General features: G+C 51.3%; 1 protein-coding gene across 1 annotated transcript; it reads left to right on the top strand.

The window, feature by feature from the left end:
- The first annotated feature begins 72,000 nt into the window (after nucleotides 1–72,000).
- On the top strand, nucleotides 72,001–120,006 carry LOC140411126 (uncharacterized). Its single transcript, XM_072500187.1, has 4 exons — nucleotides 72,001–72,229; nucleotides 77,933–78,062; nucleotides 112,239–112,413; nucleotides 117,974–120,006. The coding sequence occupies exons 1-4, from the start codon at nucleotides 72,098–72,100 to the stop codon at nucleotides 118,137–118,139; spliced, it is 603 nt and encodes a 200-aa protein (XP_072356288.1). The 5' UTR covers nucleotides 72,001–72,097; the 3' UTR covers nucleotides 118,140–120,006.
- Nucleotides 120,007–143,519: the final 23,513 nt, after the last annotated feature.

Here is a 143,519-nt window from a genome sequence, read left to right as displayed (position 1 = left end):
GGATTGAGGGTGATTTAGAGATGTGGATCAGAAATTGGCTAGCTGAAAGAAGACAGAGGGTGGTGGTTGATGGGAAATATTCAGAATGGAGTACAGTCACAAGTGGAGTACCACAAGGATCTGTTCTGGGGCCGTTGCTGTTAGTCATTTTTATCAATGACCTAGAGGAAGGCGCAGAAGGGTGGGTGAGTAAATTTGCAGACGATACTAAAGTCGGTGGTGTTGTCGATAGTGTGGAAGGATGTAGCAGGTTACAGAGGGATATAGATAAGCTGCAGAGCTGGGCTGAGAGGTGGCAAATGGAGTTTAATGTAGAGAAGTGTGAGGTGATTCACTTTGGAAGGAATAACAGTAATGCGGAATATTTGGCTAATGGTAAAGTTCTTGAAAGTGTGGATGAGCAGAGGGATCTAGGTGTCCATGTACATAGATCCCTGAAAGTTGCCACCCAGGTTGATAGGGTTGTGAAGAAGGCCTATGGAGTGTTGGCCTTTATTGGTAGAGGGATTGAGTTCCGGAGTCGGGAGGTCATGTTGCAGCTGTACAGAACTCTGGTACGGCCGCATTTGGAGTATTGCGTACAGTTCTGGTCACCGCATTATAGGAAGGACGTGGAGGCTTTGGAGCGGGTGCAGAGGAGATTTACCAGGATGTTGCCTGGTATGGAGGGAAAATCTTATGAGGAAAGGCTGATGGACTTGAGGTTGTTTTCGTTGGAGAGAAGAAGGTTAAGAGGAGACTTAATAGTGGGGGTTAGATAGGGTGGACAGTGAGAGCCTTCTCCCGCGGATGGAAATGGCTGGCACGAGGGGACATAACTTTAAACTGAGGGGTAATAGATATAGGACAGAGGTCAGAGGTATGTTCTTTACGCAAAGAGTAGTGAGGCCGTGGAATGCCCTACCTGCTACAGTAGTGAACTCGCCAACATTGAGGGCATTTAAAAGTTTATTGGATAAACATATGGATGATAATGGCATAGTGTAGGTTAGATGGCTTTTGTTTCGGTGCAACATCGTGGGCCAAAGGGCCTGTACTGCGCTGTATTGTTCTATGTTCTATGTTCTATAAAAGTAATCAAGATGATTACATAGTCCCTGCCGAGCGCGTGAAAAAGGTCCACACCCACCTTCGCCCTATCGCCCTACCTATCGAGATAGGTAGGTTCTTAATTAATAAGGGATCAGAGGTTATGGGGAGAAGGTAGGGGGATGAGAAAGAAATCAGCAATGATTGAATAGTGGAACAGACGTGATGGGCCGAATGGTCTAATTCTGCTCCTATATCTTTGTTAAATCGGGCGGCAGGCAGAAGACACAGACGAAAGTAGACATTACAGAACACGGTTTATTTTGATACAATTGCAATACTCCTCTGGATCCCTTTGGATCTCCGTCCCTGACCTGCAGCTAGGCCGGGAGTTTCATTCAACTGGGGCTCTGCTTGTAAAGGGGAATCAGGCCCCTTAAAGGGGAAGGCCTGCCTGCCTTAAAGGGGAATTCCCTATTCCTTGGAAGTCATGGGAAATCATACAGACCTGATCCCGGCACCTCCATTGGGGTTATAAAACTCCTCACCCCCCCACCACCACCCCCCCCCCACCCCCCCCCCCCACCCCCCCCCCCCCCCCCCCACCCCCTGCCCCAATGTCCGAAGCAATGTCGTCATCCATGTGTAAGAACGCTGGGTCTTTCAACCAGTTTTGTCTGTGGATGGCGTATAGGAGCCGACTTTGCGGATCAGGATGCCTACATTGGACCGGGGATTGGCCTTTATGTGAAGAACATCTGGGCAGCGGCAGCAATGCCACGAGAACCGGCACGGACATCTTCTGCGGGGACAGAATATCAATCTCGGTTTCTGAATCAGAGCTAGGCGGTTTTTCGTCCGGCATTTCGGTGTCCCCAAAAATTACCACTCAATCCTCGGCAACCAGGGAGCCGGAAGCGTTGGTGCTAACAGGGGTGGCTGGGGCAGCGGAGAAGACGAGATGTCTGAATCAACGGCCGGAGTATCCGGCTTGCGGCTTCGTATATGGTCTGTGTGGCGATTAGACTCACAGCCTTGTGCCCAGATTTTATAAGAGAACAGACCTGTTTTGGCCAACATGGTGCCCGGGGTAAAAACAGCCCCTCCTCCGAAGTTCCGAACATGTACTGCATCTTTCAGTGCGAACCCGCGCAGTGGCCGGCGTCGACCTGTGTCTGCCTCGGTTCTGTCCTGAGCGCGATGGACCTTTCTGCCACTATCCAGAAGGGTGAGACTGAAATGGGTGTGGAGGTGGCAACTCATCAACATCTTGGTTGGCACTATGCCCGGCGTGGCATGAGGGTTTGTCCAGCACCAGAACAAGAACCTTGCTAAGCGGATCTTCCAGGATCTCGGTGTTTGTTTCTTCATTCTGAGCTTAAAAGTTTGCACTGCCCGCTCGGCCAACCCATTCAAAGCTGGGTGATAGGGGGCGGTCCTCACATGATGGATCCCGTTGGTAGACATGAATGCCACAAATTCCGCACTCGTAAACGCCGTACCATTGTCCGATACCAGCACGTCGGGTTGCCGTCCATGCTGAAAATGTGCCGGAGTTTCTTTATGGTGATCCATTGTCGTCTGTATTTTGAGGGCCTCCATCCACTTTGAGTGGGCATCGACTAGGACAAGGAGCATCGCCCTTTGAATGTCAATATGGAGGCGAGACAATGGACGACCTGGCCATTCTCACGGGTGGAGCGGGGCTGCAGGATGCAACGTCTGGTGTGCCTATCACTGGACGCAGCGCTGGGCCACCCGCTCGATGTTCGCATCGGTACTGGGCCACCAAACAAGCCTGCCCCGATCCAGATTCCTTATTTACACCCACTACTTATTGCCCAAACAATCTGTATCCCTCCATTCCTTGCCTGTTCATGTGTCTATGAAGATACATCTCAAACATTGGTGTTGTACCTGCCTTCACCACCTCTACTGGTTGCCAGTAGAGGTCGTGCGCGTTGCGCGTTCCAGGCACCCACCACCCCGATTTTTCACCTCCTCCAGAACCCTACACCTCCCAACCCCACAATGTCGGTACAGAGTGTGTGTGTGCGCAGGAATAAGGTTGAAAGAGAAACTTATTGACTCGCTGTCGCTCCATTCCAGGCTAACCCCACGTTAGCTTCACCAACTTTCCGCTGGGGACAGGCAGGGTCCCCTTGAACATTTAAATGTTGGGATCCGGGGACATCTATTAGAGTCTGATTTTGGTTTAACTGCTGACAGTGACAACAAGGCAGTGAAACCATTTGTGAGATCAATAGGGGCAAACCTCCCAGAAGTTACATTGTGGCTGGGAGAAGGCCGGTTTTACATCTTTTTAATGTTGTGAAAGGCACCTGGTGGGCAAAGAGGGCAGGAACAGATCCTTCCACCCCTCCCGACTGTCTGTCGATTCAGGGCCCCTGGTCTATTCGAGTGTCACTCCAGGACAAATTCAAAACACAGGACCATCCTTCGGTCCAGAATTCCCTTCACCTTTCCCAGTTGCAATAACTTCCAGAAATTTTCTCTGCCCCCTTTCCCGATGCCAGGGATCATTCCCTGCAGTCTCTGGTGGTGTCCTCATGCTGTGTGGAATCACACTCACACCCACCACCCACCTCCTCATTCACGTTAGGTTCTGTTTGACGACAATCTGTGTAACTAATCCCGGGAATAAAGAGTCATGGAGAATTACTGGTACTTTTTGACATCATGTTAGAAAATGTAAGGTTAGTTAATTTCAGGAGTTTAGTTTGTCCAGGTGCAGCTGAAGTCAGTTTGATCTTGTGACAATGTTTTTCTTCGTCTCTCATGAGTTCAACATTACAAGGTGCAAAGCTCCATGTAAATGTTACTGTGAAGAGAGGCCAGGCGATGGTGTGTGGCTCTGTCAATGCAAAGTAATCAAATCAGCTGAATGCCTCACTCAAAAACAAGGTCATTGGAAATGTCTGTGAGATCTGGACCACTCAATGACCACTGAAGTGAAGCTGCCTCCAAAGGCAGATCTGAAACCTCATTTCAATTGTCCATCGGGACATTTACAGGGCCCACATTTCAGAGCAATAGGTGGAGCTGATTTTTATATTTTAAATTATTCTCAAATTCTTGAAGCTACTCCAAATCTTGTTCCATTAGCAGTTATTTGTAAAGCGAAACACAAAGATCCATTCAACTTATGGCAAACTGGGTTACCTTGGGTACTCCGGTTTCCTCCCACTAGTCCCGAAAGACGTGATGTTAGGTGAATTGGACATTCCGAATAGACATCGGAGTGTGGCGACTAGGGGCTTTTAACAGTCACCTCATTGCAATGTAAGCCTAAGAACAATACAGCTCAGGAACAGGCCCTTCGCCCTCCAAGCCTGCGTCGACCATGGTACCTGCCTAAACTAAAGCTGTCTGTATCCTTCCATTCCCATCCTATTCATATATTTGTCTAGATGCCCCTTAAATGCCGCTAACGTACCTGCTCTCACCATCTCCCCAGGCAGCGTGTTACATATATTTATCACCCATTGTATAAAAAAAACTTGCCCGCACATCTGTTCTAAACTTTTCTCCACGCACTTTAAACCTATGTCCCTTCGTACTTGACTCTCCTACCCTCAGAAAGAGCATCTGACTATCCACTCTGCCCATGCCACTCATAATCTTGTAAACCTCTATCAGGTCGCCTCTCAACCTCCGTTGTTCCAGTGAGAACTGACCAAGTTATCTAACCCCTCCTCATAGCTAATGTCCTCCACACCAGGCAACATCGTAATAAACCACTTCTGTACCTTCTCCAAAGCATCCACATACTTCTGGTAGTGTGGCGACCAGAATTGTACACAATATTTCAAATGAGGCCAAGCTAAGGTCCTGTACAGCTGCAACATGACTTGCCAATTTTTATATTCAATGCCCCGACCGATGAAGGCCAGCATGCCGTAGGCCTTGTGGACCACCTTATCCACATGTGTTGTCACTTTCAGTGATCGGTGGACATGCACGCCTAGGTCTCTCTGCCTGTCAGTACTCGCAAGAGCTCTACCATTTATTGTGTAATTCCTACATGCATTGGACCTTCCAAAATGCATTACCTCACACTTGTCCGGATTAAACTCCATCTGCCATTTCTCCGCCCAAGACTCCAACCAGTTTATATCTTGCTGTGTTCTCTGACAATCCTCTTCACTATCCGCCACTCCTCCAATTTTTGTGTCGTCTGCGAACTTACTAATCAGACTGTGATAGTCGGTATTAGGGGTATTATGGTACCCTGGTTAATGCTGTAAGATGATTTGTGTGGGAGGTACCTGAGACTGCTCTCTCATTGGTGAAGCCTGCCTGCTGGTTCTGCCCAGTAAGGCGGAGTATAAGAGCCTGTGTCTCCCCAGCAGCTGCATTCTGTACCTGCGCTGCTGGGGGAAACATCTAGTACAATAAAGCCTTCAATTGTTTCCAATCTCGCTTCTGGAGTTATTGATCGAGCATCAATTTATTGTACTAGATTTTAAAGAATGGAGCTCCGAATCAAGCCGGAGTGTCTGCAACACAGCCCCCATGCGGCAAACTCAGCGGCAAACTTCAAACACTGGCTGGCGTGCTTCAACGGGTACCTCAGGACGGCCACAACTACACCCATGGAGGACCAGAAGGTGCAAGTTATTCATTCGAGGGTGAGCCCAGAGATCTACAACCTCATTGAGGATGCGGACGATTTTGAGGCCGCAATGACCCTGCTGAAAGGACACTATATTCGCTCAGTAAATCAGGTCTACGCCCGACATTTGCTAGCACCGAGGCGACAAATCCCCGGGGAATCGCTGGTGGAGTTCTACCGTGCGCTCCTGGTGTTATGTAGGAACTGTGACTGCCCGCAAGTTTCAGCCAGCGACCACACAGAACTTTTGATCCGGGTCGCATTCGTTGCAGGTATGCTGTCCTCCCAAATCCGCCAGCGGTTGCTGGAGAAAGAGACCCGAGGCCTCAAGGAGCCACGGGCCCTCGCCAGCTCCCTGGATGTTGCCTCCCGAAACGCCCGCACTTACGTCCCCGACCGCGCCGCAGCCCCTTGGGCAGCGTGGAACTCCCCCCCACACGGCTGACTCCGATGCATCTCCCATCCCCCTCCAAGCTTGTGCTGTGCGACTGCCAGGCAACCCCACGGACCCCGCTGCTATTTTTGCGAGCAAGCCAAACACCCCCGGCAGCGCTGCCCGGCCCGCTCATCCATCTGCAAAGGGTGCGGCATAAAGGGCCATTTCGTAGCATTATGCCAGGACTGGGTGGTCGCCACGGTCTCCGGGGGCGAATCGGGACCGCCACCCCAACTCTCTCCACGAGCCACGTGCGGCCAGTGGGCGCCGCCATCTTCCTTCTCCAGAGCCACGTGCGGGCTCCGGGTGCTGCCTTCTTGTTCCCCAGGGACCACGTGCGACGGATGGGTGCCGCCATCTTGTACGCCCCCAGCCATGTGCGACTAGCGGGCACCGCCATCTTGACTGGAGTCTCAGGACCCCAATTCGGATGACCACACACCGCCCGAAGAAAATCTCCAACCTTTGCCATGGCTTGCCTCAGTGACCCTGGACCAGTCTCGGCCTCGAACACTTTCAACTGCAACGACAACCGTGCTCACCAACGGGCATAAAACATCCTACCTCATCGACTCCGGGAGCACAGAGAGCTTCATACACCCCAATACGGTAAGGCGCTTTTCTCTTCCTATCCACCCAGTCAACCAAAACATCTCCCTGGCCTCCGGGTCTCACTCAGTAGAGATCAAAGGTTTCCACATAGCGAACCTCACGGTCCAGGGAAGGGAATTAAAAAATTTCCGGCTCTACTTCCTCCCTCACCTCTGCGCTGCCACGCTCCTAGGGTTAGACTTCCAATGCAATCTCCAGAGCTTAACGTTTACATTCGGCGGCCCTATACCCCTCCTCACTGTCTGCAGCCTCGCGACCCTCAAAGTCGATCCGCCTTCCCTGTTTGCGAACCTCACCCCGGATTGCAAACCCGTCGCCACCGGGAGCAGACGGTACAGTGCCCTGGACCGGACATTTATTGGGTCGGAAGTCCAGCGATTACTGAGGGAAGGTATCATTGAGGCTAGCAACAGTCCCTGGAGAGCTCAATTAGTGGTTGTAAAGACCGGGGAGAAGCATAGGATGGTCATCGATTATAGTCAGACCATCAACAGGTATACGCAGCTCGACGCGTACCCTCTCCCCCGCATATCTGATTTGGTCAACCAGATTGCTGAATACAAGGTCTTTTCCACGGTGGATCTCAAATCCGCCTACCACCAGCTCCCCATCCACCCTAGCGACCGCAAGTACACTGCATTCGACGACTTCCTAAGGGTTCCCTTCGCTGTCACAAATGGAGTCTCGGTCTTCCAATGAGAGATGGGCCAAATGGTTGACCGGTACGGTCTGCGGGTCACATTTCCGTACCTCGGTAACATCACCATCTGCGGCCACGACCAGCAGGACCATGACACCAAGCTCCGAAAATTCCGCCATGCCGCAAAAATCCTTAATCTAACCTACAACAAGGACAAATGCGTGTTCAGCACCGACCGTCTAGCCATCCTTGGCTATCTAGTGCATGATGGAGTTATAGGCCCAGACCCCGAACGCATGCGCCCCCTCATGGAGTTTCCCCTCCCCCAATGCTCCAAGGCCCTGAAACGTTGCCTGGGATTTTTTTCGTATTATGCCCAGTGGGTCCCCAACGACGCGGACAAGTTCATACCCACTTCACTCCCCACACACTCCATCCCAGCCAACAAGGTGGCAGCCAGGAGCGCAGCTCCGAGGTTCACTGATGCCAAGCTGGAGACCCTCTTGGAGGAGTGGCGGATGACCTTGTACCTCCGCCTGCAGTGGATGACTATGTACGTTGGCCCGGGAAGAAGGCTGCCAGCTGCTGCCATTCGCTGTGCCTGGGCGCAGGCAGCAGAGGTCGTGAGCAACACCGTCCGGACGAGCCAGCAGTGCCGGAAAAAACTGCACGACCTCCTCAGGGCAACCAGCGTGAGTAGGCAGCACTGTTCCCCTGGCAGTAACCCATGCCCCACACACCCGTAACCCCCATCCTGCCCCACATGCCGGAACCCATACCGGTCACCATGACCGGGTGCGCTGACCACTCCACCAGCTACCCGACCCTTGGGCTGCATACATCGGGCTGTCTAACACTATTGTTTTCTGTTCGTACGCACAAATACTGGGAGTGGGAGAAGACAGGCCGGGGACCGCCGAACCTGCAACCCCTCACCGTGGCCAAGCAGAGAGCCTTGGACATGGTCAGTGGCCCGGAGTCGGTGCAGACTCAATGGGCCGAAGGGCCTCCTTCTGCATTGTAAATTCTATGATAATTTGATGACAGTTTGTGTTGAGGGAGCAGAGAGGCTTCAGAAGGACCTGGACAGGTTAGGAAAGTGGGCAAAGATTTGGCAGATGGAATACCTTGTAGAAAAGTGAAAGATTTGCACTTTGGTAGGAAGAATAAAGGCATGGACTATTTTCTAAATGGGTAAAGGCTTCACAAATCAGAAGCACAAAAGGACTTTGGAGTCTGAGTTCAGGATTCTCTTAAGGTTAACGTGCAGGTTCAGTTGGCAGCTAGGATGGCAAATGCAATGTTAGCATTCATGTCGAGTGGGCGAGAAAACAAAAGCAGGATGTACTGTTGAGGCTGTATAAGGCTCTGGTCAGACCCCATTTGGAATATTGAAATGAAATTAAATGAAAATCGCTTATTGTCACGAGTAGGCTTCAATTAAGTTATCGTGAAAAGCCCCTAGTCGCCACATTCCGGCACCTGTTTGTGGAGGCTGGTACGGGAGCAAAGCACAAAGAACAAAGAAAATTATAGCACAGGAGCAGGCCCTTCGGCCCTCCAAGCCTGCACCGACCATGCTGCTCATCTGAACTAAAACCCCCTACCCTTCAGGGAACATATCCCTCTATTCCCATCCTATTCATGTATTTGTCGAGAAGATCCTTAAAAGTCACTATCGTGTCTGCTTCCACTACTTCCCCGACAGCGAGTACCAGGCTCCCAGCACCCTCTCTGTAAAAATTTGCCCCATCCACTTCCTTTGAACTTTGCCCCTCACACCTTAAACCAATGCCCCCTCATAATTGATTCTTCCACTCTGGGAAAAAGCTTCTGACTATGCACTCTGTCCATGCCCCTCATAATCTTGTAGACTTCTATCAGGTCGCCCCTCAAACCTCCATCGTTCCAGTGAGAGCAAACCGAGTTTCTTCAACCTATCTGCATAGCTAATGCCCTCTCCAAAGCCTCCACATCCTTCTGGTAGTGTGGCAACCAGAATTGAACACTATATACCAAGTGCAGCCTAACTAAGGTTCTATAAAGCTGCAACAATAGCCTGCCAATTTTTAAACCCCATACCCCGGTCGATGAAGGCAAACATGCCATATGCCTTCTTGACTACCTTATCACCTGCGTTGCCACTTTCAGTGGCCTGCATCCCTTGCCTCCCTCAATATTCTGGGGTAGATCCCATCAGGCTCTGGGGACTTATCTACCTTAATCTACCTTTTCTACTTTTTCAGAAGCCCAGCATCTCCTCCTTTTTGATATCAACATGACCCAGACTATCTGCACACCCTTCCCCAGACTCATCATCCACCAAGTCCTTCTCTTTGGTGAATACAGATACAAAGCACTGATTTAGAACCTCGCCCATTTCCTCTGCCTCCACACATAGATTCCCTCCCCTAACCTGGAGTGGGCCAATCCTTTCCCTGGCTACCCTCTTGCTATTTATATACGTATTCATTGCCTTGGGGTTCTTCTTAATCCTGTTTGCCAAGGATTTTTCATGACCCCCTTTAGTACACTTGACTCCTTGTTTAAGCTCCTTCCTACTTTCTTTATATTTTTCAAGGACTTCATCATTTCCCAGCCTTTTAGACATTACTGATGCTTCCTTTTTCTTTTTGACTGGGTCACAATAATCCTCGTTATCCAAGGTTCCCGAAACTTGCCACACTTATCCTTCATTCTCTCAGGAACATGCCAGTCCTGAATTCTAATCATCTGACATTTGAAAGACTCCCACATGACAGATGCTGATTTACCCTCAAACAGACGCCCCCCAATCAAAATTCTTCAGTTCCTGCCGAGTATTTCTGTAATTAGCCTTCCCGAAACATAGCCACTTCCAGAGCGAAAGAAAATGGAATGTCAGGCATCATTTCAAAGCGAATGTCGTCTAAAAATAGAGGAGTCGTGCTAAAACTGTACAAGGCATGAGTTAGACCATTGTTTTTGAAAACTCACCACTATTCTTAGAAGTCCCCCTATACCAAAAAGGGCCGACATTCTAAATGGCGATCAGGGATCCTCACTCCCCGACTCCGATGCAAGCTACAGTGGGTGCTATTCAGGTCAAACTATGTTTTCAAGTTATCCCCCGGTATAACCCATACCTTCACCGAAGATTTCATCTACTTACCACTTAGTAGCATCGATCCTGGGTCCCGCATTGCTAAGTAAGTAAAGTAGACTTTGGAATAACCACTATTTCAGGTTAAATTAAGTTATTTTATTATTATATTTTTTCTTTTAAAAGCTGCAATTACTTTCTTTACAGAAAGGTACAAAGATTTTGCTTCTGGATCCTTCTGGTTGTTTGAAGGAACCTTTAAGCCCAACTTGACAATCAATCTTCTTTAAAGTCTGGTCTTCTTTAGATGTATTCACTGGTTAGCTCAGTTGCTGTGTCCTATTTTTCCCATGTACCGAGCTATGAGAGCAGACTCTGCTGGCTGTTTCTGAGTTGACTCTGAGCAGACTCTGGCTACTCTTTAAATTCTAGTCTTCCTTGGATGTATTAGCTATTTTAGCTCGGCTGCTTTGCACTGTCTCTTTCCCATGGCCTAGCTGACTGTAATCTGACTCTGCTTCTCCCCTCTCTCTCTCTCTCTCTCTGAGTTCTGGTTCTGGTTCTGGTTCTGGCTGCTGTCCCCTTCGGGTTTATATATTTTTCTCACAATTATCTAGTTTTTATGACTTTATTGTAAAGTAACATTTTTCACTTTGATTGTAAAAAGTATCTTTGATCTAAACATTCTAATCCAACTAAGTACTCATTTTGACTTGACTTCACTTCATAGACCTGATTACATTGTGTCCTTTGTGATATTCAAAGATGCTTTGACTTCAAGAGGTGTGAATTTTAATTCCTGTCATTTCTATAGTTTTATTTTCCAATTGTGTCCTCAGCTCATAATTTTGACTTTGATTTTGGCTTTGAATTATGTTTCTCGTAGACTGATAGCCTCCAGTTTTCTTTAATTTACCTGGTATTAGCAAATTTTCACACTTAGAATTCTCACCAAATTCTACTGAACCTCATCCTTTCTTTTCCAGATCCTTACTAAGTTAGTTACTTTCAATGAAGGTGTGAGCCATTGTTTTTGGCTTCATTCAAAATCCTGTTTGTCTTGTTTGCTAAGCCTGCTTGACCAAGGCTATCTGCATTTTACAATCCTTCCCTGGCAGCTGCTGTTAACCCTTTGTGGGATCTTTCCCGGTATCCTCTCATGTTTCTCTCAGACCAGATATTGCCAGGCTTCCATGTTTCAAATGACACATCTTTCCATATTTCCAATAACACCATACCTGGAATACTGAGAGCAGTTTTGGTGCCTTTATCTAAGGGCTGGCATTGGAGGCAGTTCCGAGAAGGTTCACAGGTGTGTAGGGATCTTCTCATGAGGAGGGGTAGAGTAGATTGGGTCTGTACTCGGAGTTTAGAATAATGTGGTGACCTTATTGAGACACAAAGGATTCTCAGGGGTCTGCCAGGGTAGATGCTGAGAGGATGTGTCCTCTTGTGGGAGAGTCTAGGACCAGAAGGCACAATCTCATCATAAGGGATTGCTCACTGAAGACAGAAATGCGGAGAAATGTCTTCTCTCAGAGGATAGTGAATCTGTGGAACTCTCTACTGCAGAGAGCTGTAAGGCTGGATCATTAAGTATGTTCAAAGTTGAAACAGACAGAGCTTTAACCAGGGTTATGGGGATAAGGTGGGAAATTTGAGTTGAGGATTATCATTTCAGATCAGATGAGCCTATTAAATGGCAGAGCAGACTTGATGTGCCGAATGGCCAACTTCTGCTCCTCGGTCTTATGGTCTTAAGGTATTGGGACCAATGTTCTTCCAGATTTAATAGCCTGGATTTAGTAACAAAGTTTGCAGATGACACAAGACTTGAAAGTGTATTGAACAGTGAGGAGGATCGTACCAGTCTTCAGGAAGAGATGAATAAACCGGTATATTGGGCTGACTATGACAGATGAAATTTAACACAAAGAGATGTGAAGATTGGTACTTTAATTGGAAGAATGAGAGTTGAATGTTAATCCGTCAATTTTATAGTGGGTGCAGGAATAGAGCAACCTGGGGATGTACGTACATAATTAGCCTGGGAATGTATGTACATAATTGAGGTGTAAATTATTATTTATGAAGGATCGATATTCCTCTGGCTTCAAAAAACCCAAAGACTCTGTATCCCCGTCTTTTGAGGAAGGCAGTTCCAAATACTAACTACCCTCTGAGAAAGAAATGTCTCCTCATCTCTTTCTTTATTGGGCAATTCACAATTTTGAAGAGAGACCCCTAACTGACGACCCACTGCTCGACTCCACTTTTCTGACTGCCCTGCATAACACTTGACTCCCTTGTCGAACAACATTTTGAGGAGAATTTCACAGACTCACAGACTTCAGAGAAAAAATGTCCTCACATCTGCCTTAAAAGGGCGACTTTGGGCCCGATTTTACGGCCGTGTTGCGCTGAAGCGAGAACGGGACTTTTTTCTACAAAATTATGAGGGGTATAGACAGAGTAGATAGTCAGTGGCTTTTTCCCAGGGTAGAGGGGTCAATTACTAGGGGACATAGGTTTAAGGTGCGAGGGGCAAGGTTTAGAGGAGATGTATGAGGCAAGTTTTTTACGCAGAGGGTAGTGGGTGCCTGGAACACGCTACCGGAGGAGGTGGTGGAAGCAGGGACGATAGTGACGTTTAAGGGGCACCTTGTCAAATACATGAATAGGATGGGAATAGAGGGATACAGACCCCGGAAGTGCAGAAGATTTTAGTTTAGACGGGCAGCATGGTCGGCGCAGGCTTGGAGTGCCGAAGGGCTTGTTCCTGTGCTGTACTTTTCTTTGCTCTTTGTTCTTTGGGATACGGCTGTTAAATCACAGGAGAGGCCAAAAATGAGAACCGAGCCAGGTGCCAATTTGTTTGCAATCCAATCGGTCTCTCTCGTTGGCGAAATCCGGATCCAAAGCATGGCGAGAAATCAATGATCACCACTTCAAGCCAATCTCTATATAATTAATGGGAGCAACCCTCTATCCAACGACCTCCCATGATCTAACCCCCTCCCCAGCAAGTGGTCACACAAGTGCCCATTAATATTACATTTTAAAAACGTGAAGTTGGCAGAAGAGGTGCTGCGGGGACCCAGCGAGGTGAGTGACCAAATTCACTCACAGGCAGAGAACCCCAGTGCTCTGAGTGTGGGGGTTGGGAGTAGACCTCAGGGTCCCAGTCTCAGTCAGGGTGGGCTGCCATTGGTGGTGGGGCTTGTGGAGCGGGGATGGGGGTGGATAAAGAGATGTGTGCCTCAGCACCCACGGGTCCACCATGCCAATCCCTGGATTGTGTGCCTTGTTTCCGGCGCAAGCCTAGCCAAGCCTACCTGCCCGACCGACTACCAAAAACCCCCATTGACCACCGGGGCCTCAGTCGGTGCAGCTGAGGGCTATTGCAGATAGGGAATTGGCAATAGTCGTTAAGTGAGCATTTCATACCACCCAAGAAGACCCCTGTGGGTAGGCATGCCATGTAGCATCTGGGGGTTCTTGCTTAGCAACCCAATCAGACTGTGATGCCTGGACACTGGGCCTGGAAAGTGCGGGAGGCAACACCCCTGCTTCAACATCCAAGCACTCAGGGGCTATGCACAGCACCGGGGATAGTTCAACGACCAGAAGGTTGTGTGTGCACTGTGGAGGGCCCAGTGCCGGGACCAGATAACATTATGTGCTGGTGTCTGGGGTTCAGGGTCTGGGGCCTGATGAGCAGGGGCCCTTGCAGCGATCAGGGTACAGGGGCAGAGTGTGTCAGATGGCAGGGGACAGGGGAATGGAGGGTCCCAGCGATTTAGCACTGTGCTAAACAGCCCCTGCATCGGACCGATGCCTCGACCGCTGCGGTGGTGCACTGCAGCACACACCCCTCTCACACCCAAAGGACCACCCGCTTTGTGATAGTCTGCTGTTTCCTCCACAACCTGGCACAGCAGCAGGGCGACATGCTGGAGGTGGAAGGAGAGGAACATGTGGCCACCTCAGAGGAGGAGGATGACAAGGATGAGGAAGAGGAGGCATCACACCAGGAGGGGCTGGAGGACAAGCCTGTGGATGATCCACAGGACCAGTCTTAGGGTGGAGGTCAGACGGCAGCGGTGAGGGACCAGCAGGCTAGGGAGGCCTCATCCTCGCACACTTCACAGAGCACCTGGCTTTGTCCGGCCTCCCCACCCACCCCCAAATGTTTGCCCACTCATTTAACCGTCCATATCTCTTTATAAACTTTTAACCTCCCCTTGGTAACTTGGTGCTTTCAGATAATTTAGCAACCATACATTTGGTCCCTTCATCCAAATCATTGATATAGATTGTGAATGGTTGTGGCCCTGACAGTGATTCAAGCTTCACAATCCAAAGAATTCATTTATCCCTCCTGTTGTCTGAAATGTTAGACACAGTCATAGATGTACAAGGAGTATAGTAGGGGGCTGAGGACACAGCCTTGTGGTGACCGGTGTTGAGGATGACTGTGGAGGAGGTGTTGTTGCCTATCCTTACTGATTGTGGCCTGTAGGTTAGAAAGTTCAGGATCCAGTCGCAGAGAGAGGAGCCGAGGCCCAGGCTACGGAGTTTGGAGATGGGTTTTGTAGGAATAATAGTGTTAAAGGCTGAGCTGTAGTCAATAAATAGGAGTCTGACATAGGTGTCTTTGTTATCTGGGTTTTTCAGTGCTGAGTGCAGGTCCAGGGAGATGGCGTCTGCTTTGGACCTGTTGCAGCGATCGGTGAACTGTAGTGGATCAAGGCAATTCGGAGGCTGGCATTGATTCGTGCAATGACTAACCTTTCGAAGCACTTCATACCTGTAAGGTTTTCGGGCAATTCGGCCCTTTTGGAGAAACTCAGAGACTGTAAACTGACTTTCCAGCCAAGGGAACAGAACCAGTTTTCCCAGCAGGCTTGGCCCGCTGAGCTGAGTGGGGACATAAGCACATAAATATTTACAAACACCCCCCTAGGAGCTACAAGGAAGAAGGAGCCAGACAACAAGATAACATCAAGACACAGACAAAGGGGCACGGGAATACACAGGAGGCTTGCATGCAAGCAGGACAATGGGATGGTCATAGCCCCATGCAAATGTAAATGACCTGGCCTCCACCAGAGCAGAATCCAATCAACACCCCATCAACATAGCAGCATCTCCGGAGCAGATGGAAGTCTTTGAAAATCTTCAAGGGAGCTCAACCTCGTTATCTCGAAAGGCAGACTGGAGGCGGACCTAGGGGAGGTACTCCCATCTCGACAGCTCTGACCGGCTCAAAGGGGGCGGGACCAGCGGGAACTTTAAAACTTACCTTTTCAATGCAAAAGGGGCTGGCCGATCACAGAACAAAGCCAGGTAAAGCAATATAAAAGGGGCTGTGTTTTCAATTGGGGGTCTCTTCGTTCGTGACTCGACCTCTGCACCCCTGACTTGACCTCTGCAGCCTGTGACCGTAAGTACTCCGCAGCAGCTTACGAAACTCCCTTGACTTTAATAGTGGTTGAGGCTTTGGGGAAGGGAACTTGTTTTTGTGCCTTGTGACATTGCTAAAAGCTGTGTAAGCATAAGAATTTTCGTTGTGTCCGCTAGATTACTTTTGAATAGACATAGTGTATATTAGAGCATAAGATTGTATTGTGTTTCTTCTGTTTGATGATTTTGACCTGGGTTTTACAATAAACCTTGATTTGATGACAATTGGAGTCGTTTAAATTCTTCAATCTTTCACCAGCGACCTCTGACCAAGTCATTGTTAAAATACTCCTCACCTTAATTCCGGGTTCAGGAATCGAGGGTCATCTTGAGCGATTCACTCAGGACAGACTGCTGGTTAGGGAATAAACAGCAGTGTCCTATTCTCTCTCTTGGGAAAGCTACTCTAGTGGAGTAGGAACCGGGTGGCTGTTGCACCACCGGCAAGAGAGAGAATCACCTGGGTATTGGTAGGGGTCTGGAGATCTGTGTGATATAAGTCTCAGGCTGTCGGTCAGGAATAAACGGCAGGCTTGAATCAGTGCTCTCTTCAGTGGAAGTGTCCCAGTGCGACATCCCCTGGCCTCTGAAGTTTCAGTGCCAGCTGGAGAGAGACACACACAGATATTCAAACCCCAGATATCGGCCCAGTAGTGGAGTAGCGGAGATGGCACCCTCTACATACCAGGGCAGCTTGGTAGCACAGTGGTTAGCACTGTGGCTTCACAGCACCAGGGTCCCAGGTTCAATTCCTGGCTGGGACACTGTCCGTGCAGAGTCTGCACGTTCTCCCCGTGTCTGCGTGCTGTTAGCTAATTTGGACATTCTAAATTCGCCCTCTGTGTACCTGAACAAGCGCAGGAATGTGGTGACCAGGGGCTTTTCACAGTAACTTCATTGCAATGTAAGCCTACTTGTGACAATAAAGATTATTATTATATTGCACTACTGCCCAGGAGGAGATTCCAGCCTCTCGTTTCTAAAATTGTCTTTGGTTATCTACTGATCTCTGTGAGGGGAAGTTCTCCTGGGATGTGGAACTGAAACATATCTTATCAGGAATGTCCCACCTTTAGCGAGCAGCACGGTGGCGCAGTAGTTAGCACTGCTGCTTCATGACCAAGGTTCCGGGTTCGATCCCTGCTCTGGGTCACTGTCCGTGTGGAGTTTGCACATTGTCCCCGTGTTTGCGTGGGTTTCACCCCCACAACCCAAAGATGTGCCGGGTAAGTGGATTGGCCAAACTAAATTGCCCCTCAATTGGGAAAAATGAATTTGGTACTCTAAATTTATTTAAAAAAAAGAATGTCCCACCTTTACTCTGCAGTCTGTGTTGACTTCTCTGATCTCAACCTGCTGGCAGCTGGGTCAACAACAGATAGTTTATTCCTGGTCTGGGAAAGGGAAAAATTAAAACAGCTGTGGTCCTGCTCCTGGTGCAATCCACCGTCCTCTGCTCTGAAAACTCCGTGTGTGGGTTTTAATGAGGACAGGATTGGGATCAGCTGTGCCAGTATCTCAGACAACAAAGAACATTACAGCCCACCAAGCCTGCCCCGATCCAGATTCCTTATTTACACCGACTACTTATTGCCCAAACAATCCGTATCCCTCCATTCCCCGCCTGTTCATGTGTCTGTCAAGATACATCTTAAACATTGCTATCATGCCTGCCTCTACCACCTCCCCTGGCAACACACTCCAGGCACCCACAACGCTGATTTTTGTCACCTCCTACAGAACCCTACACCCCCTAACCCCCCAATGTAGGTACAGGGTGTGTGTGCGCAGGAATAAGGTTTGTTCGAGGTGAAAATATTCACACGTAGGCCTGTTTGAGTAAGTAAAGAAGCAGTTTATTATTTCAGATCTGGGAGAAAGATTTGGAGACTATGCAGTCTCGCAATACTCTTTCTCACTTGAGCTAAGGTTCACATTGGGTTAATATACAGATTCAAGGGGCGGAATTAGTTGTATTGTCATTTACATACAATCAATCAACTATATTCACGTCACAATGCATTACATTGAGTCAATCAATTTTCTTAGCATCCCAGTTATCACACACATGGTTAAAGTGGGTCAAGATACATCTTAAATATTGCTATTGTGCCTGCCTCTACCACCTCCACTGGCAACGTGTCTTACCCGCCCCTAACTTCATGCAAACGTCACTCAAGACTAACATAAAGATATGTCCTGTCTGCAGCTGGGGACCTTGAGCTTATTAAGGATACATTGCATTCTTGTTCTGTGAAGCTGTTATCAGCGGCTGTTAAGATACTCCCTATACATACCCACGCCTGGTTCTCATGAGGTAGTTTATACAGTTTGCAACTTATTGTTCAGGAATGTGGCTAGTTCAGCCATTTTGTGTCCTTTCTGATATTACAAGCATTGTGTATACACTATCTATTTCTACAAATTGCCTCTTCTAAACAAGCATCTAAGCCAATGAGTACTTTTTGTCTCAGCAGAACTATTCAAAAGTAATATAGGCTCACAAATGTAGTTACAGAGCCACCTATAATTTATATCACAGTCCAGTATCAGAAAATGTCCCCCAACAGTTGAAAGAGAAACTTACTGACTCGCTGTCGCTCCATTCCAGGCCAAACCCCACGTTTGCTTCACCAACAGGGAATAGGCAGGGACCCCTTGAACATTTAAATGCTGGGGTCCGGGGACATCTATTGGAGCCTGATGCTGTTTTTTTTTTAATAAATATTTTATTGAAAATTTTTGGTCAACCAACACAGTACATTGTGCATCCTTTACACAACATTATAACAATACAGATAATAATGACCTTTTTTATATAAACAAAAAACAACAAATAAATAAATATTAAATAACAAAAATGAAAACTAGCCCTAATTGGCAACTGCCTTGTCACAGGCTATACCCCCCCCCCACCCACCCCCCCCCCCCCATCCCTCCCCCCCCCCCCCCCAAGTCCTGGGCTGCTGCTGCTGCCTTCTTTTTTCCCCCATCTATCTTTCCGCAAGATATTCGACGAACGGTTGCCACCGCCTGGTGAACCCTTGAGCCGACCCCCTTAGGACGAACTTAATCCGCTCTAACTTTATGAACCCCGCCATATCATTTATCCAGGTCTCCGCCCCCGGGGGCTTGGCTTCTTTCCACATTAGCAATATCCTGCGCCGGGCTACTAGGGACGCAAAGGCCAAAACATCGGCCTCTCTCGCCTCCTGCACTCCCGGCTCTTGTGCAACCCCAAATATAGCCAACCCCCAGCTTGGTTCGACCCGGACTCCTACTACTTTCGAAAGCACCTTTGTCACCCCCATCCAAAACCCCTGTAGTGCCGGGCATGACCAGAACATATGGGTATGAATCGCTGGGCTTCTCGAGCACCTCGCACACCTATCCTCCACCCCAAAAAATTTATTGAGCCGTGTTCCAGTCATATGTGCCCTGTGTAATACCTTAAACTGAATCAGGCTTAGCCTGGCGCACGAGGACGACGAGTTTACCCTGTTTAGGGCATCTGCCCACAGCCCCTCCTCAATCTCCTCCCCTAGCTCTTCTTCCCATTTCCCTTTTAGTTCGTCCACCATAGTCTCCCCTTCGTCCCTCATTTCCCTATATATATCCGACACCTTACCATCCCCCACCCATTTCTTTGAGATGACTCTGTCCTGCACCTCTTGTGTCGGGAGCTGCGGGAATTCCCTCACCTGTTGCCTCGCAAAAGCCCTCAATTGCATGTACCTAAATGCATTCCCTTGGGGCAACCCATATTTCTCAGTCAGCGCTCCCAGACTCGCAAACTTCCCATCCACAAATAGATCTTTCAATTGCGTTATTCCTGCTCTTTGCCACATTCCATATCCCCCATCCATTCCCCCCGGGGCAAACCTATGGTTGTTTCTTATCGGGGACCCCCCCAATGCTCCGGTCTTTCCCCTATGTCGTCTCCACTGTCCCCAAATCTTCAGTGTAGCTACCACCACCGGACTCGTGGTATAGTTCCTTGGTGAGAATGGCAATGGGGCTGTCACCATAGCCTGCAGGCTGGTCCCCCTACAGGACGCCCTCTCTAATCTCTTCCACGCCGCTCCTTCCTCCTCTCCCATCCACTTACTCACCATTGAAATATTAGCGGCCCAATAATACTCACTTAGGCTCGGTAGTGCCAGCCCCCCCCTATCCCTACTACGCTGTAAGAATCCCTTCCTCACTCTCGGAGTCTTCCCGGCCCAAACAAAACCCATGATACTCTTTTCTATCCTTTTGAAAAAAGCCTTCGTGATCACCACCGGGAGGCACTGAAACACAAAGAGGAATCTCGGGAGGACCACCATCTTAACCGCCTGCACCCTCCCTGCCATTGACAATGCTACCATATCCCATCTCTTGAAATCTTCCTCCATCTGTTCCACCAACCGCGTCAAATTTAGCCTGTGCAATGTGCCCCAATTCTTAGCTATCTGGATCCCCAGGTAACGAAAGTCTCTTGTTACCTTCCTCAACGGTAGGTCTTCTATTTCTCTACTCTGCTCCCCTGGATGCACCACAAACAGCTCACTCTTCCCCATGTTCAATTTATACCCTGAAAAATCCCCAAACTCCCCAAGTATCCGCATTATTTCTGGCATCCCCTCCACTGGATCCGCCACATATAGTAGCAGATCATCCGCATATAAAGATACCCGGTGTTCTTCTCCTCCCCTAAGTATTCCCCTCCATCTCCTGGAACCTCTCAGCGCTATCGCCAGGGGCTCAATCGCCAGTGCAAACAGTAATGGGGACAGAGGACATCCCTGCCTTGTCCCTCTATGGAGCCGAAAATATGCCGAACCCCGTCCATTCGTGACCACACTCGCCACTGGGGCCCTATACAACAGCTGCACCCATCTAACATACCCCTCTCCAAACCCGAATCTCCTCAACACCTCCCACAGATAATCCGATTCCACTCTATCAAATGCTTTCTCGGCATCCATCGCCACTACTATCTCCGTTTCACCCTCTGGTGGGGCCATCATCATTACCCCTAACAGCCTCCGTATATTCGTGTTCAGCTGTCTCCCCTTCACAAACCCCGTTTGGTCCTCATGAACCACCCCCGGGACACATTCCTCTATTCTCATTGCCATTACCTTGGCCAGGACCTTGGCATCCACATTTAGGAGGGAAATTGGTCTGTAGGACCCGCATTGTAGCGGATCCTTTTCCTTCTTTAAGAGAAGCGATATCGTTGCTTCTGACATAGTCGGGGGCAGTTGTCCCCTTTCCTTTGCCTCATTAAAGGTCCTCGTCAGTAGCGGGGCGAGCAAGTCCAAATATTTTCTGTAAAATTCAACTGGGAATCCGTCCGGTCCCGGGGCCTTTCCCGTCTGCATGTTCCTAATTCCTTTCACCATTTCTTCTACCGTGATCTGTGCTCCCAGTCCCGCCCTTTCCTGCTCTTCCACCTTGGGAATTTCCAGCCGATCCAAAAAATCCATCATTCTCTCCCTCCCATCCGGGGGTTGAGCTTCATACAATTTTTTATAAAATGTCTTGAACACTTCATTCACTCTCTCCGCTCCCCGCTCCATCTCTCCTTCCTCGTCCCTCACCCCCCCTATTTCCCTCGCTGCTCCCCTTTTCCTCAATTGGTGTGCCAGCAATCTGCTCGCCTTCTCTCCATATTCATACTGTACACCCTGCGCCTTCCTCCATTGTGCCTCTGCAGTGCCTGTAGTCAGCAAGTCAAATTCCACATGCAGCCTTTGCCTTTCCCTGTACAGTCCCTCCTCCGGTGCTTCCGCATATTGTCTGTCCACCCTTAAAAGTTCTTGCAGCAACCGCTCCCGTTCCTTACTCTCCTGCTTCCCTTTATGTGTCCTTATTGATATCAGCTCCCCCCTCACCACCGCCTTCAACGCCTCCCAGACCACTCCCACCTGAACCTCCCCATTGTCATTGAGTTCCAAGTACTTTTCGATGCATCCCCTCACCCTTAGGCACACCCCCTCATCTGCCATTAGTCCCATGTCCATTCTCCAGGGTGGGCGCCCTCTTGTTTCCTCCCCTATCTCCAAGTCTACCCAGTGTGGGGCATGATCCGAAATGGCTATAGCCGTATATTCCGTTCCCCTCACCCTCGGGATCAATGCCCTACCCAACACAAAAAAGTCTATGCGTGAATAGACTTTATGGACATAGGAGAAAAACGAGAACTCCTTACTCCTAGGTCTACTGAATCTCCACGGGTCCACCCCTCCCATCTGCTCCATAAAACCTTTAAGTACCTTGGCTGCTGCCGGCCTCCTACCAGTCCTGGACTTCGACCTATCCAGCCTTGGTTCCAACACCGTGTTAAAATCTCCCCCCATTATCAGCTTTCCCGTCTCTAGGTCCGGGATGCGTCCTAGCATTCGCCTCATAAAGTTGGCATCGTCCCAGTTCGGGGCATACACGTTTACCAAAACCACCATCTCTCCCTGTAATTTGCCACTCACCATCACGTATCTGCCCCCGTTATCCGCCACTATAGTCTTTGCCTCGAACATTACCCGCTTCCCCACTAATATAGCCACCCCCCTGTTTTTCGCATCCAGCCCCGAATGGAACACCTGCCCCACCCATCCTTTACGCAACCTAACCTGGTCTATCAGTTTCAGGTGCGTTTCCTGTAGCATAACCACATCTGCTTTAAGTTTCTTAAGGTGTGCGAGTACTCGTGCCCTCTTTATCGGCCCGTTAAGCCCCCTCACGTTCCACGTGATCAGCCGAGTTTGGGGGGCTTCCCACCCTGTAGAGGGTTCCATCTCTGCTACTCCACTACTGGGCCGATATCTGGGGTTTGAGTATCTGTGTGTGTCTCTCTCCAGCTGGCACTGAAACTTCAGAGGCCAGGGGATGCCGCACTGGGACACCTCCACGGGAGAGAGCACTGAATCAAGCCTGCCGTTTATCCCTAACCGGAAGCCTGAGGCTTATATCACACAGATATCCAGACCCCCACCAATGCCCAGGTGATTCTCTCTCTTGCCGGTGGTGCAACACCCACCCGGTTCCTACTTCGCTGGAGTAGCTTTCCCAAGAGAGAGAATAGGACACTGCTGTTTATTACCTAACCAGCAGCCTGTCCTGAGTGAATTGTTCAAGATGACCCTAGATTCTCGAACCCGGAATTAAGGTGAGGAATATCTTAACAATGACTTGGTCAGAGATCGCTGGTGAGAGATTGAAGAATTTAAACGACTCCAATTATCAGCAAATCAAGGTTTATTGCAAAACCCAGGTCAAAATCATCAAACAGAAGAAATTATAATAAAATCTTAAACTCTAACACAAACTAAGTCTATTCAGAAAGTACTATAACGGACACAACGTAAAATCTTATTGTTACACAGTTTTAGCAATGACACAGAACACAAATCAAGTCCCCTTCCCCAAAGCCTCAACCACTATCAAGGTCAAGGGAGTTTCGCAAGCTGCTGCAGGGTACTTACAGTCACAGGCTGCAGGAGGTCAAGTCAAAGGTGGAGAGGTCAAGCCAAGAGACCCTCAATCCAAACACAGCCCCTTTTATATCCGTTTTACCTGGCTTTTTCCTGTGTTCGGCCAGCCCCTTTTGCATTGAATTGGTAAGGTTTAAAGTTCCCGCTGGTCCCGCCCCCTTTGAGCCGGTCAGAGCTGTCGACTTCCGGGTTTTCCTCCTCCTTTGCGTTGTATCAGTCCAAGTTTAAAGTTCCCGCTGGTCCCGCCCCCTTTGAGCCGGTCAGAGCTGTTCGCTTCCGGGTTTTCCTCGCAGGTCCGCTCCTTCCAGCCAGGCAGACCTGCCGCGATTTGAATTTGGCGCCGACTCCGCCCCCTCCTCCCAGTGAGTTCCTGCCGGTGGCTTCTGTCAAGATTGGAGTACCTCCCCCAGGTCCGCCTCCAACTTGGTTTTTTCTACCGTTTATCTTCAAGGGGCTTTTCCAGCGCAATATACTGAGCCCAGACAGTCTGCTTTTTAGGATAACAAGGTTAAGCTCTCTTGTGAAGATTTTCAAAAGTCTTCCAGCTGCTCCGGAGATGGCTGCTATTCTCACCTTGCTATGTTGATGGGGTGTTAATTGGATTCTGCTCTGGTGGAGGCCAGGTCATTTACATCTGCATGGGGCTATGACCATCCCATTGTCCTGCTTGCAGGCAGGCCCCCCTGTGTATTCCCGTGCCCCTTTGTCTGTGTTTTGATCTTATCTCGTTGTCTGGCTCCTTCTTCCTTGTAGCTCCTAGGGGGGGGTTTGTCAATACCTATGCCCCTACTCAGCTCAGCGGACCAAGCCTGCTGGGAAATCTGGTTACGTTCTCTTGGCTGAAAAGTCAGTTTACAGTCTCTGGGTTTTATTCTTGGGCAGTCCAAAAAGGGCCGAATTGCCCGAAAACCTTACAAACTCCCCCCTTGCCGGTTAGCCATCATCTTTTTCCAGCTTCTCACCCAGTTCCCACGCAGCTGTATCTCTCCCAGACGGTGCCCCCCCGCCCATCCTTTCCCGTACCCACTCCCCCCTTTCCCCAGCAGCAGCAACCCAGTAATTCCCCCCTCCCCCCCCCCCCCCCCGCTAGACCCCCCGCTAGCGTAATTACTCCCCCCATGTTGCTCCCAGAAGTCAGCAAACTCTGGCTGACCTCGGCTTTCCCCCGTGATCACGGCTCGCACCGTGCGACGCCCCCTCCTTCCTGCTTCTCTGTTCCCGCCATAATTATCATAGCGCGGGAACCAAGCCCGCGCCTCTCCCTCGGCCCCGCCTCCCATGGCCAACGCCCCATCTCCTCTCCCTCCCCACCTCCCCCCATCACCACCTGTGGGAGAGAGAAAAGTTACCATACCGCAGGATTAAAACATAAAACCCCTCTTCGCCCCCCCCCATTCACCCCACCACTTTGTCCAAACGTTCATTTTCATAATCCACTCATTCCAATTTTTCTTCTACAATAAAAGTCCACGCTTCATCCGCCGTCTCAAAGTAGTGGTGCCTCCCTTGATATGTGACCCACAGTCTTGCCGGTTGCAGCATTCCAAATTTTATCTTCTTTTTGTGAAGTACCGCTTTGGCCCGATTAAAGCTCGCCCTCCTTCTCGCCACCTCCGCACTCCAATCTTGATAAACGCGGATCACCGCGTTCTCCCATTTACTACACCGAGTTTTCTTCGCCCATCTAAGGACCATTTCTCTATCCTTAAAACGGAGGAATCTCACCACTATGGCTCTGGGAGTTTCTCCTGCTCTCGATCCTCGCACCATAACTCGGTATGCTCCCTCCACCTCCAACGGACCCGTCGGGGCCTCCGCTCCCATTAACGAGTGCAGCATCGTGCTCACATATGCCCCGACGTCCGCCCCCTCCACACCTTCAGGAAGGCCAAGAATCCTCAAGTTGTTCCTCCTTGCGTTATTTTCCAGTGCCTCCAACCTCTCCACAGATCGTTTCTGGTGTGCCTCCTGTATCTCCGACTTCACCACCAGGCCCTGTATATCGTTCTCATTCTCTGCTGCTTTCGCCTTCACGACCCGAAGCTCCTGCTCCTGGGTCTTTTGTTCCTCTCTCAGCCCTTCAATCGCCTGTAATATCGGGGCCAACAACTCTTTCTTCATTTCCTTTTTTATCTCCTCCACGCAGCGTTTCAAGAACTCTTGTTGTTCAGGGCCCCATATGAGACTGCCACCTTCTGACGCCATCTTGGTTTCTGCTTGCCTTCCTTGCCGTTGTTCCAAAGGATCCGCTGCAATCCGGCCACTTTCCTCTCCTTTTTCCATCCGTGTCCAGGGGGAACACCCTTCTGGTTTACCGCACGGTGTTTTTAGCCGTTAAAATTGCCGTTGGGGCTCCTATCAAGAGCCCTAAAGTCCGTTCCACCGGGAGCTGCCGAAACGTGCGACTTAGCTGGTCATCGCCGCACCCGGAAGTCGCCTGATGCTGGTTTAACTGCTGACAGTGACAATGAGGCAGTGACACCATTTGTGAAATCAATAGGGGCAAACCTCCCAGAAGTTACATTGTGGCTGGGAGAAGGCCGGGCTTTACATCTTTTTAATGTTGTGAAAGGCACCTGGTGGGCAAAGAGGGCAGGAACAGATACTTCTACCCCTCCCGACTGTCTGTCCATTCAGGGCCCCTGGTCTATTCGAGTGTCAGTCCAGGACAAAATTGAAACACTGGACCATCCTTTGGTACAGAATTCCCTTCACCTTTCCCAGTTGCAATAACTTCCAGATAATTTCCCTGCAACTTTCCCGATGCCAGGGATCATTCCCTGCAGTATCTGGTGGTGTCCTCATGCTGTGTGGAATCACACTCACACCCACCACCCCCCTCCTCATTCCTGTTAGATTCTGGTTTGATAACAAGCTGTGTAACTAATCCCGGGAATAAAGAGTCAGGGAGAATTACAGGTACTTTTTGATATCATGTTAGAAAATGTAAAGTTAGTTAAATTCAGGAGTTTAGTTTGTGCAGCTGAAGTCACTTTGATCTTGTGACAATGTTTTTCTTCGTCTCTCATGTGTTCAACATTACAAGGTGCAAAGCTCCATGTAAATGTTACTGTGAAGAGAGGCCAGGCGATGGTGTGTGGCTCTGTCAATGCAAAGTAATCAAATCAGCTGAGTGCCTCACTCAAAAACAAGGTCATTGGAAATGTCTGTGAGATCTGGACCATCCAATAACCACTGAAGTGAAGCTGCCTCCAAAGGCAGACCTGAAACCTCATTTCAATTGTCCATCGGGACATTTACAAAGACCACAGGCGGGATTCTCCGACCCCCCGCCGGGTCGGAGAATCGCCGGGGGCCGGCGTGAATCCCGCCCCCGCTGTCTCCCGAAGTCTCCGATCGCTGAAAAGTCGGCGAGGCGTCAATCACGCCGCCTGCCTCAGAGAATGGCGGGGACTCGCGTGACGCTATGGACCCCGGGGCTGTTCGTATTCTCCCGGCTAGATGGGCCGAAGCCCCGCCGACATGACCACGGGCCACATCGGCGTAAATCAAAACACCTATATAATGGCGTCAACCAGTGCTGATGGTTGATGCCGTACAGCGTGGAGGGGGGTCACGGCGTGGGGGGTGGCTGCAGGAGAGGTGACGGCGTGGCCGCAGTCTGTGTGTGGGGGGGAGGGGAGTGTGTGTGTGGGGGGGAGGACTGGGGGTGAGTGCCGGGGAGGGAGGGGGAGAGGGCCGGGGAGGGGGGGGGTGAGTGCCGGGTAGGGGGGGAGAGTACGAGTGCCGGGGAGGGGTGGGGGGGGGGGGGGGGGGGAGAGTGCGAGTGCCGGGGAAGTGGGGAGGGGGTGAGTGCCGGGGAGGGGGTGAGTGCTGGGAGGGGGAAGGGGGGAGAGTGCCGGGGAGGAGGGGTGAGTGCAAGTGCCGGGGAGGGGGGAGAGTGCGAATGCCGGGGAGGGGGGTGTGAGGGGGAGGAGAGTGCGAGTGCTGGGGTGGGGGGGGTGAGTGCGAGTGCCGGGGAGGGGGGGGGGGGGGGGGGGGCGGTGGGGGGGGGGGGGGGGGGGGGAGTGCGAGTGGATGTGTATATGTGCATGACTATATACTGAATGTGCTAAAATGACCTCATGTACACAGGAAGGTGTCGCTGGTGCAGATATAGGGCAGATGAAACGGTAACAACGATATTTACAGAGGTCAGAACGATAAGGTAACACAGTTGTGCAAAAGTTCAGTCTATAAGTTTAGTCTCTGCGGCGGGCGGCGAATTCTGGTTGACCGCCTCAAGGGTGGATCAAGGGCCGCCTGCACCTGGACAGGCGGGACCGCCACCAATGCGGTGGTCGCAGAGGTCGGCAGGATTGCTGGTAGATCGGTGGCCTCGTGGTAAGGCACGTCTGGGGGAAGCATTGTGTGAGGCGGGACATCATGGTTAGGTGGTGGGAGTGGAACTCTGCGCAGTGCCCGTCTGTTGCGTCGTAGGAAGGAGCCATCAGCCATGCGGACGAGGAACGATCTCGGGACCACTTGCTTGACCACCACAGCTGTGGCGGACCAGCCGCCGTTAGGCAACTGCACACGAACACGATCAGTTGGGACCAGCTCGGGGAGATCCGTGGCATGAGCGTCGTATGCTGATTTCTGTTAGGCCCAAGACTGCTGCATCTTTTGTATGACCATGAGATGGTCAAGGTCTGGAACATGGATGGCTGGAACCGTGGTTCGCAGAGTGCGCGGGAGACAACCCAGTGGACAGCGGGGATGCTCTGTATGCCAGCAGCACCAGGTTGAAGTCGGAGCCTGAGTCTGCAGCCTTGCATAGTAATCTCTTGACGATATGGACCCCTTTATCTGCCTTCCCGTTTGACTGCTGGTAGTGGGGGCTGGAGGTTATGTGACAAAAGTTGTATAGGCGTGCAAAATGAGACCATTCCTGTCTGCAAAAACAGGGACCATTGTCACTCATCACCGTGAGCGGTAGCCCATGCCTGGCAAACGTTTCTTGCATGCTTTAATCACCGCCTTCGACGTGAGGTCGGACAGTTTCATCACTTCAGGGTAATTGGCGAAGTAGTCGACCAGGAGGACTAGTCACACCCCTTGGCATGGGAAAGGTCGACACCGACTTTGGACCATGGGGAGGTCACTATCTCATGTTGCTGCAGAGTTTCTTTGGGTTGAGCTGGCTGAAATTTCTGACATGTGGGGCAGTTCAGGACCGTGTTGCAACGTCCTGGCTGATGCCCGGCCAATTGACTGCCTCTCGAGCTCTGCATTGACATTTCTTGAGCCCCAGGTGACCCTCATGGAGTTGGCCGAGCACCATAGCTCGCATGCTCTGCGGAATCACAATCCTATCGAGCTTCATGAGGATGCCGTCCACCACCGTCAGGTCGTCCTTGAAATTGTAAAACTGGGGACACTGTCCCTTCTGCCAGCCATTCGTGAGGTGCTGCATCACACGCTGTAGCAGAGGATCCTTGGCAGTTTCCTCACAAATTTAGATGACCCTCTCATCGGTGGCCGGAAGGTTGGAGGCACACAATTGCATCGATTTGGCAGACAAAGTCAGTTTGTTCACATGGTGTGGTGAGAGACCTGGAAAGGGCATCTGCAACAATGAGTTCTTTGCCTGGTGTGTAGACAAGTTCAAAGTCATAGCAGCGTAGCTTGAGAAGGATTTGCTGTAACCGAGGCGTCATGTCATTCAAATCCGTCTGGATTGTGTGGACTAGTGGCCTGTGGTCCGTTTCAACCGTGAATTTTGGGAGGCCATGCACATAGTCGTGAAATTTGTCGATTCCGTTTAGGAGGCCCAAGCATTCCTTCCCGATCTGAGCATACCGTTGTTCAGTGGACATCATGACTCTGGAGGCACACGCAACTGGGCCCATGAGGAGGAGTCATCCCGTTGGAGGAGCACCGCCCCAATACCGTCCTGGTTCGCGTCAGTGGATATTTTGGTCTCTTTGGTAGGGTTGAAGAACGGCAGAACCGGGGCTGTGGTGAGTTTTGCCCTCAGCTCACGTCATTTGTTCTCATGACCGGGCAGCCACTGGAATTCCGTCGACTTTTTGACGAGATGGCAGAGGGCTGTGGTGTGTGCCGCCATGTTGGGAATGAACTTCCCGAGGAAGTTGACCATCCCTAGAAAGTGGAGGACCGCCTTCTTGTCCTCTGGGGTCTTCATGGCATTGATCGCCGCGACCTTGTCAGCGTCTGGCCGCACGCCTTGCTGCGAGATGTGGTCACCAAGCAATTTGATTTCTGATTGACCGAACGAGCACTTGGCACTGCTGAGTCGGAGGCCATGCTCATGGATTCTATGGAATACCTGCTTGAGGCAATCGATGTGTCCTTGAAGAGTTGTGGACCAGATTATGACATCGTCAACATACACGCACACCCCCTCGATACCCTCCATCATCTGGTCCATGATGCGGTGAAATACCTCTGAGGCAGAGATGATGCCAAAAGGCATCCGGCTGTAGCAGTAGCAACCGAACGGGGTATTGAATGTGCACAGCTTGTGACTGGATGCATCCAGCTGTATTTGCCAGAACTTCCAGCTTCGTAAATAGTTTGGCATGAGCCATCTCGCTGCTCAACACCTCTCGTTTTGGTATTGGGTAATGTTCCCTCATGATGTTGCGGTTTAAATCCTTGGGGTCGATGCAGATTCGAAGCTCCCCTGACCTTTGATATGATGCCCTAGTCCTGGAGGTCCTGTAACTGCTGCTTGAGGCGGTCCTTGAGGGGTGCCGGCACCCGGCGTGGATCACGGGGGTGGCGGTCGGTTTGAGCAGGATTTTGTATCGGTCTGGGAGTGTGCCCATTCCATCGAACGCTGTGGTACTGCGTGATGATGTCATCAATTTCAACCTGAAAGTTCTCATCAGGTGAGGCCGTCGCCTGTGAGGATGACATGGTGTGGACTCGCTGAACCAAGTTCAGGAGTTTGCAGGCCTGAGCACCGAGCAGGGATGCTCTGTCAGGTCCCACAATCTCAAATCGCAGTCGCTTTAAATGACTTATTGGAAACTCCGAGTTGGCATGAGCCCCTGGCAGCTATGGCATTGCCATTGTAGTTAAGGAGCTGGCAGGTCGGTGGACGAATGCTTGGTCTGACGCGGATGGTGTCGAGATCGGATTTCGAGATGAGGTTCACCAATGCGTCGGGTGTCCAGTTTGAACCAGATGCGAGCTTTGTTGACTGTGAGAACAGCACACCACTCGTTGTCGGGATCCACGCTGAGGATCGGGAGGTGCGTCGCTGCCTTGGAGAAAAGCAGCACATGATTCGTAATGATGCCCACCAAGTATGAGATTTGAGGCACGCAGCATCAGGATCTTTTGGGCTTTCGCGGTCGGAGTCTGGCATGGCGTGTGTTGCTAACTTTTGGTGGCTATAAATATGTCCCACCTAAATGTTGCTCGTTGTGTCTTTACTTAATTTGCTCTGTTTTATAATCTTTGCTCTGAGTCGCCGGGTATCTTTATGATACCACCACCTGGTTCAAGTGCTGATCAATAATTTAATACACCAATTAGTAAGTTTCAATTCAAAACACATTTATTATACACAGTCAATCGCTACTCATGCATAAAACTCTACTTACTAGACTATCTCTAACACTAAGAGGCCTCTCCTTAGCTTTGCAACTGGCCCACCAGGTCAGGGGAACAAATGGCCTTTCGTGTGAGTGAGCCGGGACGGTGAAAACAGTGCGGGAGGTGAGTGAACCGGGACAGTGAAAACAGCGCGAGGAGAGTGAGCCGGGACAGTGAAAACAGCGCGGGAGCTGAGTGAGCAGTGAAAACAGCGCGGGAGGTGAGTGAGCCGGGACATTGAAAACAGCGCGGGAGCTGAGTGAGCCGGGACATTGAAAACAGCGCGGGAGCTGAGTGAGCCGGGACAGTGAAAACAGCGTGGGAGCTGAGTGGGCCGGGACAGTGAAAACAGCGCGGGAGCTGAGTGAGCAGGGACATTGAAAACAGCGCGGGAGCTGAGTGAGCCGGGACATTGAAAACAGCGAGAGAGGTGAGTGAGCCGGGACAGTGAAAACAGCACGGGAGCTGAGTGAGCCGGGACATTGAAAACAGCGAGAGAGGTGAGTGAGCCGGGACAGTGAAAACAGTGCGGGAGGTGAGTGAGCCGGGAAATTGAAAACAGCGTGAGGAGAGTGAGCCGGGACATTGAAAACAGCACGGGAGGAGAGAGAGCCGGGACTTTGAAAACAGCGCGGGAGCTGAGTGAGCCGGGACAGTGAAAACAGCGCGGGAGGAGAGTGAGCCAGGACAGTGAAAACAACGCGAGAGGTGAGTGAGCCGGGACTTTGAAAACAGCGCGGGAGCTGAGTGAGCCGGGACAGTGAAAACAGCGCGGGAGGAGAGTGAGCCAGGACAGTGAAAACAGCGCGAGAGGTGAGTGAGCCGGGACAGTGAAAACAGCGCAGGAGCTGAGTGAGCTGGGACATTGAAAACAGTGCGGGAGCTGAGTGAGCCGGGACATTGAAAACAGTGCGGGAGCTGAGTGAGCCGGGACATTGAAAACAGCGCGGGAGGTGAGTGAGCCGGGACATTGAAAACAGCGCGAGAGGTGAGTGAGTCGGGACAGTGAAAACAGCGCGGGAGCTGAGTGAGCCGGGACAGTGAAAACAGCGCAGGAGCTGAGTGAGCTGGGACATTGAAAACAGTGCGGGAGCTGAGTGAGCCGGGACATTGAAAACAGTGCGGGAGCTGAGTGAGCCGGGACATTGAAAACAGCGCGGGAGGTGAGTGAGCCGGGACAGTGAAAACAGCGCGGGAGGTGAGTGAGCCGGGAAATTGAAAACAGCGCGAGGAGAGTGAGCCGGGACATTGAAAACAGCGCGGGAGGAGAGAGAGCCGGGACATTGAAAACAGCGCGGGAGGAGAGAGAGCCGGGACTTTGAAAACAGCGCGGGAGCTGAGTGAGCCGGGACAGTGAAAACAGCGCGGGAGGAGAGTGAGCCAGGACAGTGAAAACAACGCGAGAGGTGAGTGAGCCGGGACTTTGAAAACAGCGCGGGAGCTGAGTGAGCCGGGACAGTGAAAACAGCGCGGGAGGAGAGTGAGCCAGGACAGTGAAAACAGCGCGGGAGCTGAGTGAGCCGGGACAGTGAAAACAGCGCAGGAGCTGAGTGAGCTGGGACATTGAAAACAGTGCGGGAGCTGAGTGAGCCGGGACATTGAAAACAGTGCGGGAGCTGAGTGAGCCGGGACATTGAAAACAGCGCGGGAGGTGAGTGAGCCGGGACATTGAAAACAGCGCGAGAGGTGAGTGAGTCGGGACAGTGAAAACAGCGCGGGAGCTGAGTGAGCCGGGACAGTGAAAACAGCGCAGGAGCTGAGTGAGCTGGGACATTGAAAACAGTGCGGGAGCTGAGTGAGCCGGGACATTGAAAACAGTGCGGGAGCTGAGTGAGCCGGGACATTGAAAACAGCGCGGGAGGTGAGTGAGCCGGGACAGTGAAAACAGCGCGGGAGGTGAGTGAGCCGGGAAATTGAAAACAGCGCGAGGAGAGTGAGCCGGGACATTGAAAACAGCGCGGGAGGAGAGAGAGCCGGGACATTGAAAACAGCGCGGGAGCTGAGTGAGCCAGGACAGTGAAAACAGCGCGAGAGGTGAGTGAGCCAGGACTTTGAAAACAGCGCGGGAGGTGAGTGAGCCGTGACAGTGAAAACAGCGCGGGAGGAGAGTGAGGCAGGACTCTGAAAACAGCGCGGGAGCTTTTCATCATAGATTATCATAGAATTTACAGTGCAGAAGGAGGCCATTCGGCCCATCGAGTCTGCACCGGCTCTTGGAAAGAGCACCCTACCCAAGGTCAACACCGCCACCCTATCCCCATAACCCAGTAACCCCACCCAACACTAAGGGCAATTTTGGACACTAAGGGCAATTTAGCATGGCCAATCCACCTAACCTGCACATCTTTGGACTGTGGGAGGAAACCGGAGCACCTGGAGGAAACCCACGCACACACGGGAAGGATGTACAGACTCCGCACAGACAGTGACCCTAGCCGGAATCGAACCTGGGACCCTGGAGCTGTGAAGCAATTGTGCTATCCACAAGGCTATCGTGCTGCCCGTGCTACCGTGCTGAGTGAGCCGGGGCAGTGAAAACAGCGCGGGAGGAGAGAGAGCCGGGACAGTGAAAACAGCGCGGGAGGAGAGAGAGCCGGGACAGTGAAAACAGCGCGAGGAGATTGAGCCGGGACAGTGAAAACAGCGCGAGAGCTGAGTGAGCAGTGAAAACAGCGCGGGAGGTGAGTGAGCCGGGACAGTGAAAACAGCGCGGGAGGTGAGTGAGCCGGGACATTGAAAACAGCGCGGGAGCTGAGTGAGCCGGGACAGTGAAAACAGCGTGGGAGGTGAGTGAGCCGGGACAGTGAAAACAGCGTGGGAGGTGAGTGAGCCAGGACTCTGAAAACAGCGCGGGAGCTGAGTGAGCCGGGGCAGTGAAAACAGCGCGGGAGGAGAGAGCCGGGACAGTGAAAACAGCGTGGGAGGTGAGTGAGCCGGGACAGTGAAAACAGTGCGGGAGGAGAGTGAGCCAGGACTCTGAAAACAGCGCGGGAGCTGAGTGAGCCGGGGCAGTGAAAACAGCGCGGGAGGAGAGAGAGCCGGGACAGTGAAAACAGCGCGGGAGGAGAGTGAGCCGGGGCAGTGAAAACAGCGCGGGAGGAGAGAGAGCCGGGACAGTGAAAACAGCGTGGGAGGTGAGTGAGCCGGGACAGTGAAAACAGCACGGGAGGAGAGTGAGCCGGGACAGTGAAAACAGCGCGAGGAGAGTGAGCCGGGACAGTGAAAACAGCACGGGAGCTGAGTGAGCCGGGACAGCGAAAACAGCACGAGGAGAGTGAGCCGGGACATTGAAAACAGCGCGAGGAGAGTGAGCCGGGACAGTGAAAACAGCGCGAGGCGAGTGAGCCGGGACATTGAAAACAGCGCGAGGAGAGTGAGCCGGGACATTGAAAACAGCGCGAGGAGAGTGAGCCGGGACAGTGAAAACAGCGCGGGAGGTGAGTGAGCCGGGACAGTGAAAACAGCGCGGGAGGAGTGAGAGCCGGGACACTGAAAACAGCGCGGGAGGAGAGTGAGCCGGGACAGTGAAAACAGCGCGGGAGGAGAGATAGCCGGGACAGTGAAAACAGCGCAAGAGGAGAGAGAGCTGGGACAGTGAAAACAGCGCGAGAGGTGAGTGAGCCGGGACAGTGAAAACAGCGCGAGAGGAGAGAGAGCCGGGACAGTGAAAACAGCGCGGGAGCTGAGTGAGCCAGTACAGTGAAAACAGCGCAGGAGCTGAGTGAGCCGGGACAGTGAAAACAGCTTGGGAGTTGAGTGAGGCGGGACAGTGAAAACAGCGCGGGAGGAGAGTGAGCCGGGACAGTGAAAACAGCGCGGGAGGAGAGAGAGCCGGGTCAGTGAAAACAGCGCGGGAGGAGAGGGAGCCGGGACAGTGAAAACAGCGCGAGAGGAGAGAGAGCCGGGACAGTGAAAACAGCGCGGCTGAGTGAGCCGGATCAGTGAAAACAGCGCGGGAGCTGAGTGAGCGGGGACATTGAAAACAGCGCGAGGAGAGTGAGCCGGGACAGTGAAAACAGCACGGGAGCTGAGTGAGCCGGGACAGCGAAAACAGCGCGAGGAGAGTGAGCCGGGACATTGAAAACAGCGCGAGGAGAGTGAGCCGGGACATTGAAAACAGCGCGAGGAGAGTGAGCCGGGACATTGAAAACAGCGCGAGGAGAGTGAGCCGGGACATTGAAAACAGCGCGAGGAGAGTGAGCCGGGACATTGAAAACAGCGCGAGGAGAGTGAGCCGGGACAGTGAAAACAGCGCGGGAGGTGAGTGAGCCGGGACACTGAAAACAGCACGGGAGGAGTGAGAGCCGGGACACTGAAAACAGCGCGGGAGGAGAGTGAGCCGGGACAGTGAAAACAGCGCGGGAGGAGAGAGAGTTGGGACAGTGAAAACAGGGCGAGCGGTGAGTGAGCCGGGACAGTGAAAACAGCGTGGGAGTTGAGTGAGGCGGGACAGTGAAAACAGCGCGGGAGGAGAGTGAGCCGGGACAGTGAAAACAGCGCGGGAGCTGAGTGAGCCGGGACAGTGAAAATAGCGCGGGAGCTGAGTGAGCCGGGACAGTGAAAACAGCGCGGGAGGTGAGTGAGGCGGGACAGTGAAAACAGCGCGGGAGGAGAGAGAGCCGGGTCTGTGAAAACAGCGCGGGAGGAGAGGGAGCCGGGACAGTGAAAACAGCGCGAGAGGAGAGAGAGCCGCGACAGTGAAAACAGCGCGGCTGAGTGAGCCGGATCAGTGAAAACAGCGCGGGAGCTGAGTGAGCGGGGACATTGAAAACAGCGCGGGAGGAGAGAGAGCCGGGACATTGAAAACAGCGTGGGAGGTGAGTGAGCCGGGACATTGAAAACAGCGCGGGAGGAGAGAGAGCCGGGACAGTGAAAACAGCGCGGGAGCTGAGTGAGCCGGGACAGTGAAAACAGTGCGGGAGGTGAGTGAGCCGGGACATTGAAAACAGCGCGGGAGGAGAGAGAGCCGGGACAGTGAAAACAGCGTGGGAGGTGAGTGAGCCGTGACAGTGAAAACAGCGCGGGAGGAGAGAGAGCCGGGACAGTGAAAACAGCGTGGGAGGTGAGTGAGCCGGGACAGTGAAAACAGCACGGGAGGTGAGTGAGCCAGGACTCTGAAAACAGCGCGGGAGCTGAGTGAGCCGGGGCAGTGAAAACAGTGCGGGAGGAGAGTGAGCCAGGACTCTGAAAACAGCGCGGGAGCTGAGTGAGCCGGGGCAGTGAAAACAGCGCGGGAGGAGAGAGAGCCGGGACAGTGAAAACAGCGCGGGAGGAGAGTGAGCCGGGACAGTGAAAACAGCGCGAGGAGAGTGAGCCGGGACACTGAAAACAGCGCGAGGAGAGTGAGCCGGGACATTGAAAACAGCGCGAGGAGAGTGAGCCGGGACAGTGAAAACAGCGCGAGGGGAGTGAGCCGGGACATTGAAAACAGCGCGAGGAGAGTGAGCCGGGACATTGAAAACAGCGCGGGAGCTGAGTGAGCAGTGAAAACAGCGCGGGAGGAGAGTGAGCCGGGACATTGAAAACAGCGCGAGGAGAGTGAGCCGGGACATTGAAAACAGCGCGGGAGCTGAGTGAGCACTGAAAACAGCGCGGGAGGAGAGTGAGCCGGGACAGTGAAAACAGCGCGGGAGGTGAGTGAGCCGGGACAGTGAAAACAGCGCGGGAGGAGTGAGAGCCGGGGCACTGAAAACAGCGCGGGAGGAGAGTGAGCAGGGACAGTGAAAACAGCGCGAGAGGTGAGTGAGCCGGGACAGTGAAAACAGCGCGAGAGGAGAGAGAGCCGGGACAGTGAAAACAGCGCGAGAGGAGAGAGAGCCGGGACAGTGAAAACAGCGCGGGAGCTGAGTGCGCCGGGACAGTGAAAACAGCGCGGGACTGAGTGAGCCGGGACAGTGAAAACAGCGTGGGAGTTGAGTGAGGCGGGACAGTGAAAACAGCGCGGGAGGAGAGTGAGCCGGGACAGTGAAAACAGCGCGGGAGCTGAGTGAGCCGGGACAGTGAAAATAGCGCGGGAGGTGAGTGAGGCGGGACAGTGAAAACAGCGCAGGTGGAGAGAGAGCCGGGTCAGTGAAAACAGCGCGAGAGGAGAGAGAGCCGCGACAGTGAAAACAGCGCGGCTGAGTGAGCCGGGACAGTGAAAACAGCGCGGGAGGAGAGGGAGCCGGGACAGTGAAAACAGCGCGAGAGGAGAGAGAGCCGCGACAGTGAAAACAGCGCGGCTGAGTGAGCCGGATCAGTGAAAACAGCGCGGGAGCTGAGTGAGCGGGGACATTGAAAACAGCGCGGGAGGAGAGAGTGCCGGGACATTGAAAACAGCGCGGGAGGTGAGTGAGCCGGGACATTGAAAACAGCGCGGGAGCTGAGTGAGCCGGGACATTGAAAACAGCGCGGGAGGTGAGTGAGCCGGGACATTGAAAACAGCGCGGGAAGTGAGTGAGCCGGGACAGTGAAAACAGCGCGAGAGCTGAGTGAGCGGGGACATTGAAAACATCGCGAGGAGAGTGAGCCGGGACAGTGAAAACAGCACGGGAGCTGAGTGAGCCGGGACAGCGAAAACAGCACGAGGAGAGTGAGCCGGGACATTGAAAACAGCGCGAGGAGAGTGAGCCGGGACAGTGAAAACAGCGCGAGGGGAGTGAGCCGGGACATTGAAAACAGCGCGAGGAGAGTGAGCCGGGACATTGAAAACAGCGCGAGGAGAGTGAGCCGGGACAGTGAAAACAGCGCGGGAGGTGAGTGAGCCGGGACAGTGAAAACAGCGCGGGAGGAGTGAGAGCCGGGGCACTGAAAACAGCGCGGGAGGAGAGTGAGCAGGGACAGTGAAAACAGCGCGAGAGGTGAGTGAGCCGGGACAGTGAAAACAGCGCGAGAGGAGAGAGAGCCGGGACAGTGAAAACAGCGCGGGAGCTGAGTGCGCCGGGACAGTGAAAACAGCGCGAGAGGAGAGAGAGCCGGGACAGTGAAAACAGCGCGGGAGCTGAGTGCGCCGGGACAGTGAAAACAGCGCGGGACTGAGTGAGCCGGGACAGTGAAAACAGCGTGGGAGTTGAGTGAGGCGGGACAGTGAAAACAGCGCGGGAGGAGAGTGAGCCGGGACAGTGAAAACAGCGCGGGAGCTGAGTGAGCCGGGACAGTGAAAATAGCGCGGGAGGTGAGTGAGGCGGGACAGTGAAAACAGCGCGGGTGGAGAGAGAGCCGGGTCAGTGAAAACAGCGCGGGAGGAGAGGGAGCCGGGACAGTGAAAACAGCGCGAGAGGAGAGAGAGCCGCGACAGTGAAAACAGCGCGGCTGAGTGAGCCGGATCAGTGAAAACAGCGCGGGAGCTGAGTGAGCGGGGACATTGAAAACAGCGCGGGAGGAGAGAGTGCCGGGACATTGAAAACAGCGCGGGAGGTGAGTGAGCCGGGACATTGAAAACAGCGCGGGAGCTGAGTGAGCCGGGACATTGAAAACAGCGCGGGAGGTGAGTGAGCCGGGACATTGAAAACAGCGCGGGAAGTGAGTGAGCCGGGACAGTGAAAACAGCGCGAGAGCTGAGTGAGCCGGGACATTGAAAACAGCGCGGGAGGTGAGTGAGCCGGGACATTGAAAACAGCGCGGGAAGTGAGTGAGCCGGGACAGTGAAAACAGCGCGAGAGCTGAGTGAGCCGGGACATTGAAAACAGTGCGGGAGGTGAGTGAGCCTGGACAGTGAAAACAGCGCGAGAGCTGAGTGAGCCGGGACAGCGAAAACAGCGCGGGAGTTGAGTGAGTCGGGACAGTGAAAACAGCACGGGAGGAGAGTGAGCCGGGACAGTGAAAACAGCACGGGAGCTGAGTGAGCCGGGACAGTGAAAACAGCGCGAGAGGTGAGTGAGCCGGGAATGTGAAAACAGCGCGGGAGCTGAGTGAGCCGGGACTTTGAAAACAGCGTGGGATCTGAGTGAGCCGGAACAGGGAAAACAGCGCGGGAGCTGAGTGAGCCGGGAAAGTGAAAACAGCGCGGGAGGAGAGAGAACCGGGAGATTTAAAAAGCGCGGAAGATTTAAAAAGCGCGGGAGCTGCGAGTCGGAGCGGAGATTTAAAAAGATCATGGCCTAGTTTCGGGAGCCGTTTGGAGGAGGAGGAGCAGTCTCTGTCAGGGAGAGAACCTGAGAACATCTAAGACACTCAGAAGGTAAGAAGGTAAGTCAGTGATTTTTACTCATTTTTACTTTTCTACCTTTTTCAAATTGTGTGTGTCGGGGGGAAACGGAAGTGACATCACAGAAAAGCTGTGGCCTGAGTGGCTGGTTGGGAATCTACACTAATTTAAAAAAATTAAGCATTGGTAACTAATTAAACATAATTACTTAATTATAATTTAGAGGGGTATCTAAGCCAGAGATCGGAGAGTACTATATTTAGCTTTCGCATTTCTATTAAAAATCTAGTACTAAGAAACAGATAGTTAACAGTAATTTGAAAATTTTTTAAAAATATATATTTTTTTAAATCATTTTTAATTTTAATTTTAATTAATTGATGCAATGTCAGTTAGAGGGGTGCAGTGCTCTGACTGTGAGATGTGGCAGGTCCAGGAGGCTTCCGGCGTCCCGGATGGCTTCATCTGCAGAAAGTGCACCCAACTGGAGCTCCTCACTGACCGCATGGTCCGGTTGGAGCAGCAATTGGATGCACTTAGGAGCATGCAGGTGGCGGAAAGCGTCATAGATCGCAGTTATGTAAATGTGGTCACACCCAAGGTGCAGGCAGAGAAATGGGTGACCACCAGAAAGGGCAGGCAGTCAGTGCAGGAATCCCCTGTGGTTGTCCCCCTCTCGAACAGGTATACCCCTTTGGATACTGTCAGAGGGGATAGCCTATCAGGAGAAATCAGCAGCAGCCAGAGCAGTGGCACCACGGCTGTCTCTGATGTTCAGAAGGGAGGGTCAAAGCGCAGAAGAGCAATAGTAATAGGGGACTCTATAGTCAGGGGCACAGATAGGCACTTCTGTGGACGTGAAAGAGACTCCAGGATGGTATATTGCCTCCCTGGTGCCAGGGTCCAGGATGTCTCCGAATGGGTAGAGGGCATCCTGAAGGGGGAGGGCAAACAGGCAGAGGTCGTTGTACATATTGGTACTAACGACATAGGCAGGAAGGGGCATGAGGTCCTGCAGCAGGAGTTCAGGGAGCCAGGCAGAAAGTTAAAAGACAGGACCTCTAGGGTTGTAATCTCAGGATTAATCCATGTGCCACGTGCCAATGAGGCTAGAAATAGGAAGATAGAGCAGCTAAACACGTGGCTAAACAGCTGGTGTAGGAGGGAGGGTTTCTGTTATCTGGACCACTGGGAGCTCTTCCGGGGCAGGTGTGACCTATATAAGAAGGACGGGTTGCATCTAAACCGGAGAGGCATAAATATCCTGGCCGCGAGGTTTGCTAGTGTCACATGGGAGGGTTTAAACTAGTATGGCAGGGGGATGGGCACGGGAGCAATAGGTCAGAAGGTGAGAGCATTGAGGGAGAACTAGGGAATAGGGACAGTGGGGCTCTGAGGCAGAGCAGACAGGGAGAAGTTGCTGAACACAGCGGGTCTGGTGGCCTGAAGTGCATATGTTTTAATGCAAGAAGTATTACGGGTAAGGCAGATGAACTTAGAGCTTGGATTAGTACTTGGAACTATGATGTTGTTGCCATTATAGAGACCTGGTTGAGGGAAGGGCAGGATTGGCAGCTAAACGTTCCAGGATTTAGATGTTTCAGGTGGGATAGAGGGGGATGTAAAAGGGGAGGCGGAGTTGCGCTACTGGTTCTGGAGAATATCACAGCTGTACTGCGGGAGGACACCTCAGAGAGCAGTGAGGCTATATGGGTAGAGATCAGGAATAAGAAGGGTGCAGTCACAATGTTGGGGGTTTACTACAGGCCTCCCAACAGCCAGCGGGAGATAGAGGAGCAGATAGGTAGACAGATTTTGGAAAAGAGTAAAAACAACAGGGTTGTGGTGATGGGAGACTTCAACTTCCCCAATATTGACTGGGACTCACTTAGTGCCAGGGGCTTAGACGGGGCAGAGTTTGTAAGGAGCATCCAGGAGGGCTTCCTAAAACAATATGTAGACAGTCCAACTAGGGAAGGGGCGGTACTGGACCTGGTATTGGGGAATGAGCCCGTCCAGGTGGTAGATGTTTCAGTAGGGGAGCATTTCGGTAACAGTGACCACAATTCAGTAAGTTTTAAAGTAATGGTGGACAAGGATAAGAGTGGTCCTAGGATGAATGTGCTAAATTGGGGAAAGGCTAATTATAACAATATTAGGCGGGAACTGAAGAATATAGATTGGGGGCAGATGTTTGAGGGCAAATCAACATCTGACATGTGGGAGGCTTTCAAGTGTCAGTTGAAAGGAATTCAGGACCGGCATGTTCCTGTGAAGAAGAAGGATAAATACGGCAATTTTCGGGAACCTTGGATAACAAGAGATATTGTAGGCCTCGTCAAAAAGGAAAAGGAGGCATTTGTCAGGACTAAAAGGCTGGGAACAGACGAAGCCTGCGTGGAATATAAGGAAAGTAAGAAGGAACTTAAGCAAGGAGTCAGGAGGGCTAGAAGGGGTCACAAAAAGTCATTGGCAAATAGGGTTAAGGAAAATCCCAAGGCTTTTTACACGTACATAAAAAGCAAGAGGGTAGCCAGGGATAGGGTTGGCCCACTGAAGGATAGGCAAGGGAATCTATGTGTGGAGCCAGAGGAAATGGGCGAGGTACTAAATGAATAATTTGCATCAGCATTCACCAAAGAGAAGAAATTGGTAGATGTTGAGTCTGGAGAAGGGTGTGTAGATAGCCTGGGTCACATTGAGATCCAAAAAGACGAGGTGTTGGGTGTCTTAAAAAATATTAAGGTAGATAAGTCCCCAGGGCCTGATGGAATCTACCCCAGAATACTGAAGGAGGCTGGAGAGGAAATTGCTGAGGCCTTGACAGAAATCTTTGGATCCTCACTGTCTTCAGGGGATGTCCCAGAGGACTGGAGAATAGCCAATGTTGTTCCTCTGTTGAAGAAGGGTAGCAAGGATAATCCCAGGAACTACAGGCCGGTGAGCCTTACTTCAGTGGTAGGGAAATTACTGGAGAGAATTCTTCGAGACAGGATCTACTCCCATTTGGAAGCAAATGGACGTATTAGTGAGAGGCAGCATGGTTTTGTGAAGGGAAGGTCGTGTCTCACTAACTTGATAGAGTTTTTCGAGGAGGTCACTAAGATGATTGATGCAGGTAGGGCAGTGGATGCTGTCTATATGGACTTCAGTAAGGCCTTTGACAAGGTCCCTCATGGTAGACGAGTACAAAAAGTGAAGTCACACGGGATCAGGGGTGAGCTGGCAAGGTGGATACAGAACTGTCTAGGTCATAGAAGGCAGAGAGTAGCAATGGAAGGATGCTTTTCTCATTGGAGGGCTGTGACCAGTGGTGTTCCACAGGGATCAGTGCTGGAACCTTTGCTGTTTGTAGTATATATAAATGATTTGGAGGAAAATGTAACTGGTCTGATTAGTAAGTTTGCAGATGACACAAAGGTTGGTGGAATTGTGGATAGCGATGAGGACTGTCAGAGGATACAGCAGGATTTAGATTGTTTGGAGACTTGGGCGGAGAGATGGCAGATGGAGTTTAATCCGGACAAATGTGAGGTAATGCATTTTGGAAGGTCTAATGCAGGTAGGGAATATACAGTGAATGGTAGAACCCTCAAGAGTATTGAAAGTCAAAGAGATCTAGGAGTACAGGTGCACAGGTCATTGAAAGGGGCAACACAGGTGGAGAAGGTAGTCAAGAAGGCATACGGCATGCTTGCCTTCATTGGCCGGGGCATTGAGTATAAGAATTGGCAAGTCATGTTGCAGCTGTATAGATTCTTAGTTAGGCCACACTTGGAGTATAGTGTTCAATTCTGATCGCCACACTACCAGAAGGATGTGGAGGCTTTAGAGAGGGTGCAGAAGAGATTTACCAGAATGTTGCCTGGTATGGAGGGCATTAGCTATGAGGAGCGGTTGAATAAACTCAATTTGTTCTCACTGAAACGAAGGAGGTTGAGGGGAGACCTGATAGAGGTCTACAAAATTATGAGGGGCATAGACAGAGTGGATAGTCAGAGGTTTTTCCCTAGGGTAGAGGGGTCAATTACTAGGGGGCATAGGTTTAAGGTGAGAGGGGCAAGGTTTAGAGTAGACGTACGAGGCAAGTTTTTTACGCAGAGGGTAGTGGGTGCCTGGAACTCGCTACCGGAGGAGGTGGTGGAAGCAGGGACGATAGTGACATTTAAGGGGCATCTTGACAAATACATGAATAGGATGGGAATAGAAGGATACGGACCCAGGAAGTGTAGAAGATTGTAGTTTAGTCGGGCAGCATGGTCGGCGCAGGCTTGGAGGGCCGAAGGGCCTGTTCCTGTGCTGTACCTTTCTTTGTTCTTTGTTCTTTGTTCAATTCTGAGTCTGCAGGATTCAAAGCTGGTATAGACTGGTAGCGAGGAGCGCCTATCTCGTAGCGTGCGTTGACTGGAGACTTACTTGGTTGATTCAGCGACTAGGCAGGTCACGGTCAAGGGTTGTTTCGAGCTGCTGAGAGGAAGGGGCAGTGTAGGAGCAGCAGGAAGAGGCGCAGTCCTCCCCAGATGAGGGGGATGGGGGCAATGGTCATGGCAGACGGTCTGGACATGGGCGGGAGGCTGCCCACCGTTACCAGCTGGGCCAACAGGCACGGGACAGGCTGATAGCCGCCCGGTTCACTGACTAGGGGCATGGGAATCGGTGAGTATGGCCACATACCGCACCCCATGGCAACAGCCGACCACCCACACCCCCCACCCATCCACCCACCCAGCACCCTCACTCACGCCACCCACCCACCCAGCACCCTCACCCCTCTCACCCACCCACCCAGCACCCTCACCCCCCCCACCCACCCAGCACCAACACCCTCATCCCCACCCAACCACACCCACCCCACCCGCATGCACACCATCCCTCCATTGCCGATCCACCTGCGGCACGACGGCCGGGCTCACACGATCGCCAGTGGAACCGTGCCTATTGCAGGCCATGGAGGATGATGACGACCCGCCCTGCGGTGAGCTCCTGGCTCCACATCGGTGGACAATGTCTGCCCCGTGGCCACAGTACCACCATCCACCCGGACCATCCCTGCATGCGGCTGTGACACTGCAGCGCACGGTCCCGTCCTCTGCCCTGGGGGATGGTGAGGGCGGCCCAGGGGGAAGGGGGCAGACTCACCTGGGGCTGAGGTAAGACCACCCCTCACACACACACTGGCACTCAGCGTACATGACACCCCCGCACACTTCGGACAGAGCACAAAGGCAGCTTCTGTAGGTGCTAAAGTGATTTTAATAACAAACAGTCCATACACGTGCCCTAGCCCGTAAAACTTGTCTGTTCCCTGCACCCATGCCAACTTACTCAGTGTCTAATTGTCTGGCCTAATTTGTGTCTAATTTGACTATGCCTAGGTGGTTCCCCAGACGGTACAGCAGAACTGGAGGTGGACTCCTGCGATTCTTGCCCTCTGACTTGGGATCCCTTTGGCGGCCGTTTCACGGGGCGGCCCAGCCTAGATGGGCCAGGCTGCGGCTCGGGCGACCGGGATGGCGAGCTGCCAGCCTGTCCTGCCCGTTGCCCAATAGATGCACCTGGGACAAAGGCGGGGGGGGGGGGGAGTCCGAGGTGTTGCAGTGTTCCGGGACCTCCCCTACAGGGGTGCCCGATGGCCCCCGGGCCTCTACATGTGTCGGGGGTGCGAACAGACCTGCCATCCGACGCCCCCCCGACACCTGGCACTGCCAGTCCTGGGGGCCCGTGCTGGTATCGACAAGGGTCTGCGAGTTTGCAGCCATGGAGCTCAGGGAGTTGCCCATCCCTGTCTGTGACCGTGCGACGCCGGCTAGCACATGGGTAATGGCGCCGATGCCCTCAGCGATGGCCTTTGTAGAGGGTTCCATCTCAGCTACTCCACTACTGGGCCGATATCTGGGGTTTGAGTATCTGTGTGTGTCTCTCTCCAGCTGGCACTGAAACTTCAGAGGCCAGGGGATGCCGCACTGGGACACCTCCACGGAAGAGAGCACTGAATCAAGCCTGCCGTTTATCCCTAACCGGAAGCCTGAGGCTTATATCACACAGATATCCAGACCCCCACCAATGCCCAGGTGATTCTCTCTCTTGCCGGTGGTGCAACACCCACCCGGTTCCTACTTCGCTGGAGTAGCTTTCCCAAGAGAGAGAATAGGACACTGCTGTTTATTACCTAACCAGCAGCCTGTCCTGAGTGAATCGCTCAAGATGACCCTAGATTCTCGATCCCGGAATTAAGGTGAGGAATATCTTAACAATGACTTGGTCAGAGATCGCTGGTGAGAGATTGAAGAATTTAAACAACTCCAATTATCAGCAAATCGAGGTTTATTGCAAAACCCAGGTCAAAATCATCAAACAGAAGAAATTATAATAAAATCTTAAACTCGAACACAAACTAAGTCTATTCAGAAAGTACTTTAACGGACACAACGTAAAATCTTATTGTTACACAATTTTAGCAAGGGCACAAAACACAAATCAAGCCCCCTTCCCCAAGCCTCAACCACTATCAAGGTCAAGGGAGCCTCGCAAGCTGCTGCAGGGTACTTACAGTCACAGGCTGCAGAGGTCAAGTCAAAGGTGGAGAGATCAAGCCAAGAGACCCTCAATCGCAACACAGCCCCTTTTAAATCCGTTTTACCTGGCTTTTTCCTGTGTTCAGCCAGCCCCTTTTGCATTGAATTGGTAAGGTTTAAAGTTCCCGCTGGTCCCGCCCCCTTTGAGCCGGTCAGAGCTGTCGACTTCCGGGTTTTCCTCCCCTTTTGCGTTGTATCGGTCCAAGTTTAAAGTTCCCGCTGGTCCCGCCCCCTTTGAGCCGGTCAGACCTGTTAACTTCCGGGTTCTCCTCGCAGGTCCGCTCCTTCCAGCCAGGCAGACCTGCTGCGATTTGAATTTGGCGCCGACTCCGCCCCCTCCACCCAGTGAGTTCCTGCCGGTGGCTTCTGTCAGGATTGGAGTACCTCCCCCAGGTCCGCCTCCAACTTGGTTTTTTCTACCGTTTATCTTCAAGGGGCTTTTCCAGCTCAATATACTGAGCCCAGACTGTCTGCTTTTTGGGATAACAAGGTTAAGCTCTCTTGTGAAGATTTTCAAAGTCTTCCATCTGCTCCGGAGATCGCTGCTATTCTCACCTTGCTATGCTGATGGGGTGTTGATTGGATTCTGCTCTGGTGGAGGCCAAGTCGTTTACATCTGCATGGGGCTATGACCATCCCATTGTCCTGCTTGCAGGCAGGCCCCCTGTGTATTCCCGTGCCCCTTTGTCTGTGTTTTAATCTTATCTAGTTGTCTGGCTCCTTCTTCCTTGTAGCTCCTGGGGGGAGGGGGGGGTTTGTAAATACCTATGCCCCTACTTGGCTCAGCGGACCAAGCCTGCCGGGAAATCTGGTTACGTTCTTTTGGCTGACAAGTGTCCAGTTTACAGTCTCTGGGTTTTATTCCTGGGCAGTCCAAAAAGGGCTGGATTGCCCGAAAACCTTACAGATGCCCCTTTGATACGTCCCTACCTGCTTGGACCGTATCGACACAGGTGAAGGGCAATCATTTCCTTTTGTGTGGACCGTAGGCCCCCCCTCAACAACATGCGAAACTACAAGTCCCAAGACAGTTCCCTTAATCTAGGCTACCCCTAATTTTATTGAAAGGGAAAGACAAGACCATACTTAATTTAAACACACAGTAACATACACACATTTCACCGGAACCCCAAACGTAAGGGCCCCTGTACATATATCACAATCAAGTAACTGAAACCCGCTAATCCATACAACTATTTACATTTGAATCTCTTTATTTCACTAAGGGTCCTCTTTTCTGGGCTGCACTTCGCTTCTTCCCAAAAGCCCGTTGAAGGCTCTTCATTTTCCTCCGTCGTCGATACCTGCAGCTGAGAGGTTCAGTACAACTAAGGCGACAGCATAATGTACCCCCTGGTACAACATTTTCTTTGTGGGGACAAACACTAAACCATTCTCAGGCCCCCTGGTGGTGATCGGACAGTTGTGAGGGTCGATTGGTTGGGCTGTGGGCAGGGGTCTCTTTACCTGAACCAGCAGTTCGGTAGCTTTTACAGTCATCCCTTCCCTGGGAGTTACACATCCCTCCCCACTGCGGTCAATTCATCCCGTTTCCTGGGTTCTGCCACCACCTAACAAAAGTGATCGATGCCCCTTGTGGACATGCCTTGGCCGACCCCCACAAACATAAATAAATGCCCTGGTCGGAAGCCCACCACTTATCCCAGCAAACGGTGATCCTACCCGGTGACCCCGTGATGGTCCGGTAGGTGTTATTGTCCAGGCGTTCCCAGTCCGAGGACCGATCCCTCATGTCCAGGCTCAGCTTCCTGAGCCACCACCATCTCCCCAAAGGAACGTCCCCCTCACAGGTTAAACACACCCGCCTGCCTTCAGTCACCCTAACCCGGTCAGTCGCTACCTGTATTTCCTCGCAGAGTACAGAGGCCTCTCCATAGGTGAAGCTCTGGTGGCTGGAGTACCTGGTCGAGTTCGACCCCAGCCACCCAGGCCACCTCCCCAGGTGTGAGTAGCAGGTCTGCTCTGTGGCCACCTGGTCTCATTGTCCGGTAGTGACAAGAGGGGCTCTGCCGCCAGAGCACCCATAGACGAAGGACTCTTCTGTCTCGCCTCTGCGGAGTTCTCCCGGTCCCACCATCGCCAAGATCATCAGCAAGCTCCACATCGGCGGGTGCCCCATCTGTAAAAGAGACAAAACACATCCTTGCCTCTACAGAACTACCTACCTTAAAGTGCATGGCTTCTATCCAGCGCAGCAGCAGCTCCCGCTTTGAAGTTGGGGAATCAACATGAAATTGCCACAGCCTGTCTGTGGTTCTGTGTCCACAGCCCGGCTCCACCAGGGTCCTAGTGCCTGCTGTGATCCGGCGGCAGCAGCAGCAGCTCCCGCTTTGAAGTTGGGAAATCAGCATGAAATTGCCGCAGCCTGTCTGTGGTTCTGTGTCCACAGCCCGGCTCCACTAGGGTCCTAGTGCCTGCTGCTCATTCATTATATCACTGCATTATGCGCTTCTGTGATCCCACGATCCTAAATAACCCACACACCACTAAACACTAATTAGAACTAACAGGGGGAAAATGCTATATACAATGCCACCCGTCTCCGGGTGGCCAAATTAAAACTGGACCCCGCTATACTGGGGCTGTTCACCTGTTTGGACCAACGGCTCGGGCCAGACCTCCCCCTCCCGGAGGTCCGGACTGCCCCTTGCCTCTCCTTCCCCAAAGGGGTTCGGGGATCCCTTTCTGCACCCTCCGGAGACTGGGTTACCTGTGGCAGCACTGGATAATGTCCTACATCCCTCACCGTTCCCTTCTACTGGGGACCATCTTACCGGGGGCTTGGAGACCCGATTGCTCCTTCGTCCCCTGGATGGTTCCCACGCCCAAGGTGATACCTCCCTCTCCTCTGCCTCCCTAGCCTCTATACTAAGGCAGGCCACCTGACCCACAGGTAATGGCTTGGGAATCGTTACTGTCCCTGGGCTGGGTGCTTGCAGCATTGTCGGTCTCTTTGGGACTGCCCCTTCGGGACAGCACCTTGTCACCGGTTGTGTGACCGCGGAGTCAGGGACCTCCCCCACCGTCGTTAATTCTACGGGAGGTTTCTCCAGTACCACCCCCAGTCTTCCCCCCACCTTGCTCTTTCTTGCCCTTATGGGGTGGAACAATTTAAATTGACTGATGTGGCGTTCGCATGGGTCCCACCTTAAGGGATTTAAACTGCAAATAGCCGCTGAGGCAGCCTCCAGAATGGGACCCTGCACCTGGACCGGACCAGGTCTGGGGCTCGAACTACCCCTGCGCTCCCTTTTTCCTGAGGCTGCTCCCTGGGTAGTCATACGGGTTCTTGTGGTGTGGGTGCGGGCAGGTCCTGGCCCGTTGCCATTGCCACCTGTCCCGACCCAGCTGCTAGGCTCTGCAAAAAGGCTAAAAGTTTTTTTAAATCGATGGTTTCCGGGGCAGCTACTCCTGCCGCCGGGGTCTGACTCTCTACTACGGGAGCCCTCTCCTCCTTGCTAGGGTTCTCACACTCCCTCTTGAAATGCCCGGTCTTTCCACACCCGTAGCATACCGGTCTCTTGTCGGAGGTCCGGGTGCCCTCATGCTTCCACTCGCTCTTAGGGGGTGCTGGTGTGATTCCATGCACCTGACCCTTATGGGGCTTTTCCTCACTCCTCTCCCCATTGCGATATGCAAGGGTGAGTTTTCTAAGGACCTCTGCCTCATTAAGGCCCGGACTCTGCGGGTCGAACCAGTGTTCGGCCTTTGCCCTAACGTGAGGGAGACAGTTAGCTACGAGGGTCTTCAGCCAGTGGGCTGTTCTCTCATCTAAATTCTGCCTATCCGCGGGAGTCCCGCACACCTCCACATAGACAGTCCACAGCCTGTCTGCGAACATATTTGGCGATTCCCCTAGCTGCTGCTTGGTTCCCCCACCCTCATGAAAGGGCTCCCCAGATTCAAGCCCATTGCCTCCAGAACAGCAGTCCGTGCTGCCACCCATGTGTCAGGTCGTCCCCCATTCCCGGTGGTCACTGCCCTGCATAGTTGGGGATCTAGGGTCATCAGGAGCATCCTTACTTGCTCCCCCTCGTCGCAGTCATTAATGCTGGCTGCCTGCTCCACCTCCATAAAATGAAGCGACGGATCCCCTTTCGGAGTTAGTCTGGGAACGTGGGCCACCATCCCCCTGAGCGCGGATGCCCCATGAGGAATGATAATGTCGCCCTCAACCGGTCCCCTATTCGCCAGCCCCGCCGGGGGACCATACCTTCTCTGCCTGACAGGGCACATCTGCCCTACCTGGGGTTCCTGCTCCTCCGCCTCCCCGGCGCCCAGCTCTCCTGCCCCGTTGGGTAGCCCCCCTGTCCCCGGGCTAACTACCCATATAGGAGACGCCGCTATCTGGGGATACACCACTGACCCCCCTTGGACCTGCCCTTGACCGGGCGGTCCGAACCCTACCTGCTGACCCGGCCCCATCACCGGCATCCCAGGCAGCGGTCTGTCCCCATCCCATGGGGACCCACATACGAAACCAGGCGGACACGCCGCCAGCTGGGGGTACCCTGCCGACCCCCCTTGGACTTGCCCCTGAACGTGCAGTCCGATCCCCCCCTGCCGACCCGGACACAATCCCGGCGCCTCAGGAGGCGGTCTATTCCCCTTAGCCTTTGGGGAATCATCCGCTGCGAGGAGCCCCTTGCCCCTTGGGAACCCCCCTGGACCTACTAGGTGTACCTGTCCCCTGACCTTGGACAAGGTCTCCTCTAACTCCGTTATCCGTGCCTGGCACGGCCCGTAAGCACAGTCCCCTACTTCCTCGCGAGCCACTCGGTACGCTGCCTGGATGTCCCGGTACTTCCCCTCCAGCTTCCTACACTGCTCTGTACTCCGAGCATAGAGTTCCTGGAGCCTCCATTCCTTTGTCTTACCCTCCACTATCTGGCAGTGGAGATATTCCTTCTCGCACCGGTTAGACTCGCTTTCCTGTAGGCTGTCCTGTTTCATTTCTGCCAATTCCTCCCGCAGTCGTTCCGCTGCGCTAGCGCTGTCCCCTGCGCAGGCCCTAACTTCTCCCAACTCCTGCTCTAATTCTTCGACCCTTCGCTCTGTTTTGACTACCTGCTGGGACAAGCAGACCAGCCAAACTGCCTTCTCCAAGTGCCTTTTGTGTGCCTTACTTTCTGTCCATGCGGCCGCCGCCATTACGGGTCGCTCCGCATTGATTAGTTCTGAGACCCAAAGTTTGGTGAGGTTGACCTTTTACCACATATACGAGGAGATTCTCTCCTCCATTTTACTTCGTTCCCTCACCCCCTCTGCCAACTCACATACTCCAAACCACCGGGCTCCTGCCGCGGTCGCCATTGTAGAGGGTGCCATCTCTGCTACTCCACTACTGGGCCGATATCTGGGGTTTGAGTACTGTGTGTGTCTCTCTCCAGCTGGCACTGAAACTTCAGAGGCCAGGGGATGCCGCACTGGGACACCTCCACGGAAGAGAGCACTGAATCAAGCCTGCCGTTTATCCCTAACCGGAAGCCTGAGGCTTATATCACACAGATATCCAGACCCCCACCAATGCCCAGGTAATTCTCTCTCTTGCCGGTGGTGCAACACCCACCCGGTTCCTACTTCGCTGGAGTAGCTTTCCCAAGAGAGAGAATAGGACACTGCTGTTTATTACCTAACCAGCAGCCTGTCCTGAGTGAACGGGTTCGAATCGTTCAAGTTGACCCTAGATTCTCGACCCCGGAATTAAGGTGAGGAATATCTTAACAATGACTTGGTCAGAGATAGCTGGTGAGAGATTGAAGAATTTAAACAACTCCAATTATCAGCAAATCGAGGTTTATTGCAAAACCCAGGTCAAAATCATCAAACAGAAGAAATTATAATAAAATCTTAAACTCTAACACAAACTAAGTCTATTCAGAAAGTACTATAACGGACACAACGTAAAATCTTATTGTTACACAATTTTAGCAAGGGCACAAAACACAAATCAAGCCCCCTTCCCTAAAAGCCTCAACCACTATCAAGGTCAAGGGAGCCTCGCAAGCTGCTGCAGGGTACTTACGGTCACAGGCTGCGAGAGGTCAAGTCGAAGGTGGAGAGGTCAAGCCAAGAGACCCTCAATCGCAACACAGCCCCTTTTATATCCGTTTTACCTGGCTTTTTCCTGTGTTCAGCCAGCCCCTTTTGCATTGAATTGGTAAGGTTTAAAGTTCCCGCTGGTCCCGCCCCCTTTGAGCCGGTCAGAGCTGTCGACTTCCGGGTTTTCCTCCCCCTTTGCGTTGTATCGGTCCAAGTTTAAAGTTCCCGCTGGTCCCGCCCCCTTTGAGCCGGTCAGACCTGTTAACTTCCGGGTTCTCCTCGCAGGTCCGCTCCTTCCAGCCAGGCAGACCTGCCGCGATTTGAATTTGGCGCCGACTCCGCCCCCTCCACCCAGTGAGTTCCTGCCGGTGGCTTCTGTCAGGATTGGAGTACCTCCCCCAGGTCCGCCTCCAACTTGGTTTTTTCTACCGTTTATCTTCAAGGGGCTTTTCCAGCGCAATATACTGAGCCCAGACTGTCTGCTTTTTGGGATAACAAGGTTAAGCTCTCTTGTGAAGATTTTCAAAGTCTTCCATCTGCTCCGGAGATCGCTGCTATTCTCACCTTGCTATGCTGATGGGGTGTTGATTGGATTCTGCTCTGGTGGAGGCCAAGTCATTTACATCTGCATGGGGCTATGACCATCCCATTGTCCTGCTTGCAGGCAGGCCCCCTGTGTATTCCCGTGCCCCTTTGTCTGTGTTTTAATCTTATCTAGTTGTCTGGCTCCTTCTTCCTTGTAGCTCCTGGGGGGGTTGTAAATACCTATGCCCCTACTTGGCTCAGCGGACCATGCCTGCTGGGAAATCTGGTTACGTTCTTTTGGCTGACAAGTGTCCAGTTTACAGTCTCTGGATTTTATTCCTGGGCAGTCCAAAAAGGGCTGGATTGCCCGAAAACCTTACACCTGCAGAGACTGGGCCATGGCCTGCAGAGACTGGGCCACAGCATTGAGCACCTCTGCTATCTGCCGCTGGCTCTGGCTCATGGCCTCCTGTGAGAGGGCAGCCATGTCCTGGGCCACACACACCGCCATCACGGAACGCCGCAGGCCTCGCATCCTGCTCCCCATGTCTGACATCGTCACACCCATTGCCTCCAGCGCGGACACCACCTCTGCGGTGTCGGCCTGGGTGGCACGCATGACCGGCACCACTCCCAGTTCCTGGACGCGGGTGGACTCCTCCACCTGCGTCTGCAGCTGCTGCAAGCCGCCCGTCACCCTTTTCCTTCATGCCAGGTTTGGTGGCTGCATCGGGTCTATGGTTGGGTGTGGTAACTCCAGGAACCCGGGACCCGTCTGGGCGGCAGATGTTCGCTTGCGCCAGGATGCCCTTTGACCTCCCGGACGCTCTGCTGCTCCTACCTCCACCTGCTGTACCGGGACGGCTGTGTTGTGCGCACCAGTGAGTGTACCAGACGCCTCATCACTAAAGTGCCCAACCGAGGTGAGCATCTCTGCGATGGTGGAGGGTGTTGGTGACAGCAGTGGCGTTGTGTCGTGCGCATCGTCCGACTCAGAGTCCATGCCACTTTGGGGTGGCGGTTCGTCGCCATCCGTCCACTCTGTGTCACTGTCCGGTATTTTGGTGTCATGTGTGTCGGTGTCCTGGGTAGGGGTGGCCTGAGTAGGGCTGTCCTGGGTAGCGGTGTCCTGGGTAGGGGTGTCCTGGGTAGGGGTGTCCTGGGTAGTGGTGTCCTGGGTAGTGGTGTCCTGGGTAGTGGTGTCCTGGGTAGGAGTGTCCTGGGTAGGGGTGTCCTGGGGAATGGTGTCCTGGGTAGGGCTGTCCTGGGTAGGGCTGTCCTGGGTAGGGGTGTCCTGGGTAGTGGTGTCCTGGGTAGGTGTGTCCTGGGTAGGGCTGATCTGGGTAGGGCTGTCCTGGGTAGGGGTGTCCTGGGTAGGGCTGACCTGGGTAGGGCTGTCCTGGGTAGGGCTGACCTGGGTAGGGGTGTCCTGGGTAGGGGTGTCCTGGGTAGGGCTGTCCTGGGTAGTGGTGTCCTGGGTAGGGCTGTCCTGGGTAGGGGTGTCCTGGGTAGGGGTGTCCTGGGTAGGGCTGTCCTGGGCAGTGGTGTCCTGGGTAGGGCTGTCCTGGGCAGTGGTGTCCTGGGTAGGGCTGTCCTGGGTAGGGCTGTCCTGGGTAGGGGTGTCCTGGGTAGGGGTGTCCTGGGTAGGGCTGACCTGGGTAGTGGTGTCCTGGGTAGTGGTGTCCTGGGTAGGTGTGTCCTGGGTAGGGCTGATCTGGGTAGGGCTGTCCTGGGTAGGGGTGTCCTGGGTAGGGCTGACCTGGGTAGGGCTGTCCTGGGTAGGGCTGTCCTGGGTAGGGCTGACCTGGGTAGGGCTGTCCTGGGTAGGGCTGTCCTGGGTAGGGCTGACCTGGGTAGGGCTGTCCTGGGTAGGGCTGTCCTGGATGGGGCTGTCCTGGGTAGGGGTGTCCTAGGTAGCGGTGTCCTGGGTAGGGCTGTCCTGGGTAGGGCTGTCCTGGGTAGGGCTGTCCTGGGTAGGGCTGACCTGGGTAGGGCTGTCCTGGGTAGGGCTGTCCTGGGTAGGGCTGTCCTGGGTAGGGCTGTCCTGGGTAGGGGTGTCCTAGGTAGTGGTGTCCTGGGTAGGGGTATCCTGGGTAATGGTGTCCTGGGTAATGGTGTCCTGGGTAGGGCTGACCTGGGTAGGGCTGTTCTGGGTAGGGGTGTCCTGAGTAGGGGTGTCCTGGGTAAGGCTGACCTGGGTAGGGGTGTCCTGGGTAGTGGTGTCCTGGGTAGGGCTGTCCTGGGTAATGGTGTCCTGGGTAGGGCTGACCTGGGTAGGGGTGTCCTGGGTAGGGCTGTCCTGGGTAGGGCTGTCCTGGGTAGGGCTGACCTGGGTAGGGGTGTCCTGGGTAATGGTGTCCTGGGTAGGGCTGTCCTGGGTAATGGTGTCCTGGGTAGGGGTGTCCTGGGTAGGGCTGTCCTGTGTAGGGCTGTCCTGGGTAGTGGTGTCCTGGGTAATGGTGTCCTGGGTAGGGCTGTCCTGGGTAATGGTGTCCTGGGTAGGGCTGTCCTGGGTAGGGCTGTCCTGGGTAGGGGCTTCCTGGGTAGGGGTGTCCTGGGTAGGGGTGTCCTGGGTAGGGGTGTCCTGGGTAGGGCTGTCCTGGGCAGTGGTGTCCTGGGTAGGGCTGTCCTGGGTAGGGGTGTACTGGGTAGGGCTGTCCTGGGTAGGGGTGTCCTGGGTAGGGTTGTCCTGGGTAGGGGTGTCCTGGGTAGGGGTGTCCTGGGTAGGGGTGTCCTGGGTAGGGCTGTCCTGGGCAGTGGTGTCCTGGGTAGGGCTGTCCTGGGTAGGGGTGTCCTGGGTAGGGCTGTCCTGGGTAGGGGTGTCCTGGGTAGGGGTGTCCTGGGTAGGGCTGACCTGGGTAGTGGTGTCCTGGGTAGTGGTGTCCTGGGTAGGTGTGTCCTGGGTAGGGCGGATCTGGGTAGGGCTGTCCTGGGTAGGGGTGTCCTGGGTAGGGCTGACCTGGGTAGGGCTGTCCTAGGTAGGGCTATCCTGGGTAGCGGTGTCCTGGGTAGGGCTGTCCAGGGTAGGGCTGTCCTGGGTAGGGCTGTCCTGGGTAGGGCTGTCCTGGGTAGGGGTGTCCTAGGTAGTGGTGTCCTGGGTAGGGGTATCCTGGGTAATGGTGTCCTGGGTAATGGTGTCCTGGGTAGGGCTGACCTGGGTAGGGCTGTTCTGGGTAGGGGTGTCCTGAGTAGGGGTGTCCTGGGTAAGGCTGACCTGGGTAGGGGTGTCCTGGGTAGTGGTGTCCTGGGTAGGGCTGTCCTGGGTAATGGTGTCCTGGGTAGGGCTGACCTGGGTAGGGGTGTCCTGGGTAGGACTGTCCTGGGTAGGGCTGTCCTGGGTAATGGTGTCCTGGGTAGGGCTGTCCTGGGTATTGGTGTCCTGGGGAGGGCTGCCCTGGGTAGGGCTGTCCTGGGTAGGGCTGTCCTGGGTAGGGCTGTCCTGGGTAGGGCTGTCCTGGGTAGGGCTGACCTGGGTAGGGGTGTCCTGGGTAATGGTGTCCTGGGTAGGGCTGTCCTGGGTAATGGTGTCCTGGGTAGGGGTGTCCTGGGTAGGGCTGTCCTGGGTAGGGCTGTCCTGGGTAGGGGTATCCTGGGTAGGGCTGTCCTGGGTAGGGGTGTCCTGGGCAGTGGTGTCCTGGGTAGGAGTGTCCTGGGTAGGGATGTCCTGGGTAGGGCTGTCCTGGGAAGTGGTGTCCTGGGTAGGGGTGTCCTGGGTAGGGGTGTCCTAGGCAGTGGTGTCCTGGGTAGGAGTGTCCTGGGTAGGGGTGGCCTGGGTAGGGGTGTCCTGGGTAGGGGTGTCCTCGGTAGTGGTGTCCTGGGTAGTGGTGTCCTGGGTAATGGTGTCCTGGGTAGGGCTGTCCTGGGTAGGGGTGTCCTGGGTAGTGGTGTCCTGGGTAATGGTTTCCTGGGTAGTGGTGTCCTGGGTAGGGTGTCCTGGGCAGTGGTGTCCTGGGTAGGGGTGTCCTGGGTAGGGGTGTCCAGGGTAGGGGTGTCCTGGGCAGTGGTGTCCTGGGTAGGAGTGTCCTGGGTAATGGTGTCCTGGGTAGGGGTGTCCTGGGTAGGGGTGTCCTGGGTAGGGGTGTCCTGGGTAGGGGTGTCCTGGGTAGTGGTGTCCTGGGTAGGGGTGTCCTGGGTAGTGGTGTCCTGGGTAGTGGTGTCCTGGGTAATGGTGTCCTGGGTAGGGCTGTCCTGGGTAGGGGTGTCCTGGGTAGTGGTGTCCTGGGTAATGGTTTCCTGGGTAGTGGTGTCCTGGGTAGGGGTGTCCTGGGCAGTGGTGTCCTGGGTAGGGGTGTCCTGGGTAGGGGTGTCCAGGGTAGGGCTGTCCTGGTAGGGGTGTCCTGGGTAGGGCTGTCCTGGGTAGGGCTGTCCTGGGTAGTGGTGTCCTAGGTAGTGGTGTCCTGGGTAGGAGTGTCCTGGGTAGGGGTGTCCTGGGTAGTGGTGTCCTAGGTAGTGGTGTCCTGGGTAGTGGTGTCCTGGGTAGGGGTGTCCTGGGCAGTGGTGTCCTGAGTAGTGGTGTCCTGGGTAGGGGTGTCCTGGGCAGTGGTCCTGGGTAGGAGTGTCCTGGGTAGGGCTGTCCTGGGTAGGGCTGTCCTGGGTAGGGCTGTCCTGGGTAGTGGTGTCCTGGGTAGTGGTGTCCTGGGTAGGGTTGTCCTGGGTAGTGGTGTCCTGGGTAGGGGTGTCCTGGGCAGTGGTGTCCTGGGTAGTGGTGTCCTGGGTAGGGGTGTCCTGGGTAGGGGTGTCCTGGGTAGGGGTGTCCTGGGTAGGGCTGACCTGGGTAGGGGTGTCCTGGGTAGGGCTGTCCTGGGTAGTGGTGTCCTGGGTAGGGGTGTCCTGGGTAGGGGTGTCCTGGGTAGGGGTGTCCTGGGTAGGGCTGAACTGGGTAGGGGTGTCCTGGGTAGTGGTGCCCTGGGTAGGGCTGTCCTGGGTAATGGTGTCCTGGGTAGGGCTGACCTGGGTAGGGGTGTCCTGGGTAGGGCTGTCCTGGGTAGGGCTGTCCTGGGTAATGGTGTCCTGGGTAATCGTGTCGTGGGTAGGGCTGTCCTGGGTAATGGTGTCCTGGGTAGGGCTGTCCTGGGTAGGGCTGTCCTGGGTAGGGCTGTCCTGGGTAGGGGTGTCCTGGGCAGTGGTGTCCTGGGTAGTGGTGTCCTGGGTAGGGCTGTCCTGGGTAGTGCTGTCCTGGGTAGGGCTGACCTGGGTAGGGGTGTCCTGGTTAATGGTGTCCTGGGTAGGGCTGTCCAGGGTAATTGTGTCCTGGGTAGTGGTGTCCCGGGTAGGGCTGTCCTGGGTAATGGTGTCCTGGGTAGGGCTGTCCTGGGTAGGGCTGTCCTGGGTAGGGGTGTCCTGGGTAGGGGTGTCCTGGGTAGGGGTGTCCTGGGTAGCGCTGTCCCGGGTAGGGCTGTCCTGGGTAGGGGTGTCCTAGGCAGTGGTGTCCTGGGTAGGAGTGTCCTGGGTAGGGGTGTCCTGGGTAGGGCTGTCCTGGGTAGGGCTGTCCTGGGTAGGGCTGTCCTGGGTAGGGGTGTCCTGGGCAGTGGTGTCCTGGGTAGGGGTGTCCTGGGTAGGGGTGTCCTGGGCAGTGGTGTCCTGGGTAGGAGTTTCCTGGGTAGGGGTGGCCTGGGTAGGGGTGTCCTGGGTAGGGGTGTCCTAGGTAGTGGTGTCCTGGGTAGGAGTGTCCTGGGTAATGGTGTCCTGGGTAGGGGTGTCCTGGGCAGTGGTGTCCTGGGTAGGAGTGTCCTGGGTAGGGGTGTCCTGGGTAGGGGTGTCCTGGGTAGGGGTGTCCTGGGTAGTGGTGTCCTGGGTAGTGGTGTCCTGGGTAATGGTTTCCTGGGTAGTGGTTTCCTGGGTGGGAGTGTCCTGGGTAGGAGTGTCCTGGGTAGGGGTGTCCTGGGTAGGAGTGTCATGGGTAGGGGTGTCCTGGGTAGGAGTGTCCTGGGTAGGGGTGTCCTGGGTAATGGTGTCCTGGGTAGGGCTGTCCTGGGTAGGGGTGTCCTGGGTAGTGGTGTCCTAGGTAGTGGTGTCCTGGGTAGGAGTGTCCTGGGTAGGGGTGTCCTGGGTAGTGGTGTCCTAGGTAGTGGTGTCCTGGGTAGTGGTGTCCTGGGTAGGGGTGTCCTGGGCAGTGGTGTCCTGAGTAGTGGTGTCCTGGGTAGGGGTGTCCTGGGCAGTGGTCCTGGGTAGGAGTGTCCTGGGTAGGGCTGTCCTGGGTAGGGCTGTCCTGGGTAGGGCTGTCCTGGGTAGTGGTGTCCTGGGTAGTGGTGTCCTGGGTAGGGTTGTCCTGGGTAGTGGTGTCCTGGGTAGGGGTGTCCTGGGCAGTGGTGTCCTGGGTAGTGGTGTCCTGGGTAGGGGTGTCCTGGGTAGGGGTGTCCTGGGTAGGGGTGTCCTGGGTAGGGCTGACCTGGGTAGGGGTGTCCTGGGTAGGGCTGTCCTGGGTAGTGGTGTCCTGTGTAGGGGTGTCCTGGGTAGGGGTGTCCTGGGTAGGGGTGTCCTGGGTAGGGCTGAACTGGGTAGGGGTGTCCTGGGTAGTGGTGCCCTGGGTAGGGCTGTCCTGGGTAATGGTGTCCTGGGTAGGGCTGACCTGGGTAGGGGTGTCCTGGGTAGGGCTGTCCTGGGTAGGGCTGTCCTGGGTAATGGTGTCCTGGGTAATCGTGTCGTGGGTAGGGCTGTCCTGGGTAATGGTGTCCTGGGTAGGGCTGTCCTGGGTAGGGCTGTCCTGGGTAGTGCTGTCCTGGGTAGGGCTGACCTGGGTAGGGGTGTCCTGGTTAATGGTGTCCTGGGTAGGGCTGTCCAGGGTAATTGTGTCCTGGGTAGTGGTGTCCCGGGTAGGGCTGTCCTGGGTAATGGTGTCCTGGGTAGGGCTGTCCTGGGTAGGGCTGTCCTGGGTAGGGGTGTCCTGGGTAGGGGTGTCCTGGGTAGGGGTGTCCTGGGTAGCGCTGTCCCGGGTAGGGCTGTCCAGGGTAGGGGTGTCCTAGGCAGTGGTGTCCTGGGTAGGAGTGTCCTGGGTAGGGGTGTCCTGGGTAGGGCTGTCCTGGGTAGGGCTGTCCTGGGTAGGGCTGTCCTGGGTAGGGGTGTCCTGGGCAGTGGTGTCCTGGGTAGGGGTGTCCTGGGTAGGGGTGTCCTGGGCAGTGGTGTCCTGGGTAGGAGTGTCCTGGGTAGGGGTAGCCTGGGTAGGGGTGTCCTGGGTAGGGGTGTCCTAGGTAGTGGTGTCCTGGGTAGGAGTGTCCTGGGTAATGGTGTCCTGGGTAGGGGTGTCCTGGGCAGTGGTGTCCTGGGTAGGAGTGTCCTGGGTAGGGGTGTCCTGGGTAGGGGTGTCCTGGGTAGGGGTGTCCTGGGTAGTGGTGTCCTGGGTAGTGGTGTCCTGGGTAATGGTTTCCTGGGTAGTGGTTTCCTGGGTGGGAGTGTCCTGGGTAGGAGTGTCCTGGGTAGGGGTGTCCTGGGTAGGAGTGTCATGGGTAGGGGTGTCCTGGGTAGGAGTGTCCTGGGTAGGGGTGTCCTGGGTAATGGTGTCCTGGGTAGGGCTGTCCTGGGTAGGGGTGTCCTGGGTAGGGGTGTCCTGGGCAGTGGTGTCCTGGGTAATGGTTTCCTGGGTAGTGGTTTCCTGGGTAGGGGTGTCCTGGGCAGTGGTGTCCTGGGTAGGAGTGTCCTGGGTAGGAGTGTCCTGGGTAGGGGTGTCCTGGGTAGGAGTGTCCTGGGTAGGGGTGTCCTGGGTAATGGTGTCCTGGGTAGTGGTGTCCTGGGTAATGGTTTCCTGGGTAGTGGTTTCCTGGGTAGGGGTGTCCTGGGCAGTGGTGTCCTGGGTAGGGGTGTCCTGGGTAGTGGTGTCCTGGGTAGTGGTGTCCTAGGTAGTGGTGTCCTGGGGAGTGGTGTCCTGGGTAGGGGTGTCCTGGGTAGTGGTGTCCTAGGTAGTGGTGTCCTTGGTAGGGGTGTCCTGGGTAGGTGTGTCCTGGGCAGTGGTGTCCTGGGTAGGATTGTCCTGGGTAGGGCTGCCCTGGGTAGGGGTGTCCTGGGTAGTGGTGTCCTAGGTAGTGGTGTCCTGGGTAGGGGTGTCCTGGGTAGTGGTGTCCTGGGTAGGTGTGTCCTGGGCAGTGGTGTCCTGGGTAGGAGTGTCCTGGGTAGGGCTGCCCTGGGTAGGGGTGTCCTGGGTAGTGGTGTCCTAGGTAGTGTTGTCCTGGGTAGGGGTGTCCTGGGTAGTGGTGTCCTAGGTAGTGGTGTCCTGGGTAGGGGTGTCCTGGGTAGTGGTGTCCTAGGTAGTGGTGTCCTGGGTAGGGGTGTCCTGGGCAGTGGTGTCCTGGGTAGGGGTGTCCTGGGCAGTGGTGTCCTGGGTAGGAGTGTCCTGGGTAGGGCTGTCCTGGGTAGGGCTGTCCTGGGTAGGGCTGTCCTGGGTAAGGCTGTCCTGGGTAGGGGTGTCCTGGGTAGGGCTGTCCTGGGTAGGGCTGTCCTGGGTTGTGGTGTCCTGGGTAGTGCTGTCCCGGGTAGGGCTGTCCTGGGTAGGGCTGTCCTGGGTAGGGCTGTCCTGGGTAGGGCTGTCCTGGGTAGGGCTGTCCTGGGTACGGCTGTCCTGGGTAGGGGTGTCCTGGATAGGGCTGTCCTGGGTAGTGGTGTCCTGGGTAGGGGTGTCCTGGGTAGGGCTGTCCTGGGTACGGCTGTCCTGGGTAGGGCTGTCCTGGGTAGGGCTGTCCTGGGTAGGGCTGTCCTGGGTAAGGCTGTCCTGGGTAGGGCTGTCCTGGGTAGGGCTGTCCTGGGTACGGCTGTCCTGGGTAGGGGTGTCCTGGATAGGGCTGTCCTGGGTAGTGGTGTCCTGGGTAGGGGTGTCCTGGGTAGGGCTGTCCTGGGTAGGGGTGTCCTGGGTAGTGGTGTCCTGGGTAGGGGTGTCCTGGGGAGTGGTGTCCTGGGTAGGAGTGTCCTGGGTAATGATGTCCTGGGTAGTGGTGTCCTGGGTAGGGCTGTCCTGGGTACGGCTGACCTGGGTAGGGCTGTCCTGGGTAGCGGTGTCCTTGGTAGGGGTGTCCTGGGTAGGGGTGTCCTGGGTAGTGGTGTCCTGGGTAGTGGTGTCCTGGGTAGTGGTGTCCTGGGTAGGAGTGTCCTGGGTAGGGGTGTCCTGGGTAATGGTGTCCTGGGTAGGGCTGTCCTGGGTAGGGCTGTCCTGGGTAGGGGTGTCCTGGGTAGTGGTGTCCTGGGTAGGGCTGTCCTGGGTAGGGCTGTCCTGGGTAGGGGTTTCTTGGGTAGGGCTGTCCTGGGCAGTGGTGTCCTGGGTAGGGCTGACCTGGGTAGGGGTGTCCTGGGTAGGGCTGTCCTGGGTAGGGGTGTCCTGGGTAGGGCTGTCCTGGGTAGGGCTGTCCTGGGTAGGGCTGTCCTGGGTAGGGGTGTCCTCGGTAGGGGTGTCCTGGGTAGGGCTGACCTGGGTAGGGGTGTCCTGGGTAGGGCTGACCTGGTAGGGCTGTCCTAGGTAGGGCTATCCTGGGTAGCCGTGTCCTGGGTAGGGCTGTCCTGGGTAGGGCTGTCCTGGGTAGGGCTGTCCTGGGTAGGGCTGTCCTGGGTAGGGCTGACCTGGGTAGGGCTGTCCTGGGTAGGGCTGTCCTGGGTAGGTGTGTCCTAGGTAGGGGTATCCTGGGTAATGGTGTCCTGGGTAGTGGTTTCCTGGGTAGGGCTGACCTGGGTAGGGCTGTTCTGGGTTGGGGTGTCCTGGGTAGGGCTGTCCTGGGTAGGGCTGTCCTGGGTAATGGTGTCCTGGGTAGGGCTGTCCTGGGTAATGGTGTCCTGGGTAGGGCTGTCCTGGGTAGGGCTGTCCTGGGTAGGGCTGTCCTGGGTAGGGCTGACCTGGGTAGGGGTGTCCTGGGTAGTGGTGTCCTGGGTAATGGTGTCCTAGGTAGGGCTGTCCTGGGTAATGGTGTCCTGGGTAGGGCTGTCCTGGGTAATGGTGTCCTGGGTAGGGCTGTCCTGGGTAGGGCTGACCTGGGCAGGGCTGTCCTGGGTAGGGCTGTCCTGGGTAGGGCTGTCCTGGGTAGGGCTGACCTGGGTAGGGGTGTCCTGGGTAATGGTGTCCTGGGTAGGGCTGTCCTGGGTAATGGTGTCCTGGGTAGGGGTGTCCTGGGTAGGGCTGTCCTGGGTAGGGCTGTCCTGGGTAGGGGTGTCCTGGGTAGGGGTGTCCTGGGTAGGGCTGTCCCGGGTAGGGCTGTCCTGGGTAGGGGTGTCCTGGGCAGTGGTGTCCTGGGTAGGGCTGTCCTGGGTAGGGGTGTCCTGGGTAGGGCTGTCCTGGGTAGGGCTGTCCTGGGTAGGGGTGTCCTGGGTAGGGGTGTCCTGGGTAGGGGTGTCCTGGGTAGGGCTGTCCTGGGTAGTGCTGTCCTGGGTAGGGGTGTCCTGGGCAGTGGTGTCCTGGGTAGGGGTGTCCTGGGTAGGGGTGTCCTAGGCAGTGGTGACCTGGGTAGGAGTGTCCTGGGTAGGGGTGGCCTGGGTAGGGGTGTCCTGGGTAGGGGTGTCCTAGGTAGTGGTGTCCTGGGTAGGAGTGTCCTGGGTAATGGTGTCCTGGGTAGGGGTGTCCTGGGTAGGGGTGTCCTGGGCAGTGGTGTCCTGGGTAGGAATGTCCTGGGTAATGGTGTCCTGGGTAGGGGTGTCCTGGGTAGGGGTGTCCAGGGTAGGGGTGTCCTGGGTAGGGGTGTCCTGGGTAGTGGTGTCCTGGGTAGGGGTGTACTGGGTAGGGGTGTCCAGGGTAGGGCTGTCCTAGGTAGGGGTGTCCTGGGTAGTGGTGTCCTAGGTAGTGGTGTCCTGGGTAGGAGTGTCCTGGGTAGGTGTGTCCTGGGTAGTGGTGTCCTGGGTAGGGCTGTCCTGGGTAGGGCTGTCCTGGGTAGGGCTGTCCTGGGTAGTGGTGTCCTAGGTAGTGGTGTCCTGGGTAGGAGTGTCCTGGGTAGGTGTGTCCTGGGTAGTGGTGTCCTGGGTAGGGCTGTCCTGGGTAGGGCTGTCCTGGGTAATGGTGTCCTGGGTAGGGCTGTCCTGTGTAATGGTGTCCTGGGTAGGGCTGTCCTGGGTAGGGCTGTCCTGGGTAGGGCTGTCCTGGGTAATGGTTCCTGGGTAGGGCTGTCCTGTGTAATGGTGTCCTGGGTAGGGCTGTCCTGGGTAGGGCTGTCCTGGGTAGGGCTGTCCTGGGTAGGGCTGACCTGGGTAGGGGTGTCCTGGGTAGTGGTGTCCTGGGTAGGGCTGTCCTGGGTAATGGTGTCCTGGGTAGGGCAGTCCTGGGTAGGGCTGTCCTGGGTAGGGGTGTCCTGGGTAGTGGTGTCCTAGGTAGTGGTGTCCTGGGTAGGGGTGTCCTGGGCAGTGGTGTCCTGGGTAGTGGTGTCCTGGGTAGGGGTGTCCTGGGTACGGGAGTCCTGGGTAGGGGTGTCCTGGGTAGGGCTGACCTGGGTAGGGGTGTCCTGGGTAGGGCTGTCCTGGGTAGGGCTGTCCTGGGTAGTGGTGTCCTGGGTAGGGGTGTCCTGGGTAGGGGTGTCCTGGGGAAGGGGTGTCCTGGGTAGGGCTGACCTGGGTAGGGGTGTCCTGGGTAGTGGTGTCCTGGGTAGGGCTGTCCTGGGTAATGGTGTCCTGGGTACGGCTGACCTGGGTAGGGGTGTCCTGGGTAGGGCTGTCCTGGGTAGGGCTGTCCTGGGTAATGGTGTCCTGGGTAGGGCTGTCCTGGGTAATGGTGTCCTGGGTAGGGCTGTCCTGGGTAGTGCTGTCCTGGGTAGGGCTGACCTGGGTAGGGGTGTCCTGGGTAATGGTGTCCTGGGTAGGGCTGTCCTGGGTAGTGCTGTCCTGGGTAGGGCTGACCTGGGTAGGGGTGTCCTGGGTAATGGTGTCCTGGGTAGGGCTGTCCTGGATAATGGTGTCCTGGGTAGGGGTGTCCTGGGTAGGGCTGTCCTGGGTAGGGGTGTCCTGGGTAATGGTGTCCTGGGTAATGGTGTCCTGGGTAGGGCTGTCCTGGGTAGGGGTGTCCTGGGTAGGGCTGTCCCGGGTAGGGCTGTTCTGGGTAGGGGTGTCCTGGGCAGTGGTGTCCTGGGTAGGGGTGTCCTGGGTAGGGGTGTCCTGGGCAGTGTTGTCCTGGGTAGGAGTGTCCTGGGTAGGGGTGGCCTGGGTAGGGGTGTCCTGGGTAGGGGTGTCCTAGGTAGTGGTGTCCTGGGTAGGAGTGTCCTGGGTAGGGGTGTCCTGGGTAGGGGTGTCCTGGGCAGTGGTGTCCTGGGTAGGAGTGTCCTGGGTAGGGGTGTCCTGGGTAGGGGTGTCCTGGGTAGGGGTGTCCTGGGTAGTGGTGTCCTGGGTAGGGGTGTCCTGGGTAATGGTGTCCTGGGTAGGGCTGTCCTGCGTAGGGGTGTCCTGGGTAGTGGTGTCCTGGGTAATGGTTTCCTGGGTAGTGGTTTCCTGGGTAGGGGTGTCCTGGGCAGTGGTGTCCTGGGTAGGGGTGTCCTGGGTAGGGGTGTCCTGGGTAGTGGTGTCCTAGGTAGTGGTGTCCTGGGGAGTGGTGTCCTTGGTAGGGGTGTCCTGGGTAGGGGTGGCCTGGGTAGGGGTGTCCTGGGTAGTGGTGTCCTCGGTAGTGGTGTCCTTGGTAGGGGTGTCCTAGGTAGTGGTGTCCTGGGTAGGGGTGGCCTGGGTAGGGGTGTCCTGGGTAGGGGTGTCCTAGGTAGTGGTGTCCTGGGTAGGGGTGGCCTGGGTAGGGGTGTCCTGGGTAGTGTGTCCTAGGTAGTGGTGTCCTAGTAGGGGTGTCCTGGGTAGGGGTGTCCTGGGCAGTGGTGTCCTGGGTAGTGGTGTCCTGGGTAGGTGTGTCCTGGGCAGTGGTGTCCTGGGTAGGAGTATCCTGGGTAGAGCTGTCCTGGGTAGGTCTGTCCTGGGTAGGGCTGTCCTGGGTAGGGGTTTCCTGGGTAGTGGTGTCCTAGGTAGTGGTGTCCTGGGTAGTGGTGTCCTGGGTAGGGGTGTCCTGGGCAGTGGTGTCCTGGGTAGGGGTGTCCTGGGCAGTGGTGTCCTGGGTAGTGGTGTCCTGGGTAGGGGTGTCCTGGGCAGTGGTGTCCTGGGTAGGAGTGTCCTGGGTAGTGCTGTCCTGGGTAGGGCTGTCCTGGGTAGGGATGTCCTGGGTAGTGGTGTCCTGGGTAGGAGTGTCCTGGGTAGGGCTGACCTGGGCAGTGGTGTCCTGGGTAGGAGTGTCCTGGGTAGGGCTGAATTGGGCAGTGGTGTCCTGGGTAGGAGTGTCCTGGGTAGGGCTGTCCTGGGTAGGGCTGTCCTGGGTAGGGCTGTCCTGGGTAGGGGTGTCCTGGGTAGGGCTGTCCTGGGTAGTGGTGTCCTGGGTAGTGCTGTCCCGGGTAGGGCTGTCCTGGGTAGGGCTGTCCTGGGTAGGGCTGTCCTGGGTACGGCTGTCCTGGGTAGGGCTGTCCTGGGTAGGGGTGTCCTGGGTAGGGGTGTCCTGGGTAGTGGTGTCCTGGGTAGGGGTGTCCTGGGCAGTGGTGTCCTGATTAGGAGTGTCCTGGGTAATGATGTCCTGGGTAGTGGTGTCCTGGGTAGGGCTGTCCTGGGTAGGGCTGACCTGGGTAGGGCTGTCCTGGGTAGGGCTGTCCTGGGTAGTGGTGTCCTGGGTAGGGCTGTCCTGGGTAGTGGTGTCCTGGGTAGGGGTGCCCTGGGCAGTGGTGTCCTGGGTAGGGCTGTCCTGGGTAGGGCTGACCTGGGTAGGGCTGTCCTGGGTAGGGCTGTCCTGGGTAGCGTTGTCCTGGGTAGTGGTGTCCTGGGTAGGGCTGTCCTGGGTAAGGCTGTCCTGGGTAGGGGTGTCCTGGGTAGGGCTGTCCTGGGTAGTGGTGTCCCGGGTAGGGCTGTCCTGGGTAGGGCTGTCCTGGGTAGTGGTGTCCTGGATAGGGCTGACCTGGGTAGGGCTGTCCTGGGTAGGGCTGTCCTGGGTAGGGCTGTGCTGGGTAGGGCTGACCTGGGTAGGGCTGTCCTGGGTAGGGCTGTCCTGGGTAGGGCTGTCCTGGGTAGGGCTGACCTGGGTAGGGCTGTCCTGGGTAGGGCTGTCCTGGGTAGGGCTGTCCTGGGTAGGGCTGACCTGGGTAGGGCTGTCCTGGGTAGGGGTGTCCTGGGTAGGGCTGTCCTGGGTAGTGGTGTCCTGGGTAGGGCTGTCCTGGGTAGGGCTGTCCTGGGTTGGGGTGTCCTGGGTAGGGCTGTCCTGGGTAGTGGTGTCCTGGGTAGGGCTGTCCTGGGTAGGGCTGTCCTGGGTAGTGGTGTCCTGGGTAGGGCTGACCTGGGTAGGGCTGTCCTGGGTAGGGCTGACCTGGGTAGAGCTGTCCTGGGTAGGGCTGTCCTGGGTAGGGCTGTCCTGGGTAGGGGTGTCCTGGGTAGTGTTGCCCTGGGTAGGGGTGTCCTGGGTAGTGGTGTCCTGGGTAGTGGTGTCCTGGGTAGGGCTGTCCTGGGTAATGGTGTCCTGTGTAGGGCTGATCTGGGTAGGGCTGTCCTGGGTAGGGCTGTCCTGGGTAGAGGTGTCCTGGGTAGGGCTGTCCTGGGTAGTGGTGTCCTGGCTCGGCTATGACGGGGGCCTGTGGCTGCCTCCCTCGTTGCTGGGTGGCACACGCCTGCGTCGCTGCACCCGCACGAGACGGGGGCGTCATCTCCCTGTTGCTCCAGATCTCTCTGTCTCTCGTGGCCGCCCTGGGGCGTCCTGCGGACTTCAGCATCCGCGGGGACGGGTGCCTTGACGTTTGGTCCTGCAATACACAATCCAGCATTCATGGTTAGACACGCGGGCGGTGATCGGGGGAAATGGGGGAGGGGGGATATGGGGACGGACCGTGGGTGGCTCACTTGCTGGTGGCTCCCGACTTCTGCATCAGCAACCTCCTGGTCCTCAGGTCCGCCTGCCAGTTCCAGGGCCCTTTCCTCATGAACGGTGAGTGGTCTCTCATCAGCTGGGGCCCCTCCAGTCCTCTCACGCTCCCTCTTATTGTGTGCGCACTTTTCTGTGGGGAGCGGGCGTGTGGGTGGCAGGGGTAAAGGGCAACAGTGTTGGACAGGTATATGAATGCATGCCAGCGGTTGCGCGTATATTGGCAGATGTGCGCAGCACATTCGGGTTAGGGTTGGTTTCGCGGTAGGGTTGGTTGCACCTGGGGGTGTGCCGCACATCGTGGGGGGGGTACTCACTCTGGCTGCCCTGACGAGGTCGTTCACCTTCTTGTGGCACTGGATGTCTGTCCATGGTGTCACAGCACAGCGCTGACGGCCTCTGCCACCTACCTCCACAGGCGCCAGCTGAGGCGTGGGGCGACACTGCGGCCATGTCCAGGGTACAGGGCCCCCCTCCTCACCTCTACTGCGTCCAACAGCGCCTCGATGTCGCGCTCCTGGAACCTCGGAGCTGCGTGCGGGCAGCCATCTTCACGGGTCTTCCGGGGGGGGGGCAGCGTCTTTTGTGCTGTGACGCGGTGCGTCCACGGCGGGTGACGCCGTTTCGAATGGCGTCATGCCGCTGCTAGCCCATTTGGGCCCGGAGACTTTGCGCCTTTTGGGGGGGCCCGAGGCCGGAGTGATCTGCGCCGTTTTTGGTGCCGGGTCCCAGCCATCACGCCAGTCTTCGGAGAATCCCGCGCCACACAGGGGCTGTTTAGCACAGTGTGCTAAATCGCTGGCTTTGAAAGCAGACCAAGGCAGGCCAGCAGCACGGTTCGATTCCCGTACCAGCCTCCCTGAACAGGCGCCGGAATGTGGCGACTAGGGGCTTTTCACAGTAACTTCATTGAAGCCTACTTGTGACAATAAGCGATTTTCATTTCATTTCGTTTCAGAGCAATAGGTGGAGCTGACTTTTCCATTTTAATTTGTTCTATTGCTCTTCAATCCTGTAGAAAAATGAAGCTGTAAAAAACTTTAATCAGGAACATATTTGGTTGAGTCATTGCAGATTGTGATCACATGGTATTTATTGTTGCTTCTTGGGATGTGGGAGTTGTTGACAAGGTTGGTATTTATTACCCTTTCCTTGGTGTCCCAGGAAAAGTCACCATATTCCCAGATGACCATAGGCTGCTTTCCCCTTTGAGGGGGAGAGCTGACTGCTGGTGGTTTAACCTGAGCGTCACCGCATCTCAGGCGAGGGCCGAGGTGGAGAAGGCAGGGCCTTCATGAATAACCTCAGTGTCCTAACATGTTGGTGAGGTGGCAGCAGGGTTGCGCAATGGTTAGCACTGCTGCCTCACGACGCGGAGGACCCGGGTTTCATCCCAGCCCTGGGCCACTGTTCGTGTGGGGTTTGCACATTCTCACTGTGTCTGCATGGGTCTCACCCGCACAAACCAAATATGTGCAGGGTAGGTGGATTGGCCACGCTAAATTGCCTCTAAATTGGAATTTTTTAAAAAATGGTGGTGAGCCCTCTTTTTGAACGCTGCATTTCATGTGGTGCAGGTAAACCAACATTGTTAAGTTGGCAGTTCCAGGATTTCAAGCCAGCGACAGTGAGAAAATGGGGATTGAGGTTTTGGAGAATTTGGATTGTTCCCACTTCCCAGACCATAGAGTCAGAGAGGTTTCCAGTCTGAAAACAGGCCCCCAGCCCAACTTGTCCATGCCACCCAGTTTTACCACTAAGCTTATTCCACTTGCCCGCGTTTGGCAAGTGGCCCGCTATAGGCATCTTACCCAGATAACTGTCTAAATGCTTTTTTAAAAGACAAAATTGTGCCCACTTCGACTACTGCCTCTGGCAGCTCATTCCAGACACTCACCACCCTCGGTGTGAAAAAACTGCCCCTCTGGACCCTTTTGTATCTCTGCCCTCTCACCTTAAACCTCTGCCCTTCTAGCGTTAGACACCCCGAGCTTTGGGAAAAGATGTTGACTATTTATCTTATCTATGCCTCTCATTATTTTATAGATCCCTATCAGGTCACCCCTAAGCCTCCTATGCTCCAGGGAGAAAAGTCCCAGTAGCATCCCAGTCAATCTTTTCTGCACTCTTTCTGGTTGAACAATATCCTTTCTACAATCGTGTGATCAGAGCAGTACACAGTATTCCAAATGTGGCCTTACTAATATCTTGTACAACTTCATCAAGACGTCAATGTTCTGACCAGTAAGTTTAATCTGCCTGTTGTAGCCTCATTGACATCTACATGTGATTGGATTATGTGGCAGCACAGTAGCACAGTGGGTAGTAATGTTGCTTCACAGCGCCAATGTCCCAGGTTCGATTCCTGGCTTGGGTCACTGTCTGTGCAGAGTCTGCATGTTCTCCCCTTGACTGTGTCGGGGTGCTCCGGTTTTCTCTTAGAAGTACCGAAAGACGCGCTGTTTGGTGAATTGGACATTCTGAATTCTCCATCTGTGTATCTGAGCAGGCGCAGGAGTGTGGCGACGAGGGGATTTTCACAATAACTTCATTGCAGTGTTCATTTAAGCCTACTTGTGACACTCATAAAAATTATTATTATTATAACTCTGTCGAGATTACAGCAGTAATTTAAATGTTTCTTGGACAGTAGCACAAAATGTGTGACTGTACACCAACCACCTATTTGACCAGCTGAGATCTAATAACACCGCACAGGCTGGAGGTTAAACCAGGGACTGAACTCCACCCTGGGAGCAGCTATATTTCCATTTCCATTGACTCTGATGGAACGTATTGGATGTGTAATCAGGCACTGATCTGCTTGATTCACCGTCAATGCAGTGAAGACGAGAATGGTGGAACAATCGAGGCTTTATTGAGCAAGATGTTGTGCCTCCTGTAGCTGGTACCAGAATGGCTGCAGCACCGGAGAGCACACACATGTATACGCCCCCTGCTGGGCGGAGCCAGCAGGCAGGGACTTACCGTTGTACCCTTAATATATGGGCAGTGCCGAAAATACATATAATATGCCAGTAGTGGTGACTACCACTTTCGCCCCGTTAAAAAAAGAGTCCGGCGGGGTGGTGGAAAGCATTACAAGTTAAGTCTGTCGGGGGGCCTTGACCCTCCTCTGCGATCGCCTCAGTCCTGGTGGTGATGTGGGCGCCGACTTGGTCACCTGCGACTCTGGGAGCATGTTGTCCTCGTTTTCGTCACCCCTGAGTGGATCCAGTGGGAGGACGGATTCTGCTGGTGTGGGGGCTGGGGCTGGTTTAGCACACTGGGCTAAATCGCTGGCTTTTAAAGCAGACCAGCATGCCAGCAGCACGGTTCAATTCCCGTACCAGCCTCCCCGAACAGGCGCCGGAATGTGGCGACTTTTCAGTAACTTCATTGAAGCCTACTTGTGACAATAAGTGATTTTCATTCCATTTCATTTCATTCATAATATGCCATTAGTGGTGCCGACCACACTGCTGTCACCCAATCTGTCATACCGCCCAAAATAACTTGACTCGTAATCCAGAGACCCAGGGTAATGCTCTGGGGTCCCAGGTTCAAACCCCACTCTGGCAGATGGTGAAATGTGAATTCTATAAAAATCTGGGGCGTCATTCTCCGAACCCCCGGCGGGTCGGAGAATCGCCAGGGGCTGCCGTGAATCCCGCCCCCCGCCGGTTGCCGAAGTCTCCGGTACCGGATATTCGGCGGGGGCGTAAATCGGGCCGCGCCGGTTGGCGGGCCCCCCCCCGCGCGATTCTCCGGCCCGGATGGGCCGAAGTCCCGCCGATAAATTGCCTGTCCCGTCGGCGTAAAGTAAAGTATCTTTCTTACCGGCGGGACAAGGCGGCGTGGGCGGGCTCCGGGGCCCTTGGGGGGGGGGCGCGGGGTGATCTGACCCCGGGGGGTGCCCCCACGGTGGCCTGGCCCGCGATCGGGGCCCACCGATCCGCGGGCGGGTCTGTGCCGTGGGGGCTCTCTTTCCCTTCCGCCTCCGCCACGGTCTCCACCATGGCGGAGGCGGAAGAGACTCCCTCCACTGCACATGCACGGGAAACTGTCAGCGGCCGCTGACACTCCCGCGCATGTGCCGCCCCGACATGTCATTTCCATGTCAACAAAGGCCGTATCCGCCAGTTGGCGGGGCGGAAATCCCTCCGGCGCCGGCCTAGCCCCTCAATGTTGGGGCTCGGCCCCCAAAGATGCGAAGCATTCCGCACCTTTGGGGCGGCGCGATGCCCGTCTGATTTGCGCCGTTTTGGGCGCCAATCGGCGGACATCGCGCCGGTTGGGGAGAATTTCGCCCCTGGAATTAAAAACTGACCAGTAAATCTTTGTTGATTGTCGTAATAACCCATCTGGTTCACTATTGTCCTTCAGGGAAGGAAATCTGCCGTCCTTACCCGGTCTGGCCTATTTGTGACTCCAGACCCAGACAGCAATGTGGTTTCCTCTTAACTGCCCCCACTGTAATGCCCCAGCAAGAGTAGCCAAGCAAGCTGCTCAGTTCAAGGGCAATTAGTGATGGGTAAGAAATGCGGGCCCAACAAGCGACGCCCACATCCGAATAATGAATAAAAAGATTGGAGCTGGAATAGATCAATCAGCCCCTCGAACCTGCTCCATCATTCGGTTAGATCATGACTGATCTGATTGTGACCTTTACTCCACTTTCCAGCCTGTCCCCATAATCCTCGACTCCCTTTCCCACCAAAAATCTGTCTGACTCAGGCAGAGAGATCAATCCTGAGTGTGTGAACTGGACTCAGGAGTGAAATAGCTGCCCCGGGCTGTTCAGATTGCCCAGAAACCAGCACTCACACAGTTAATGATTTCTAAATTCAAGACTGGGACCAGGAAACATTTCCATCGTTAATTATCTGGAGCATTTCTTCAACACCTGATGTTCCTGTCGCTAAACTTTATTCAAAATCATCTCCCCAAAACAGTATAAAAATCTCTGAGCTCTCTGCTCAAACTGCAGATCGAGCTGAAGGTGCTGAGAGTCATTCAGTGGATTCACCAGTGATCTGAGCCGACACCAAGATGCTGAGAATCTTCTTAACCGTGTCTGTCCTCTTCTGGAACCAACTCGCTGCACAGAATGCGGTAAAAGAGATGATCGAACTCTGTGAACAAGATGACTGCCCTGAACCCGCAGTAGTCATTGAGGACAAGGTCAGTATAGTTCAGAGTTTACTGCATTCTGTAATGCTTGAACATTGGAAATTATTTAATGCCTGTATTTTGGGGTCAAAAACATTTTACTGTCATTTTACTGTCAAAAATCTGTCTAACTCAGGCAGGGAGGGTTGTCAATCCTGAGTGTGTGAACTTGAATAAATAGTGAAATAGCTGCCCCGGGCTGTTCAGGCATCCCAGGGACCGGCACTCACAGAGTTAATGATTTCCAAATTCAAGGTTGGGACCAAGAAAGAATTCTGAGGGACAGAATATATCTGCACTTTAGACATGGATTAATCAGGAATAGTCAGCATGGATTTGTTAAGGAAAGGTCTTTCTTGACAAATACAATTGAATGTTTTGAGGAGGTAACCAGGAGTGTTGATGAGGATAATACATTTGAAGTGGTCTATATGGACTTTAGCAAGGCTTTTGATAAGGTCCCTCGTGGCAGACTGATCAAGAAAGCCAGGGACCAGGGACCATGGGATCCAAGGCAAAGTGACACATTGGATCCAAAATTGGCTGAGACGCAGGAAGCCGAGGGTGATGGTCGAGGGATGATTCTGTGACTTGAAGGGCTGGATTCTCCGTCCGGGATGCCCGAATGTGTTCTCTGAACAGATGGAGAATCAGGAGTCAGGGCGAAAGCGGGGATTGGTGGCAACGCGAACGCGATGCTCTGCCCCCCCCCCCCCCCCCCCCCGCGCCCCCCACTCGCTGGCAGCGTGAACGAGTTCCACGCCGCACACCAGGGGGAGCAAGTAAATAAATGTAAATGGAGCGTAATGACCCTATGCTCCGCCCTCCCATGATTCCCTGGTCCCCGCAGCCGTAAATCACGTGGGCAAGGTTCACTTGTGGCCTCTGCCTTCGTGGACCTCACAGTGGGCTAAGGGGGCAATGGTTGCCATGGCAGCAGTTGATACGATTCGAGTATCTTCTGCCTGATCCGCCGTTGAGAACTCGTTTTAAATTGCGCTTTGTCTGGTTCCTCCCACCCAACCTTATCATCATGGGTGACCCTGTCAGGAGCTTAAGACGCCCGATGACATTGCTCTTGTGATTAACAGAATGTTAAGCCTCTCCACTACTGCAAGGAGCAATCCAAGGACAGGAGTGCGAGAATCCTGGAGTCTTGTTCCAATTTGACAAGTCTTTGCTGAGACCACACCTGGAGAATTGCGGGCAGTTTTCATCTCCTTGTGTAAATTTCTCTGATTTGCGGCGATGTAAACACGAACAGGGCTCAGCCAGACAATGGGCGTCCAGCCAAAATCGAGGTCAATTCGGGGGGGGGATACTCCGCTCCTTCGCTGGTGGCGATTTACTGCAGATATTTGCAAACAGGGACTGTGTGCCATGTCTACTGAAGGGGAGAGAGAAGGTAAGCAAAGTTGGAAAAACTGTTCAACATTGTACCACTTGCTGGGGGGTGTAGGGGAATAACAGGACCGACTTCCTGACAGCTCCGTGGATTCGGGGTGTCCCCCTCGGGATCGGGGTGGCCTGGCTCAGGCCGCCATTGCTGCAGTATTTGTTTGAAACGCACCCATTTGGTACAAGTTCCAGGCCCCTGGCTGCTCACTCTGCTGACTGCTCACTCTGTCCTGTAAATGTTCACAGAGCCTCGGGTCATTTGGGAGCCCACCTAGGCCACCCTTCAGGAAACCCTCAAACCCCAGCTGACCCATCGCCGGGATGGGCGTGGCCAAGCTCAATCAGTGACACACCAGGTGCTGCCACTCCTCAGTGACCTCATCAGAAGCTCCGCCCCACTGCAGGAGAAGCAGGGGAATAGCAGAGCTCACCCCAAACAAAGGACACATGTACCGTGGCCTTTGGTACCCTCCCTGACACACTGACCCTCTCAGGGCAGAGGCCTCACCAGTGACAGTATCGGCTAGCCCACTCTGCAGGACCAGCAGCGTCTCCAAGCCCTGCCTGTCCACCGCGCCCCTGCTCCCATCCATCCTGCCCCTGGACAGATTGTCACAACCTGTGTGTCACACCCAGGACCCACATCACACTGCAGCTACACTCCCAGCAGACACACACTTCCCTGCCTCACCTCCATCTGTAGGACCTGCCCACATACACACCTCTAACATGGAGGCAATCGAGGAGATGCTGGAATGACTGTGCCACCAAAGAATTTGGAAACCAAGGAGGCCTTGCAACACTTGTGCTGGATGGGAAAGCTGTCCTACAAGGCAGCCTCACACTTCGGGCCCTCTTCCCTGCTGCCTCTAAGGATGACCCCAGGTGGAATGAAAAATGAAAATCGCTTATTGTCACAAGTAGTCTTCAAATGAAGTTACTGTGAAAAGCCCCTAGCCGCCACATTCCGGCGCCTGTTCGGGGAGGCTGGTACGGGAATTGAACCGTGCTGCTGGCCTGCCTTGGTCTGCTGTCAAAGCCAGCGATTTAGCCCTGTGCTAAACAGCCCCAGGTGGAACGTTCAGTTGTCCTGGAAGCCCTGCCCCATGCCAACCTCCAACACCCACACCACCAACCTCCCACATTCCCCAGCCGGCACACCCTCTACACCCAGCCCAGCCCTTCCCCCACACCCTTCAGACAGAGGGGTGAGACCGGTTGTAATGTTGGTGAAAAGGTGTTTAATAGTGACTATATACATTATTGTGCCCTGACCTCTAACCTTAGCTGCACCCTGGCCAAATTAACTGGTGTCTAACTTGCTTATTTTACATGGCCTACTACTCCTACTCGGTGTGACCCAGACAGTCCCTCAGACATGGCGGCCTGCTGCATATCTCACCCTATGACCTGATATGCCTTTTTGCGGCCATCCTCTGGAAGGCCTGGATTTGGATGGGCCAGGTGGATTTTCGGGTGTCACACCTGTTCTGCCCACTGCTCCAGTGTCAGGTGGATGGGGGGATTCAGAAGTGCTGAGGAGTTCCAACACATCTTCTGCGGGAGGGTCCTGCATGGGCCCCAGGCTACTCCTTGGGATAGAGACGAGACCGGAGTGGGATCAGGAGGCTCCACCATCACCTGGTGTTGCCAGTTCCGGAGGCCCGCTCTCTTCTCATCCAGGATCTCGCTGCCGTCAAAAATGGATCACAGAGAACAAAGAACAATGCAGCACAGGAACAGGTCCTTCGGCCCTCCAAGCCCAAATCAGTCCCAGCGTCAACATTAGTCTCCCAAACGGTGAACATCACACCTGATCTAAAACAGGATCTACATTCCTTGGAGATGATGCGGTGAAGATTCACTGGATTGATTCCTGGGTTACAGAGTTGTCCAATGCTGAAAGGAATCATATTGTTGCGTACTCTCTGGAATTTAGGAGAATGAGAGTGATCTCATTGAATCATACACGCTGACAAGGTAGGAAGGTTGTTTCCCCTGGCTGGGACACCGAGAACAGGGCAGCACAGATCCAGGAGGAAGAGATAATAATAATAATAATTGCTTATTATCACAAGTAGGCTTCAATGAAGTTACTGTGAAAAGCCCCCAGTCGCCACATTCCGGTGCCTGTTCAGGGAGGATGGAACGGGAATTGAACCCGTGCTGTTTCTCTTGTTCTGCATTACAAGCCCCTTGTGCTAAACCAGCCCTTAATCAAATAGGACTGAGGTGGGGAGAAATGTCTTCACTCAAAGGGTTGTGAATCTTTGGAATTCTCCAGTCTGTTATCGAAGCTTCATCATTGAGTTTACTGAAGGCTAAGATAGCTGGAATGTAGGATTCTAGGTTCATCGCAGGTGTAATATAATGGAGGATATTAGGAATAGTCCTGTGAAGGGTTAAGCCTGTGATGTCTTTGGAAGGAAGTGACATACACTCGTGATCTGAGAGTCTCGAAGAAAGCAACATGAAACGAAGCTTGTGTCGGGGAATGTTCTGATAACTCTAAATGTGTTACAATAGAGTTAGAATGTCTGCAGCCAGCAGTCTTTGGGAATTATGGAAACTTCTCCAACCCACCAACACAACGTAACAGCTGAGGATGGCGTGGGGTAAGTAGAGTTGGGGTTAAAGGTGAGGCATGATGTTGATTGGTGGAGCAGGCTTGAGGAGTTGCCAGGCCTACTCCAGTTCCTATTTCTTATGGTCTAATGACATTTTTTTTCTTTTCATCCTGTATTAGTGTCTGGATACATAGGACATAGAAGAGTACAGCACAGTACAGGCCCTTCGGTCCACGATGTTGTGCTGACCATTTATCTGAATCTAAGATCAACCTAACCTACACCCGTTCAACTGCTGTCCATGTACCTGTCCAAGAGTCACTTCAATGTCCCAAATGACTCTGACTCCACCACCTCCGCTGGCTGTACGTTCCACGCACCCACCACTCTCTGTGTAAAGAACCTGCCTCTGACATCTCCCCGATACCTTCCTCAATCAAATTATGTTCCCCTCGTGACAGCCATATCCGCCCTGGGGAAAAGTCTCTGGCTATCCACTCTATCCATGCCTCTCATCACCTTTATCAAGTCACCTCTCTTCCTTCTTCGCTCCAGTGAGAAAAGCCCTAGCTCCCTCAACCTTTCTTCATAAGCCCTCCAGTCCAGGCAGCATCCTGGTAAATCTCCACTGCACCCTCTCCAAAGCATGCACATCCTTCCCATAATGAGGCGGTCAGAACGGGACACAATATTCCAAGTGTGGTCTAACCAGGGTTTTATAAAGCTGCAGCAAAACCTCGCGACTTTTCAACTCAATCCCCCTGTTAATGGAAGCCAACACACCATACACCTTCTTAACAACCCTATCAACCTGGGTGCCAACTTTAAGGGATCTGTGTACGTGGACCCCAAGTTCCCTCTGTTCCTCTACACTTCCAAGAATCCTGCCTTTAACCCTGTATTCAGCATTCAAATTCGACTTTCCAAAATGAATCACTTCACATTCACCTAGGTTGAGCTCCATCGACCACTTCTCAGCCCATCTCTGCATCCTGTCAATGTCCTGTTGTAACCTGCAACAGCCCTCAACACTATCTACAACTCCACCACCCTTTGTGTCATCGGCAAACTTACCAACCCGCCCTTCCACTTCCTCATCCAAGTCATTAAACACAAAGAGCAGACGTCCCAGAACAGATCCCTGCGGGACACTACTGGTCACCGACCTCCAGGCGGAATACTTTCCATCCACTACCACTCGCTGTCTCCTGTCGGCCAGCCAATTCTGTATCCAGACAGCTAGATTTCCCTGTATCCCATGCCCCCTGACTTTCTGAATGAGTCTACCATGGGGAACCTTATCAAATGCCTTACTGAAATCCATATAGGTCCAAAAAGGTTAGGTGGTGTTACGGGGATAGGTTGGAAGTGTGGGTTTAATGGGGTACTCTTTTTCCAAGGCCGGTGCAGACTCGATGGGCCGAATGACCCCCATCTGCTCTGTAAATTCTATGTGAACATTCTGTATATTTGTTTTAATTGAAAACCCAAGGGGAAGGAATGAGGCCCATTGTGCAGAACAACTCTAAAGTTGAAAGAGTGCATGAGGGGGGGGGAAGGAAAATGTATCCAGAAGTGGTGATGCCAAGACTTCCATCAAAAACTCCAAACTCTTTCACAAGGTCAGTCCATCCAGGACATGAATACTGCTCCCACACCTGGGAACCGAGGACAGTCCTCTCAACACTGAGGTGTTTTGGTGCTCGTTCAGTTGTGTCATATGCTGATAGATTTTATTTTCTTGTTTCAGAATTATGAAGAGATGGAATATAGAGTTCACCAGATGGTTGAAACTGAGGTTCATGCAGTGAATTTTAAAAGTGCGATGGAGATCGGCCTGGAGAAACTTTTCAATTATTCACGTTGTGGTAATGTTGCAGGTATGTCAGATGTTCCTTCAAAGTAACAACAGAATATAAAACAACCATTCACTCTTTAACCTGTCGCGTTTGAAACTTTCTGTACAGACTGACACACTGACAAAAGAATTCCACCATTGTCAATCCCAGAGCGTCCCTCGTTCACATGTGACTAGTGGGTTGAAGGGACATTTGGGCTACTTCTTTATTACCTGCAGGATTTATGCTCCCAGAATCTGGGAAGGTTTCCCACGTGTGCTGGGAGTGAGATTCCAAACTCATGTTCTGACTCCAGCTTGTCGCTGTTGAATTTTCCGAGTATAATAAACATAGAACATAGAACATTACAGCGCAGTACAGGCCCTTCGGCCCTCGATGTTGCGCCAACCTGTGAAACCACTCTAAAGTCCATCTACACTATTCCCTTATCGTCCATATGTCTATCCAATTACCATTTGAATGCCCTTAGTGTTGGTGAGTCCACTACTGTTGAGGGTAGGGCATTCTACGTCCTTACTACTCTCTGAGTAAAGAACTTACCTCTGGTATCTGTCCTATAACTATCTCCCCTTAATTTAAAGCTATGTCCCCTCGTGCCGGACATCACCATCCGAGGAAAAAGGCTCTCACTGTCAACCCTATCTAATCCTCTGATCATCTTGTATGCCTCAAGTCACCTCTTAACCTTCTTCTCTCTAACAAAAACAGCCTCAAGTCCCTCAGCCTTCCCTCATAAGATCTTCCCTCCATACCAGGCAACATTCTGGTAAATCTCCTCTGCACCCTTTCCAATGCTTCCACATCCTTCCGATAATGCGACGACCAGAATTACATGCAATACTCCAAATGCGGCCACACCAGAGTTTTGTACAACTGCAACATGACCTCATGGCTCCGAAACTCAATCCCTCTACCAATAAAAGCTGACATACCGTACGCCTTCTTAACAACCCTCTCAACCAGGATGGCAACTTTCAGGGATCTATGTACATGGACACCGAGATCTCTCTGCTTATCCACACTACCAAGAATCTTACCATTAGCCCAGTACTCTGTCTTCCTGTTATTCCTTCCAAAATGAATCACCCCACTCCATTTGCCACCTCTCAGCCCAGCGCTGCAGCTTATCTATATCCCTCTGTAACTTGTAACATCCTTCCGCACTGTCCACTACTCCACCGACTTTAGTGTCATCTGCAAATTTACTCATCCATCCTTCTACGCCCTCCTCCAGGTCATTTATAAAAATGACAAATAGCAGTGGCCCCAAAACAGATCCTTGTGATACACCACTAGTAACTGGACTCCAGTCTGAACACTTCCCATCAACCACCACCCTTTGTCTTCTTCCAGCTAGCCAATTTCTGATCCAAACTGCTAAATCACCCTGAATCCCATGCCTCCGTATTTTCTGCAATAGTCTACCGTGGGGAACCTTATCAAACGCTTTACTGAAATCCATATACACCACATCAACTGCTTTACCCTCATCCACCTGTTTGGTCACCTTCTCAAAGAACTCAGTAAGGTTTGTGAGGCATGACCTACCCTTCACAAAACCATGTTGACTATCTCTAATCAAATTATTCCTTTCCAGATGATTATACATCCTATCTCTTATAAACCTTTCCAAGGCTTTGCCCACAACAGAAGTAAGGCTCACTGGTCTATAGTTACCGGGGTTGTCTCTACTCCCCTTCTTGAACAAGGGGACACCTTTTGCTATCCTCCAGTCGTCTGGCACTATTCCTGTAGACAAAGATGTCTTAAAGATCAAAGCCAAAGGTTCAGCAATCTCCTCCCTAGCTTCCCAGAGAATTCTAGGATAAATCCCATCCGGCCCAGTGGACTTATCTATTTTCACACTTTCCATAATTGCTAACACCTCCTCCTTATGAACCTCAAGCCCTTCTAGTCTAGCAGCCTGAATCTCAGTATTCTCCTCAACAATATTGTATTTTTCCTGTGTGAATACTGATGAGAAATATTCATGTAGCACCTCTCCTATCTCCTCAGACTCCACTACGCACAACTTCCCACTACTGTCCTTGTCTGGCCCTACTCTTACCCTAGTCATTCTTTTATTCCTGACATATCTATAGAAAGCTTTAGGGTTATCCTTGATCCTACCTGCCAAAGACTTCTCATGTCCCCTTCTGGCTCTTCTTAGCTCCCTCTTTAGGTCCTTCCAGCTAACTTGTAACTCTCGAGCGCCCTAACTGAACCTTCATGTCTCATCTTTACATAAGCCTCCTTCTTCCTCTTGACAAGTGGTTCAACTGCTTCAGTAAACCACGGTTCCCTCGCTCGACCACTTCCTCCCTGCCTGACAGGTACATACTTATCAAGGACACGCAGTAGCTGTTCCTTGAACAAGCTCCACATTTCCATTGTGCCCATTCCCTGCAGTTTTCCTCTCCATCCGATGCATCCCAAGTCTTGTCTCATCGCATCATTATTGCCTTTTCCCCAGATATAACTCTTGCCCTGCGGTATATACCTATCCCTTTCCATCACTAAAGTAAACGTAATCGAATTGTGGTCACTATCACCAAAGTGCTCACCTACCTCCAAATCTAACACCTGTCCTGGTTCATTGCCCAATACCAAACCCAAAATGGCCTCGCCGCTCATTGGCCTATCTACATACTGTGTCAGGAAACCCTCCTGCACACATTGGACAAAAACGGACCCATCTAATGTACTCGAACTATAGCGTTTCCAGTCAATATTTGGAAAGTTAAAGTCCCCATAACAACTACCCTGTTACTTTCACTCCTATCCAGAATCATCTTTGCAATCCTTTCCTCTACATCTATGGAACTTTTCGGAGGCCTATAGAAAACCTCTAACAGGGTGACCTCTCCTTTCCTGTTTCTAACCTCAGCCCATACTACCTCAGTAGACGAGTCCTCATCAAACGTCCTTTCTGCCACCGTAATACTGTCCTTGACTAACAATGCCACCCCTCCCACTCTTTTACCACCTTCCCTGAGCTTACTGAAATATCTAACCCCCGGCACCTGCAACAACCATTCTGTCCCTGCTCTATCCATGTCTCCGAAATGGCCACAACATCGAAGTCCCAGAACATAGAACATAGAAAATACAGCACAGAACAGGCCCTTCGGCCCACGATGTTGTGCCAAACCTTTGTCCTAGATTAATTGTAGATTATCATTGAATTTACAGTGCAGAAGGAGGCCATTTGGCCCGTCGAGTCTGCACCGGCTCTTGGAAAGAGCACCCTACCCAAGGTCAACACCTCCATCCAACACCAAGGGCAATTTTAGACATTAAGGGCAATTTATCATTGGCCAATTCACCTAGCCTGCACATCTTTGGACTGTGGGAGGAAACCGGAGCACCCGGAGGAAACCCACGCAGACACGGGGAGGACGTGCAGTCTCCGCACAGACAGTGACCCAAGCCGGAATCGAACCTGGGACCCTGGAGCTGTGAAGCAATTGTGCTATCCACAATGCTACCGTGCTGCCCTTAAGAACAAATAAATCTACACTATATCATTTTACCGTAATCCATGTACCTATCCAATAGCTGCTTGAAGGTCCCTAATGTTTCCGACTCAACTACTTCCACAGGCAGTGCATTCCATGCCCCCACTACTCTCTGGGTAAAGAACCTACCTCTGATAGCCCTCCTATATCTTCCACCTTTCACCTTAAATTTATGTCCCCTTGTAATGGTTTGTTCCACCCGGGGAAAAAGTCTCTGACTGTCTACTCTATCTATTCCCCTGATCATCTTATAAACCCCTATCAAGTCACCCCTCATCCTTCTCCGTTCTAATGAGAAAAGGCCTAGCACCCTCAACCTTTCCTCGTAAGACCTACTCTCCATTCCAGGAAACATCCTGGTAAATCTTCTTTGCACCTTTTCCAAAGCTTCCACATCCTTCCTAAAATGAGGCGACCAGAGCTGTACACAGTACTCCAAATAAAGGCACCAACCCATGCCGCAAGTTCACCCACCTTATTCCAGATGCTCCTGGCATTGAAGTAGACACACTTTAAGCCACCTTCCTGCCTGCCGGTACATTCCTGCAACTTTGAAACCTTACTGATGACCTCACTACTCTCAACCTCCTGTATACTGGAGCTACAATTCAGGTTCCCAATCCCCTGCTGAACTAGTTTAAACCCTCCCAAAGAGCATTAGCAAATTATCCCCCAGGATATTGGTACCCCTCTAGTCCAGGTGTCGACCATCCCGTTTGTAGAGGTCCCACCTACCCCAGAATGACCCCAATTATCCAGGAATCTGAAACCCTCCCTCCTGCACCATCCCTGTAGCCACATGTTCAACTGCTCTCTCTCCCTATTCCTCGTCTCGCTAGCACGTGGCACGTGTAACAACCCAGAGATAATAACTCTGTTTGCCCTAGATCTAAGTTTCCACCCTAGCTCCCTGAATTCCTGCCTTACATCCCTATCCCCTTTCCTACCTATGTCGTTGGTACCTATGTGGACCACGACTTGGGGCTGCTCCCCCTCCCGCTTAAGGATCCCGAAAACACGATCCAAGACATCGTGGACCCTGCCACCTGGGAGGCAACATACCAACCGCGAGTCTCTCTCATTCCCACAGAATCTCCTATCTATCCCCCTAACTATGGAGTCTCCAATGTCTAATGCTCTACTCCTCTCCCCCCTTCCCTTCTGAGCAACAGGGGCAGACTCTGTGCCAGAGGCCTGTACCCCATAGCTTAAGTCCCCCCCCTAACAGTATCCAAAGCAGTATACTTGTTACTAAGGGGAACGACCACAGGGAATCCCTGTACTGACTGCTTCCTCCCAACCCCTCTCACCGTCACCCATCTATCTTTATTCTTCGGAGTTACTACATCACTGAAGCTTCTATCTATGACCACATCTGCCTCCCGAATGATCCGAAGTTCATCCAGCTCCAGCTCCAGTTCCCTAACGCGTTTTCTGAGGAGCTGGAGATGGGTGCACTTCCCACAGATGAAATCAGCAGGGACACTGACGGCATCCCTCACCTCAAACATTCTGCAGGAGGAAAATTGCACTGCCTTCCCCTCTAGATAAAATAAGAAAAAGAAAGGAAGAGCTTACCTGATATTCACTCAACCCCTTCGGTTAGAGGAGGTGGAAGGGTGGGTGACACACAAATGTAGTGTCTCGGGTTTAGCAACCACCCAAATTCTATACAGGTACTAACAAATCTTCCCAGAAATCCCCACGGCCGACTTACTGCAGCTGTAAAGATAAGTTTATAAAGTTACACCTACCGTCCCGACAGGGCCCTGGACACTGCTGCCGCCGAAAATCTGAAGGCTGCTTCTCCTGCAAGGTAAGTTTTTAAAGTTAACCGTACCTTCCCGACAGGCCCCTGGGCACTGCTCTTTGTCAGCCATGAATCCCACTATAAGCTGCATCTCTCTCAGTTTACTGGTTGCTGTGAGAATGCTGGCTCCTGACTGAACATAGATCATAGAACATACAGTGCAGAAGGAGGCCAGTCGGACCATCGAGTCTGCACCAACCCATTTAATCCCTTACTTCAACCCTATCACCTTAACCCAATAACCCCTCCTAACCTTTTTTTTGGACACTGAGGGCAACTTAGATTGGCCAATCCACCTAACCTGCACGTCTTTGGACAATGGGAGGAAACCGGAGCACCCGGAGGAAACCCACGCAGACATGGGGAGAACGTGCAGACTCTGCACAGACAGTGACCCAGCAGGGAATGATACCTGGGACCCTGGCGCTGTGAGGCCACAGCGCTAACCACTATGCTACCGTGCTGCCGTCAACTGCTGAGACTCAGTGGCAGGAAATTCTGCTTGTTCAAGAGGAATTATGTTTGAATAACTTCATCCAGATATTTAATGGTTTAAAGGGTGTACAGTTGATGTTATGTCTGTTCATTTTCAAAAGGTGTTTCACAAATTACTATATTTATAACAGTCAGCAAAACTGAAACTCATGCGATGGAAGGGATTGGCAGCATGGAGACAGAATGGATCCAGTGACAGAAAGCAGAGAATAGTGGTGAACAGTTGTTTTTCAGACTGGGGAAGTAGACAGTGATGTTCCCCAGGGACCGGTATTAGGACGATTACACATTTGATGAATTTTAATCATTTAGATTTGGGTCAGCAAGGTATAATGTCAACATATGCAGATAATCTCAGAGTTGGAATCTCAGGATTACTCCCTGTGCCACGTGCCAGTGAGGATAGAAATCGGAGGATGGTGCAACTAAACACGTGGCTAAACTGGTGGTGTTGGAGGGAGAGTTTCAGATTTCTGAATCATTGGGATCTCTTCCGGGGCAGGTGGGACCTGTACAAGAAGGAAGGGCTACATCTAAACTGGAGGGGTATTGATATCCTGGCTGGGAAGTTTGCGAGAGTCACTCGGGAGAATTTAAACTAGTATGGCAGAGGGGTGGGAACCAGAGGGTTAGCTTAGAAGGTGTAATAGCTGAAGAGAAAATCAAGAACAAAAATAAGAGAACAACATCACCCTCAGCAGAGCAAAAAAAGGTGGCAAGTGTGAGAAGGGAGGGAGGTGGTCAATGCAGGACTGAGGGTGTTGTACCTAAATGCACGCAGTATACGGAACAAGGTAAATGGGCTTGTTGCGAACATTGAAAATGGCCGGTACGATGTTGTGGGCATCACAGAGACATCGCATCAGCAAGGGGATCAGGAATGCGATCTAAATATGCAAGATTATGTGTCCGATCGAAAGGGCAGGCAGATGGGCAAAAGGGCGGTGTTGCATTGTTAGTTAGGAATGAAGTTAAATGGGGAAGAGAAAAATATCAGCCATGGTTGAATGGCGGAGCAGACTCGATCGGCCGAGTGGCTGAATTCTGCTCCTATGTCTTATGGTCTTATAAAACTAGCATGCAGGTGCAGCATGTAATAAAGAAAGCGAATGGAATGTCGGCATTTATAGCTAAAGGAATTGAATTTAAAGGTAAGGCTGTGTTGTTGCAACTAGACAAGGCATTGGTGAGACCACACCTGGAGTATTGTGCACAGTTTTGGTCCTCTTATTTGAGGAAAGACGTTGTGGCATTTGAGGCAGGTCGGAGGAGGTTCACTCGATTGATTCCAGAGATGAGGGGCGGGATTCTCCGTTGCCCGACGATGAAATCGGGAACGGCAATTGGGCGGAGAATGGCTCCTGACGCCAGAATCGGTTTGACGCCGAGTTGCAATGCTCCGCTCCTCCAAATTGGCGTCATCGGGATGCCCACTGCACGCAGTCGAAACCCCATTGGTGTGTCATTAACCGACCCATCCGTGATGCTCCACCTCCGATGGCTGAGTTCCCGCCAGCATGGCTATTTGCAGTCTCAGCGGTCGGGATCCTGGTGTGCCAGCTGCGGAGAGAGAGAGGGCATGTGGACAGTGTCTAACACCACCACACTCGGCCGCGATACATGCCGCTGGCCGGGGGGCTTCCTCCAGGGCCGGGGGGGTAGTGGAAGGTGGCCAGGAGGTGGGCTGTGGGGTTGGGGTGGGTGGGTACACGGTCCAGCATGGCCTACGCTATCTTTGCCGGTGCGATTAGTTTGTGTGTGGGAGGTGTAGGCGTACGTGGGGCTGCGGCTTGTCAGCCCTGAGCATGTGCAGCACGGGACCTGCCATTCCCCAACTGTTTTCCGCATGTTCTGCAGGTGTTTCTCGCGGCGCCGGTGCTAGCCCCGCATCGGTAGCAGAATTGGCGAGGGTTTGGCGCCAATTTTCCCATCGTGAAACGCCACTGGATCCTCCATTGGCATCGGTACTTAGCCTCAGGAATGGAGAATCCTGCCCGAGGGGTTTGTCGTATGAGAAGGCATTGAACATTTTAGGCCTATACCCTCGAGAGTTTAGAAGAATGAGGGGAGATCAAATTGAGACATACAAGATGCTAAAAGCCATGGATCAGGTAGAAGTGGATCAGATGCTTCCTCTTGTGGGGCATTCTAGAAGGAGAGGTCATAGTATCAGGATAAGGGGTCGCAAATTTAAAACATGGTTGAAGAGAAACTACTTCTCCCAAAGGGTTGTGAATCTGTGGAATTCGTTACCCCAGAGTGCGGTGGATGCAGGGAGAGTGAGTAAATTTGAGGAGTGAGACAGATTTTTAATTGGTAATGGTTTGAAGGGTTATGGAGAACGGACAGGACAGTGGAGTTGAGGCCATGATGGGATCAGCCATGATCACATTGAGGGTGTTAGACTCGGGAGGATAAATTGCGTACTCCTGCTCCTAGGTCATGTGTTCCAGGGAGGAGATGCTCTGGCTGATTTCGCAATCCAGCTCTTGGTCTGTAGCATTGTAGGTAACAGATGAGGTAATTAGCCATGATCGAATGGCGGAGCAGGCTCGATGGGCCGAATTTTGATCCAATTCACCATGTTACCCTGTATCCCATGGGTATTTACATTTTTGACCAATCTGCCATGTGGGTCCACCACTGATGTAAGACTAACCGGCCTATAATTGTTTGACCTTTCCTTTGTAACCTTTTAAACAATGGAACCACACTTGCATTCCTCTAGTCCCTTGGAATCTCCTCCATGTCCAATGAATATTGTAAAATAATCCTCAGAACATCTGCTATTTACTCCCTGACCTCCTTCAATATCCTAGGAAATAATCCATTGCACCCTGGTGACTTATCCACTTTCAAGAATTCCAAGCCCTCTCACACTTCATCTCTCATTATGATTGGTTTATGCAATATTTCACACTGCTGCCCTTCGATTACTATAGCCACATCATCCCTTTCCTTTGTGACTATGGAGACAAAGATCATTTAAAACTCTTCCCATATCCTTTGCATCTTCACAAAAGTTTGCTTCTTTGTCTCTGATAGGTCCCATTTTTGCGTAACTATCCTTTTGCTCTTTAAATGCTGGTAAAGCATCTTGGGTTTTCCTTAAACTTGCTTGTGAATATTTTTTCCTGCCCTCTTTTTGATTTCCCTACTTCTATTTTTTCTTGACCCCTGTACTTTCGATACTCTTGTGTTGAGTTTTTTGTCACTATTAGAAGCTTTTGTTTTTTGTTTATTCTTCTCCTGTATTTTTCTAGGCAACCATGGGGGTCTAGATTTGGCAGTACCATTTTGATTTTTGGAGGGGACATGTCTGCTTTGAACCCTAAGGATCTCACTTATAACTGTTTTCCACTGGTTTATCCTTTCGCCGTCTTGTCCAGTCTGTCGTGTTGGGTGTTCTGGTCTACAAACAGGTCAACACGGCTGGAGATGGTCTCACTCTATTTTATTAACAACTCAACTGTAATAACATACTGTAAGCTTGGGTACGTGCATTACCAGCTTATCTGTGGACCCTGTCCTATCACTATCTAGGTGAGGCACTCAGCACATGGTGAATGTCTGAGAGGCAGGCAGAGAGCTCTGTGTTCTGAGCTGGCTACTGCTAGAATGAGCGGGAACTCTGGTGTCCCTTGTCTTTATAGTGCTTGTGCTCTCACTGGCAATTGGCTGCGATGTTGTGTATGCTGGTTGGTCCTACTGCATGTCCATCAGTGTGTCAGTGTGTGTGTGATTGCACCATTGTATGCTGATGTATATCATGACACAGTCCACCTCAGACAAATCACTTCTCAGTTTTGTAAACGTTGCCGTCCCCCAGTTTAAAATGTTTACTTCTGTTTTATCTCCGTCCTTTTCCATAACAATACTAAATCTATCTGAATTGCAGTCACTATCCTCGATATGGTTCCACTGTCACTTCACCGACTTGCCCACCTTCATTTCCTAAGAATAAAACCCAGAATATTGTCTCCTGTCGTTGGGCTTGTCAAGTATTTTAAAAAAAATCCTGGACACAGTACATGAATTTTCCACCTTCAATTCCCCTTATATTGTTTGAAACCCAGTTGATATTGGGATAGTTAAAGTCTCCGACTGTTATTGCCCTCTTATTCTTCAGGTAGAAATTTGTCTACATATATCTTTGTCTATCTCCATCTCACAATTTGGGGGTCTGTAGAATACTCCCAGTAGTGTGACCGCCCCCTTTCTTATTCCTAAACTCAACCAATAAAGTCTCAATTGTTAACCCGTTTAGCATCCCTTCTCACAACTAATTGATTCTATACCCAATAATGCTACTCCTTTTGTGTCAGCCACTCGATCCTGCCTGAAAACTCTATATCGAGGGATATTGAGCTGCTAATGTTGCCCTCCCTGTTATTAAATTTTCCATTATAGCAACAACATCCTGCTGCCATGTGTCCAGCTGTGCCCTTAACTCATCTGCCTTGTTTGCAATGCTCGTTGCATTGAAGTATAAACAGTTCAACTCTTGTCAATTTCCTTTGCTGGACACTTTTTAACCCTTGTTTTGTTTTGGCTTTCTGAGTTGCTGACTACATCACCAACTGATGTTCTACCTCCTGTTTCCTGATCAGAATCTGCCCCATCTAAGCCTATCCTTGGGTTCTGATCTCCCTGCCACACCAGTTTAAAACCTCCCCAACAGAACTAGTAAAAGCCCCCGCAAGTATATTGGTCACAGCTCTTCCCCGGGCGGAATCCGTCCGGTTTGTCAGGTTCCACATTCCTCAGAAACAGTCTTTATGCCTTAAAGATCTACATCTTTCCCTAGTACACCATTTCTCCAGCCGCCTATTCATCTATCCTCTTATTTCTGCTCTCACTGGTGCGCAGCACTGGGAGTAATCCTGAGATTGCTACTTTTGAGGTTGTGCATTTCAATTTATCTCCTAACTTCCGAGATTCAGCTTGCAGATCCTTATCCCTTTGTTTACCTATGTTGTTGGTTGCTATGTGTATACCACAACCACTGGCTGTTGGTCGCGATGTGTACCACAATCACTGGCTGCTGGTACCTATGTGTACCACAACCACTGGCTATTGGTCGCGATGTGTACCACAACCACTGGCTGTCGGTAGCTATGTGTACCACAACCACTGGTTGTTGGTCACTATGCTTAGCACAGGGCTAAATCGCTGGCTTTGAAAGCAGACCAAGGCAGACCAGCAGCACGGTTCAATTCCCGTAACAGCCTCCCCGAACAGGCGCCGGAATGTGAAATGAAATGAAATGAAAATCACTTATTGTCACAAGTAGGCTTCAATGAAGTTACTGTGAAAAGCCCCTAGTTGCCACATTTCCGGCGCCTGTTCGGGGAGGCTGTTACGGGAATTGAACCAGTGGTAGTGGTACACATAGGTACTAACAGCCAGTGGTTGTGGTACACATGAAATGAAATGAAAATGAAATGAAATGAAAATCGCTTATTGTCACAAGTAGGCTTCAAATGAAGTTACTGTTAAAAGCCCCCAGTCGCCACATTCCGGCGCCTGTTCGGGGAGGCTGATAACGGAATTGAACCCGCGCTACTGAATCTTTATTAGTGTCACAAGTAGGCTTACATTAACTGCAATGAAGTTACTGGGAAAAGGCCCTAGTTGCCACATTCCGGCGCCTGTTCGGGTCACAGAGGGAGAATTCAGAATGTCCAATTCACCTCACAGCACGTCTTTCGGGATTTGTGGGAGGAAACCGGAGCACCCGGAGGAAACCCACACAGACATTTATGTGGCCGGGGCATTGAGTATAAGAATTGGCAAGTCATGTTGCAGCTGTATAGAATCTTAGTTAGGCCACACTTGGAGTATAGTGTTTAATTCTGGTCGCCACACTACCAGAAAGATGTGGAGGCTTCAGAGAGGGTGCAAAAGAGATTTACCAGGATGTTGTCTGGTCTGGAGGGCATTAGTTGTGAGGAAAGGTTGAATAAACTTGGTTTGTTCTCACTGGAACGAAGGAGGTTGAGGGGTGACCGGATAGAGGCGACCAAATTATGAGGGGCATACACAGAGTGGATAGTCAAGAGGCTTTTTCCCAGGATAGAGGGTTCAAATACTAGGGGGCATGGGTTTAAGGTGTGAGGGGCAAGGTTTAGAGGAGATGTACGAGGCAAGCTTTTTACACAGAGGGTAGTGGGTGCCTGGAACTCGCTGCCGGGGGAGGTGGTGGAAGCAGGGACGATAGTGACATTTAAGGGGCATCTTGACAAATACATGAATAGGATGGGAATAGAGGGATACGGACCCCGAAAGTGTGGAAGATTTTAGTTTAGACGGACAGCATGGTCGGCACAGGCTTGGAGGGCCAAAGGGCCTGTTCTCATGCTGTACTTTTCTTTGTTCTTTGTTCAGACATGAGGAGAATGTGCAGACTCCGCACAGAGTGACCCAATCCAGGAATCGAACCTGGGATCCTGGTGCTGTGAAGCAACAGTGCTAACCACTGTGCTACCATGCCTCCCTCCTCCCTTACTCCCTCAGTCACCAAACTCCACCTAAAGCACTCTACCCCAGCCCAAAGTACCACTCCAGTGCAACCAAAGTCGAGGCAACCTTCAGTCTCTCTTTAAAGATGTTTTTCCCCTTTCATCTTTTATTCTATTGTTTTTGCATCCCTTTGGAAACTCGAATCCCAAAATACACAAATGGTGAATATTATTTTCTTATCACTATTTCTTTTGGCTGGAAATAAACATAATATTTTGTTTTATGCATTTATGATTTTTGCCAATAGTCTATTCCCCTTTTGAAATACAACAGTTGAACCTCAAGTCACCCGCCTTATCTTCCTAATGCAAATTTTAATTCATGCAGCCACTGTTCTCATTTTACCTTTGCTCTTCTCCATTTCAAAACACTTGCTTTCACATCAAATCCCTTTTTGATGTTTCAAATATTGTAGTTTAACTGTCCTCAGTGTATTTAAATTTGTCACATCCATACACACACACACACACACACACAGTAATATTGAAAAAATATTGAAAAATATCAGGCGGAATTCTCATTTTCCAGTGTGGCGCGCCCCCCCTGGGAGTGGGATTCTCTGTTCCGGCAGCCGACCAATGGGGTTTCTCATTGTGGGCACTCCCCCACGCTGTCGGGAAAACCGTGGGTGTGAGTGCGCTTCCGGCGAAACAGAGGGTCCTGCCAATGGAGAATCCAGCGCATGATATTTTCATCACACAAATATGAAATAAATAGAAGGACTTTAAAGAGGTTCAAGATCAGAGATCCTGGCGATGTATTAGCACAAAGCAATAAATGTGACATTTTTGATTCAATTCAAATGTCACATTTACTCAATCACCCCGAACACCCTCCTGCATTCGCACACCTTCCCCTGCGAGCACTGAATATATTTTTCTCACCATCCAAGACCTCACTCATATTTCCGGGTCTCAAAGTGATTCACTTGTACTTTTTCTAGTTAGTAACTGTATTTGCTGCTCACCATGTTTCTTCTCTACACTGGGGAGACCAAACATAGATAGAATCAGCAAATCATAAAACAGTGACAGCACAGAGGAGGCCATTCAGCCCATCGTGTCTGTGCTGTCTCCCTTAACAAACAATTGACATTGTGCCCTTCCTCAGCCTTTTTCCCTTAACCCTAATTTCCCATAACAGAGAACAGTACAGCACAGAACAGGCTCTTCAGCCCTCGATGTTGTGCCAAGCTTTGTCCGAAACCAAGATCAAGCTATTCCACTCCCTGTCATTCTGGTGTGCTCCGTGTGCCTATCCAATAACCGCTTGAAAGTTCCTAAAGTGTCCGACTCCACTATCACAGCAGGCAGTCCATTCCACACCCTAACACTTCTCTGAGTAAAGAACCTATCTCGAACATCCCTCCTATATCCCCCACCCTGAACCTTATAGTTATGCCCCCTTGTAACAGCTTCATCCACCCGAGGAAATAGTCTCTGAACGTCCAATCTATCTATCCCCCTCATTATCTTATAAACTTCTATTAAGTCACCTCTCATCCTCCTCCGCTCCAAAGAGAAAAGCCCTAGCTCCCTCAATCTTTCCTCATAAGACCTACCCTCCAAACCAGGCATCATCCTGGTAAATCTCCTTTGCACCCTTTCCAATGCTTCCACATCCTTCTATAGTGAGGTGACCACAACTGTTCACAATATTCCAAATGTGGTCTCACCAGCGTCATGTACAGATGCATCATAACCCCACGGCTCTTAAACTCAAGCCCCCTGTTAATAAATGCTAATACACTATAGGCTTTCTTCACGGCTCTATCCACTTGAGTGGCACCCTTCTGAGATCTATGGACATAAACCCCAAGATCTCTGTTCTTCCACATTCATCAGAACCCTGCCATTGACCCTGTAATCTGCATTCAAATTTTTCCTAACAAAATGAATCACCTCGCACTTATCAGGGTTAAACTCCATCTGCCATTTTTCGGCCCAGCTCTGCATCCTATCAATGTCTCTTTGCAGCCTACAACAGACCTCCACCTCATCCACTACTCCACCAATCTTGGTGTCATCAGCAAATTTACTGACCCACCCTTCAGCCCCCTCCTCCAAGTCATTGATAAAAATCTCAAATAGCAGAGGACCCAGCACTGATCCCCGTGGTACACCGCTGGTAACTGGTCTCCAGTCTGAAAATTTTCCATCCACCACCACGCTCTATCTTCTATGTGATAGCCAGTTACTTATCCAATTGGCCAAATTTCCCTCTATCCCACACCTCCTTACTTTCTTCATGAGCCGACCATGGAGAACCTTATCAAACGCCTTACGAAAATCCATGTATACGACATCAACTGCTCTACCTTCATCTACACACTTAGTTACCTCCTCAAAGAATTCAATCAAATTTGTGAGGCAAGACTTACCCTTCACGAACCTGTGTTGACTATCCCGGATTAAGCTGCATCTTTCCAAATGGTCATTAATCCTATCCTTCAGGACCTTTTCCATTAACTTACCGATCACTGAAGTAAAACTAACCGACCTATAATTTCTAGGGTCATTCCTATTCCCTTTCTTGAACAGAGGAACAACATTCACCACTCTCCAGTCCTCTGGCACTATCCCCGTGGACAGTGAGGACACAAAGATGAAAGCCAAAGGCTCTGCAATCTCATCCCTTGCCTCCCAAAGAATCCTAAGATATATCCCATCTGGCCCAGGGGACTTGTCGACCCTAAGGTTTTTCAAAATTGCTAATACAGCCTTCCTCAGAACATCGACCTCCTCCAGCCTACCCGCCTGTATCACACTCTCATCCTCAAAAACATGGCCCCTCTCCTTGGTGAACACTGAAGAAAAGTATTCATTCAACGCCTCTCCTATTTCTTCTGACTCCATGCACAAGTTCCCACTACTGTCCTTGACTGGCCCAAACCTCACCCTGGTCATTCTTTTATTTCTCACATAAGAGTAAAAAGCCTTGGGGTTTTCCTTGATCCGACCCACCAAGGACTTCTCATGCCCCCACCTAGCTCTCCTAAGCCTTTTTTTTAGCTCATTCCTTGCTACCTTGTAACCCTCAAGCGACCCAACTGAACCTTGTTTTCTCATCATTACATATGCTTCCTTTTTCCTCTTGACAAGACATTCAACCTCTTTTGTGAACCATGGTTCCCTCACACGGCCATCACCTCTTTGCCTGACAGGGGCATACCTATCAAGGACACGCAGTATTTGTTCCTTGAACAAGCTCCACTTTTCATTTGTGCCTTTCCCTCACAGTTTCTGTTCCCATCTTATGCTCCCTAATTCTTGCCTAATCGCATAAATATTACCCCTCCCCCAATTATAAACCTTGCCCTGCCGTATGACCCTATCCCTCTCCATTGCAATAGTGAAAGACACCGAATTGTGGTCACTATCTCCAAAATGCTCTCCCACAAACAAATGTAACACTTGGCCCGGTTCATTACCCAGTACCAAATCCAACGTGGCCACAACTCTTGTCGGCCTATCCACATATTGTGTCAGGAAACCCTCCTGCACACAAAAACTGCCCCGTCCAAACTGTTTGACCTATAGAGGTTCCAATCAATATTTGGAAAGTTAAAGTCACCCATGACAACTACGCTGAGACCTCCACACCTATCCAAAATCTGTTGTGCAATTTCTTACACCACATCTCTATTACTATTTGGGGGTCTATAGAAGACTCCTAACAACGTGACCACTCCTTTCCTATTTCTAACTTCAGTCCATAATACCTTAGTAGGCAGATACCCCTTGAACTGCCTTTCTGCAGCCGTTAAACTATCCTTGATTAACAATGCCACTCCTCCACCTCTTTTACCACCTTCCCTACTCTTACTGAAACATCTATACCCCGGAACTTCCAACAACCATTCCTGTCCCCGTTCTAACCATGTCTCCGTAATGGCCACAACATCGTTATCCCAAGTACCAATCCACGCTCCAAGTTCACCTACCTTATTTCGGAAGCTGCTTGCATTGAAGTAGACACACTTCAACCCACCTTCCTGCCTGCCGGTACACTCCTGCGACCTTGATACCCTCCTCAGTACCTCACTACTCTCAACACTGGCTTCTGGACTACAGCTCGTTTTCCCATCCCCCTGACAAATTAGTTTAAACAGCCCCCGAAGAGCCGTAGCAAATTTCCCTCCCAGGATATTGGTGCCCCTCTAGTTCAGGTGCAAACCGTCCTGTCTGTACAGGTCCCACATTCCCCAGAATGTGCTCCAATTGTCCACGTAACTGAAACCCTCCCTCCTACACCATCCCTGCAGCCACGTGTTTATCTGCACTCTCTCCCTGCTCCTCACCTCACTAGCATGTGGCACCGGCAACAAACCAGAGATGACAACATGGTTTGTCCTGGCTCTCAGCTTCCACCCTAGCTCCCTAAATTCCTGTTTTAAATCCCCGTCCCATCTCTTACCTCTGTCGTTGGTACCGATGTGTACTACAACTTGTGACTGTTCCCCCTCCCCCTTAAGGATTCTGAAAACACGGTCCGAGACGTCATAGACTCTGGCACCCGGGAGGCAACATACCATCCGTGAGTCTCTTTCGCTGCCAAAGAACCGCATATCTGTCCCTCTAACTATCGAGCCCCCAATAACTATAATTCTCCTGCTCTCCCACCTTCCCTTCTGAGCCACAGGGACGGACTCAGTGCTGGAGATCCGGCCACCGTGGCTTACCACTGATAGGCCGTCCCCCTCAACAGTATCCAAAGCGGTATACTTGTTACTGAGGGGAACGACCACAGGGAATCCCTGTACTGACTGCTTCCTCCCGGCCCCTCCCACCGTCACCCATCTATCTTTATTCTTCGGAGTAACTACATCCCTGAAGCTACTATCTATGACCACCTCTGCCTCCCGAATGATCCGAAGCTCATCCAGCCCCAGCTCCAGTTCCCTAACACGGTTTCTGAGAAGCTGGAGATGGGTGCACTTCCCACAGGTGAAATCAGCAGGGACACTGACGGCCTCCCTCACCTCAAACATTCTGCAGGAGGAACTTTGCACTGCCTTCCCAGCCATCCCCCCTAGATAGCTTGCAGATAAAAGAAAGAAAGAGCTTACCTGATATTCACTCACCCCCTTAGGTTAGCTAACCCTCCCTGATTTCTATACCCACATCATCCTTCTCCTTAATGAACACAGGTGCAAAGTACTCATTTAAAGCCATACCCATATCTTTTGGTTCCACATAAAAATTGCCACATTGGTCCCTAATGGATCCTACACTTACCCCGCCCTTAATAGACTTATAAAATACCTTTGGATTTTCCTTTATTTTACTCAGCAGTGCTTTTTCATGCCCACTCTTTGCTCTCCTAATTTCTTTCTCTAGTAACCCCCTACACTTTCTATATTTCTCCAGGCATTCTGCTGTTTTGAGCCCTCTGTATCGGCCATAAGCCTCCCTTTTTTTCCTTATCCAACCCTGGATATCCCTCAACATACGGGGTTTTCGGGACTTATTGCTCCCACCCTTCACTATCATGGGAACTTCAACTTTAATTTTGTAATCATTGCTCCTATTTATAAAGTTTGGCAGGCTGTGTTCTTTATTAACTGCTCTCTCAGCCCACCCTGCCACCTTCAATAACTTATACGGAGATATCACACACATCGGCCCCTCTGCTCCTGCCCCACTTTAGAACTGTTCCCTTTATTTATATTGTCTCTCTGCTGGGTGAAAAATCATGGAATTCCCTTCCTAACAGCATCGTGGGTGTACCTACACCACACGGATCACAGCCGATCAAGATGGCGGCTTTCCATCCTCCTCCCAGGGACAATCCGGAATGGACAACAAATCTGGTCCAGTCACCAACACCCAGATCCTTTGAATCTTTTTTTTTAACTAATACCATCCCATTTCTCCCCCTTTGGCCTTCCACCTTCAACCCTTTGGCCATTTAATCTCTCCTGTCTTCCCCCTCTCCCAGCTTTACTTTGTGTTCTTTCACCCACCCTGTCCCCCTCAGACTTATTTAAACCTCGTTACATCTCTAACATTACCCAGTTCTGATGAAAAATCATTGATCTAAAACATTGTCTGTCATGGGCCCAGAATCCTGTAAGAGGCCAGAAATGGGATCCTTGCCAGTGAGAGCTTACGACGTGATTGTCCCCTTCCCCATCCAGCCATTGACAGAATGAGGTCCCTGCCCAGGAGGTTTGGGGACCACATTTGAATCGATATAAATCTCATTGGGGGCTTCCCGCAGTGTCGTCCCCACACATTGGGATTTCCCCCCCCCCCTCTCTGTTGTGAGATCATAGTGTCGAGATTTACAATAGGTCTGGAGCAATATGAATCAGGTGAAGGGATCAGGGATGTAAGTACAGCCCCCGGAGGGGAGGGAAACGCCAGGCAGTACCTTGGCAGTGACCTGGTAATTCCCCCCGGCAGAGGAGCTTGTGTCACATTATTGGTCAAAGAAACAATTACTGCAGTGAGGATTGTTGACCAAGGCTCTGCCGCTCGATCGATTCGGTGAACACAAACTCACAAGATTTACGGAATTCATTCAATCAATCTTTATAGAACAAGATCAAATAACTACTACTTGATCTTACAGCACTATAATACATGTATCCCAAATAAGCAACTCTTATTTCTCCAATTAAGATCAGTGAATCAAATCCGAGTCACTCTGGCCAGGCACTAACAGGGCTCGACTACCATTGCTGTGGTCTCTGGGCTCCAGCTCACCGTCTCCGGGGCTTCAAGCTCAGGGGCGTGATCTTCCGGCCACACAAGGCTGGAAAAGAAGCTTGCCATGCCAAAGAACAAAGAACAATGCAGCACAGGAACAGGCCCTTCGGCTCTCCAAGCCTGCGCCAACCATGGAACCTGCAGAAACTAAAACCATACGGAGTCCGTGTCCTTCCATTCCCACCCTATTCATATATTTGTCTAAATGCCCCTTAAATGCCGCTATTGTACCTGCTCCCACCATCTCCCAAGGCAGCGAGTTCCATATATTTAATACCCTCTGTGTAAAAAACTTGCCTCGCACATCTATTCCCCACGCACTTTAAACCTATTCCCCTAGTACTTGATTCTCCTACCCTAGGAAAGAACATCTGACTATCCACTCTGCCCTTGCCACTCATAATCTTGTGGACCTGTATCAGGTCGCCTCTCAACCTCTGTCGTTCTGGTGAGAACAGACCGAGTTTATCTAACCACTCCTCATCGCTAATGCCATCCAAAGCAGGTGTTATGGGTGAGGCGTTTTCAAAGCCCCAAAATGTATCATGGAGTTCAACCAACCTCTCCCTTTAATGTATTTGTTGCTTTTCTTAGCACACGGCTTGTTCCCTAGGTGTGGGATTACAATTATGGACACGTGGGTTTTTAAACACAAAACACTGTTTATTCCATGAACTCAACTTAAACAAAATCACATCAGGTTAAAAGCTTCACTATTATAAGTTTAAATCACCCAAATAATCCAGAGATAGTCTTTCGTGGCAGAGATCCAGCTCACTGCAAAACACAATTCTTTGTGACATAAGTTCCTCACATTTATTGTTGGAGGTGAGGGTGGAGGGGACGGGGAGAGGTGTTTAAGAAGACACCGCAATCACAAAAAGAAGCTGTGGGTTATCTTTGCGTTCCACAATAATCCTGGAATAGTGTGCAGTTTTAGTGGGACCTGGTATTGCAAATGCAGAATTAAGCCCAAGTAAACTCTGAGTATTCAAAAATGTGGATCTTGTTCCATCTGTTTTACAGGTGTGGCAGGGCCGGGAATAGGTGAAAGCACCATACACATTCCAAGTAAAAATTGAATAGCAATTATTCAAACAGAAACCATGCCTTCTTTTTGGAACAAGTGCTGAACATGTGACATTCTGACCTCTTTAACATTCAGGGCATGATTCAGCGGACTTGAGTCGAAGAGCGCTGAATGGTGCATTTAGTGGGGTGTTTCTCGGCGCCTGAAGTGCTGTGGAACATCCCGCTATTCAACAGACTTGCTGGGTTTTTTTGGCCTTGGGGTGATTCTCGCTGCCAAGGCCGCACTTAAGAGTGATTTTAAAGGTTCTTCGCAGATTGAGGGGGCATTTTGGAAAGCAGCCACGATCCCATCCCCCTCCCGACTCCCCAACCTTGGGAAGAACCCTGGGATCCCCCCCCCCCCCTTCTATCTAACAAGACCCCACCCACGCTTGACCTCAGGCAGTGCTAGCCTGGCACCTAGGCACCCTGGCACTGCCAGCCTGGAATCCTGGCACTGACAGAGTGCTTGGGTGGCACTGCCAGCCAGGCTGACAGTGCCAGGGTGCGTGTTAGGGTGCTAGCCTGCCCTGTCCCCAATCACCTGGGGCTCCTCAATGGCCTGGGAGACCCCCAGCTACTGGTAAGACTGGTCCGCGTTGTGCAGACCAGGACTAAACGGTGCCCTGGCGAGGTCTCTCCGGCACAGCTGGTAGGTGCCATGATATGCAGACACACACATAATGATATACAGACAAGCAGCTAATGGACACAGAGAACAGGATATGACCAATAAGCAGGCCAGGAACTCAGGGGTGGGATCTGACTATAAAAGACACGAGGCACTCACACTCCGCCTCGTTCCACTGATGAACATCTAGAGAGTAAGTCAAGGGTGTTTATCATAGAATTTACAGTGCAGAAGGAGGCCATTCGGCCCATCGAGTCGGCACCAGCTCTTGGAAAGAGCACCCTGACCAAGGTCAACACCTCCACCCTATCCCCATAACCCAGTAACCCCACCTAACACTCAGGGCAATTCTGGACACTAAGGGCAATTTATCATGGCCAATCCACCTAACCTGCACATCTTTGGACTGTGGGAGGAAACCGGAGCATCCGGAGGAAACCCACGCAGACACGGGGAGAACGTGCAGACTCCGCATAGACAGTGACCCAAGCCGGAATTGAACCTGGGACCCTGGAGCTGTGAAACAATTGTGCTATCCACAATGCTACCGTGCTGCCCACGTGTTGTTACAATCTCACACCTCCACCACATGGCTAAGAGCTAGTCTGGTTCAGTCAGACAGAGTAACCTGAATCCGATCGGAGTGAGGACAGAGTGACTGCTGGGTAAGTAGTAAAGATTTAAATTGTTTGCGTGGGCCCATAACAGCTGATTGCTGTTATAGTGCAGAGCGCAGTGGTTGCTGAGTGAGTGCTTGCTGAGAAGGGGAGTAAATTTTTTTTTAAACTTACTGTTGGGAGTTTCCAGCTGAATCCGGTCGGAGTGAGGTCAGAGTGACTGCTGGATAAGTAGTAAAGATTTAAATTGTTTGCGCAGGCTCAGAACAGCTGATTGCTGTTCTCGTGTGGGGTGCAGTGGTTGCTGGTTAAGTGTTTTATTTTTACCTGTATTTAAGTTGGGCAGTTTCTAAACCCTAGACACTACACTTGTAGTGTCCCCCACCTTCCACCTCCTAGAAATCAGGGAGGGTTAGCTAACCTAAGGGGTAGAGTGAATAACAGGTAAGCTCTTTCTTTCTTTTTCTATCTAGAGGGGATGGCAGGGAAGGCAGTGCAGTGTTCCTCCTGCAGAATGTTTGAAGTGAGGGAGGCCGTCAGTGTCCCTGCTGATTTCATCTGTGGGAAGTGCACCCATCTCCAGCTCCTCAGAAACCGCGTTAGGGAACTGGAGCTGGATGAACTTCGGATCATTCGGGAGGCAGAGGTGGTCATAGATAGTTGCTTCAGGGATATAGTTACTCCGAAGAATCAAGCTAGATGGGTGATGGTGAGAGGGGCTGGGAGGAAGCAGTCAGTGCAGGGATCCTCTGTGGTCGTTCCCCTCAGTAACAAGTATACCGTTTTGGATACTGTTGAGGGGGACGACCTACCAGGGGTAAGCCATGGTGAACGGATCTCCAGCACTGAGTCAGTCCCTATGGCTCAGAAGGGAAGGAGGGAGAGCAGGAGAGCAATAGTCATTGGGGACTCGATAGTTAGAGGGACAGGTGGACGGTTCTGTGGCAGCAAAAGAGATTCATGGATGGTATGTTGCCTCCCTGGTGCCAGGGTCCGTGACGTCTTGGACCGTGTTTTCAGAATCCTTAAAGGGGAGGGGGAGCAGTCACAAGTCGTGGTACACATCGGTACCAACGACATAGGTAAGAGAAGGGACGGGGATTTAAAACAGGAATTTAGGGAGCTAAGATGCAAGCTAAGAGCCAAGACAAACCATGTTGTCATCTCTGGTTTGTTGCCGGTGCCACGTGCTAGTGAGGTGAGGAACAGGGAGAGAGTGCAGATAAACACGTGGCTGCAGGGATGGTTTAGGAGGGAGGGTTTCAGTGACGTGGATAATTGGAGCACATTCTGGGGAAGATGGGACCTGTACAGACAGGACGCTTTGCACCGATATCCTGGGAGGGAAATTTGCTACGGCTCTTCGGGGGGGTTTAAACTACTTTGTCAGGAGGCTGGGAAAACGAGCTGTAGTCCAGAAGCCAGTGTTGAGAGTAGTGAGGTACTGAGGAGGATATCAAGGTCGCAGGAGTGTACCGGCAGGCAGAAAGATGGGTTGAAGTGTGTCTACTTCAATGCAAGGAGCATCTGGAATAAGATAGGTGAACTTGGAGAGTGGATTGGTACTTGGAACTACGATGTTGTGGCCATTACGGAGACATGGGTAGAACAGGGACAGGAATGGTTGTTGGAAGTTCCAGGGTATAGATGTTTCAGTACGAGCAGGGAAGATGGTAAACGAGGTGGAGGAGTAGCATTGTTAATCAAGGATAGTTTAACGGCTGCAGAAAGGCAGTTTGAAGGGGATCTGCCGACTGAGGTAATATGGGCCGAAGTTAGAAATAGGAAAGGAGCGGTCACATTGTTAGGAGTTTTCTATAGGCCCCCAAATAGTAATAGAGATGTGGAGGAAGAAATTGCAAAACAGATTATGGATAGGTGTGGAGGTCTCAGGGTAGTTGTCATGGGTGACTTTAACTTTCCAAATATTGATTAGAACCTCTATAGGTCGAACAGTTCGGATGGGGCAGTTTTTGTACAGTGTGTGCAAGAGGGTTTCCTAACACAATATGTGGATAGGCCGACAAGATGGGGGGCCACATTGGATTTGGTACTGGGTAATGAACCGGGCCAAGTGTTAGATTTGTTTGTGGGAGAGCACTTTGGAGATAGTGACCACAATTCGTTGTCTTTCACTATTACAATGGAGAGGGATAGGCCAATACGGCAGGGCAAGGTTTATAATTGGGGGTGGGGTAATTATGATGCGATTAGGCAAGAATTAGGGAGCATAAGATGGGAACAGAAACTGTGAGGGAAAGGCACAAATGAAAAGTGGAGCTTGTTCAAGGAACAAATACTGCGTGTCCTTGATAGGTATGCCCCTGTCAGGCAAAGAGGTGATGGCCGTGTGAGGGAACCATGGTTCACAAAAGAGGTTGAATGTCTTGTCAAGAGGAAAATGGAAGCATATGTAATGATGAGAAAACAAGGTTCAGTTGGGTCGCTTGAGGGTTACAAGGTAGCAAGGAATGAGCTAAAAAAAAGGCTTAGGAGAGCTAGGTGGGGGCATGAGAAGTCCTTGGTGGGTCGGATCAAGGAAAACCCCAAGGCTTTTTACTCTTATGTCAGAAATAAAAGAATGACCAGGGTGAGGGTAGGGCCGGTCAAGGACAGAAGTGGAAACTTGTGCATGGAGTCAGAAGAAATAGGAGAGGCGTTGAATGAATACTTTTCTTCAGTGTTCACAAAGGAGAGGGGTCACGTTTTTGAGGATAAGATTGTGATTCAGGTGGGTAGGCTGGAGGAAGTAGATGTTCTGAGGAAGGATGTATTAGCAATTTTGAAAAACCTGAGGGCTGACAAGTCCCCTGGGCCAGATGGGATATATCCAAGGAGTCTTTGGGAGGCAAGGGATGAGATTGCAGAGCCTTTGGCTTTCATCTTTGGGTCCTCGCTGTCCACGGGGATAGTGCCTGTAGAGGGTGCCATCTCTGCTACTCCACTACTGGGCCGATATCTGGGGTTTGAGTATCTGTGTGTGTCTCTCTCCAGCTGGCACTGAAACTTCAGAGGCCAGGGGATGCCGCACTGGGACACCTCCGCGGGAGAGAGCACTGAATCAAGCCTGCCGTTTGTCCCTAACCGGAAGCCTGAGGCTTATATCACACAGATATCCAGACCCCTACCAATGCCCAGGTGATTCTCTCTCTTGCCGGTGGTGCAACACCCACCCGGTTCCTACTTCGCTGGAGTAGCTTTCCCAAGAGAGAGAATAGGACACTGCTGTTTATTACCTAACCAGCAGCCTGTCCTGAGTCAATCGCTCAAGATGACCCTAGATTCTTGAACCCGGAATTAAGGTGAGGAATATCTTAACAATGACTTGGTCAGAGACCGCTGGTGAGAGATTGAAGAATTTAAACGACTCCAATTATCAGCAAATCAAGGTTTATTGCAAAACCCAGGTCAAAATCATCAAACAGAAGAAATTATAATAAAATCTTAAACTCTAACACAAACTAAGTCTATTCAGAAAGTACTATAACGGACACAACGAAAAATCTTATTGTTACACAGTTTTAGCAATGACACAGAACACAAATCAAGTCCCCTTCCCCAAAGCCTCAACCACTATCAAAGTCAAGGGAGTTTCGCAAGCTGCTGCAGGGTACTTACAGTCACAGGCTGCAGAGGTCAAGTCAAAGGTGGAGAGGTCAAGCCAAGAGCCCCTCAATCGAAACACAGCCCCTTTTATATCCGTTTTACCTGGCCTTTTCCTGTGTTCGGCCAGCCCCTTTTGCATTGAATTGGTAAGGTTTAAAGTTCCCGCTGGTCCCGCCCCCTTTGAGCCGGTCAGAGCTGTCGACTTCCGGGTTTTCCTCCTCCTTTGCGTTGTATCAGTCCAAGTTTAAAGTTCCCGCTGGTCCCGCCCCCTTTGAGCCGGTCAGAGCTGTTTGCTTCCGGGTTTTCCTCGCAGGTCCGCTCCTTCCAGCCAGGCAGACCTGCCGCGATTTGAATTTGGCGCCGACTCCGCCCCCTCCTTCCAGTGAGTTCCTGCCGGTGGCTTCTGTCAAGATTGGAGTACCTCCCCCAGGTCCGCCTCCAACTTGGTTTTTTCTACCGCTTATCTTCAAGGGGCTTTTCCAGCGCAATATACTGAGCCCAGACAGTCTGCTTTTTGGGATAACAAGGTTAAGCTCTCTTGTGAAGATTTTCAGTCTTCCAGCTGCTCCGGAGATGGCTGCTATTCTCACCTCGCTATGTTGATGGGGTGTTAATTGGATTCTGCTCTGGTGGAGGCCAGGTCATTTACATCTGCATGGGGCTATGACCATCCCATTGTCCTGCTTGCAGGCAGGCCCCCTGTGTATTCCCGTGCCCCTTTGTCTGTGTTTTGATCTTATCTCGTTGTCTGGCTCCTTCTTCCTTGTAGCTCCGAGGGGGGGGTTTGTAAATACCTATGCCCCTACTCAGCTCAGCGGACCAAGCCTGCTGGGAAATCTGGTTACGTTCTCTTGGCTGAAAAGTCAGTTTACAGTCTCTGGGTTTTATTCTTGGGCAGTCCAAAAAGGGCCGAATTGCCCGAAAACCTTACATGCCAGAGGACTGAAGAGTGGCGAATGTTGTTCCTCTGTTCAAGAAAGGGAATAGGAATGACCCTGGTAATTATAGGCCAGTTAGTCTTACTTCGGTGGTCGGTAAGATAATGGAAAAGGTCCTGAAGAATAGGATTTATGACCATTTGGAAAGATGCAGCTTAGTCCGGGATAGTCAACACGGATTTGTGAAGGGTAGGTCTTGCCTCACAAATTTAATTAAATCTTTGAGGAGGTAACTAAGTGTGTAGATGAAGGTAGAGCAGTTGATGTTGTATACATGGATTTTTGTAAGGCGTTTGATCAGGTTTCCCATGGTCGGCTCATGAAGAAAGTAAGGAGGTGTGGGATAGAGGGAAATTTGGCCAATTGGATAAGTAACTGGCTATCACATAGAAGATAGAGGGTGGTGGTGGATGGAAAATGTTCAGACTGGAGACCAGTTACCAGCGGTGTACCACGGGGATCAGTGCTGGGTCCTCTGCTATTTGTGATTTTTATCAATGACTTGGAGGAGGGGATTGAAGGGTGGGTCAGTAAATTTGCTGATGACACCAAGATTGGTGGAGTAGTGGATGAGGTGGAGGGCTGTTGTAGGCTGCAAAGAGATATTGATAGGATGCAGAGCTGGGCTGGAAAATGGCAGATGGAGTTTAACCCTGATAAGTGCAAGGTGATTCATTTTGGTAGAAAAAATGTGAATGCAGATGGCAGGGTTCTGATGAATGTGGAGGAACAGAGAGATCTTGGGGTTCATGTCCACAGATCTCTGAAGGTTGCCACTCAAGTGGATAGAGCTGTGAAGAAGGCTTATCGTGTGTTAGCGTTTATTAACAGAGGGCTTGAGTTTAAGAGCTGCGGGGTTATGCTGCAACTGTACATGACCCTGGTGAGACCATATTTGGAGTATTGTGCGCAGTTCTGGTCACCTCATTATAGGAAGAATGTGGAAGCATTGGAAAGGGTGCAAAGGAGATTTACCAGGCTGCTGCCTGGTTTGCTGGATAGGTCTTATGAGGAAAGGTTGAGGAAGCTAGGGCTTTTCTCTTTGGAGCGGAGGAGGATGAGAGGTGACTTAATAGAGGTTTCTAAGATAATGAGGGGGATAGATAGAGTGGACGTTCAGAGACTATTTTCTCGGGTGGATGTAGCCGTTACAAGGGGGCATAACTATGAGGTTCATGGTGGGAGATATAGGAGGGATGTCCGAGGTAGGTTCTTTACTCAGAGAGTAGTTAGGGTGTGGAATGAACTGCCTGCTGTGATAGTGGAGTCGGACACGTTAGGAACTTTCAAGCGGTTATTGGATAGGCACATGGAGCACACCAGAATGACAGGGAGTGGGATAGCGTGATCTTGGTTTCGGACAATGCTCGGCACATTGAGGGCCGAAGGGCCTGTTCTGTGCTGTACTGTTCTATGTTCTAATGTGCAGATTCCCAAGTGATAGGTTATTGATTTATTGATTCATTGATTTATTTGATGTCTTCAGGTACTGATTGAGTGCACAGCGAGTGAATGGAAGTATTCAAAAGGTCATGACAGTGAAAAGATAGTCATTGTTTCAGATAATGAATAAACTATTCAACTTTGGAGTCATGTCTGCAAAAATTCAGATGTTGATTCAACGAATATTTCATATAATGAATAGACCATTACAGTGCATTTAGCAATCAGAATGTATCAAATAATCAGTTACAGCAATGTTGATGGCTAGCCGTGACGTGAGAATCCCATTCTCGTAAGGTCATGCACGTATTCACTCAATTAACTTTGATGGACATGAGTAAATTTTAAGTAATGGCCAATGTTTGATTCATAAATCATCCTCTAAGTAACAGATATCTATTTGAGCAAATCAGGAGGTCTCAGCTGAGAATTATAAACCAATGAGAGTAAATGATCCATTAGACTATAGATAAGGATTCCCTTAAACGTAAGATCTCCTGGTTAAGGGTTCATTTCTGAATTTCTGCCTTCCTGAATTCTTGAATCATCTATCCGTTTGTTTGTGTTTAAAATGATTTCTTTATGCTTTTATGATTAATGCGTCCCTTTGCCATGTATTTGACCAACTTATATACTGTTTAACATTTTGTTTCTAAGTTTTAGTTTAGTTTTCATGCAAGTGTACTGAAGTGAATAATTAGCAATAAAGTTGTATCAACCACACAATTGACTTATTAGAAGATAGAGTCAGAGATCCAACATCAAGGTTCCTGAGGCTTTGGGATTCAATCTCATCACCTCGGGAACCTTGAGCGAGTGCCGTTTGGCACTGGTCCCCACAGACGGGGACAAACGGAACGGCGCTCATGTTGGTCTCCAAGGGGATTGGAGGCCCCCAGCTGCATGCCCTTTGGGCAGGATGGTGCCCTGGCACTGCTGATACAACCTGGGTACCCTGGCACTACCAGCCTGTCACCCTAGCAGTGCCACCTGGGTACCAGCCTAGCACAGCCAAGGTGCCCATGTGGCACTGCCATGTGGCAGGGGTACTACCAGGGTGCCAGGTTGGCACTACCAAGGTGCCAAGCTGGTATTTATTGCATGTAGCGAATGGACCGGTGTTGCCCTAGTGGGTTATGGGGCGCGAGGTGGGGGGGTGGGGGGTGCGGGGGACCCTCCCATATTGCATTTGGGCTGGGGATTTTGGGGGGGGCTCCAAGATCGGGACGCCATTTAAAAAAAGTTGTCCCGAGGTCTTGCTAAAACGGGGAGTTCAGGCAGGTGGAGCTCCCCGCTGGAAAAATGCAGGGCTATGTGTAGCCTCGGCCGTGCGTTCCCCATTTAGGCTCCTTATTCAACACTAATAGCGTTGAATAGCCATGTGAATCTCGGCACGATGAGTGTCAGGAAACCCCTGTCTAAATGCGCTCGCGAGGGGACTTTGTTCCTTTTTGAGAAGTTCTCACCACAGGGCTCTTCTTTCTTCATTGAGAGATTGTTATACCCGGGTGGTCGCTGCCAGCGATCTGTTCACCAGCATATATATATACCTTATTTCTCAAGGAGGTGTGTGACTCGGTTCCTGCATTCCTGCATGGAGCAAGTCACCAAATTGGATTGGATTCGTTTATTGTCACGTGTACCGAAGTTCAGTGAAAAGTACTTGTCTGCGAGCAGCTCAAACATATCATTTAGTACATAAAGTTACTGTGAAAATAAAATAAAATAAAGAAAATACATAATAGGGAAACACAATGTACACAATGTAAATACACAGACACCGGCATCAGGTGAAGCATCCAGGAGTGTAGTGTTAATCAGGTCAGTCCATTAGAGGGTTGTTTAGGAGTCTGGTAACAGCGGGGAAGAAGCTGTTTTTGAATCTGTTCGTGTGTGTTCTCAGACTTTTGTATCTCCTGCCCGATCGAAGAAGTTGGAAGAGTGAGTCAGCCGGGCGGGAGGGGTCTTTGATTATGCTGCCTGCTTTCCCCAGGCAGCAGGAGGTGTAGATAGAGTCAATGGATGGGAGGCAGGTTTGTGTGATGGACTGGCCTGGATTCATGACTCTCTGAAGTTTCTTGCTGTCTTGGGCCGAACAGTTGCCATATCAGGCTGTGGTGCAGCCAGATAGGATGTTTTCTATGTTGCATCTGTAATAGCTGGGAAGAGGCAGTGTGGACATACCGAATTTCCATAGTGTCCTGAGGAAGTATAGGTGCTGTTGTGCTTTCTTGGTGGTAGCGTCTACGTGGGTGGACCAGGACAGATTTTTGGTGATGTGCACACCCAGAAATTTGAAGCTCTCAGCCATCTCCACCTCGGCCCCGTTGATGCAGACAGGGGTGTGTACAGCACTTTGCTTCCTGAAGTAAATGACCAGCTCTTTAGTTTTGCTGACATTGAGGGAGAGATTGTTGTCGCTACACCACTCCACTAGGTTCTCTATCTCCCTCCTGTATTCTGACTCGTCGTTGTTCTAGGTCCGACCCACTATGGTCGGATCGTCAGCAAACTTGCAGATGGAGTTGGAACCAAATTTTGCAACGCAGTCGTGTGTATATAGGAAGTACAGTAGGGGGCTAAGTACACAGCCTTACGGGGCCCCAGTATTGAAGACTATCGTTAAGGAGGTGTTGTTGTTTGTTCTTGTGGTCTGTGGGTCAAAAAGTCGAGGATCCAGTTGCAGAGTGAGGAGCCAAGTCCTCGGTTTTGGAGCTTTGATATGAGCTTGGCTGGGATTATGGTGTTGAAAGCAGAGCTGTAGTCAATGATTAGGAGTCTGATGTAGGAGTAATTGTTGTCGAGATGCTCCAGGGATGAGTGTAGGGCTAGGGAGATGGTGTCTGCTGTGGACCGGTTGCAGCGGTCTGCGAATTGCAGTGGATCTGGGCGTTCTGGGAGTGTGGAGTTGATGGGCTTCATGACCAACCTCTCGAAGCACTTCATTATGACTGAAGTCAGGGCCACTGGACGGTAGTCATTGAGGCACGTTGCCTGGTTCATCTTTGGCACCGGTGTGATGGTGGATTCTTGAAGCAGGTGGGGACCTCGGAGTGGAGTCGGGACAGGTTAAAGATGTCCGCGAACACATCTGCCAGCTGGTCCGTGCAGGCTCTGAGTGCACGGCCAGGGATCCCGTCCCAACCTGTCGCCTTCCAAGGGTTCACTTTCAGGAAGGCCGATCTGACTTTGGAAGCTGTGACGGTGGGTATGGGTGAATTGTGGACTGCTGGGGCACTCAACAGCGGATTGATGGTTTCCTGCTCGAACCGAGCATAGAATGTACTGAGTTCACCGGGGAGGGTGCACTGCTGCTGGAGATACTGCTCGACTTCGCTTTGTGGCTCGTTATGTTGTTTGGGCCTTGCCACAACCGACGAGAGTCATGCTAGTCTGTGACTCTAGCTTGGTCTGATATTCTCTCTTGGCATCCCGGAGGGCTTTGCTGAGGTCGTACCTGGATTTCCTGTATAGGTCAGGGTCGCCTGACTAGAACGTCTCAGACCTGTCCTTCAGGAGGGAGTCAATCTCCCGATTAAATCATGGTTTCCGGTTGGGGAACATATGTACTATATTCTTTGGCATGCAGTCGTCCACATATTTGCTGATGAAGTCTGTTACGGTGGTGGCATACTCATTTAGGTTAATCGCTAAGTTCTTAAATATGGATCAGTACACCGTCTCCAAGCAGTCATGTAGGAGCTTTTCTGTTTCCTCGGACCAGCACTGCACGACCTTCGTAGCCGGATTCTCCCGCTTAACTTTCTGCTTGTATGCCTGGAGAAGGAGCACCGCCTTATGGTCCATGGTCTGCTTTTTCAAAGTGTGGTCTGGGGATGGAACATTGGCGCCCTTGATTTTTGAGTAGCAGTGGTCAAGAGTGTTGTCGCTCCTGGTGGGACAGGAGATGAGCTGGTGGAATTTTGGCAGTACACTCTTGAGGTTGGCCTTGTTGAAGCCCCCGGCCACAATGAACAAGGCCTCCAGGTGTTCTGTTTCATTGTTGTTTATAACTGTGTGTAATTCATCCAGCGCCTTCTTCACATCTGCCTCGCGTGGGATGTTGACCACTCTGATAATGGCTGAAATGAACTCACGTGGAAGTTAGTATGGGCGGCACTTCATGCTCAGGTATCCCAGGGGAGCAGTAGGTTGCCAGGGTCGCCACATCCAAGCACCAGGAGGAGTTGATGAGGAGGCAAGCCCCTCCACCCTTCGCTTTGCCTGATGATGCCGTGCGGTCCGCCCGGTGAATTGAGAAGCCTTCAGGTTGTATGGCACAGTCCGGTGAGGCGGGGGTGAGCCATGTCTCTGTGAAACAGAGCACACAGCAGTCTCTTACTTCCCTCTGAGAGGTAAGTCTGGTGTGAAGTTCGTCCAGCTTGTTTTCGATCGCTTGGATGTTTGCCAGGTGTATGCTGGGAAGAGGAGTCTTGAAACCGCGTTCCTTCAGTCCCAAATCCTAACATTTCAGCAGAAACAATCTCATTATTCCAGTTAATCAGGTTATCTCCTGCTCTTTATCTTGTCAGATAAGGAGAACGATTCTCCGGAAAGATTTCAAAGTTAATTTGTGGCAGGTTTTTCAAGGAGTTTCCCGTCGGCTCTGCTGGTGACTTCCCCACCGCTATTCAATGACATAGTCATTTTTGGGGGCCTGGGATGTTTCTCACTGGTTTAGCCCACACTATTGGCCTGATTTTCCGACCTCACTACCCTCTCGCTCAAGCGAGATGAGGCCGATGAGTAGTGGGAGAGGACAAAAACAAGAACCGTGTCAGGCAGCAAACAGGGCGGGATTCTCTGTCCACATCTGCCCAATGACTGGAGAATCCTGCCCAAGGTCAATGGACTTCTCCATTGTCAGTGGCTCGCTTGCGGCGTTCCTGTGGGAAGGGCTCACAGTTTGTGATGCAACCGGCCCGCTCTCATAGGCAAAATCGGTGGCAGTGCCAAGGTGCCAGCTTGGCAGTGCCAAAGTGCCCGTGTTCCAGAGGAAAAGCCAGGGTGCCACCCTGCATTGACCTTGACCACCCAGTGGTGTCCGATGGCCCAGCAGACCCCCCGGGTGCTGTTCCGCCTGGTCCACGTTTGTCTGTACCAGTGCTGAAAGGTGCCCCGCTGTTGACTCACTGGGGGTGGCTGGAGCATCGAGGGAGGCCGGTGGATGCTACATAGGTTCGCCGAAGCCAGTACACTGACACCGCCTCCTGTGGGCCGGATACGGACTTCGATGCCTCGCGGAACTTGGATGAATCCCACGAGACGTGAAGACTGCCGGGAAGCCCGCGAGAGAGCTCACCCGGCATTCTCCGGATGCACCACGCACAAGGAAGAGCCGGTGGATCACCACCTCGGAGTGCAATTCCCCCAATTCTCTTCATGCCGGGCGGATGCGGTGAATCTGGTGGGAGCCCAAATGTCGAACACCCGCTGGTGTAAAATTACGTTGTCATTCTCCCAATGGCGGGTTAATGGCGGCTTGGTCATCCCGCTGGCAGGTGGCGTTATTGTCAGATACATTCATTTGCATCCCGCCAGTATTCCACCAGGCTTTCCAATCTTGCATCACATGAGTGGGAAATCACATTGTCGTCAAATGTCGAGTGATTAAAGCTGGCATGAACAAGATGGCCCTCAGTACACCGGAGATTTTGAGGTGAATGGAACACTGCCAGAGTGCTGCACTGCTCCTGATGCACTGTTCACCACTCTGCCGGGGCAGACCAGTTCCTGCCCTCCAACTCCATGCCGAGCTGGTCTCCACGGACAGCACCGTGCTGCTGGACCCATGGACACTCCTGTGGCACCGTTTCCGGTTCAGTACTGTGCCTGGGCTTGGTGAGTACAGGGGCCTCCTTCACCCCCGCCCCTCCCCCTTCCACCAGTGCCACACACCAGTGTCTATCTGGACAACTCTGTGCTGTGGGACTCATGCAGCCACCACAACAAAGGTCCAAAGTTTGACCAAGGGTGGAGCGAGGCGAGTTATGGGGAGGGGGGGGGGTTCTGATGGCTTGACGAAGACTACTGAGGCGGGTTTAGCACAGTGGGCAAAACAGCTAGCTTGTAATGCAGAACAAGGCAGCAACACGGGTTCAATTCCCGTACCAGCCTCCCCGAACAGGCGCCGGAATGTGGCGACTAGGGGGTTTTCACAGTAACTTCATTGAAGCCTACTTGTGAGTGATTATTATTATTATTACTACTACAAGAAGGGCAATGTGGAAAGAAGGTTGTGTAAGGGCTGAGGTGGTCGGGCGAGGCTCACGATTTCAATCAGAGGGGCAAGGAGGTGGATGAATAAAATGATCAATGGAAGGCAGAGCGAAGACCAAGGGAAGGGGGAGCCTGATAAGCTCACAAACAATGGGGTCAAAGGGATACCACACAATTTACTGGCAGGCGATGCACAAAGATGCCAGAGGCTGTGGGTGGAGATCCATGTGGGGCATGGGCACCTCACAGGTGATGGGCTCGGGGGAGGGTGGTTGAATTGAGGAACAGACTTTCTCTTGAGGCTGCTGGACTTTTCCAACTGTGTTGTGAACATGCTGCACAGTCTGGTGAAGAGAGGTGGGCTGCAGAGAGTGATATGAGTCTGCTGGACTGATATTTAAATATGGTGTCGGGAGGCACACTACGAGTGTGATCATGCTGGTCACATGCTGCGCTACATCCTGGCTACTTGTTCATTTGCATATTCCCCTAAAGTGATATCACAACCTTTCCACATCTCAGCAAAGTCACCCTGACCCCTCACCTGGAACCTCTGACTCCCCATCAGTTGATCACCTAGTCAAATGCTGTAACAGATGTTTCTCTGTCTGCAGGTACCGTTGTTCCTGTCTCCGGCCCTTGGGGAGTTTATGGATACTTGGAAAATGGCAAAATACAACAGAGATTCAGAGTATTTGTCCTGATAGTGCCTGAAGTCATCAATCCGCCTGAACCGACAGATCCAACAATTAAAATAATAACTGAATCTCCTGTTTGGTTCTATACCAGGTGAGTTTAGTGACTGATATATTGTAATTGATATTTTTTATTTCCATCAGCTCTTGTATCAACATCATTCAACCCGGGGCAGAATTCTCCCATTTTGAGACTAAGGGTACAATCTTCCAGCCTCGTTACACTCTCGCTCAAGCGAAATTAGGCCAGTGAATAGCGGGAGAGGCCAGTGAATAGCGGGAGAGGTGGAAAACGAGATCTGCGCCGGGCACCAAACAGTTCGCAAGGCACCCGGTCCGCTCCAGAAGGCAAAATCGGGATCTCGCTGTAGCATGGCGAGAAACCAATTATCACCACTTAAGCCACAGATCCATACAATTAATTAGAGCCACTCATTATCCAATGGCCTCCTGTCATTCAGCGGCCTCCCCAGCAAGTGCTGACGCTGGGGCCGATTAGTACTCCTTTTGAAAAGCGTGAACCTGACGAAAGGGCTTCTTTGGGGAGCCGAGGAGGTGAGTAATCATCTTTGCTCACAGGTAAAGAGCCATGGGGTGCTGGGCTTTCTGCCCCTGTGCTCGACGGGGGATATGGGACCCTCAGCTGGGGGTGGGGGGACCCTCGCAGGGGTGGGCCACCATGGGAGGGTGCGGTGGCACTTGGGGGGGCAAACAGGGGGCAACCGCTCGCTGCACCACCATGCCAACCCCTGGGCAACCCTTGTCCCTGCCCGTCTTCCCCACCAACCACCCACAACCCCCAGCTACTGCTGAGGCCTCTGGCTGCGCGGCTGAAGGATATTGCGAATAGGGAAGTGGCAATCCTGGTTAGGTGAGCCAAGTGGATTCCCAAAGGTGGGTGGGTGGGCCATGTAGCATGTGGGAGTCATTGTCTACATCCCAATTACATCTTGACGTCTGGACAGTGTGGAAGGAAAGACCACGGATGCAGCAGCCAACACCCAAACACCCAGGGGATGGGACACAGATCCAGGCGACATGTCCATGGCCAGAGGGTGGGTAAGTGGCACAGGGAGGGCACCAGCGCCCGGTGCAGTTGATGTTTTGAGCGGGTGTCTGGGGTGCAGGGTCTGGTGAGGGGACCCACTACAGCCTGGGGTACGTGGGGCGGGTGATCCGCGTAGGGGCGGGATGGAGGGATCAGTGGGGAATTGGAGGGTCCCGGGGTGTGAGCCACTGCTGTTCGTTAGTCTAACACCGTCTCCCACTTCTCAATAGATATTGAACGCTGTGGCAGGCATGTTGGACGCAGAGGTTGCCCTAGTGGTGCTCGTGCTACGTGACGCAGCCAGATGCCGGAGAAGGCGTCAGCAGCAGCGGCCCATGCGCCGTACTCTGCCCCACACCCTGAGGACCCAGCCGCCTATCAGGCTAGGGGTGGACCCAGAGGGTGAGTCACGCAACGACCCAGGGTGGACAGATGCCACTGGTCCTTTGAACAAATGCCAGACAGCGCCTGCTGCAGGAGGCTCCGCCTCAACAAGGAGACGGTACAGCACCTGTGCCATATCCTTGCGGACTTGACACCACATGGAGGAGGAGGAGGACACCTGCTCCCGGTGGCCATCAAGGTCACCGCAGCCCTGAACCTTTGCACCTCGGGAGCATTCCAGGGCTCAAGCGGGGACCTGTGTGGCATCTCACAAACCACAGCTCACAGGTGCATCCGGCAGGTCACGAATGTCCCGTATGCCCGGGCGAAAGACTACATTATGTTTGACATGGACCAAGCCCAGCAAGATTCCCGGGCAGCAGGCTTCTCCGTCATCGCCGGGAGACCCCAGATTCAGAAGGGTCATAAATGCCACACATGATGCCCTGTGCTCACCAGGCCATCTGGGGGTGCCCTAGATCAACCAAAAGGGGTTCCACTCCCTCAACAGTCAACTAGTTTGCAACCACCAGATGAAGATAATGCACGTGCGTGCCCGCTTCCCGGGGAGCATCCATGTCAGATGCATCCTGGGGCAGTTGGTCATCCCTACACTCTTTGAGGAGCACCCCATGATGGGCGGCTGGCTCTTGGGGGACAAGGGAATTTGTTATGGGCCAGGGTGTAGAGAACCCCAAAGTGTATCATGGAGTTCACCTGACCTACAACTTTTAATAGATTGTGGTACGGGGAGCACACGGCCCACTCTACAGGTATGGGACAGCAGAAATGGAAAAGTATTTTTTAAAGCAAAACAATGTTTATTCTATGAACTCAAGTTAGCCTTTTTGAAACATACAGTGAACATCTTAGCAACCAAAGAATACAACACTAAGTAATCCTTAATAAATTCCCAAACAACATTCAGAAGTCAAAATGGACCCTTTGTACAGAAAGACATCAGGCTTAACTTCACTACTGAGAACAGTTACCACACTGAAATCAGCAAATGGACACTCGTAAGCTTGCAGAGATTCACACACATCCTGCTGTGATTGCAGCGTCTCCAAAACTAAAATGAAACCAAACCCACCCCGCAGCAAAAAGCCTAAAGCGAAAGTAAAAAGCTGACAGACAGCCCACTCCACGCACTCTCTGACATCACTGCAGTAATAAACACCCATTTCTTAAAGGTACTCTCACTACAGATATTTATATACACACCCATTTAGAAACACCCATTTCTTAAAGGTACTCTCACATGACAATATCCACTGAGGACCTGGCTAATGACGCCAGTACGGAGGCCGGTGACTGAAGTGGAGACCCAGTACAACAAGGCCCATGTGACCAATGGGCTGTCATTGAGCGGTGCATCAGACTCCTCGAGATGCAGTTCCGATGCCTCAACCGCTCCAGAGGTGCCCTCAAATACACTGCCCGGAGGGTCGCCCGGTATGTTGTGGCCTGCTGTGTCCTCGCAACCTCGGATAGCAAGGGGGCAAGGTGCTGGACGTTGATGATGAGGAATGTGTGGCCACCTCCGAGGATGAGAATGAGGAAGGGATGAGGACAAGGGTGATGAGGAGGCGCCGGACCAGGAAGGGCTGGAGCAGGAGGCCGGAGAGGAACCTGACGGAGGCTGCAGAACAGGCGGCAGCGATGAGGGTCCAACAAGCCCGGAGGGAGGCCCTTATACTGGCCCGATTCACCGAGGGCATGGCCTGGTCCATCGCTGCATCCTTAACCATCCTTAACCACTCCCATTTCCCACCCTCCCAGGGTATGTGTCTCATCAGTCCAGGGTGCTGGGACTGTGTCGGCACTGTCAGTGGGTCACTGCTGAGGGCAGCGGGTGATGATAACCTGCAGAGAGCTGGTTGCTCCTCAATCTATGCCATAGTCTGACCCCTGCTCGCTCACACGCATCACCTGCACACGGAGATACATACAGAAGGAAGTGACAGGAACTTCCTACTGGTTGTGCATACAGGTGTTTATTGGTCAATACAGTTCCCTGCTCTACCGACGGTGCAGCCTCCCCACACCTTATCTACCCCGTTCCCCCCTCCCCCAGAGCCACCAGTGATCCTCAATGTGCTTGGTCCTCCTTTCGCGACCGCTACGTCTAGGTGTGTCCCCAGGATGCACATCTGAGGTGGAGGCAGCCAGCTGCTTACCTCGTCCCATGGCCTTCGCTGCCCCTGATGGCCGTCCTCTGGGGGTTCTGGGTCCGGAGAGCCCCAGCTCACCTGTCAACGGCGCACGCACAGCCGTACCGCCCAGTCCCATGTGCTGACCCTGAGACACTGCCTCATCAGAGCGGTGGAACATGGGAGATGGTGGCCACCCTCCCCACCCCATAGGATGGGCCCGGGTTGGCACTTAGCGCCACATCCTCCCGATCAGTGCCCATATGGTCTTGGGGCCACCTTGGGATGGGAGGGGCAGCTGGTTCGAGCCCCCGGCTGCCCCTGCATCATCTGGTTCTGCCAGCCCTGGCGGCTCCCCGATGCCTGCACCATCATGTCGGCGCCCTCAGCGATGCTCGTCTGCCGAGACCCTCAGCCATGGCAGTCACTGACCAAGTCCTGCAAGGTTGGCGAGTGCTTTAAGGTGGCTCGGGGGGGGGCCTGAAGAGGGGTCCCCCAGGGATTCCATAGCGGGGTGTTCTCCCTAGTGCCCATGTGTGTGGGGGGTGACATTGCCCATCGGTGGGGGGTGTAGGGACGCACAAGCTCACTTAGAGTTCGGGGCACACATTCAAAATGACGGCCCGATCTCTGAGTTCAGCTCCCCAGTACTAAAGTGTGGGCTAACCCAGCGTGAAACTCCCCAGGGCCCCCAAAAAGTGACTAAGTGTCATTAGATAGCAGTGGGGAAATCGCCAGCAGAGCCGGTGGGAAACTCCCTGAAAAACCTGCCACAAATTAACTTAGAAGTTTTTTGGGAGAACCATTCCCTAAGTGCTGTGGTTTGGGTGGGAATATGGAGTGCTTTATGCTGCGACGGCTTGCCTGGAAACATTCCTGTATGCTCCGCCCGATGCCGGTGTCTATGTATTTACATGGTGTACCTTGTACCGATAGTGTCCCAACAGATGCCCCGATAGTGACGTTTAAGGGGCATCTTGACAAATACATGAATAGGATGGGAATAGAGGGATACGGACCACGGAAGTGCAGAAGACTTTAGTTTAGATGGGCATCATGGGTGGCGCAGGCTTGGAGGGCCGAAGGGCCTGTTCCTGTGCTGTACTTTTCTTTGTTCTTTGTTCTTGTGTTGCCCTATTACATATTTTCTTTTCCTTTCATGTACTGTATGATCTGTTTGAGCTCCCTGCTGAAAAATACCTTTCACTGAACCTCGGTACACGTGACAATAAACAAACAAATCCAACATATCCACAAACACTCCGAATCTTCCCACTTATCCTCATTAATTATTCACCTGCGTGTTTTACGCTGTTTTCAATGGTGGGTCAGACCTGGATGGTGTGTAGTCCGCCGTCATGTCCTGGTGTCATATTGTAAAGATATCCAACAACACTGACCCATCATTGAAAAAAGATGGACCTCCTGAAAATGAAGATCGATCTCCAGGAACATTGTGAGGCCGGAGGATGGACTCCCTCCAGGACACCAAATCTGGAAGGTCCAAGTTCACATGCTCCCCAAACCCACTGCTGTGGTGTTCCAGGGTCCAGGGTTATGGCCGGTATCCATCCTGAACTCTGTAGGCAGTGCCAGCATCCCGACCCTGGCACACTATATTGTGAAAAATGTTTCTCACACTGGTGTATTTTCCCGCCAGAACGGCAGAGAACCTATCCTGGTAGGAGGGCAGTTCTCCCTCTATATCCATTACCGGATGTAAATGGTGTTCATGCCGGCCTCTTGTTAGCTTTTCCTTCCAGTCATGGTGGGCACCCTGAGGCCCCTCTGCTACCACACACTCTTTAGAACTGTGTCATTAAGTCTGGATCTCTCCATCCAGTCTGCAAAATGCACCACCTCACATTTCTCTGTATTAAACTCTATCACTTGTCTGTCCATTTGGCGAGCTTCTCGATGATGTCACTACAGCTGTGGACTAACTGAATGGTGGGGGCGGCTCAATGGTCAACTCCTGTTCCTGTTGTCCTGGCAACCAACTTGGTTTCCAAACAGGTTTTGTCAGGAAGAATAAAATTTTAATCCCCCTGTTCTTAATTCTGTTACAGGGATTTTGACAAGAAAGTTGATGAACAACAAATTGAGGAACGTGTGATTCAATTCCAGAAGGACTTGAAACAAGACAATCAACCCTTCATTGGGACATATTTTTCCATTGTTGTTTTTAACACACATGGGCAAATGGGAATAGGTTTTGAAAAGGCAGGAGAATGAAGGCTTTCTGGAAGGTTCTGTTACCTTTCAAGACATCAAATAGTGAGATGTGCTTAACTCTATTCTAAAACTGTTTAACTTTCCATTGGGTGTAATCTGAAATACTGAGCATAGTTTTAATCTACTTACCTCAAGAAGGCATATATATGTTTCTGGAACATACCTCTTCATTCACCTGAGGAAGGAGCAGTGCTTCGAAAGCTAGTGTTTGAAACAAACCTGTTGGACTTTAACCTGGTGTTGTAAGTCTTCTTACTGTGCTCACCCCAGTCCAACGCCACCATCTCCACATCATACTTCAAGAAGGATATATTTACCTTTGAGGGAACGCAATATCTGTTCATGACAGATTACGTATATTGGGATTTTTCCAATAATTCCATCAATGTCCCATCTCCAAATCCCTGTGACCCTGTTTATAAATATTGCCCTCTACTGGCAGTTAGTAATTTTGACTCCCGCACACACTGCAGCATTTATTCTAGATTCAAAATTATTCAGCGACATTAATATCAACAGTGAACATTTCTTCTTCATTTCCATACACTGTTCCCATTGATTGTTTAGCTCAATGATCCCAAACAATGTTTATTTCTAGATGTCCAGTTCAGTTTGTCTCCACATTGTCCTGTGAAAGACAGATCTTGCTTCTCACCAGGGGCTGGACCTTGTTGTCTTTCCCAAACTTAAATAAAAACCGAAGCTCTTCAAGTCCGCTCCACCATTCAGTAAGATCTCAAACTCATTCCTGAACACGTCTCCACACTGCACAGAGCAAAACTCAATTGTACAGGGTGGTGGGTCCTCGATTGGGTAACGGGGATTAATCACTGCAGTAATTTGCTTTTTCTGTAATCTTGCTTTTAATGAATTGTGCACAGACTGAGACTGAGATGGTCCGAGTGACAGATACAGTTCAGAATTTTCTATCTTCACACAGCGATGGAATATATTCATATTTATCCATCATACTGATCAGAATGTTTAAAGTTGATGTGAAAAGAGTGAATTGAAATTGGGATTTGTTACAGAGCACAGAGTATTGAAGCTGTTAAATGTGAAATCGTGAGGTGTTCAGATGTGGGATTGTCCCTGGGCTCTCTCACTCGGAGTTAGTTCCAGATGGAATTATTTAATTACAAGGGAATGTTTAAACTGTAAAGAGAGTGTGTTCACCATTTATAAAACACTGAGATTTTCATCACATCATCTGGAAGAATTTCCTTCAATGTTTGACTAGTTCTGTCTCCTGTGCTCTGAAATATAATGGGAATGGGCCATATAACAGACTGTGTGGAAGAGACACTGTACACTGTAGGAAGGACACGACACTCACTGGAGAAACCTGCGAATGGGGACTCCCTGTGTGGGGAGTAAAGTATTCCCTTTTCTTGCCATTCCTGATAATCAAACACTGGACATTGTGATGGGGATGATTAAAAAGGTTGTTTCTCAATCGAGTTTGGTCTGACTCAGACCAGTCCAGGTTCAGAAAACAGATGGGCCCAGGTCAGGAAAGTGAAGTGGGAGTTTTGTGATTCAGGTGTGAAGCAGCTTAAAACTGATCCTTAAACCGGAGCAAGAATCCCCATCTAAAATTAGAATGCAGAGATTGAAGATGGAATAAAGTTTCAATTCAGATCTCCTCAAACTCACACTGGGAGCTGACATTGGGAATATCGACAGACTGAATCGGTGATTGAGAAAATGATCGATTCAGATCTGACTCCTGTTAACAGGTGACCCATTCACAGGTTTCTCTTGTGGAGTAAATAAACCGTCGTCTTCTAGTCTTTGTTTGTCTTTTGTTTTTCAAACTGCTGGGAATGTCTTCTCACTGTGAAATAAAGAGGGTGATGCATTGACACATTTGGTCTCGTGTTCGATTCTTCCTCAGAAATAAATCTGGGTCAATGATCACATCACTAGTTTCATATTCGATAAACTCCACATTTCAGTGAAATGATTCTGTTAAAACATTGAGGTGTAAAATTAAAGAATGAGAAAGAATGAAGAGACAGGGAGTAATTTATTGAGAGATGCAACACTTGGAGAGTGAGCTCCATATTGGTCAGGTGACAGCTCACATCCCCGTGCAGTCTGACACTTCAATCTGTCAAACTCCACTCTGAACAGTCTTTCTAACTCTGTCAACAGGACAGCAATGAGACAAAAGCAGGATAATGCCATCGATTGGGATTGCTGTCAGTCTTATCAGGAGAGATTGAGGAAACTGGACCTGTATTCTCTTGAGTTTCGAAGAATGAGAGGTGATCCCATTGAACCTCACAAAATTCTTACATGGACGTGACATGGTTGATGTCAATATGATACTTCCCATGGTTACTGAGTTGAAACCAGGGATCAATCTCAAATTGGCCATTTGAGATAGAGATAAGAAAAAACAGAGAACATATAAAAGTACATCACAGGAACAGGCCCTTTGGCCCTCCAAGCCTGTGCCGATCACGATTTCCGAACTAAAAAAACAACATTTGCCCTGACTCGGTCCGTATCCCTCTATTTCCTCCCTATTCATGTTTCCATCCAGATGTCTCTTAAATGTTACTAATATGTCTGCTTCCACCACATCCTCTGGCAGCACGTTCCAGGCACCCACCACTCTCTGCGTGAAAAACCTACCCAGCACATCTCCATTGAACTTTCCCCCTCGCACCTTGAACCTGTGCCCCCTTGTAATTGACACTTCCACCCTGGAAAATACCTGACTATCCATTCTGTCTATGCCTCTCATAATTTTGTAGACTTCTATCAGGTCTACCCTCAGCCTCCGTTTTTCCATTGAAAACATTCCTAGTTTATTCAACCTCCCCTCACAGCCAACACCCTTGAGACCAGCCAACGTCCTGGCACTCTCTCCAAAACTTCCACGTCCTTCTGATAATGTGGTGACCAGAACTGCACGCAATGCTTCAAATGCGGCCTAACCAAGGTTTTATATAGCTGCAACATGATTTTCCAACTCCTGTATTCAGTGCCTCGACTGATGAAGGCAAGCATGCCATATGCCTTCTTAATCATCTTGGCCACCTATGTTGCCACTTTTAGGGAACTGTGGACCTGCACGCCCAGATCCCTCTGTATGTTAATGTTCCTCAGGGTTCTGCCATTTACAGTGTAATTCATACCTAGATTTGACCCTCCAAAATGCATCACCTCGCATTTGTCTTGGTTAAACTCCAGCTGCCATTTCTGTACCCAAGTCTCCAATCTATCTATCTCCCGTTGCATCCTCTGACAATCCCCGGCACGATCAGCAACTCTGCCAATCTTTGTGTCATCCACAAGCCTACTAATCAGACCACCCACACTTCCCTCCAGATCATTTATATATACTACAAAAAACGGAGATCCCGGCATTGATCCCTGCGGAACACCAGTAGCTAGATATCTCAATTCTCAAACTCACCCTTCCACCACTCTCTCTGTCTTCTATAATCAAGTCACTTTTATATCCATCCAGCCAACCCACCCGAATACCATGTGATTTTAGTTTTTGTGCTAATCTGCCATGTGGAACCTTGTCAAACGTCTTACTAAAGTTTTTATAAACTGCATCCACAGCCCTTCCATCATCAATGTTGTAAAGATGATCTGTAAAGATTTAATTACCTGCTAATGGTCGCATTCCAAGCATTGTTTGGCATCTTTGAATTTGTCTATATATGTGTTTCTGGAACAGACCTCTTCATTCACCTGAGGAAGGAGCAGCGCTCCGAAAGCTAGTGACATCGAAACAAACCTGTTGGACTTTAACCTGGTGTTGTAAGACTTCGTACTGTGCTCACCCCAGTCCAACGCCGGCATCTCCACATCATGGCTACCATCGACATCGCAAACTGCCGGCTCAAAGTGGAGAGGATCTCCAGGAAGATTGCGCATATAGACACTGACATTAAGTTTCTACAAAGATGCAAGAAAGCAGACAAGATCCCGAAAGAGCTACAGATCACAAACCCACTCAAGTCGATCTACAACACAGACTATGCTGAGAGACTCTGCCGTCGCACCTCTCTCACGCTCCTCAACCACCTCGTCCGCCAGCTCTACAGCAGACGACGCAAGCTGGAAACCAAGATAGAGGCCATATTCTCAACTTGCGCTCGGATGCAGCAGACCAGCTGCGGAACACCGCCAAACAGATGAGACAGCAATACTATGCCACCTATATGCACACCAAGAACAGAAAGCTTGAGAAACTTGGCATCACCACCGGCAGCAACCAAGCCACCCCCGGTGCCACAGTAGAAAACAATACAGGGAAATCTATTGTCAACTTGTCAGACTACACCCTTCAACCAGACAAAATCGAAGTCCTCAGCAGAGGGCTCAATTTCTGCACCACCACCAAAATGGACCCCATCAGTCTCGCGGCAGACACGGAGGAATTCATCAGGCGAATGAGGCTCCGGGAATTCTTCCACTGACCCCAAGAGGCCAACAGCGAACCCAAGCAGACTATCAATGAACCGGAACAGCAGACCGAGAGATCTGCGGTGCGGCAACCGAAGAGGAAAGAGTCGAATTGGACCCCTCCGGAAGGCCGCTGCCTTAGACTCGACATGTATGCTCAAGCCGTCAGGAGTCGCGTCAATGCCAGATTCATCAGTCGCATTCACAAGACAGCCCCGAAAGTCACCCAAGCACAACGCAATGCCATCCACGCTCTCAAGACCAACCGCAGCATCGTCATCAAACCAGCAGACAAAGGGGGGGCCACTGTCGTACTGAACAGAATGGACTACTGCAAAGAAGTATACCGACAACTGAACAACCAAGAACACTACAGACAGTTACCCGCAGATCCGACCAAGGAACACATCCGCCAACTTAACAGACTGATCAAGTCCTTGGATCCAGATCTTCAGAGCACCCTACGTGCTCTCATCCCACGTACTCCCCGCATTGGAGATCTCTACTGCCTCCCAAAAATACATAAGGCCAACACACCAGGCCGCCCTATCGTTTCAGGCAATGGGACCTTGTGTGAGAACCCCTCTGGCTACATCAAGGGCATCTTGAAACCCATCGTACAAGGTACGCCCAGCTTCTGTCGCGACACGACGGACTTCCTACAGAAACTCAGCACCCATGGGCCAGTTGAACCAGGAACATTCCTCGTCACAATGGACGTCTCGGCACTCTACACCAGCATCCCCCATGACGACGGCATTGCTGCAACAGCCTCAGTACTCAACACCGACAACTGCCAATCTCCAGACGCAATTCTGCAACTCATCCGCTTCATTCTGGATCACAACGTCTTCACCTTCGACAACAAGTTCTTCATCCAGACACACGGAACAGCCATGGGGACCAAATTCGCACCCCAAACGCCAACATCTTCATGCACAAGTTTGAAAAGGACCTACTCACCGCACAGGACCTTCAACCGACGTTATACACCAGATACATTGATGACATTTTTTTCCTTTGGACCCACGGCGAAGAATCACTGAAACGACTACACGATGACATTAATAAGTTCCATCCAACCATCAGACTCACCATGGACTACTCTCCAAAATCAGTTGCATTCTTGGACACACTCGCCTCCATCAAGGACGGTCACCTCAGCACTTCGCTTTACCGCAAACCCACGGATAACCTCATGATGCTCCACTTCTCCAGCTTCCACCCTAAACACATTAAAGAAGCCATCCCCTATGGACAAGCGCTCCGTATACACAGGATCTGCTCAGACAAGGAGGAGCGTAACAGACATCTACAGACGTTGAAAGATGCCCTCGTACGAACGGGATATGGCACTCGACTCATCGATCGACAGTTCCAACGCGCCACAGCGAAAAACCGCACCGACCTCCTCAGAAGACAAACATGGGACACAACCGACAGAATACCCTTCGTCGTCCAGTACTTCCCCGGAGCGGAGAAACTACGTCATCTTCTTCACAGCCTTCAACACGTCATTGATGACGATGAACACCTTGCCAAGGTCATCCCCACACCCCCACTACTTGCCTTCAAACAACCGCGCAACCTCAAACGAACCATTGTTTGCAGCAAACTACCCAGTCTTCAGAACAGTGACCACGACACCACACAACCCTGCCATGGCAATCTCTGCAAGATTTGCCAGATCATTGACATGGATACCACTATTACACGTGAGAACACCACCCACCAGGTACGCGGTACGTACTCGTGCGACTCGGCCAACGTTGTCTACCTCATACGCTGCAGGAAAGGGTGTCCCGAAGCGTGGTACATTGGCGAGACCATGCAGACACTGCGACAACGAATGAACGGACGTCGCGCAACAATCACCAGGCAGGAATGTTCCCTTCCAGTCGGAGAACACTTCAGCAGTCAAGGGCATTCAGCCTCTGATCTCCGGGTAAGCGTTCTCCAAGGCGGCCTTCAGGACGCGCGACAACGCAGAATCACCGAGCAGAAACTTATAGCCAAGTTCCGCACACATGAGTGCGGCCTCAACCGGGACCTGGGATTCATGTCACATTACATTCATCCCCCACCATCTGGCCTGCGAAATCCTACCAACTGTCCTGGCTTGATGTAATTCACACCTCTTTAACCTGGGGTTACCCCATCTCTGGATCTGTAAAGATTTAATTACCTGCTAATGGTCGCATTCCAAGCACTGTTTGGCATCTTTGAATTTGTCTATATATGTGTTTCTGGAACATACCTCTTCATTCACCTGAGGAAGGAGCAGCGCTCCGAAAGCTAGTGACATCGAAACAAACCTGTTGGACTTTAACCTGGTGTTGTAAGACTTCGTACTGTGCTCACCCCAGTCCAACGCCGGCATCTCCACATCATCATCAATGTTCTTTGTCACCTCTTCAAAAAACACAATCAAATTGGTGAGACATGACCTTCCCTGTACAAAACCATGCTGCCTGTCACTAACTAGTCCATTTTCCTCCAAATTTACACATATCCTGTCCCTCAGTATCTTTTCCAAAACCTTCCCCACCACTGATGTCAGGTTCACATATTCCTTTCTTAAACAAGGGAACAACATTTGCTATTCTTCAGTCCTCTGGAACCTTGCCTGTGGTCAAAGAGGATGTGAAGATATCTGTTAAGGCCCAGCTATTTCTCTCCTTGCCTCTCACGTTAACCTCAGATAGATCCCATCTGGCCCTGGGGACTTGTCTACCTCAATGCAATTTAGGATACTCAACACTTCCTCCTTTGATATATTGATATTCTCAGGAGCATTCACACACCCATCCCTGACCTCAATATTCATCATGTTCTTCTCCCTGGTGAATACTGATACAGAGTACTCATTAAAGATTTCGCCCACTTCCTGTGGTTCCAGGTGTAATTTCCCTCCATTGTCCTTGAGTGGGCCAACTTTTATTAGTAATAATAATAATAATAATCTTTATTGTCACAAGTACACTTACGTTAACACTGCAATGAAGTTACTGTGAAAATCCCCTCGTCGCCACACTCACGGTGCCTGCTCAGGTACACGGAGGGAAAATTCAGAATGTCCAAGTCATCTAACATCATGTCTTTCGGGACTTGTGGGAGGAAACTGGAACACCCAGAGGAAACCCATGCAAACACAGGGAGAACGTGCAGACTCCACACAGGCAGTGACCCAAGCCAGGAATTGAACCTGGGACCCTGTGAAGCAACAATGCTACCCACTTTGCTACCGGCCCCAGAGCCTCCAGAGGATGCCCGTCAGAGGCATCGAAGGCTACCGGGTGCAGTAAGCAGCTGGCAGTCTCCACCTCTGATGTGCATCCTGGGGACATACCAGATGCAATGGTGGAGCACAGAAGAATACACACATTGAGGATCACTGAGAGGGCACTGGGGGGGGAGGGGAGGAGGGGAGGGGGCTAGGCGGGGAGTATGGGGAGGGTGCATTGTGGGGGGGGTGAGGGGGTGGTGGACATTTGTGAAGCATTAAAAACCCTTCACCACAACCAGTATGGTGCCTCTATCACTTTCTTCCTGACCCACCAGACCCTCGGCGCTGTCGCCTGTCCTGCAATCTGTGGCTGGTCCTCCGGTTCCTTCCTGGGATCCTCCTCCAGCCCCAGCAGGTCAGGTGCCTCCTCATCATTCTCATCCTCATCGGTGGCTGCATGTTCCTCACCCTCCCTCTCCAAAACATTGGCCCGCTGCTGTGCCAGCTTGTGCAGAATACAGCGGACCACCAAAAAGTGGGCGAGCCTCTTGGTGGGGCGGGTGCACTGCAGGCCACCACCGGAGTGGTGGAGACATCGGAACAGCATTTTGAGCAGTCCAATCACCCTGGGTAGCCACATGGCCCTCACTGTATTGAGTCTCCGTATCGGTCTCCGGCCTTCGTACTGGGATGAACCTGTGAGATTTGAACCAGGGCCCCAGAGCATTACTCTGGGTCTCTAGTTTACTAGTTCAGTGATAATACCATTACGCCACCGCCTCCCCATAGAGAGGACGTTGGATGCATCTGTGGGCTGCTGTTTGTGAGATGTCACACAGGTCCCCGCTTGAGCCCTGGAATGATCACGAACCTTAAAGGTTCAGGGTTGCGGTGACCTTGACGGCCACAGCGAGTGGGTGACCCCATGCTCTACGTGGTGCCAGGTCCGCGCGCCGCTAACATCGCAAACGGTTTGGCGGCAGCTGAGGTTCTCCCATTATTCACAGGCCTCGTAGCATTCTCGCTTGAACACAACAATGTCACTGAATCGCACCCCAAACCATTGACATCTATTAAAATGAGCCGTGGACAACATACTCACCCTGAGGGGAGGCGGCAGTACAGTGGTATTGTCACTGGGCTAGAGCTCCCGAGACACATTGTAATACTCTGAGGGCTGCTTTCAAATCCTATCACAACTGGTGGGGCTGTTTCAATTTAAAATATCTGGAATTAAACTCCAATAATAAACAACAAGAAGTTCAATGGTGAGTTGTAAGAGGATAAGTAGTAATTCAACTAACTTTCAGGGTTAAAGTTCCACGTTTTTCAGGTCAAACAATCAATCGGGGTAAATCGCACGTGTTTGAAGGTCAACAATTAACGAGGGTTTGTTGCATTTCTTTTAAACGAAAAGAAATGAACTGAGGGACAAATCAAAAGGGGCCGTTCCTGATCGGAGCACTGTCCAAACGGAACAAAGATCAATGGAAAATTAAGATCATCAAATTAAAATACAATGGAGAGGGTCAATAAAGCACCCTGACCCCTGCGGTGCCCACTGGGTATGGAAGGCCTCGATGGTGCCCGTGGACAGCGCATGCTTTCTTTCCAGACCATGAATATAGCCGCAGAAGAGGGGCAAGCAGTCCAGTCGGACGATGCCATCAGACGCCTGCTGCCTGGGCCTGTAAATGAAGAGTTTCACCAGGCCCAGGAGCAAGTTAATGAGGATACTGTCCTCCTTCCTCGCCCCTCTCCGCATTGGGTGCCCGTAGGTCAGGAGCATGGGGCTTAAGTGCAAACGAAATTTCAACAAAAGGTTCGTGAGGAAACTAAAAAGGGAGTGCAGATCATAACAGACAACATAGACATTAATAGGATAATAGATCACCCTACTGCCCTGCTGCCAAAGAAGGGGTATCTCAGCACTAGTGAAAGGTTTCCCTCATCAGCATGGACTGCAAGATCTTCGCAATGTGTCTGCACCTTGGCACTGTGCTGGACCACATGATCCACCCTCACCAGTCCCACATGATCCCGAGCTGCACAATCTACGACACCATCCATCTGGTCCGGGGCCTGATCCATGGTTCCCGGAGGGCTGGTTTTACAAGTGCCTTCCTGTCCCTTGGTACAGGGAGACAAGGGATGAGGTTCTGAAAGCAGAAGAGGGGGTTAGGAAATCGATTAGAAAACAGGACCCAGTGGTGGCACGGTGATGCAGTGGTTAGCACTGCTGCCTCACAACGCCGACGACCCAGGTTCGAACCCGGAGCCAGGTTCAAACCTGACCCCAGGTCAGTGTCCGTGTGGAGTTTGCACATTCTCCCCATGCCTGCGTGGGTCTCACCCCCACAACCCAAAGATGTGCAGGGTTGGTCAATTGGCCACGCTGAACTGCCCCTTGGAAAAAAAAGAATTGGGTACTCTGAATTTATCCCCCCAAAAAAACAAAGACTGGACCCAGAAGGTCTGGATTACTTCCGGTACCACGTGCCAGTGAGTACAGAAATAGGAGGCTGGTCCAGGTGAATGCATGGCTGGAGAAATAGTGCAGGAGAGAGGATTTTGATTTCTGGGACATGGAGACCGTTTTGGGAACCAAAGTGGGACCAGTGTCCTTGCGGGAAGGCTTGCTAGTGCTCTTGGGGAGAGTTTAAATTAACTTGGCAGGGGCCTGGTATCCTGAGAGAAGGTTCAGCAGGGATAGATGCACAGCCAAAATTAGAAGACATCAAAGGAGTTAGGAATTCATAGAATATCGGGACCAGTTAAGTCACAAGGGAGTTTGGCAAGGTTGGATGGTATTTATTTCAATGGAAAGAATCTGACGAACGAGGCAGATGAATTGAGGGCACAAATTAAAACATGGGGTATGATGGCATTGCTACTGCTGAGATATGGTTGAGAGAGGGGCAGGATTGGCAGCTCAATATTCAGGGATATTCAGGTAAGATCGGGAAGGAGTTAAAAGAGGAGGGGTGTCGTAATTTTCATCGGAGAATCAATTGCAGTGGTAAAGCGGATGACATCTTAGAAGGCTCTTCAACTGAAGCCATTTGGGTAGAACTCAAGTACCAACAGGGAGGATTCATAGAATTTACAGTGCAGAAGGAGGCCATTCGACCCATCGAGTCTGCACCAGCTCTTGGAAAGAGCATCCTACTTAAGCCCAATCACCCAACCTGATAGAGGTCTACAAAATTATGAGGGGCATAGACAGAGTGGATAGTCAGAGGCTTTTCCCCAGGGTAGAGGGGTCAATTACTAGGGGGCATAGGTTTAAGGTGAGAGGGGCAAGGTTTAGAGTAGATGTACAAGGCAAGTTTTTTACGCAGAGGGTACTGGGTGCCTGGAACTCGCTACCGGAGGAGGTGGTGGAAGCAGGGACGATAGTGACATTTAAGGGGCATCTTGACAAATACATGAATAGGATGGGAATAGAGGGATACGGACCCAGGAAGTGTAGAAGATTGTAGTTTAGTCGGGCAGCATGGTCGGCACGGGCTTGGAGGGCCGAAGGGCCTGTTCCTGTGCTGTACATTTCTTTGTTCTTTGTTCTATCCCCGTAACCCCACCTAACCTTTTTTTGTGGACACTAAGGGGTAATTTAGCATGGCCATCCCACCTAACCTGCACATCTTTGGACTGTGGGAAGAAACCGGAGCACCCGGAGGAAACCCACACAGACAAGGGGTGGACGTGCAGATTCCAGACAGACAGTGACGCAAGTCTGGAATCAAACCTGGGACCCAAGAGCTGTCCAAGAGAAATAGAAGAGGGTAATTATAGGTCAGTTAGCTTAACTTCGGTAGTAGGGAAGATTTCATAGATTTCATAGAATTTACAGTGCAGAAGGAGGCCAGTCGGCCCATCGAGTCTGCACCGGCTCTTGGAAAGAACACGCTACCCAAGCTCAACACCTCCACCCTATCGCCATAACCCAGTAACCTCACCCAACACTAAGGGAAATTTTGGACACTAAGGGCAATTCATCATGGCCAATCTACCTAACTTGCACATCTTTGGACTGTGGGAGGAAACCGGAGCACCTGGAGGAAACCCACACACACATGGGGAGGATGTGTAGATTCCGCACAGACAGTGACCCAGCAGGGAATCGAACCTGGGACCCTGGAGCTGTGAAGCAATTGTGCTATCCACAATGCTACCGTGCTGGAATCTATCATCAAGGAAGAAATAGCGAGGCATCTGGATGACAATTGTCCCTTTGGGCAGGCGCAGCATGGGTTCATAAAGGGCAGGTCGAGCCTAACTAATTTAGTGGAATTTTTTGAGGACATTACCAGTGCGGTAGATAACGGGGAGCCAATGGATGTGGTATATCTGGATTTCCAGAAAGCTTTTGACAAGGTGCCACACAAAAGGTTGCTGCATGAGATAAAGATGCATGGCATTAAGAGTAAAGTAGTAGCATGGATAGAGGATTGGTTAATTAATAGAAGGCAAAGAGTGGGGATTAATGAGTGTTTCTCTGGTTGGCAATCAGTAGCTAGTGGTGTCCCTCAGGGATCAGTGTTGGGCCACAATTGTTCACAATTTACATAGATGATTTGGAGTTGGGGACCAAGGGCAATGTGTCCAAGTTTGCAGATGACACTAAGATGAGTGGTAAAGCAAAAAGTGCAGAGGATACCGGAAGTCTGCAGAGGGATTTGGATAGGTTAAGTGAATGGGCTAGGGTCTGGCAGATGGAATACAATGTTGACAAATGTGAGGTTATCCATTTTGGTAGGAATAACAGCAAAAGGGATTATTATTTAAATGATAAAATATTAAAACATGCTGCTGTGCAGAGAGACCTGGGTGTGCTAGTGCATGAGTCGCAAAAAGTTGGTTTACAGGTGCAACAGGTGATTAAGAAGGCAAATGGAGTTTTGTCCTTCATTGCTAGGGCGATGGAGTTTAAGACTAGGGAGGTTTTGCTGCAATTGTATAAGGTGTTAGTGGAAGGTGTTAGTGAGGCCACACCTGGAGTATTGTGTTCAGTTTTGGTCTCCTTACCTGAGAAAGGACGTACTGGCGTTGGAGGGGGTGCAGAGGAGATTCACTAGATTAATCCCAGAGCTGAAGGGGTTGGATTATGAGGAGAGGTTGAGTAGACTGGGACTGTACTCGTTGGAATTTAGAAGGATGCTGGGGTGATCTTATAGAAACATATAAAATTATAAAGGGAATAGATAGGATAGATGCGGGCAGGTTGTTTCCACTGGTGGGTGAAAGCAGAACTAGGGGGCAGAACCTCAAAATAAGGGGAAGTAGATTTAGGACTGAGCTTAGGAGGAACTTCTTCTCCCAAAGGGTTGTGAATCTATGGAATTCTTTGCCCAGTGAAGCAGTTGAGGCTTCTTCATTAAATGTTTTCAAGATAAAGATAGATAGTTTTTTGAAGAATAAAGGGATTAAGGGTTATGTTGTTCGGGCCGGAAAGTGGAGCTGAGTCCACAAAAGATCAGCCATGATCTCATTGAATGGCGGAGCAGGCTCGAGGGGCCAGATGGCCTATTCCTGCTGCTAGTGAATGAAAATCGCTTATTGTCCCAAGTAGGCTTCAAATGAAGTTACTGTGAAAAGCCCCTAGTCACCACATTCCGCCGCCTGTTTGGGGAGGCTGATAACAGGAATTGAACCGTACTGCTGGCCTGCCTTGGTCTGCTTTCAAAGCCAGCGATTTAGCCCTGTGCTAAACCAGCCCCACTTCTTATGTTCTTATGTTCTAAGATCAGATATGTGGGCAAATCTCAGAGAAGTGTAAAAGTAATAGGGGAGTGACAATGGGCATTTCAACTTCCCCAACACTAACTGGGGGAGTCTTAGCGTGCAAGATTTGGAGGGAGCGGAATTCTTAAAATGCATCAAGGAGAACTTTTGAAACCACTCCGCAGAAGCTCCTAAATGAGAGGGGACGGTTCTGGACGTAATTTTTGGAAACGAAGCTGGGAAAGTGGTTGAACTATAAATGGGGAGCATTTTGCAGACAGTGATCGTAACTCCGTTAGATTCAAGATTGTAATGGAAAAGGACAAAGATGGGCCGGAGGTCAAGGTTCTAAACTGGTGGAAGGCCGATAATAAAAAGATCAGATATGATTTAGATTTAGATTCATTGTGTTGCTCTTTTATCTTTATTAATATTAACCACAAGACGCGAGTACGTTCTGTGTACTAGACGAATTACCACACAACCAGTATATTAGTTCAATTATTGTTTATTATTAAACATAGGTTTGGTTCTATACGTAATACTCTGCACGGTACTACACATTAAACTATACCTAACAGCTTAAATGACCTTTACTTAACTTTCAAGTGTTAGTGTTAGCTAAGGCATTTATATGGTTCTCCACGTGTGGCGGCTGGAAGTTGTCAGGTGCGTCTAGGCTGCGGCTCGTCCTTCTGGTAGCGATCGTGGTTCCCGGAACTTGGTTGGTCGATGTGCTACAGCTGGTGGGGCACAGGCCGGTCCCAAAGGAGACAAAAATCATGTCTGCATTGTCTTTTAACTGGCTTGAGTTTTCCCCGTCCCTTTTGTGCGCGGTTTCTCGGTCATTGTCAATCAATTCCTCAGGGCTCCACCCTCTGATTGGTCACATCCAACCACGGGCTGCCACATCACATTTGGGGTAGGCGCTCTGTGGCCAATCCTGGGATAGTCCCGAGCAGGAGCTCGGTGCTACCTACTCTGGAAGATGATGAGATAGACCTGATGGTTCCATTGTTACTTTAATCGTCTTGAATGGCCCATTTGCAGGTGTGAATTCCTGCATACTTCTGGGCTGCCGTTTGCAAAGATACAAGCTGCAGTTTGTCTATGTCCCAAACCTGACCACAATTCACACCATTCTTTGCGGGCGGCCATTTTAGATGGCCACAGTTGTCACGTGTACCGAGGTACAGTGAAAAGTATTGTCCTGCATAAAGTCCAGTCAGATCGTTCCATGCATGAAAAACGTAGGACATACGATGGATACACAATGTAAATACATAGACATAAACATCGGGTGAAGCATACCGAGTGTAATGCTGCACAGTACAGAAGATGCGTGGAGGGATCAGTTCAGTCAATAAGAGGGCCATTCAGGATCTGGTAGCAGCGGAGAAATTTGGGCAGAGTGGGCCGAGAACAGACAGTTGTGGGTAAACCTGACCGAACAGTGGGACACATTGAAGAAAGAAACAGGGAGAGCACAGGGCCAACTTGTTCCAATCAAGAAAAAGGGTGGGACCAACAAATCCAGTGAATCTTGGATATTGAGGGACATAGAGCATTGGATCCGGATAAAAAGGGAGGCTTTTGGAAGATTTTGAGGTCTCAAAACAGCAGAAGTCCAAGAGAGTGTGTAAGAATGTGCAAGAGGGAACTAAAAAAGGAAATTAGGAGAGCAAAATGGGGAGCTGAAAGGATACTGGCAGGTAAGACAAAGGAAAATCCAAAGTTGTTTTCCAAGTACATTAAGGGTGAAAGGATAACTAGGGAAAGAGTGAGGTCCATTAAGGATCACAATGGTAATTTGTGTGGAGCTAGGGGATGTAAGTAGGGTTCTAAATCAATACTATGTGTCAGTGTTCACTCCTGAGAGAGACAGTGTGGGTATACAAATCAGGGGGAAGACTGTGATAAAATTAAAGTGATTAATATAAACAGAGAGGAGGTTCTGAGTGGTCTGGCAGGCTTAAAAGTAGATAAATCACCAGGGTCAGCTGAATATTGAGTTTTCAATTCCTCAGTGGCCACAGGGAGGTGCCAGAGGACTTTAAAAGCGAGCAGAGGACAACTAAAAAAAACAATAAGGGGGAGAAGATGAAATATCAATGCAAGCTGGCTCGTAATATAAATGAAGATATGAAGAGTTTTTTTCAATATATAAAAGATAAGAGAGAGGCAAAAATAGACATTGGACCACTGGAAAATGTGGCTGGAGAAGTAATAATAGGAAACAAAGAAATGGCAGAGGAACTAAAAAGTTACTTCAAGAACATAAGAACTGGGAGCAGGAGTAGGCCATCTGGCCCCTCGAGCCTGCTCCACCATTCAATGAGATCATGGCTGATCTTTTGTGGACTCAGCTCCACTTTCCGGCCCGAACACCATAACCTTTTATTCCTTTTTCTCCAAAAAAACTATCTATCTTTATCTTGAAAACATTTAATGAAGGAGCCTCAACTGCTTCACTGGCCAAGGAATTCCATAGATTCACATCCCTTTCGGTGAAGAAGTTCCTCCTGAGCTCAGTCCTAAATCTGCTTTCCCTTATTTTGAGGCTATGCCCCCTAGTTCTGCTTTCACCCGCCAGTGGAAACAACCTCCCCGCATCTATCCTATCTATTCCCTTTATAATTTTATATGTTTCTATAAGATCCCCCCCCCCCGCATCCTTCTAAATTCCAACGAGTACAGTCCCAGCCTACTCAACCTCTCCTCGTAATCCAACCCCCTCAACTCTGGAATCTCCTCTGCACACCCTCCAGCGCCAGTACGTCCTTTCTCAGGTAAGGAGACCAAACCTGAACACAATACTCCAGGTGTGGCCTCACTAACACCTTATACAGTTCCCTAGTCTTAAACTACATCCCTCTAGCAAGAAGGACAAAACTCCATTTGCCTTCTTAATCACCTGTTGCACCTGTAAACCAACTTTTTGCCACTCATGCACTGGAACACACAGGTCCCTCTGCAAAGCAGCAGGTTTTAATATTTTATCATTTAAATAATAATCCCTTTTGCTGTTATTCCTACCAAAATGGATAACCTCACATTTGTCAACATTGTATTCCATCTGCCAGACCCTAGCCCATTTACTTAACCTATCCAAATCCGTCTGCAGACTTCCAGTATCCTCTGCACTTTTTGCATTACCACTCATCTTAGTATCATCTGCAAACTTGGACACATTGCACTTGGTCCCCAAATCATCTATGTAAATTGTGAACAATTGTGGGCCAAACACTGATCCCTGAGGGACAAAACTAGTTACTGATTGCCAACCAGAGAAACACCCATTAATCCCCACTGTTTGCTTTCTATTAATTAACCAGTCCTCTATCCATGCTACTACTTTACCCTTAACGCCATGCATCTTTATCTTATGCAGCAACCTTTTGTGTGGCATCAGTCTTCACAGTGGAAGACACCAGTGGGATGCCAGAGCTCCAGGAGAACCAGGGGGCAGAGGTGAGTGCAGTGGTCATTCCTCAGAAGAAGGTTCTGTGGAAGCTGAAAGTCTGAAGGTGGATAAATCACCTGGACCGGTTGGGATCTAAAAGAGACAGCTGAGGAGATTATGGAGGCATTGGTGATGATCTTTCAGGAATCACTGGATGCAGGAAGGTCGACAGGACTGTAAAGTGGCTAATGTAACACCGTTGTGGAAGAAGGGAGGGAGGCAGAAGACAGGAAATCATAGGCTGGTTAGCCTGACTTCAGTCATTGGTAAGATTTTAGAGTCCATTATTAAAGATGAGATTGCAGAGTACTTGGAAGTGCATGATAAAATAGAACTGAGTCAGCATGGCTTCATCAAGGGGAGGTCATGTCTGACAAATCTATTAGAGTTTTTTGAGGAAGTAACAAGGAAGTTAGACAAAGGAGAACCAATGGATGTGATTTATTTAAATTTCCAAGGTGCCGCCTAGGAGACTGTTAAATAAGTTAAAAGCCCATGGTGTCAAGGGTAAGATCCTGGTATGGATAGAGGATTGGCTAACTGACAGAAGACAGAGAGCGGGGTTAAAGGGGTCTTTTTCAGGATGGCAGCCGATGACTAGTGGTGTGCCTCAGGGGTCTGAGCTGGGACCACAACTTTTCACAATATGCATTAATGATCTGGAAGAAGGAACTGAAGGCACTGTTGCTAAGTTTGCAGATGATACAAAGATCTGCAGAGGGACAGGTAGTATAGAGGAAGCAAGAGGGCTGCAGAAGAACTTGAACAGGCTAGGAAAGTGGGCAAAGCAGTGGTAGATCCATACAATGTGAAAAAAGTGTGAGGCTATGCGCTTTGGAAGGAGGAATGGAGGTATAGACTATTTTCTAAATAGGGAAATGCTTAGGAAATCAGAAACACAAAGGGACTTGGGGGTCCTTACTCACGATTCTCTTGAGGATAACATGCAGGTTCAGTCGGCAGTTAGGAAAGCAATTGCAATGTTTGCATTCATGACGAGAGGGCTAAAATACAAGACCAGGGATGTATTTTTGAGGCTGTATAAGACTCTGGTCAGACCCCATTTGGAGTATTGTGAGCTGTTTTGGGCCCCGTATCTAAGGAATGGCTTTGGAAAGGGTCCAGAGGAGGTTCACAAGAATGATCCCTGGAATGAAGAGGTTGTCATATGAGGAACGGTTGAGGACTCTGGGTCTCTACTCGTTGGGGTTTAGAAGGATGATGGGGGATCTTATTGAAACTTACAGGGTACTGCGAGGTCTGGATAGAAAAAATGAAATGAAAAATGAAATAGGATGGACGTGGAGAATGTAGGAAGAACTAGAAGCAGAGGACACCATCTCAGACTAAAGGGACGATCCTTTAAAACAGAGTTGAGGAGGAATATCTTCAGCCAAAGGGTGATGAATCTGTGAAACTGTTTGCCGGAGAAGGCTGTGAAGGCCAAATCACTGAGTGTCTTTAAGACAGAGATAGATAGGTTCGTGATGAATAAGGATATCAGGGGTTATGGTGAGAATGCAGGAGGATAGGGATGAGAAAAAAAATCAGCCGTGATTGAATGGCGGAGCAGACTCGATGGGCCGAGTGTTCTGCTCCTATGTCTTATGGTCTTATGGTCTAGGCAGGAGATGTCTGGAAAATGCTTAAAGTTAAAGCACACAGGACAATGGGTCCGCAAAATGTGATCAGAACGGAACTGTGACAAATTCAAAGTAACAATATGATGACCTAATATAAATGTAATGCTTTTAACATAAAGGGGATGTGGCGCACAAAGACTCCGTGAGACGAATAGAGTGAAGTCGATGAGGCTTTATTAAGCGTGTCTGTTCCCCAGCAGCCCGATAGTAAACTGGCCTGCGGGGGAAGGCACCGGCTTCTTATACTTCGCCTTCAGGGCGGAGTATGAGGTCAACGGCCAACCAGGACCCGGGATCTGTCAGCCAATGACATTAGGGCTTCCAGTCCCACATGACCTCCAATACATACTACCACAGGGGATTAGAATGTGAAAGAACTTTGGAGGGGCAGAGCAGCTCGGAAGCAAGCTGGAATTACAGCTCCGAGTCCTGCTCTCCCTCATGCTGGTTGAATAAAAATCATTGTTATTGAAGTTCGTTGAGGTCTCAAAAGGCTCAGTTTATTTATTCCCTCCAACAACTGGCGTTGCGGAGCAGATTACCATACCGGATGACCAGTGACCATGTGGCTCCAATTCGGATGAGTACATTTAATTTACCACCCTAGTTAGGAGAGTGATCTCACACTAGTCGTTGGCTTGCCTTATATTGCGGTACCAAAGAACTATACGGAGGAAGAGTCTGACCATGTGGGCTTGAATAAAATTGTCAATGGGGATACTAGGATAGAGAGTTGGGAGAAAAAAATAATTAGAGGTTTCTGAGGGCCTGGAAAAAAAACGCGCGATGGAGAATTCCACGGGAAGGAAGGATTGAGGGGTCTCGTTTACAGTGATGAGGCGTAGCCACATAGGAGAATTCCACGAGTGGGGGGTAGCCGGGAAGGAGAATTCCGCGAGAGTAGAGGGTGTAAGGATGGCCGGGGTGGCCAGAATTGATAAGACAGGTGTCGGTATAGGGGATCAACACAGGGGCCCCGAGGGATTTCTCGTACAGACGATAGCACGGTAGCACAGTGGGTAGCACTGTTGCTTCACAACTCCAGGGTCACTGTCTGTGCGGAATCTGCACGTTCTCCCCGGGTCTGCGTGGGTTTCCGCCCGGGTGCTCCGGTATCCTACCACAAGTCCCCAAAGACGTGCTGTTAAGTGAAATGGGCATTCTGAATTCTCCCTCTGTGTATCCGAACAGAGGTCGGAATGGGGCGACTTGGGGATTTTCACAGTAACTTCATTGCAGTGTTAATGTAAGCCTACTTGTGACAATAAAAGATTTAAAAAATTATCATTGAATCATTATTATTATAAAATTCAGTAAGAAGGTGAGGGAGAAGGGATTCGAATCGGACGCAACGACAAAAGGCCTGGTGGACGGGTCAAGCTAAAAACAAGTGTGAGAAAGGGGTACGATGTGCGCTTTGGGGGATCATGCAGTGAATAAAGACAACGGAGATTGGGGAGACCTGTCTGTTGAGTTTTTTTTTTAAATGGTAAATTAACAATTTGGAAAGGGTTTGAATTATATTCTGAATGCATATGTGAAAGAAATTGTGAAATTATTGGTTTTGATGAATGTAAGGTTAAATGATTGTCTACAGACTTTAATCAACTTATTCAGAGCTGTTGGCAGGTTAAAAAAAAGAGAAGCTCTCTTTGTTGGGTTGCTGTTTGTGTGTGAGGGGATGATTTTTTCCTTGTCTGTGAGTCCGTCTCGTGCCTGTGTCCCTGACGTCACCCCTGTGGTCTGGTTTTGTTAGTCATTTCAAAGTTGCTTGTTTAATGTATGTATGTAGTTGTATTTTGAATAAGGTTACGGAGCAGGATAAGCTGTAAGTGGTTAGCACTGTGGCTTCACAGTGACAGGGTTCCAGGTTCGATTCCCGGCTTGGGTCACTGTCTGTGTGGAGTCTGCACTTTCTCCCCGTGTCTGCGTGGGTTTCCTCCGGGTGCTCCGGTTTCCTCCAACCTGTCCTGAAAGATGTGCTGTTAGACAAATTCTCCCTCAGTGTATCTTTTGTAAGGGCCACGAAGAATCCAGCACGAGTTTTAAGGATACAAAGTAATAACATTTATTTACTATAACATATATACATAACAGTAGCAGTAACTTCCCTTGCGACACACTCCTTCCTCCTGGTTCCTGAACTGGCCAGCTTATTTATACTAGGAGTTTCTCCGCCCCCCTCATTGGGAAAGCTCATACTCCCACAGGATTGTGGGATAGTCATTAGTCCCCAGCCAATGGTAAGTAGGCAGGTTATAACATCCCTCCCCCCCCAAAGTCCAAGGAATCCACCGAAGACCCTGGCGAAGGAAGGCGTCGGACCCGTTTGGCCGCAGGCCGGACGCCATTTGCACGCGGCGCTGGATCAGGCGGCGTGTAATGAGACGGAGACCGGCGCTTCCGTGATGAACGGCGCGGTTGTACATCCACGGCCCGTGGACCCGAGGATTCCCCCTCTGATGCATCCTGTGTCTCCATCTCGGAGTCAGAGTCTGCTGCCTCCGTCATGTCAGCGTCTCTATCTCCATTCGGTCCCGTAACGACCTGCGCAGGCTTCGAGTGAGCCACCAGTGGAAGATTGTGAGGACTACCTTCCATTGTCTCTGGTCTCTGCGGCTGTTGAAATGAGCTCCGGGGGCGGGGAATCTTTTGAGAGGATGATCTTCTGGACCGAACGTGGTCTACATGTTTTCGCTGGAGACAACCCTGGGCTTGCACTTGGTAAGATATAGGGCCCGTTTGGCGAAAGATTACACCAGGAGTCCATTGGGCACCACCAGCAAAATTCCGAACGAATACTGGGTCACCGGGCGCAAACTGCCGAATCGGACGATGCCGAGAAAATCCCTGTCCCTGCCGTTCTTGTGTGCGGCGTACTTTTGCGCCAATGTCCGAGAAAACCATACTAGAATCATAGAATCATAGAAGTTTACAGCATGGAAACAGGCCCTTCGGCCCAACCAGTCCATGCTGCCCAGTTTTTACCATTAAGCTAGTCCCAGTTGCCCGCACTTGGCCCATAACCCTCTATACCCATCTTACCCATGTAACTATCTAAATGCTTTTTAAAAGACACAATTGTACCCGCCTCTACAACTACCTCTGGCAGCACATTCCAGACACTCACTACCCTCTGAGTGAAGAAATTGCCCCTCTGGGCCCTTCTGAATCTCTCCCCTCTCACCTTAAACCTATGCCCTCTAGTTTTAGACTCCCCTACCTTTGGGAAAAGATGTTGACTATCTACCTTATCTATGCCCCTCATTATTTTATAGACCTCTATAAGATCACCCCTAAGCCTCCTACGCTCCAGGGAAAAAAGTCCCAGTCTATCCAGCCTCTCCTTATAACTCAAACCATCAAGTCCCGGCAACATCCTAGTAAATCTTTTCTGCACTCTTTCTAGTTTAATAATATCCTTTCTATAATAGGGTGACCAGAACTGCACACATTATTCCAAGTGTGGCCGTACCAATGTCTTGTACAACTTCAACAAGACGTCCCAACTCCTGTATTCAATGTTCTGACCAATGAAACCAAGCATGCCAAATGCCTTCTTCACCACCCTGTCCACCTGCGACTCCACCTTCAAGGAGCTATGAACCTGTACTCCTAGATCTCTTTGTTCTATAACTCTCCCCAACGCCATACCATTAACTGAGTAGGTCCTGGCCTGATTCGATCTGCCAAAATGCATCACCTCACATTTATCTAAATTAAACTCCATCTGCCATTCGTCGGCCCACTGGCCTAATTGATCAAGATCCCGTTGCAATCCTAGATAACCTTCTTCACTATCCACTGTGCCACCAATCTTGTTGTCATCTGCAAACTTACTAACCATGCCTCCTAAATTCTCATCCAAATCATTAATATAAATCACAAATAACAGTGGACCCAGCACCGATCCCTGAGGCACACCACTGGTCACAGGCCTCCAGTTTGAAAAACAACCCTCTACAACCACCCTCTGTCTTCTGTCGTCCAGCCAATTTTGAATCCAATTGGCAACCTCACCCTGGATCCCATGAGCTTTAACCTTCTGCAACAACCTACCATGCGGTACCTTGTCAAAGGCTTTGCTAAAGTCCATGTAGACAACGTCTACTGCACTGCCCTCATCTACCTTCTTGGTCACCCCCTCAAAAAACTCAATCAAATTTGTGAGACATGATTTTCCACGCACAAAGCCATGCTGACTGCCCCGAATCAGTCCTTGCCTCTCTAAATGCTTGTAGATCCTGTCTCTCAGAATACCTTCTAGCAACTTACCTACTACAGACGTTAGGCTCACCGGTCTGTAGTTCCCAGGCTTTTCCCTGCTGCCCTTCTTAAACAAGGGCACAACATTCGTCACTCTCCAATCTTCAGGCACCTCACCTGTGGCTGCCGATGGTTCAAATATCTCTGTTAGGGGACCCGCAATTTCCTCCCTAGCCTCCCACAACATCCTGGGATACATTTCATCAGGTCCCGGGGATTTATCTACCTTGATGCGCTTTAAGACTTCTAGCACCTCCTCCTCTGTAATATGCACACTTCTCAAGACATCACTATTTATTTCCCTTAGTTTCCTAACATCCATGCCTTTCTCCACCGTGAATACCGATGAGAAATATTCATTCAGGATCTCACCCAACTCTTGTGGCTCTGCACATAGATGTCCTTGTTGATCCTTAAGAGGCCCTACTCTGTCCCTAGTTACTCTTTTCCCCTTTATGTATCTGTAGAATCTCTTTGGATTCTCCTTTGCATTATTTGCCAAAGCAATTTCATGTCCCCTTTTTGCCCTCCTGATTTCCCTCTTAACTCTATTTCGACAATCTCTATACTCTTCAAGGGATCCACTTGATCCCAGTTGCTTATGTACGTCATATGCCTCCTTCTTCTTTTTGACCAGAGTCTCTATCTCGAGTCATCCAGGGTTCCCTACTTCTACCAGCCTTGCCCTTCACTCTAAAGGGAATGTGCTTACCCTGCACCCTGGTTAACACATTTTTAAAAGCCTCCCATTTACCAGCCGTCCCTTTGCCTGCCAACAGTCTCCCCCAATCTACCGCTGAAAGTCCCTGTCTGATACCATCAAAATTGGCCTTACCCCAATTAAGAATTTTAACTCTTGGGCCAGACCTATCATTCTCCATAGCTATCTTAAAATTAATGGAGTTATGGTCACTTGTCCCAAAGTGATCCCTCACTAACACTTCTGTCACTTGCCCTTCCTTATTTCCCAAGACGAGGTCAAGTTTTGCCCCCTCTCTAGTCGGTCCATCCACATACTGAATGAGAAATTCCTCCTGAATACACTCAACAAATTTCCCTCCATCCAAGCCCCTAATGCTATAGCTGTCCCAGTCAATGTTGGGAAATTTAAAGCCCCCTACTATTACCACCCTATTATTCTTGCAGCTATCTGTAATCTCCTTACATATTTGCTCTTCAATTTCCCGGTGACTATTTGGGGGCCTGTAGTACAGTCCTATCAAGGTGATCTCTCCCTTCTTATTTTTCAGTTCCACCCATATAGACTCAGTGGGCGAACCCTCGGATATATCCCCTCTAAGTACTGCCGTGATGTTCTCCCTAATCAAAAACGCCACTCCCCCTCCTCTCTTACCTCCTGTTCTATCCTTTCTATAGCACCTGTACCCCGGCGGGTGCGAAGTCTCCGGCCCATTAGGAGTTTTGCAGGAGCTACCCCAGTCACTGCATGGGGGGTGGTCCTGTACGTAAACAAAAAGCGAGCCAGTCTCGTGTCCATTGATCCGGAAGACTGCTTCTTTAGGCCTCTTTTGAATGTCTGCACTGCGCGCTCTGCCAACCCATTTGAAGCCGGGTGGTAAGGGGCAGTGTGGATATGGCGGATGCCGTTCATCTTTGTGAACCTAGCAAACTCCTCACTCGTGAATGGAGTGCCATTATCTGTGACCAGCACCTCGGGGAGGCCATGCGTACTAAACGATAAACGCATCTTTTCAATTGTTGCGCAGGACGTTGTCCCCTGCATCTTATGCACCTCTAGCCATTTGGACTGGGCGTCAATTAGTAGAAGGATCATGGATCCCTGAAAAGGGCCTGCGAAATCTGCATGCAAGCGTGCCCAAGCCCTGGCCATTCCCAGTGATGTAGGGACGCGGCCGGCGGAAGCTTCTGATGCTCCTGGCAAATGGAACAGTTTTGGGCCACCTTCTCAATGTCGGTGTCGAGGCCTGGCCACCAGACATAATTCCGGGCCAACATTTTTATTTTGGTCACGCCTGGATGCCCATTGTGCAAGTCTGTTAGTATCAGCTCCTGGCCTTTTTCCGGGGCAATCACACGCGTCCCCCACAAGAGGATGCCGTCTTCCACGCTGAATTCTGACAGCTTGGAGGAAAATGCCCGCAACTCGCCTGGGAGCTGTCTATGCTGCCCACCATACAGGACTATGTGCCGAACCTTTGACAAGACTGGCTCCGTCTGGGTCCACTCACGGATCTGTGATGCCGTGACAGGCAAGGTGTCCATAAAATTTAGGGTTGCAACCACCTCACCGGTCGTGGGGGTCGACATGTGGCCGGTCGATAAAGGCAATCGGCTCAGTGCGTCGGCATTTGCTATCTGCGTACCTGGTTTGTGCTCCAGAGAATACTCGTATGCAGCAAGCAACAAAGCCCAGCGCTGGATCCGTGCAGAAGCAATGGGCGTTTTTGGCTTATCCTCTCTGAAAAGTCCCAGCAGGGGCTTATGATCAGTCACGATAGTGAAATGGCGGCCGTACACATACTGGTGGAAGCGTTTCACCGCAAAAACCACTGCCAGGCCCTCCTTCTCGATCTGCACGTACTTTTTCTCCGCTGCAGTCAATGTGCGGGAGGCGAAAGCTATCGGTCGCTCGGCCCCGTTCT

The sequence above is a fragment of the Scyliorhinus torazame genome, chromosome 4 (genome assembly GCF_047496885.1).
Source record: "Scyliorhinus torazame isolate Kashiwa2021f chromosome 4, sScyTor2.1, whole genome shotgun sequence".
In the NCBI taxonomy this organism is placed as follows: Eukaryota; Metazoa; Chordata; class Chondrichthyes; order Carcharhiniformes; family Scyliorhinidae; genus Scyliorhinus; species Scyliorhinus torazame.
Note: the sequence above shows the minus strand (reverse complement) of the source record. Positions and strands in the feature narration are given on the sequence as shown.

Coding starts and splice junctions, on each gene's coding strand:
- LOC140411126 (XM_072500187.1), top strand. CDS start 72,098: ATGCTGAGAATCTTCTTAACCGTGTCTGTCCTCTTCTGGAACCAACTC. Junction 72,230..77,932: donor CAGTAGTCATTGAGGACAAG/GTCAGTATAGTT, acceptor TTCTTGTTTCAG/AATTATGAAGAGATGGAATA. Junction 112,414..117,973: donor CCTGTTTGGTTCTATACCAG/GTGAGTTTAGTG, acceptor ATTCTGTTACAG/GGATTTTGACAAGAAAGTTG.